Source organism: Anopheles nili, chromosome 2 (genome assembly GCF_943737925.1).
Source record: "Anopheles nili chromosome 2, idAnoNiliSN_F5_01, whole genome shotgun sequence".
Lineage (NCBI taxonomy): Eukaryota > Metazoa > Arthropoda > Insecta > Diptera > Culicidae > Anopheles > Anopheles nili.
The window spans coordinates 61,468,885-61,610,304 of record NC_071291.1 but is presented as its reverse complement, the minus strand read 5'-3'; the positions used below and the strand labels follow the sequence as shown (position 1 = coordinate 61,610,304).

The 141,420-nt window shown below is 47.8% G+C and overlaps 10 protein-coding genes across 11 annotated transcripts in view; 8 read left to right on the top strand and 2 right to left on the bottom strand.

The window, feature by feature from the left end:
- Positions 1 to 28,240: 28,240 nt before the first annotated feature.
- LOC128731449 (paired box protein Pax-6-like) lies at positions 28,241 to 71,829 on the top strand. The gene is made up of 7 exons (XM_053824572.1): positions 28,241 to 28,421; positions 28,473 to 28,730; positions 50,742 to 50,795; positions 56,939 to 57,023; positions 57,121 to 57,247; positions 69,755 to 70,851; positions 71,098 to 71,829. The coding sequence occupies exons 1-7, from the start codon at positions 28,241 to 28,243 to the stop codon at positions 71,465 to 71,467; spliced, it is 2,172 nt and encodes a 723-aa protein (XP_053680547.1). The 3' UTR covers positions 71,468 to 71,829.
- Positions 71,830 to 73,981: 2,152 nt separating this feature from the next.
- LOC128731671 (kelch-like protein 18) lies at positions 73,982 to 76,631 on the top strand. The gene is made up of 4 exons (XM_053824804.1): positions 73,982 to 74,131; positions 74,246 to 74,376; positions 74,450 to 74,590; positions 74,661 to 76,631. Exons 1-4 carry the CDS (start codon positions 73,997 to 73,999, stop codon positions 75,985 to 75,987), a joined length of 1,734 nt encoding a protein of 577 aa, XP_053680779.1. The 5' UTR covers positions 73,982 to 73,996; the 3' UTR covers positions 75,988 to 76,631.
- A 240-nt stretch (positions 76,632 to 76,871) lies between these two features.
- On the bottom strand, positions 76,872 to 83,415 carry LOC128721191 (tubulin-specific chaperone cofactor E-like protein). The gene is made up of 8 exons (XM_053814915.1): positions 83,307 to 83,415; positions 80,926 to 81,218; positions 80,287 to 80,416; positions 79,608 to 80,206; positions 78,137 to 78,199; positions 77,972 to 78,071; positions 77,573 to 77,892; positions 76,872 to 77,504 (listed from the first exon to the last, which is right to left on the bottom strand). The coding sequence occupies exons 2-8, from the start codon at positions 81,045 to 81,047 to the stop codon at positions 77,309 to 77,311; spliced, it is 1,530 nt and encodes a 509-aa protein (XP_053670890.1). The 5' UTR covers positions 81,048 to 81,218; positions 83,307 to 83,415; the 3' UTR covers positions 76,872 to 77,308.
- Positions 83,416 to 84,460: 1,045 nt separating this feature from the next.
- On the top strand, positions 84,461 to 85,447 carry LOC128720004 (protein canopy 4). The gene is made up of 2 exons (XM_053813650.1): positions 84,461 to 84,642; positions 84,712 to 85,447. The coding sequence occupies exons 1-2, from the start codon at positions 84,461 to 84,463 to the stop codon at positions 85,172 to 85,174; spliced, it is 645 nt and encodes a 214-aa protein (XP_053669625.1). The 3' UTR covers positions 85,175 to 85,447.
- Positions 85,448 to 86,016: 569 nt separating this feature from the next.
- Positions 86,017 to 95,897, top strand: LOC128721670 (plexin-B). The gene is given in 14 exon segments (XM_053815448.1): positions 86,017 to 86,930; positions 87,456 to 88,666; positions 88,738 to 88,969; positions 89,042 to 89,433; positions 89,510 to 90,316; positions 90,388 to 91,551; positions 91,554 to 91,676; positions 91,741 to 92,125; positions 92,198 to 92,741; positions 92,865 to 93,618; positions 93,790 to 94,329; positions 94,397 to 94,576; positions 94,680 to 94,764; positions 94,836 to 95,897. Coding segments are annotated over 13 exon segments (6,168 nt in total). The 5' UTR covers positions 86,017 to 86,930; positions 87,456 to 87,739; the 3' UTR covers positions 94,871 to 95,897.
- A 2,331-nt stretch (positions 95,898 to 98,228) lies between these two features.
- On the top strand, positions 98,229 to 119,647 carry LOC128721691 (unconventional myosin-XVIIIa). Of its 2 annotated transcripts, XM_053815469.1 has the most exons (8): positions 98,229 to 98,516; positions 98,605 to 102,108; positions 102,243 to 102,461; positions 107,661 to 108,023; positions 115,087 to 117,125; positions 117,186 to 117,365; positions 117,670 to 118,461; positions 119,516 to 119,647. In XM_053815469.1, the coding sequence occupies exons 1-7, from the start codon at positions 98,229 to 98,231 to the stop codon at positions 118,298 to 118,300; spliced, it is 7,224 nt and encodes a 2,407-aa protein (XP_053671444.1). In that variant the 3' UTR covers positions 118,301 to 118,461; positions 119,516 to 119,647. The 2 variants fall into 2 exon arrangements, with proteins under 2 accessions (XP_053671444.1, XP_053671445.1); XM_053815470.1 differs by lacking the exons at positions 98,229 to 98,516; positions 98,605 to 102,108; positions 102,243 to 102,461; positions 107,661 to 108,023 and adding an exon at positions 114,205 to 114,848.
- A 1,665-nt stretch (positions 119,648 to 121,312) lies between these two features.
- LOC128731857 (ketimine reductase mu-crystallin) lies at positions 121,313 to 122,687 on the top strand. The gene is made up of 3 exons (XM_053825006.1): positions 121,313 to 121,556; positions 121,626 to 122,210; positions 122,274 to 122,687. Exons 1-3 carry the CDS (start codon positions 121,346 to 121,348, stop codon positions 122,612 to 122,614), a joined length of 1,137 nt encoding a protein of 378 aa, XP_053680981.1. The 5' UTR covers positions 121,313 to 121,345; the 3' UTR covers positions 122,615 to 122,687.
- A 1,145-nt stretch (positions 122,688 to 123,832) lies between these two features.
- On the bottom strand, positions 123,833 to 126,297 carry LOC128731895 (testin). The gene is made up of 3 exons (XM_053825049.1): positions 126,174 to 126,297; positions 125,892 to 126,041; positions 123,833 to 125,823 (listed from the first exon to the last, which is right to left on the bottom strand). The coding sequence occupies exons 1-3, from the start codon at positions 126,295 to 126,297 to the stop codon at positions 124,337 to 124,339; spliced, it is 1,761 nt and encodes a 586-aa protein (XP_053681024.1). The 3' UTR covers positions 123,833 to 124,336.
- An 869-nt stretch (positions 126,298 to 127,166) lies between these two features.
- On the top strand, positions 127,167 to 128,650 carry LOC128730558 (synaptosomal-associated protein 29). The gene is made up of 2 exons (XM_053823626.1): positions 127,167 to 127,262; positions 127,402 to 128,650. The coding sequence occupies exons 1-2, from the start codon at positions 127,167 to 127,169 to the stop codon at positions 128,527 to 128,529; spliced, it is 1,224 nt and encodes a 407-aa protein (XP_053679601.1). The 3' UTR covers positions 128,530 to 128,650.
- An 8,258-nt stretch (positions 128,651 to 136,908) lies between these two features.
- The window catches only part of LOC128731953 (LIM/homeobox protein Lhx1), a 25,582-nt gene continuing 21,070 nt past the window's right edge, over positions 136,909 to 141,420 (top strand). Inside the window, exons 1-3 of the mRNA XM_053825112.1 lie at positions 136,909 to 136,951; positions 138,761 to 138,956; positions 140,994 to 141,208. Coding sequence (XP_053681087.1) covers positions 136,909 to 136,951; positions 138,761 to 138,956; positions 140,994 to 141,208 — 454 coding nt within the window. The remainder of the gene's footprint in view (positions 136,952 to 138,760; positions 138,957 to 140,993; positions 141,209 to 141,420) is intronic.

Genomic DNA, 141,420 nt, shown 5'->3' with positions numbered 1-141,420 from the left:
CTTCTACGAATATTACATTCAACCATATTTGAATATGTATTTAACAATATTTGATGAAAATTTGCTTAAGTTTCGTGTTTTTTTTAACTCTGCAAACTATAATACTAGAAATAAAAATCTACAGCACCCTTAAAAGGTTCTCAATTTTTCTAAAACCAATTCTTTATTTCGACGGTTTCTTTGATGTTTGGAATCAACATATCTGAAATGACACGTGCATAAAATGAAAACCATCTTCTGTAGATGTAATTCGTCATTAATACAGTGATGAGTAAAATCAGCATAATTCACTTATGCAATTACAAAAGATTCGAAGCGTTCGAGTTGAGTTTGTCCACATACGTGAAGGATTATTTCCTCCGCAATATTGAAACCATTGAGAAGTGCATTGTATTTCAATTTTGCAAATTGAACGATTCTCTAGATAAGAGGAATATCCCGCATCTTTGGGAATTACCACCAACCTGCAATATTTGTATGCTCTTGTATGCAACGATGTCAAAAGGCTCCATTGAGTCGAATTCCGAATTGAATAACGACGATAATTTTGAAGTAGCAGCCCGCGCGAAAGTAATAGAAACTGATGAGTATTATCTTCGTGAATGTCGTTAGTGGGATGGTTCGCTTCATGCATAATTTTTTCTGCCTTTTAAAAAAGCCGTTCTCCTGGTGCGAGAAGTGTTAACGACACCGTTCGTTGGATCCTTCGCACCCGAGATCCTTTGGAGCCAAGCGTGCTCAACTAAACGACACTCATTTGCATGGTCGGTGGTAGTGAATTCGGGCGCAGTTTTCAATTATGCTGACGAATTGTTTTCCCTCTGATCTTCCGGCTCGGTGGCGATGATCAACGTCCGGGGGCAAACGACCCGCGATGCCAACGTCAAGCAACCTCATTATAACCGGTAATGGTGCTTACCGCATTAGGAGGCATCTCACGAATTGCGTGCATGTGGTTGGTGACCAGGAAGGGAGCGTTGGTGGTGAATAATTTACGATAAGATTGCGTCCTATCCCGGGATCCTTCCTTTCGGGACCTTTCCGTTGCTTTTCTGTGACCCTGGCAGTGCATTTTTGAATATTGCAAAATGATAATCTTTGTCACAATTGACGTGACACAGTACCGAATCGAAGAGTTGCATTTGGAGATATTTTTGTGATTTAAAAACCGCAGTTTTTGAGGATTTATATGAAACATTGAGTTATTTTTCGCAATACTATTAAGAAGTCCCTTTCGAATTCAATATGTCAAACCTATTTTTAACGTCTTAGCAGACCTTGCAGTTTCATTTGAATATTGTCCCTTGAAATAACCATATAAATATTTCCACAAATCGAATATTTCCTATCCAGTACTCCTCATTATTTAAGAAACTCAAAAAGGTATGTAGAAAATTTGATAAAAACAATGCATAAAACCATACAGCGTTAGGGTGCGATTAAATTCCAGCAGCAAAGGATGGTTCAATAAGTGTCCCCAAACCTGTGCCTCCTGTGACCAAATACGGGTTTGCATCCAACGCCTGCTTGATGTGCAGTTTTTAAGGGTCTCCTATGTCGCCCCGAACCGACTGCGGAAGCACCCTGGCTATTAAGCAGCTAGCGGCGTTCAGGTCTTTCATGTTCTATCCATCATAAAATCGAAAAAAAACGGAATAAACCACCCGCCTAGCTGGTTGCATTTCGCATGCCGGGCGGATTTTCTTATGAATATGGAGCAACCGTCGTGTACAGCATCCAGAAGGGTTTGGAACTGCACGGAAAAGCAAGACGAAAAGGACACGGAAAGATGGAAGGGGATTATCCCGAGAGGTGATGATGAGAAAAATAATAATAATGCCCCATACATCTCCATCGTACTCCTTGCCCGTGGGGAGCCTGTCTTCTATTTGCTGAGTCCGTGGGATTGTTCTCCATCGGTGCACTCGTCTGGGGCTGCTTTTTTCCGTTTTTCTTTCGCCATTCCATCCCTCGTCGAGTGAGGGAAGTGTTAAAAAATGCCATAAAATTAATTACTGAATTTCACCATTAGAGCCGCAGCACACGAAAACCGCGCGGTATAGCGGAAAATTATGCACAAAAACCCTTGGGCACACGAAAACAAAAAAAAAACGAACCCAGCACCGCCCAGGGAAGCATTAATTCGAGCATCATCATTATGCCATTTGCGCCTGGCCGCATTCAGCGTGGGCTGCACCGGACAAACCGAAGGGAAGCAAAATTAACTCACACATACGCACGCACAAAAGGGACATTGTGATGAGGCGCCCTTCGAGGTGCCGTGAGAGTATGAAGCCGCGGATTTGTACGGGAAGGAAAGCGATGAGATTGTTGCTCTACCCTGCAGCCATTTCGTCGTGCTTCGGTGGCATACTATCGGTGCGAATGGCAGCATCATATCGTCACCATTTGCATACATGCGGAAAACCATCCAGGGGCCCGCGTGGAGTGTTTAATTACGGGAAAGAAACTAAAAGTTATAATATGTCCTCCGGTTGGTACATCGTTGGCGTTGCTATTAGTGCGGTTGCTCATTTGAGCCGTGTGGCATCCAATTAGAGATGGTTCCAGTACCGGGGATTCCGCCTGAAATGACGTTCGTTTCTATCCTTACGTGGTGTTGGCGGCATTATTTGCCATTTTTTTTACGTTATCCCAATGAGTTATGCCGTTCGAAGAAGGATGACTTTTTTATTGTCGTACTTTTTTTTCTTTTTGTACCAAGTTTGCCAATCGTCTAATGAGCAGGAGCCCGTAATTGTGGTTTCATATAATAATTTTTGTAATTCGTTGTTTTTAATTATGCAGGTAGATTTGAACAAATATTATGTATGCATAATCGATTATATTTCAACCACAAGTCGAATGGAAACTGATGTAGCTCTATTATCCTTTTGATGTTGAATAAGTAAGTGAAGAACGTTTTCTTCCCATAACAAAAGTATGTAAAATATTTTCAAATAAATAAAATGTTGTACGTAATGAAATAATGTATATTCTAAAGTAAACCGAGGTTAAAAATACTATAAACAGAAGTGAGGGTGGAATATAATAGATATTGTAGTAATACATATTGTGATACATATGTAATCAACGGTTTTACATTTAATTTATTACAAAACTGAATAAAGTCAACAACTGTAATATGATATGAACAAAAATTGGTAAAATTTGATTTGATGATAAAATTAATAGATTAATTGACATCAGTGACAATATCATGGCAACGTGCATTTATACCTTTCTTATTTTTCTTTAAATAAGTTATACCACGGTGTGACACCGATTACAGCTTCCTGGGCTTTCTTACATTAATCGGTGATCAAGTATAATACTCCGCAATCTTCATAGGCCGGCAACGAGTTAACGACAACTTAATTTATAGGAAATACTGTGATAGCCCTAAAAAGCATACCCAAATTTTTGACCTCGTCTGCTACTAAAATATCCTTTTTCGTCATAGTGCAAAAGGATATTTTTAGTGAATAATGTCTTCTCGTTTCTTTTCTATTTGCTCTCTCTTTTCTTACAGGAGCAACTGTTTTAGCTACTATTCAAGAGAGGGCGCTGCTGTTTGTATGACTTAGCCAAGACACAGGCGAGGTATAAGAAAATAGCGCAGTTAGCGCTGAGGTTTGTATCAACAGAACGGGCGAAAAAGAACATGAACTTTTTACAATGATTTTTCACACCACGCAACGTGAAATTAAAATAAAAAGAATAACCGAAAACAATGCGGTAAATTACTACCATATTATTATCATTTTATAAAGAACGATACACTAAAAAAGAAAACTAATGCATTGGTTTCTAGCTTCCATGAGGAGAATATTTTGTGAATTTTATTACTTTACTATTACTAAGTTCAAAGTAATCAATGGGCCAACCATTTTATTCGTAAAAATTGATAACAAAATTAAACTTTAAGCCCGTTGTATTTTTGGCGTAATAAATTTAAATGTTTGTGAACCAATAAACAAGTACAACATGTCTGTTTTAGACAACAAATTAACACTTCTCACAGATTGATCCAATGAAAGTTAATTGATTGTAAAATAATCAACAATGTGCTGTAATTAATGACAAATAATTACAATCCGGAAAGGAAGAAACCTGAGCTGGGATCTAACGAAACGATTGCCGTGAATCACGTTTTAATAAATCGTCCTGTTATCGCCATGGATCTATTTTCATTGTGCTATCATTTTTCATTACTCCCCCCATTGTCGTTGAAACTTTGATCGTACTTTAAATTGAAGGAAAGCCAAAATCATTGAAAATCGTTTGCTGTTGCAAAAGGAAATGGTAGCAATTAGTTTTACGAAGAAAAATGTATGTCAGATTGAAGATTAGAGCTTTGATTTTTTTCGTTTATAATCATTACACAATCATTCGTATATATGTATATATATACTTATATATATAGCATCATACAATCATTCGTATATATGAAATTGTGTCCACTAAACAAATCGTGAAATAAATAAGCAAAATGTGTGTTTGTCGCAAGGATATAAAATCTTATTTTCTATCATAATATGTTTTCTACCTTGAAGTAAATTTAAATGAATAGTGCTAAGTTTTAGCTTAACCTTTTGATTTTAAAATGTTATTGCGGATGTTATATTTTATTTTATTTCCATTTTTGCATCATATTTATGCTAATCCTTCATACGTGATCCACAATACTCAACATGAAGTTTAAAAAAAGCTTCTTCAATTTCTCATTAAATTAATTCTTCGTAGGTAATTAAGAACGCACAGAATTGATTACTTTTTCACTCGATTATTTGCAAACAACGTTGATAACATTACGGGCAAAAAAACAAAAAAAAGGCGTAGATATAATAAACATCGTAAGTTTATGTTCGTTAGCTGTGAATGCTTCTGTTAACGTCAGACGTTGCTATCACGCCCGAAATGTGTTTAAACAAACACTTCTGGTTGATGCAGACAAGATCAAAGGCATTCGCAAAACGAAATAGGAAAACTAAACACCTAGGAATTCATTATACAACAAGCTTCTTTATGCAATTGCTGCCGTGCTGCTTTGATGTTGCATATTTTCCATTACGCTTCCGTTCGCCACGATCAAAGGAGGCCAACGACGGATCGGTGGCTGGCATCCATCTTTTATTTAACTCTCGCGAGGTTAGCATTTTCTCTAGTGATGCTGGAACGTATTTAACGCTTAATGCCAGTGCTTTTTGCTTGTAAAGCCTTTTTCATCGTGTATTTGGTTTGCGCAGCGGAACGAAGTACCATATCCTTGGAATCTTGAACACCCGACGGTGAAAAAAAATGAGATTCTCAAAGCTGCAACGCCGCCCACACACGCGTATAATAATTTGTGCTGATCGGTCACACATAAAACTGATAACGATGATTGCACTTCAGTGCAAAGCATTCTAATAGAAAATTTTAATTATTCTCACAAACGATGCGAACGCTGTTTTATCCTTTGATGGCAAGTGCAGGTGATTTTTTTCTATAGCTTTCATGCGATGGTTGTTAAGAATAATGTCTCTATCATCTATCTCGATAGGTGTGTTCGATATTATTCATGGAATAAATATGTAAGGTTTAATTTTTTCAAACATCAATCGAGACAGCCATCGAATAAATTAATTTTGCGATATTCGATAAATCAGCACGATTGGTGAATAAAATCCAGGGTTATGAATAAATCAAGATTGCCAAGGCAAGATCATTAAATGTTAATGATGGTTTTGTTTAAATTTTGCGACACTGTTAAATAAAATATGAGCATTTTGTTTCAAGTGTTTTATAATATTTAAATTATATTATAGTGGAAAAAAAGAAAAAAAACAAAAGCATGCTAAACCAATTTACACTAAACAAAACGAAGCAGAGTAATATAAGCTGATGACTAAGAACTGACGAGAATACGAAACAGAATAATAATAACAGAATACCTTAATAACCAGTTTTAGTAGGATTTTTTACGTTGTTTTTGTAAGTCAGAAAATTCGTAAAATGTTGTTTAAAAAAAGTCCAAAAGAAGTATAATAACAAAAGGCACAGAATAACCAAACCTGAATAGCTAAATAAACGGGTTTCATATGGATTTAATTTCCGTTGTTTATGTAAATAAAAAAGGCCAAAATGCTGTAAAAATTACAATATTTCATTCAAGAGGTGGAGAATATATCTTTGTAAAAAAAGGCAAAAAACATTCATGAAAAAAACATTCTTCGCACAGTTTTCCATATTTCAACACCTTTATGAGTTATAGCTGTTAATTATAACTTTTCAAACTTTAATTATTCATAAACTTAAAGCTTATACTTATGCTTATTATTAATAACGTTTAATATTCGTACTAAATGGGATTTCACACATGCCGTCACTCGAACCAGCTACCTAATATGCCTCGCAAATTAGACGCCAGACAGCAATGCCCGCACAAGAGCGGAACTTGCTTTTGTGTGAACGTAATGTACCCATTTCGGGGCTACTATAACGCGAAGGGCGCACGACAATATCAATAATAACGAATCTCAACACTTTGATGTTGAGTTTGAGATCGGTAAATATGCTAATGCTTCTGCCATTCTCCCACGACGGTGCCATGCTTTCGTTAGCGAGTGAATCGAACTTTTAATGAATAGCCACCTTTCAATCACCTTCCTCGGGTGTCCCGTGGGCTTCGAAAGGGGGGAGGGGGGTAGTGAAAAAAGGAGAGTATTCAAATTTCGTCCTTACGCCTCGAAGAGCACGCCGGAAAGCATCCTTGCGCTGGTACACGCCAAAACCGTCGCAGGCGCGCTTTCGATAGGGTTCGTTGAGGCGTCGATTTTTTTGACCGATTTTGTTCGACACTCCAACCTTAGACCTAGAATGTGCTCGTCCGTGGTTCGACAAAAAAAATGGTTCAACCGAGAAACGACAACAAAAAGTTAGGAAACTCCCCGCCCTGAACAAAGTCAGCTGCAATTTGCACATCAATGACGAACTAATTTGATCCGCCAAGGCCCGGCGGTTCGGTTCGAATCCTGGCCCGATTGTTGGCCCCTGCCGCTCCAAGAACGCGAACGATCTTTGGCATCCGCCTCCGGGTGCCGTGATCCGTGATTTGATGAACGATGTTACGCTTGGGGCTGGTCTTTTTTTACGCATCATTTCATAACGGCAAACGGTGCCGATGATGCTGCGAGTGCTCATTAGCGCACGCAACCGAGAACTCCTCTGTGTCACCGTCGGGATGGCGTGAGATTTAAAGGAAAATGGGCAGAAAAACTGTCCCTCGGGGCGAACCTCGGGTTGCGTTATGCTGGGTTTCTGGTGGTTTGATAAATCATGGGATTTTGGACACTTGAGAGATTTTTGGTCCGGAAAATATACGCTTTTCGGGCACTTTTGAATGACTTTGTAGCAGCACAAATCACTTACTGACACGAGCCATGATAAAGAATGTATCGTTGCCTTTAAATGACGCCTTAGGAAGATAAAGCAATATTTTTGAAAAACTATTTAAATTTATATGTTAAGGAAAACTCATGGTAGATATTGTTTATCAAGGTAACAAATTTCGTGAAGTTTTATTTCGTGAAGAACGCTATCAAATTTCGTGAAGAACGCTATTTATTTCGTGAAGAACGCTATCAAATAAAACTGAATAGTATGTAGTTTTAATCTGTACGTAGCTTAAATATTAAAGGACTCTTTTTATTTACCTTCAACAAGTTTTACTAGCATTTTTATGCAGAAACTATAAAAAAGCATTATTTGTAATCAAGTACAACGACAACAAAATTGAACAATTAGCAGAATTTATCGAATGTTTGAAAAACTTGATGTAAATTTTTAATAATTCAATGTAGAATTATGCAGCCTATTTGAGCGTTACAAAAATATAAATAAGTGAAGTTGAACATAAATGAAAGATTGAGCATAATTCACTTTCTGATGATTGTCATATACTTTGTTGTTTTAAAACAAAGGCTCTCATTATTGAACGTATCTACCAGATATCTTCGAATGAGTACATTAATTTCTCATTGATGAAGGTTTGGCTAAAACAAAACATATCAAAAAAAATCATTATGGCGTACAGAAGCAAAAATAAATACACTGCCGCTCCTAGTACACGAACGCCATAATTAATAAGGTGGGGTTATTTTTCCGGCCATCACGGCAAATGCCAAGGAACAGGGGGCATTAATGCACACCGCCCAATATTCGCGGGGTTTAGGGGGAAAATTATGATTCCATTTTTCCCTCACTCGTATCGCTACGCATCACATACACATACACACATCTCGATGCTTTTCACGGTTCCCTACGCAACGGTGTGTGTGTGTGTGTTTCCATTCTTCACAGCCTACTGCCTGATTGCGATTTCGCGCCCCGGCGTATTTCGTACCGCGGTGATTCTAATGATTATTAAAAATGCCATTAAAAGCAATGCGCGCGAGGGGCTGCCGAACAAAAGGACCGCAGGCGACGCAGAGGAGAGCTGGTGATGGTAGGAAATGGAAACCCCCGTCCTGGTCGCTGAACGGCAAAAGAATAAAAAAAAAACAACCCTCCAAGGGTGTGCCGAGGGGCGTAAAAAATCAGCCAATGGCACCACGGTCGAGCAAAAATGATGGCACGATGGCCTTTCCCGTGCGGTTCCGGTCTTGAATCCTCCGTCCTCTTCTTAGCAATGGCTTCCCGGGGACTCAAACACACACATACACACACGGGCATACATGTGTGTATCCTCCCCCCACCCACAACGCCGTGTGGGTTGACTTTTGATGAGAATCCTTCCCATGTTCGCCAATTCGCCTTCGGAAACATCGGGCGGTTTTGGATAGCTTTTCCAGCACACGCGTTTGTTTGTCCTTCCGATTTCGCTACCGGACTCTAACTCGACATCCGGTGATCCAATTTTCCATCCAAACCATCCACCCTCCCCCACATCCCTTTCTGGTCCGTTCACAGCCCGATCGTAAGTCGAAGGTCTCCTATATGTGCGGTTGTGGCTTTCCTTTCCTTTTCTTTTTGTGCGCCTCATCCAGTCGAGTTATGATTCGTCGCTGGCCCCGTGCGGTTTTTTGGGGGGCGGGCTACATACGACGGTTTTAATGCTGATTTATGATCACCGTCGTCCTCGTCGCGGCGAAAGCTCCCACATCCTTCGGCTTCGGAAACGCGCGTCGTCGGCTCTATTCGTCCCTTCGACCGCAGCGCGCTGCATACGCCAAAAAGGATATTCCATCGCCGTCCCGTCGGTTCCGCGGAGACGCTTTTTTTTTGTGCTCCTTGCGCGGTACTGCCTTTTCTACTTCTTTTTCGTCCTTTTCCTCATCCTTCGTTTCCGCTCACGCCACTCATTTTTCTCGATTGGTCGCCGTATGTACGCGCCCTGATAAATATCGCGCTCGCAGCACATAACCGTCGGGAATGGGGAAAACGACGCCTCCAACCGCCGGGACAAAGAGCCAGCCAACGAGTCTTTGCCCTCCCACTCCCCACCCACCCCATCCTGCCCACCCACTATTGCCCGGTGGGACGAGCTAACGAGCGCACAATGACGGTGTACCGACGGCAGGCTGCAGACTGGGACTGGTCGGTTGGAGGCGATCTCCATCTCCGCATCGGGGTGTCATTATCCATTTCCTTTCGCTCGCGTAAGGATATGCCACCAGGTTGGAGTGGGGAGGGAAATGGGTAAGAGCAAAGGGGGGGAATGATTATGATCCACTCATATCCGTTTAATGGAGCGCTGCCTCTCCCATTTCACATTTTTCTGCATGTGCGCAATGAAATCATTTCCGGGCTGCACGGATTGATAAGCGCAGGGAACTGCGGCATGCAAAAAAAAGGACCTCTTGCGTCTTGTATCCTTTCGCCACCTCCCGCGCTCTCTCTCTCTCTCAGTATTGGTGCATCTTGTTATCGGTGGAGGATTTGCAAATACAATTTATGTCAAACGAGAGAAAAAAAAATCCCCACCACAAATGGGATCCATGCCCACGATATCCTTTCTCCCTGGGGGAAAAGAGGGTTCACAAGAACAAGACACACAGGAAAGTATAATGCCAGTTTCGGGGCCTTTTCACTTCGCGTGTACACGTACCCCTACTCGCATGCAACGGCACAAGAGTATAATTATGATTCTCATCAGCCGCGGAAGCTGGCAACCGGAAACGGAAACCCCGCGGGAGCTAGGTAGTAAAAGACAAAAAAAAAAGGATCTGCATCTGCGCAGCGTGGGTTGGAGTATGTTGTAATGCTATGCACATGATTACGGCGAGTGTAGACACCGAATCGTGGCGCTGCTGACGTCGGTATTATGCACAACGGAACAAAGAAGAACGGCCACGGCGAGAGTGCAGGATGTACGCCGCGCATGAACTACTGATATGGCTGTTTAATGGTTTTAATGATTACGTTGCATGCGCTGCGCAGGGTGGGATGGGCCATGGCCCCACAAGGATCGCGCGTGTGTGTGTGTGTGCCTATCAATATTTTACGATTGAAAAATTCTCCCACAAATAATGAGCGCGTCGAAGTGCGAACCGATGGCGTGTCCTTCGCCGCTGGGGATGGATCGGGATGGATCATGCTGAATAGCAATCGCAATTTGCGCGAATGGGAAGCGCTTTGTGCGAAGCGACATGTCATTGGGGATCATTAAAAATAAAAGCCTTACCAGCTGAGGGCAGAGATGATGGAACGCTTTTGATTTTGTGTTCTTTTTTTCAGTCCTTTTCTTTTAATACGTCGTAGAGGAAATTTTTTTGTGTATGTTTGGCATGGTTGGTTATGAGATGCTGAATGATTTTAATTATTGTGCGACGGAAAAATCAAGCTCGCGATCGGAAAGTATACATTCGATGAATGATGATATTGGAAAATTATCTAATTCACGAACTTTGTCATCAAATATTTTCAAAGAAAAAAGAGAAAAAAGTTTATCAACTGATTTCCAAAAGTTATTCATTATCCGCTTTCCAGAACTGGCAATATTTTAACTGACTCATTCCATTTTAGGCTAATAATTTGTTTTTATTTATCGAAATCGTTGTATTATCCTAATATATTTTCTGCAGCTGCAGTGGTGAATAAACATTAACTGAATCTTTTCTTATATGTGCTGTTAATTTAATTTAATTTCAACTCTTCTTTTAACTCTTTTTCATTTAACTCTTCTTTCGATTCATTATTTTTAGCAGTCTTGGCAGCATTTGAGAAATGTTTTTCAAAAGCCTCGAGATTGTTTACGAAAAAAATTGCAAAACATGGCCGACAGCCTTTATTTTCAGCGTAAAGCCTTTGTAGAGATATCTCGTGAGGTTTTTTGTGTTTTAATTAGTTGCAATTAGATAGGTATCATTTTAATGTAAGAACAGGGTTGATATCTAATAAAAGTATATTTCTACAGAATACAATGTCTTTTGAATGTTTTCTCTACTTTTCGGAATCAAATTGTAATTTTGTGCTTAAACTTTCTAACCATATATTATCAAAAAAACATCCGTTATATTACCATTCCCAATCAGATAGCAATAAATATCTTGTTTTGCTACGAAATCAACCAATTTTCGCCTTATTATGGTTTAAAAGCTTTCTTCTATGTTTCATTATGAATTTTCTTTTCAAATCGTAACTTTTTTCTATTCTGTCAACGTTAAACCATCCCAATAAGAATATCCACGGTGGGTTTTGTCCATTCCTAAATCTGACCCCAAATCATTACCGTGGCGATAATGGTTTATTTTTCCCTAAGATGTAACTCATATTAAATGCTGATGAATGCTGATTGCTTTTGTGCATAACGATTCAGCAAAATCGAAAATTGATGCGAAGAAAGGCCCCGGTCTTGCGCTCAACCATGAACCGGTGGATTAAGCGCCGTGAAAATGGAGAATGGGAGCCTTAAAAGAAATGGGGAGATAGCAAAAAAAATCCGACACAAAATTTCCCGAAAACCATATTTGAATCGAAAAATTGAACTACTCCAATTGAAATTCCGCCGCACCGTGTCTCGGGATCGTCCCCGGGCCGGTACGTGGAAGAAGGTTCGGATAATGACAAATGATAAACCATAACTGATAACGATGCCGGCGATAACGAACTAACGAAGATGTCGAACTAACGATACGGTTTTTCCCGGGCCCAGAGATTGTGGAGAGGCGAAAAAAAAGGTCCCGCCGGGGCGAGATTTGCGTCCGAAAGGCGACGATGGCGGCGATGATGATCAAATCAGTTTTGTGATGAATAGCATGAATAGGAAAAAGGCGTATTTTCTCGTCAACCTGCACTGGTCGATCCCCGGGCGCCGATGGGAGGGCGAAGGATCGGAAAAAGTTCCCTCGCTTTTTCCGCTATTAATGTGCAAATCTATGGAAAATTTTGCGTTTCCCTTCACGGACTAGCACGAGGCACGATGGCAGCAACAACACGACAAAAAAAAGATGGCAAATGAAGTATGGAAAACTCTGTTCGCAGGACGCGGGACAAACGTGATGGGAATGGAAAATTCTCTTCAATTTACAACCACTGATGGTGGAAAAGGCGAGAAGGCGATGCCATGCGGAGATGAAGCGATGCAGCGTGGCTGGATGGACGTGAAAGAGGATAATTTACTGCTTTGAATGCTGATTCAGTGAAATAAGCAAAGTAATATTGCGATAGAGAGAGAGAGAGTGAGAGAGTGGGTGAAAAAAATTGAATGATAAATAGAAAGCGTATTCCGTATTTTTCCGATCCACTTTCTTCTTTTTTTTTCCTCTCCGCTACTTCTTTCTCAGCAAATTCGAAATTTCATATTCAATGGCTTATGCAAAGGGAACCCTGGACATCTCTGGTCCTGCCTGCGCGAGATCGATCGAAGCAGGCGAAAAGTTGTGCTGTTGCCGATGAGACACAAACCCAGCGACAGACCTCCGGAATCCCACGGTAGCGGAGTGTGAAAACCCGTCACAAAAGGAGTTTTGCTGTTTTGTGTGCGACCAAACAGTAACATAATAAACACGAAGTGGAGGAAAAAAACACAACAACCCAACCATCTGACGACGTTGGGAATCCGCCATTCAAGGGTGAAAGAAGAGGTCCTTTTAGACGTGGTTTTCTTACGACAGGCGAGCGAAAAGCACAGCTAAGTGGGATCGTAGCAGGCCGCTTTTGCTTTGGCGTAGTTGGCGGTGATGGCAAGCGCACCGTTTTCTTTCACCCGTCACGGTCGATAATAGGAAAATAAGATATCATCGGGCCCTCACAAAAATCGTAAACAACGCGCGCGCACGACCTCGAAGGTGTCAAAAAATGGTCGCCTGCAGGTCGGCGCAACCACTCCACGGCAAGGACACTCGAGGCGTGGTGGAATAGAGTGGAAAAATAACAGCAAAAAGTGGAACCCAAAAACCACACTCCGTGTGTCTGTGCCCCTTGCGTTGGGTTTTTGGGTGTGAAATTTCGAAGCTGCAATCCCAAAGAAGACAAAAAAAACACGTAATTATGATGAAAATGCCGATGAAATAGTTCGGCTGCTCGTTCGCTCCCATTCGGTAGGGGGGAAAATAGACACAAATAATATCAAACGCCAACAAACGGAAAGTGTAGCACCAATCAGAAACAGCAGCTAGGTGCAGCTGGAGATCCCTGGCTGATGTTGGGCCCCGTATCTGATGGCTCTTGACAAAAACGGTTCCTGGTCTCGAACAAAACGGCCATTCCCGGACCCTGAAATAGGGAGGCGCGGTTGCTTTCTGTGTTTTCTGTATTTTTTTGTTTAAACACACCGTTCGCGCACCCAATTTTCCCCTTAGTGGGCTGTCAAAATTGACACGCTGGGCGCGCGCTGTCGCAAAAACTCCCTCCACTGACGCAAACAACGGGCGGGAGCAGTGGCATGGCTGCAATCCTCCCGCGGAGTGCGTGGTCCCTTTTTTTCCCCGGGAAAAGGGCCTTCGCCCGAGAGTGGTTTGTTTATTGGTGCTTCTGGTGGCACTACCCGGTTTAGCTTCAACCCCAGATGGCAGATGCGGGCTCGATGGGTGGCGCGGCACCTATTGGCACCATTTGGAACCAGGAACTAGGGTTGGGGGGGGGGAGGTTAGTGAGGTGTAAATAAAAAAATTACCCATCACTCTTTGAGCGGGCTGCGAGCCAAGAAGGGACCGTTGGTTGACGAGAGGGATGATGGCTTTTTTGTTAGGTGCATGTAATTTGCCGATGCCAGGATGGCAGTAGTTTGCTACGGTTCGGGAGCACTCTGAGGGAATGGAGACGAGGAATAGGGCGACTATCGGGAACATCAGCGAGACAATCGGGAATACGGACAAGAGGTTATGATTTGTATAATAACATGTCACCATTGTACGACGGAATGAATGCCATGTTTGTGTAGAGATCGCGCGCTGGTGATTAACCTAAATCGTTACCCAGGCGCCCCTTTTTCTCGATATTAATCATTCGGGTTTCAATTTGCATCCTTTTAGTGCACATGTAATGGCTGCTACTTGTTTGATCATGATTGCTGTTAGCGAACATTTTGTAATTATGAAGGTTTATAGCATGTAAGCATTATTTTTAACAATTTAAGTTTAAATTTGTTCACTTAGTAGTAGCCGTATTTGTATTTTAGATTATGTTTGTTCTTATAAATTTTGAAAGCTTACATTTATTCTGGTTTACCTAATATCTATTTATTATTTGTCTAATAACGACCAGGCCGTATTTAGGTTTGAACAGTTATTTGTGAGCTGAAAGGCATTTCCTCCCTACAGCCGCTGAGAGCCTTATCCCGGGCTGACTCGGTTGATACATAATATCTTAACCTTAATACAACAGGAAAGACATTTTTTGTACAGTGATTTATTATTGTTGTGAGGTTTTCATTTCTAATAATCAACCTCGGGAAAAAGGTAAACAAACCCCGGGGAAGATAACATAACCTTAAATCATGTCATATATACTGAAAATAGTGATTTTTGTAAAAGTATTTTGAAACTCTTCTTCTAGAACTCAATAGTGAATTAGCACCACATCATTTAAATGGCTAATATATGTTTTATAAAAATTTAACGGATTGGATCTATTATAATGATTCATATAGATTAGGTTTTTTACATCATATAAATAATAATGTTCTCTTTTGTTTATAAACCCGCCCGGATAAGCTCTTTCATAAGTCTTCTATATTGTTTTAATGAAATTAAATGAGCAGGAAGTTAAGACAGCATTAATTTCAAATTGACAACCAAACACGAATGCAAACAATCGTTCATCATTTCCTCAAAAAAAACTACATAAAAGCAAAAGATCTACCATAGACAAAAGCAAACTCAAATAAAGTTATAAAAATTGTTTTAAGAGTTCAAATGGCAATGAAATTTTGTAAAAATGGAAACCATTTCCCTCCTATACGATACTTCAGACAATTTAGCTGCATTTTAGGCGATCTTGCCGAGCATGAACGATCATGTAGTGTTATTCTTTCGTCCACAAGCGACATTCATTTGAGATTTTGTGTTACAAATAATAATATAATCTTTGTACATGAAACTGTTTGTGCTTCAAATTTCACCAAATATTATTACGCGTAATGAAGCATACATCATTCTAGCAACGGCACGTAAAAGAAACTCCATCATGTGAGCACCGATCGTGAGGCAGAAAGGACCCCAGTAATGTTTCCATTCACCTCCATGCAGCTTCTGGGAGGCCATGCCGAACTGCAAACAAAAAACTACACCCACAAAACTACCGGCGCGATGCGATAATTACATTCGCATTCAACCGTGCCTTTTGAATGGGTACAAAAATGGGCCCATGAAGTGATGTCATTATGCGGAACAGCGGAAACGGAGTCTGGCCACCACCACCATGACCACGTGATCTCGAACGGTGAACCCATCCGAGGCCGCCATTTACAAACCACTCGCGGGCACAAGAAAATTACACCGCACACAAAATGGCACGGAATGGCTCGCGGGGTCTCAGAAAACCCCTTTCGCAGTGTGCTTCTTTTTCATTCTACTGTATTTTTTTCAGTTCTTCACTCTTTGCCTCACTTATTTTACTCGCACTTCTGCTTCTTAATTTCACCCCTGCCGGGAATTGTCGCCTTACCGGAGGTCCTTTTGTTTTCGCCCAAACGGTGCGCGGTTTCGCACAACCGAGCCCCATCTTAAAAATGGCTGCACGAGCTAGCCATTCAAGGTTTCCTCCCCGCGGTTGAAGCGTTTGTTTTCAATGCCTCCGGTCTGGTGCCATTCAACACACACCCACGGGACACGTCCTTCGTTCGCCATTCGACGATCATGCCACGGACCCTCATTACACGCGCAAGGGGGCAACTGAGAAAACAATCCGAGACGGCTCGGCAAATGTCAAAATATTTGAAAGCAACATTCGTCATTCGTCACAACAGACGTCCCTCGGTTGAAGCACTCTTCATTTACTCATTTATATCCCGGCCACCCCTACCCGTTCGGGGCCACCGCGGGAAAGGAGTAATGGCACAAGCACATACAGCAACAACAAAAAAACGAGACTCCTTCCAACATGCTCGTCCTTGCTGTGGTGACGTTTGGAATATAATAATCCGTAATGTGAGCGCTCGCTCGCGCTTCAGAATTTATTGTGGCCCCGAGATCGGTCTCGTGTGTACCTTCCTGGTTCCGGTTTGGAAAGGGGTTTGGGGATGTGGGTGGAGGATATCCTTGGAGGATATAGGTTTTCATCCAAGCCTGCCAAGGCTGCCTGCCACCCGGCAATTTTGTCGCATGCTTGTTTATCGCTAACGATCCTGTGTGTTCATTACAATCTTCAGCTTGGCTTTCCGGTTTTCCCAGAAACCCACACACACACACGCTGGCACGGAAGGTACGCCAAGCCCAGGACCCCGTTGAAAGCACTTTATTCGATTACTAACTGATCGGGATTCATTATATTTTTCTGAGCCATTTCCCATCCTTGAAGCTGCGGCTGTGGCCAGCGGGGAGCTGAATGGGAATGAAGTGAAAGGAGAGAGCTCTCTTTCTCGCACTTCTAAATGACACTCCAGGACGAAAATGAGGACAAACTCTCGTTCCTCGAGCGCCGGTGTGACAGGTTCCGAGCCGGGTGGAGGGTTTTTTTCTTCTCTCTTTTTGCATTTGAAATTCTGTTTTTTTTTCTTTTCAAACAAGAAAACATACCAATCAGCAGCACCGAAAACCGAGCGAGAGCCCCGGGAACGATTCGTCATTAGGAAATTTGATCATAGTGAGAAGCGAGAAAGTTGGTAAATGCGCGCGCGCTCCCGTGAGCCTCCGCCAAATTGGGAGGTAAACCGAGCCGAAAAAAAAGAAGCAGCCAAAGAAAAAAACCCTCGAGAACGTGTCGTCCTGATGCGGGTGGGGGGAATTTCTGCGTGGGTGAGGGAACGGTAAGCAACCGGTGACAAAGGTGCATTGTCTCCAGCGTCACCACTACCGGCTGTCCATCCGGAACGGGTTCCCGGCTCGAGAAAAGGGCCAAACTTTTGATGTTCTACGAGCTGTTTTTTTGTGGGCCCACGATAAAAATGATTGTATGTGTGTTTGTTTGTGCGACGCCAATTCGATGGGTAGGTGAAAAAAAGATTAAGCCGTAATCCTATTAGAAAGGGGCCACGGGGCTGCAGATTATGCTCGTTATGCGTTTTATGGCTGGTTGGAATTGATGAGCTCAAAGGAAACGAGGTATCACTTTACAGCCAGTTCCGACACGATGGGGCTGGGTATGATTGAACTCGAGAGTCGCTAGCCGGTTGTAGAATTCTAAGTGAGCAAACGCCTGAAATTGGAAGATTTAGAACGATATTACGAAAGGACATTCAGGTTTGGGCGTTCCAGTGCGAAAGTGCTGTACAAGCTAATTGTCCATTACAGACGGCGGTTCTTCTTAATCGAGTTTATTTTATAATTACTCATCCTCAACGTTGACTGGACGGATACAGAAGCTGGCATCATACAGAGAAAAGGTCAGGAATAAACATTTGAATGGAAACAGTGCCTTTGAAAACCTTAGCTAGCCATTACACGGTTGGCTTAGTGGAAAATTAGATTTTACCACAAAAGCTGAGATAGTTCAACGTGTTGATTTAAATATTAATTTAATATTTTCATTTTAGATTTAAAACGCACTGAAATAATAAACGTACAATGGAAAACCAAGCCAAACGCAAAATTTTATTCTAGAACAAGAATTACAAATCAAACTGGAAGTTGTTTCACGTTCGAGATTCTTTTAATGGAATTTTAATGAATTTAATGTCTCCTATCAATAGTTCTCTTGTTGTAAATAATTAACGATTAATAATTGTGTAGTAGTCAAATATAATTAGATTTGTATCGTTTTAACGTTTGAAAGCATCTCAACGATGTTTTGTTGTCATTTTCCCACTTTTTTGGGAAGATTTGTAATGGTTTCTAAGTATTTCTCGTCGTTCTCCTCATAATACATTATCTTATCCTATTTTTAAACACAAAACGTGTATTTTTATAATGTTTCCGTTGATTAATAAGAAGTTTTTTATCTAATTTCGTATACTATTTCTTCATCTCCGCATAATACATCATTTTCAATTTTATTAAACCAATGGCATTTGTTATGCAACATATTCGCTATGGTGTAAAAGTAATGTATAAAAAAAAGACCAAGAGTGACTAGCTCACGATTAATAATTGCAGCCGTGTAATTTTGATTTTCGCATAAATCCCTCACCGACACACGAGCGCAAAAGCGAGCAGGCTTAGCGGGAAACCGATCGCCCCGAGGCGAAACGACAAAAAGGACACCCGCCCGGGACGGCGCGAAGAAGGAACGCCAGAAGGGAAGCAATGAAAAAAAAAAATAAACGCCCAAGAAAATCACGTAATGTTATGTATTGTGACCGGCGGGAACCATTGCCGGTTGGACGGCGCGCATTACATAAGGAAGCGAAGGAAAATATGAATCCTGCAGCGCCATTGGTGACTCGTGACGTGATTCCGAGTTTCGTTCGCCCCCGTTCGATGGGAGGCGGGGTGCGCAAGAATGGAAAAATAGTAATTTTCCGTCATTGCGGAAATCGGGCTTCCTCTCTGCTTTTTCCTTCGCTGGTGCCAGTCCCACTTCTGTTGGCGCGAGATGATAATAAAAGCAACGCGACGATAATGATTGTGATGACTCATAAATTGTTCAATCGATCAGCAGCATGTCGCCGGGGGCAATTTGGAATTGATGTAACGATGCGTGCTGCGAGCGCTTCCCGTGATTAGGGCAAGCACGTGACAAGGACGCGAGAACGCGGGAACCCTTCGCGTTTTTTTTTTCTTGCCTGGGCGCTGGAAGTCCGATGGGACGATTACTGTTGCCTACTTCAGTGACAGTCTCATCAAAATAAAACGTACACCCCCACGTTCGGGTGGGTGGTGTGAGTGAATGTGTAAAGGATCACCACGACTAACGTTGCCACGCTGCGGGACGGAATTAATGGCCGGCGGGTATTTTCGGGCCGATCCTTGCTGCTGCCCCCGTGCGACGTGCAATTGGCGAATCGTGCAATTGAATTAATATTCCCATTTTTCGAGGCCTGAGAGAGTGCCCCATAACCTTTTCCTGGGGTGTCCTGTTTCGGAGGGCTTTGTTTGTGATCGGGTAGGTGGGCAGGCGGTAATCCTTGGCCGGTTGGACCGAGTGGTTAGTGTAGTTAGTTACCGAGTGTGCCGGGGGAACTCGGTGAGCACGCCCTTGTCCGGTGTGTTTGTCAAGTCGACATTAACCATGAATGAAGCCACTTTACGGGCACGGGGTAGCGGGCGAATTTAGCAACTTTAGCACGAAACTCTAGCCGGCGCTGATGAGAGCGTAACTTACGTGAAGCGTTGTTAATAGGCTCATTGGTTGCGCTAATACATGCAATGGGAGAGCACTCACAGGTCAGCTAAAATCACGACACAACTCTACATCGATGGCAGGAAGAAGCACTATTTGGGAAAGGGCATAAAATCAAAAATATTCATCACATAAATGATTGCTGCACTATATTGTGCGCTTTTCAAAATTGCTATTGAATTTTACTAGCTTATATCGTGATTTAAGTAAGCATATGTTGGGACAAATTATAAAACAATAATTTGATTGTTTTTTTAACTTTTTTGGGCTATGATTTTTTTCAAACATTATATCTGAAAGAGCGCTGTTTTAGTTTGCGATTATTTGTTGGTATACGGTTAACATTTATTTTAAATGACCGTTACCAACTTCATGTATAATTTTTAAGGATAATGAGATGCATGTAAGGATAAAAGAAGTTTGGAAAATGGAAAACATTGGCTTTGCTTTTCCGCTACTAATCAATAGAGGGCGCTACCAAATCAAACATGGACTTCCTAGTGGGCAATGGATGAAACACAACAAACTATGGGATAGCGCAGAAAAAATAAGGATTAAAATTAATCAAGGACTCGTACCGTTGCTACTTGCTACTAGCTGTCCTAAATTCTACCAAGTATGTCTGGAGTTTTGCCTGTCGGATTAAAAAACAAGTAAATTTTGTATACTTCAGATCTCTTTTTGGATGGTTTTTTGTTAGACGTTCAAATATCGTTGGGCTATTTCAATTTAAATTAGACGACATCGCAGTTACGCTACATTTCTCACAAATATTCTACGGGTAATATCGCCGAGCAAATGAGCGCGGCATTAAATTATGAAGGTTTATTTTTACAATTCATTGGTGTCAATAAATAACAGACGATAAATCTGTTACCAACGGACAGATCGCTTCTTCCGCAATAAAACTCTTTATAGGAGCAATGGATCGAGAAATTTGCAATCCAATGCATCATCTGCGCCTGATCACGCTGCATATCATAATTAAACAGCCGGAAATACATTAATCACACAACTGCGAGACGCCATCATTACGGTTCATACATTCAGCCACTAATTAGACGATTTTCCACGTCTCCGCAAGAACAACGCGCGCGCGCGCGCCTCCCAAGACCGCGTGCTTGAAACGAAAGTGGCCAACCCTTCCAAGTGGCCGATGTCAATGTCGCCGCATCAGAAACCAGCCCGCATTTGCGTTCGATTGACAGCCCAACAACCATCACCGCCTCGAGATCGATCCATTTGCATCCTGTGTGCGAACGCCGACATGCCACCGTGCAGCACCACTCGAGGACACAAATTATCGCTTCTACCTTGTGCGAAATGTGTGCGCCTTTTGACGACACACGCGAGATATGGCCGTCCATCGTTTGTCTTCCTTTTGTAGTTTGCTTTGATCCGGCCGAGCCCGAGCTCGGCTCTTCACCGATTGTGATGCAGATTTCCATGGGCACCCTTTGAGATTCGCCGCCCTCACGATTACCGGCCGGGCGGGTGCATTGTTGTTGGGCGGCTCAGCCCCGCGAAGATAAAGTAGAAAAATAAAAAAATGGGTGGCACCATCGTCACGCGCCCGCACAAAGGCACAATCCACATCCTCCGCGCGAGGGAGGAAAGTTTTCGCGCGTCCAGCGTCCCTTCCCAGCCAACTATGGTTTACGTTGCTATGGCAACCAGCGACTCCTCGACCGCTTTTTCGCAAACGAAAAAAAAAAAATAATCGCAAACGCGGAAAAGATTTCCACGAAGCTTTCCAGCTGGGAGACCCGTCCAGGAATGGAAAGGCGGGTGCCATTCATTAGATGTGGAGTAATTAACGCGCGGCGTCACAAAAAGGGAAGGCGAGTGAGAGAGCACAAGAAGAAGAAGAAGAAGAAAATAAATTCAAACAACATAATTAACTTTTGCAGTGCAGTGTAATGCACCGCCACGGATTTCGGTGTCATTTGCAAGGCGATGAAGCAAAAAGCTATGAAGCTGCCCATAAATGAGACGCGATCTGCGGTGGCACGCAGCGGGGGCGTGCATGAGGCGAGGGAATGGAGCAATAATACGCAAAAGAAAGCCCAGCGGTGTGGGGATGGGAGAATAAAAAAAAATCCCGCACATAATTCGCAAATCGGCCCAGCACCTACGATTGCATTTAAGATGGCACTTGACGAGTCCGCGGGTGGTTGCGTGTGGGAGTGTGTGGGTGGGGGAGGAGGTGGCAGCATTGCAGCAGTAAAATGGTTGAAGGCATAATTATGATTTTGGTGCGCCTGTGCACACCCGCGTATCGGGTTGATAAAGAAAGCCATAATTTGCGCCGGTCCCGAGTGCGGTACGGGAGGCGTGCGAGTTATGGAATTAAGTTGAAGTGAGAAAAGTGCAGAAAAAAATTGCTCCATCTCGGGGACATCAAGCGCTGGTATGGAAACGAAACGGTCACGCTGCAAGCCCGAAAGCAAGAGAACGGAACGCTGGTCCAAACCGGGAACGGAACGGTACGAAGATTACGTATCAAATTACGTCTCACGGAAGAATGGACGGTGAGGTTTAACGGGCGGCTTTTTGGTTTGCCAAAAACAAAACCCCCAACAACGTAAACAAGACTTTTCGGAAAATATTACCACGCGCGCGACGAAGGATGCGCGAAGAAGATGAAATTCGATACAGAACGACGGCTCCTGGCGAGCTGTTCGTTTGCTACCGGGCTTTTGTGTTTTTAGTTTCTAAATCCCCAAACCTTACAGCAGCAGCATCCGAGCCAAGTTTGGGTTGTGATTATTTTTCATTTTCTCATCACCAGAGGATTTTTCCGTCCCACCGATGCTCAGAACCGTGGAACTCTCCACCATTCTGACGCACTCTGGCTCTGGTTGTTGTTTTTATTCGGGCTGACATTCGCCGATCACACTATTGTGGCTGGAAGCCAATTCACGCTGTCAATACAGGAAAGTGGAGTAGGAAAAGGACACAATGGGAAACCCCTTGCGTCGAAGAAAGCGAACGAACGCGCGGGATCAGTTTCCTTTTTGTGTGTCTGTGTGTGTGTTTTTGTTTTGTTCGTTTTAGCTGGCACAGGAATTACTTCACGCCTGCAACAACTTTCTCCGTTCTAGCGGTGGTACGGGAATCCTTCGGTGCTGATAGTTTTACTTGCTCGTGGCTTGGCAGATGATGCTAATGGGTAATTCAAGCCCGATATGCATGCTTCCTAATTAACCAGATTGAACGGCGGCATTGGGTATAGTTAAGGTATTCTTTCCACTTTGGTTTTAACGGCGTTTAAGATAAACATGACATTTTTCATCGAGATTGGGTGATTGGTTGATTTGTTTGCTTTCGTTTCACCAGTTTATTCAGAAAAAAAAGACGAATTTGAAGGATTCTATCGCAAAACGGACATCATGTTGCATGATTTGTGCGTTGCTATGTAGGATAATTTGCTCACGAGTGCTCGTACCACCTTTGTAGTACCGCTTTTCGTATCGTTTATTGGCCTGCATGTGATATCAGGCTCAAAAAGAAGTGTTGAATATAGAGACAAAATAAAGTCGAAAAAGAAGCGTCGTGTTCCAACATCGTAGGAGGCTGTATTCCCTTCACCTAAACAGAATTATGAGGAAATGACATAAAGGAAAAACAAATCAAACTCTGCCACAAGCAGTGGCACTTCTATCTTAGAAATCGTACAGTCAAATTTCTTCTACAGCATCAAGAATTACAGAAAAAGAATTGCACATGAAAAAATAGCTCAAAAACATGCACATTCATAAATTTAGAATTATATTAAACGAATATTCTTATTCCGATTGCTTAGATTCTAATATTTTCACAAATCCCAGCTCAAAGGATACTGTGATTGACTGAATATTCAATAGGTTTGCTATTCAGATGCCCTTTATCTACAACTCACTGAATTATGTTGGAAAATTAGCGATCAGAAATAAATCTAAAAATATTATTCACATTTTTATTTACTCAACATCGTACTCTGTTCGATTTCATCCGAATAGTTCCTCTTCTCCCTAACCAAAACACTATTTTTCAAAATCTACCCCAATAAACCCACAATGTTGTGCATACGTACGCGACGCGGCGTTGTGCTTTGGCGATGTTCTACAGCAAATATAGTTTTGATTGGAAAAAAAGGTGAAAGCAAGAGCAACAAAAAAATCGATCCCCAGCATCATTTTCCCGGTGGGAGCGCGTATCCGACCGTCACATTTTTCGTGCACTACTTGATTTCGCCTGCACACTCTACACGCCCGTTGTTAGCCGATGGTGCCGCAAGGATCGTCAGTCGAGTTCATTGATGAGGAAACCAAGTTACCGTGATCCGTTATCCATGCTCGATGGAACGCTTTCCAACCGACTGCACCACCATCGGCTTGTCGGGAGTTACGCTCTTTGCACACCTCGGTGTGTCCCATCCCGAAGGATGCAACTGCACATTTGAGGCACATTTCGTGATGGAGAATGTAACCGATGCAACCCGTGGTACCGATGGCAATGCACTTGCACCCGACCACGCTGGAGTAGCAATTTCCACCGTACACATTGCCAATAGCGACGCCATTTCGGCGATGGATCGAAGTGATTGGGATGTCGTGTGATTGCGTTCGGTGTATGATCTTGGGGGATTGGGTCCTTTGGCACCAAATGAGTGCGATATGTCGCGTGGAACAGTGGATTGGTTTCACGTATGGCTGCGTTCTAGACGTTACCGCTTTTTCACACTCCCAAAGAGGGCGCACAGCTTCTCCAGCGGCTTAATTACGAAATTGCACGAAGCGCGTTTTATTAGGCGAGAAAAGAAGCTCTTGAACCCGGGGAGAAGTATGAGTAAGCCTGAAAAAAAAACCCACACACACACACGAAAGCTTCTCCATCTCTAGAGAGTGAGTAATTTAAACAAGATTTCGGTTCAAATTAAATCACAATCACTCACGAACTCCGGTTTTTTTTTTGGTTTGAGCCGACTGGCTGCTTGTGACATAATCCGGTCCGCGCTGTGTTGGCCAAAAATCGATAGAAGTGCTCCGCATGACGGACGGGGGAACTTGATGAAAGATTCGGTTCGCTAATCCCTTCCGTTTAATCATCGTGGTCGGTCTAAGTAACAATGAGCGCCCGCGGGTCCCGGGGGTAAGAATGTGGTGAGCCCATTTTTGTGTTTAATTTTCAATCCGAACCAATCGTGTCCCGGGGTGTGCATGTGAGGAGCGCGTTTTGTGAAGAAGACGCCACTGTCAGGCCTTCAGATTTAGGGCAGAATGTGGAAAAGCAAACTGGAAAGGAAAAGCCAGCTACCACGGGAAGCCGGGTTCTTGCGCAGCACCGGCAACTGTCGAATGCCGGCATTGGGATTGAATCGAGAAATAGATTTGCCCGCGGCGGGGTGCCCTTTTTTACGTTTTCATTGGTCCAATGACAATTTCCGCCATTCGAGTTTGATTGAGAAACGGACCGCAGATGTGCGGGACATAATTGAGATTAATAAAAAGCGAGAGAAGAAAGAAAAAAAGAACGAGGAAGCACCACCACTCGAAAAAGGGAACTAACTCTTCACCCTGTGTGCTGGGCGAGCGAGTTCTTTGTGGCTTTGATGATGGAAAAAATCCCCGGACGCTGGCGGAGAAGAAAGCACATGCCTTGGGATATGAGTTTTGGACTGCTGGCGAACTACTTTGACTACTTTGCGAACCCTTTATAGCAAATGCGTTGTGAAATTGGACGTTACCCTTATAAAAATGCAATGTTACAAAGGGATTCAACAGCCAAAAATACCACAGTATCTTCTTTGTTATACTATTTAAAATCATTGAAAAATCATCAATAGAATGAAGAAAAATCCTTGTCAAAAAATCACACGTCGCCTGAAGAGAAACTTATGGAAATGTGTCGTACGTGACCCAGCCAAAATGAATTTTATGTTATGTATATTGCATTAAATGAACTATTATTTCCTTTGAAATTAATACGAACTAACTAACTAACGAGCAGGTTAAATTCTCAAAACAATTGCAAAAATGAAAACCTAATAACTATTAAAGACATAAATTAAAGAGATTAAAACAATATTACGATCTTAAATGTAATGCATATGCATTTAATAGTTAGTATAGCACAATGATATATATTGATAAAGGTATAAAGTACAACACAAGGCTAATATTGATGGTTCCAGGCATATAGTTTTGCTGCCACTGTGCTCATAGTTGGTTGAAAAATGCAAAGGCAGATTCTGACAAGATCAGATCACTGTTCCGCCGTCTTATTGCACTGCCAAATGTACAATTTAAACACACTCTTACGTCATCCACGCAGCAAATACGATTCGCGTGGCGCATTACCTCGTTGATTTCCATCGAAAAAGCCAGCTCCTTTGCGCTTGCAACGTTTCTTCGCAGAAGCGAAGACATCACCTCGGACAGATTTTCCATTAGACGAGCAGCGTCTAACGAGACAGCGCCCCCGGAACGGTCAAACATCTCACCGTTGGCTGGGCGTCTTTCACCGGCGGCCCGTTACGGAAGCGGAACAGCGAATCGGCCGTCAGCGGACGTTAAACAAAGTCGAAAACTTTACCTCCGCGCCAGCTCGAACCTATCCTTTCGATGGAACACATCCTTCTGTTTCCTGGCAGGTTGCTCCATCACCCATCCCCACCCACCCACAGTGGGTCGTTATCGCGCTATCTCCATCCCCCAGTTCCACCCACGGCTCATCTCGGTGGTGGGTTCGCGTGGGCGGCCAAGTGGCACGGTAGACTCTGCCGCTGTCAAGATTCAGCCAATCAATAAAAAACTAATTACTGTTTTAATTAACATGTTCTCATTGTTAAATCAGTAATAAAATTACAGATTTTACGACTCCATCGTTTAAAATACTACCCGGGCGACCCCACCGCAATCCACCGCGCCACCCCCTTCTGCTCTCTTGCCCCCGTGGTGGCATACTTTGCTAATCCGGCTATAACAAGCTGACCGAGGTGAGCAAAAAACCACCCCATCGAAGCACACACACACGCGCACACACCCCCCCCCCCCTCGAAGGATGCGGCGTATTTACAACGCCAACGCCCCCACCCGGGTGGCAACAAAAAGCGCCAAACACCAGCAGGACACGCCCCCTTTCCGGTGCGTGCTCAATGGCGGTGCAGCGCATAATGGACGGTATATTCGGGCGCACCAACATTCACGCAATCGCGTCCTGCGAACGAGCAGCACAAAGCAAACCAAGTGATAACTACACCGCAACTGGGTAGGCGAGAGTGCGCGTGTGAGCGAGATGGCGCGCGGTTCGGCTGTCTCGCTCGGAAAACCCGAACGCTTGGATGCGATGCGATGGGTGGTGTGAGCGAGACACACCGTTCGCATGCGCCGATCAGCTGTTTCGCTCGTGTAACGTCGCTGCCATCATCGCCGTTGGCTGGCAAACGTGTATGTGTGTGTGTTTCCAGAGCGCGCGTGCATCCTAGACCAAAAACGCAACCAAAACGCTAGGCTCCCGTCAACCGGGGGCCTCATTTCATTGTGCGCACTCATCGCTCGCAGTCGCAGACACACACTTTGCAAAAAAACAACAAAAAAAACGCGCGTCGCGGTCGCGAGGGAGTACACACGCGCGCGTACAGCGTTTTGTTGCGTGCGGAGAAAACCCGAGCGAGTTGTTTTGCGCGTGCGTGTCCTTTTCTTGTGTTGTGGTGTGGTGTGGTGTGTGGTTGCCCTAAAACGAGGGTGGTTGTGTTGAACGCCACGCCGCGTACCGGTGCACGATGGGTAGTCGTTCCCGGCACGTCAACCTGTGACGCACGCACGATGAGAACCGCGTAAGAAAAACGTGAGCCAACGTCAACGGCAGCAGCAACACGCAACACAAAACAAAAACGCGCGGGTGTGGTGTGTTTCGTACGCCCGGACCCCTCTGGCTGGACGGAGCCCAATCTCGTTCACTTTCGTTCAGGTGTACACGTGTTCGTGATGTGGCCGTGAGGCGATACAATGCACCACGTCACAATCACGGGATCTTCCTTTGGACGCGCGTTAGCGAACGGCAGCACCACCAGCAGCAGCAGTGTTAAAAGAGGGGAGTAGTGTTGGGTCTCGTGACGACACGGCAACAACAACGCACAAATCCCCCCAAAACACGGTGTATGCGTGTGTGTGTGTGTCAAACAAACCATGTGCCAGTAGACGAAGGACCTTCCGGGTTGCGTGTAGGGTTGTGAATAGGTGGTTTTTTGGTGTTTTATCTTTAGTGCACGCAATAGTACGGTTTTCCGGGGACCTAGACGAAGGGAAAACCCTAGACACCAGCTTCACGGGTGCGATTTGGTGGGGGTTAACGGGCGTACGGTCGCGTCCATCCCCGCCCGATCCGTGAGCGAAGGATGAATCTGGAACCGTTGCCCCGGCACGAAACGATACACGTGACCGCACCGGCCGCTGCGGCGGCCGCAGCTGCAGCCGCTGCCGTGGCCCTACACCGGCCTCAAGTCCACCAAACCATGCCACAGAGGTCTCCGTTCGCGATCCAGGAACTGCTCGGACTGGGCAGCAGTGGTGGAGGCGGTAATGGAGGTGGTGGAGGTGGCACTGGTGGAGGGGGTGGTGGTGGCGGAGAATCGACGAGATCGGGTGGCGTTGTGTCGGCGGTCACACCGTCGCTATATCCTACGGCCGTCGGGCAGGCATCGTTTGCGGCCGCTGCTGCTGCCGCCGGATGTGCCGATCCGCATCAGATGCAGATGGCCGCGGCCTCACGGATGGCGTACTTTAACGCACATGCTGCCGTTGCGGCCGCATTTTTGCCGCATAATATCGCGAGTGCGGCAGCCGGCGGTGGATCGCTTCAGCTGCATTCGGCACAGTCGGCAAACAGTAAGTAAAAGGCATGATTTGGGCCCCCCCCGCCATAAAAACAAGCTCGAGAAAGGGAGCTAACTCATATCCTTTCCGATTCGTTGGTGTTTCTTGGTCCAAATTTCGTGCAATCTCCAAAACTGCCCGTTCTGCGTCCATTCGAAATCTATTTGAAGCAGGGCAAATTGACGAATTGTTTGCGTTATTATCCTATCATTAATCTGGGAGGAAATCGCTATCGTGCATTTCCGAATCTTTATGTTAAAAATTATAAGTATCCAGAATATTTCTTCGATTCAGTTTAGCTCTTATTTCGTATACGAATGATACAATATTGAATATTATTTGATGATAAATTTGAAGATATGAATATTATTGACATGAAATCCCCACAAACCTGCTCAACAACATTATTAGCAAGCTTTTAATAAATGGGAAACAATTTTTATTTGAATCCATCCACAATCTGCAACGTAAAATATTAAAAAATTTTTAACTAAAGGATAAACTTGCTGGAAATAGTTAAAATTCGGAAACAATCTGACCTTATGCTAGTGCGAGTGTACATCGTTTATTGGCGAGTTTATAATCCTTTTATATTTTACATAAATGTTAAATGAGAATATATATTTTTCAGTATGCAACAAGTTAAAATTTCTTACGAACATTCTTGTTGCAAATATATTGCGTGGATCAATATGCAAATGGTCAATACAAAAATGCATAAGATCATTAGCGTACATTTGAAGTTCTTTAAATTTCCTTTCAGTAAGAAGTTATCTACAAGCAAATTATTTTACTTCACCGTATCTCAACAATGAAACTAGAAATCTCTTTTTTAATTATAAGGTAAAACACAAAATAGTTGGTTTTTCTTTTTTATGAGTTGTATACACAAATTGAGACCAACAAATGACAATGAGGCCAACAAAAAGATAAATCCAGTCTGCCGTAGCGCAAAATTGAAATAAAACAAATGAAAACAAATTGAATTATGAAAGTGAACATGATTAAAATTCTACGAAAAAAAAAGCTTCACACAGGAATTGGTTATTCCCGTTGAAATTTTTGTGCGCAAAATTCCTTTTGTTTCCGTTTGAAAAAAAAAAAAACCTTTGGATACAGGATAATAAAAATTATTCGGAAAAAATTACAATTGATACGTACATCTGAATCTGCAATTATAATTATTCATTTAATTTCTCGCCTTATGGGAATGTTGCATTTTTGTTTATTATTTCGACTCTGAGCGCCTACTTTATTTTTATATACATTTTTCTTAGAATGCATGATTTTACTAACCTCATGGTACCTCACGCAGTAGCATCGTTTCTATCGAACTGGTTTTAATTGACGCTGTATTGGTCAGTATTGGATGCAAGATGATTTACTACACGTTTTATTTGATCAGCATTAATGCAGCCTTTTTTAGTGCAACGATAATCGAATTAATCGTAGAGTTTATACATAAATTTCCACGAATGACAAAAGATCGATGGTTGCTATGGTAGGTTCTATTTTGTATTCAACTATAATATTGCGAAGGATGCCTCGCTTACTATGTTGTATTTATTTTCCGCCTCCACCCGTTGGCATAGGAATCAATTTGTCATCTCACAACCTCAAACCAGCGGATCAATACAACCGCCCATTTAATCCTCCACCTTATGTTTAGTGTAGGCACGAGAGAAAAAAAAAAGATTTCCTACAAAATGAATAATGCATGCACACTTTTTCCTCGAAACACTCAAAAAACCCGCACGTTGAGTGGAAAATTACCGCTCACTCGGCGCGCGGCTAATTTCGCACGTTTCTCATGAGTGCCCCGATGGTGCCTCGGGACCGCGGTTTACTTGCGCAACATGACTCACGGGGATGTTGCATCGTGCACAGCCACACACACGTGCGACAATCCTTCCGATCGGCACACAAAATGTCCTGCAACAGCAGCAGCATCCAACGGCCGGAGCTCGGCCCTCTGGCTCTTTTTCCCTAGCGCTTCTGGTCCGGTGCAGCAGCATTTTTGCCACACGCTCGCGCGCGGAAACCCTTTAGCTGGTGCCATTCCATCATCACCTAACGAGCGTTGGTGGGTAGATGGCCCTCTTTTTTTTCTCCTGCGGTTCGTGCTAGAGAATAAAAGAATGCCCGGGGGCAGCATGGGCGCCCAGAATCAATTAACCCAGTGAGACAGGCTGATTATGAATAAATTATGATGAGCCTCGGGCCCCGCGCACGCGGGTTAATGTGTCAAGTGCTAATAGTTCGGCCGAAAACATCCTGTTTTGTGGTGGCGTACGTGCGTGATTTCTTACTATCATGTGCATCCCGCAGGTGTTTCGTTGTTTGTTTGGTGCAAAGGAAGGTTGATGTATTATCAGCTGGGAGCTAAAGTTAAAAGAAGCCCGTGCGTACAGCGATAAGGGATCGTTCTAATAACTTGCGGCAGTTGTTTTGTGTTGGCAACGTTCCGAAAATAGTTCCGTAAAAACAACCATAATAGCGGAAATTCCTTCTATCAGCAACGAATAGCTTCATGCATAAAGACTAGACTTTTTTCAAATGTACCATTTGCCGACGGCAATCGCTGAAATCAAATTAAGCGGTTTGACGAGCTTGCAGTTTCTCTGAGTTTTTTTTTAATATTTCATGTTTTTAATTAAGTACAAATATATATGAAAATGTTTATTAAGTGTACTACAAATATGAAAAAAGTACCTGGAATGAACAGAGATTTTTTTTAATTACTTCTTTTCTCTGGTTGGTCGATAAATAAATATTGTTGATTAACCAAAACTCAAAACAGATTTAGTTTGATAACTTTCATAACGAGAGAGCACACATTTCACAAACCTTAGTACTTTTCTGGGGCTACAAAAACCAAAAAAAAAATACGAACCTGTTTTTTTTCTGCCCGTTTCTAAATAACGATTGCAGACAGGCAGGCACGGAATGAGCAAATGTGCACAAAACACAGCCCAGCCAAACTGATGTGGTGCGAATGGTCCGCTGAAAGGGAAAAGAAAAATCCCCCGCTTTGGCCCCCACGCGTGTGTCCTTCTCTCCACCCCCATTCTTCGGGCCCGGAAAGGGAAGCGCAACGCCACCAAAAAACGCAACCTCACAACCCAGATCAGCTCTCGGTGACGGGTTAGGGCCGGTGTACGGATATTCTTCGCGCGCCGGAATAATAAAGCCAAAAATTTAAGGTGTGAAATAAAACAAACAAATGGAACCGTTTTTTCGCGATGCCGTTCGCGCGAAGGAAAAGGAAACGGACGCAATGAGCGAGAGTGTGTGTGAGAGAGAGAGAGAGCACGGTCGCGCAAGGAAAATCCGGATCCACTCGCCGCCGGTTACGGAGCGTATCCTTGCTGCTGCAGAACTGAGAGGGCACACAGTGGAGGGTCCCTCTAGCGGAGGAACGGACGAAACGAGACAAATCCTGTAGGGACGAATGGGGCAAGCAACGAAAATAAAAAAGACCGGGCGCAGGATTGGAATGCGCCTACTCTCGTTGCTCGCGTGTGCAGAAATACGCACTCACACAGCAGGCACACGTACACAGGCACACGCACACAGCACACATATGTGGTGTGCCTTTAGTCATTGTTATCAGTACATTGGCTTCGAATGTACACGGCGGTTGGGGTTTGGCACAGCTTGCTCGGATGGAACGCGGTTGGCAGCGTGAAGGGTTGCTGCTGTTGCTTGGATGAAGCAGATGACATTAGAGCACGGTTGCTAGGGAACGGACGGAGCAAGGATCGAAAAGGGGGATGTAGCTGAGTAGCTGTTATTTTTCTCCTATTTGTTCCACTCTTATTATACGATGCATTTCATAGAAACCTACGCGGCCTGTTCTAGTGCTTGCCTTCTCTTTTCGTTTCGCTAATATTTGCGTGGCTCTCTTTCGCACATACACACACACACACATTAATGTCAGCAGTTTATGCTGATAGTTCATGTTTACTTTCCCTGTATGCTAGGGAAAGTACAGAGGCCACTGAAATCAACCTTTCTTTAGTCGTTTTTTGATTCTCATTTTTGCATCCAGCTTTCACTAACTTTTCATACTCTCTCTCGCTTTCTCTCTTTATCACTTTTTCTATAAGCAAAATATTCCACGGAATTTTAAGTTGGTAGAAAAACGTTATGCTGGGTAGGAAACAATACCCCAGTCCCGTTTGGGATGGGGACGAAAAGTGACACGTTCTGGGGCGTGAGCCCGAAGAAACCGTCCTGCAAAACCATCCCCAACGGTTGCTACTGCACGTAAACGGCACCACACACCGTCCCGTTCCGAGTGGAATGCATTTTTTTTTGTCACCTCGTCAACTCCCCCAACTCCTTGGCGCCGGTGGAGCTTCAAATGATGAACCACCTCCGGGTTAGGATGTGGTGCAAAAAAAAAAGCAAAATTCTGAGCCAGGATAGTGGGGATAGCTCCCAGAGAAAGGCAGAGAGAGAGAAAACTCCGAGAGAACGCAAATATGCCCGTGAAGCTGCGACGGGGCCGAGTCTTCCCCATTGCCGCTAATAAAGTGGGTTAATCTGCTCCACACGTTTCCTGGGCCCTGCAGCATCGAGGAAATGAGCGTTCCCTTCATGCCCGGCTGCATGCCCGACAGATGCACCGATGGCGCACAGGATGCGACGGGCGCCGGCAAAGGTGGGCCGTTTTCACCTTTCGAAGCACGAAGGCTAATTAATGGCAGCAAAAAAAAAATAGCAAAAGGATATGCGGCGTTTCCGCGGTTGTTTGGGTTCTATTTCACGGGGTGTCTGGGTGAATGGGGGAGAGGGGGAGGGCTGGATGGGAGGGAAAGTCGGGTTGGGTTTGCGCTGGAGTGCACATGTTAAATACACAAACGTTGTCCTCAACACGTCATTGTTGTTGTTGTTTTTTTCTCCCTCTTCTTTTTTTCCCTATATATTCTATTTTATTTTCTACTCGCTCTTTTGTGGGTGCGCCGGGGCCCAGCATTTGTAATGCACCGGTGGGGATAATTAAAATAGTGAGCTCTATAGCGTCACCTAATTACGAAGCGCTGAAAGAGGAGCTTTCACGTCGTACGAGCTTATTTTATGCCACACATGCACCCAAAGTGCTCCCGCATAAGAAACGGCACTTTGAAGCACCATCCAGCTCTGTGGGTACGACTTTAAATGGTCGTTTTTTCCGTGCGCCAATTCCCGCCAAATGTATCGATAACAGAGCCACGAAAGCAGACCAACCGAGAACGACCATTATCATCCTGTTTTCCCACGAGCGCTTTGTGTCGCTCATTTCAACACGACCATCGAGAGCCCTCCAAAGGATATGCTTTCTTTTGCGCCTCGGAAAACGACTTCTACGGCCATTCGCAACAAATACCCGAAGGACGTGTCCTTTTTTGTCCCGAAACGCTACCCAAATGTGTTGGTCATTTTCCACAATTCGCTACGCGCCCGAAAACACTTGAGGAAACACTTTTCACCCACTTCGCGCGCCGAACTGGCTGTTGCTGCTGCTGCTGCTGGTGCTGGTGGTTCGTTGTAATCTTCACCTAAGAACGGGCGGATTAGGCCCAAAATCCCATTGTCGATTGGAAGGATGGATTTCCGGGAACGCATGCGTGCGCCTTTTGTCGATGGCTCTGATGAACCCCGGGTCTACAGCTGACCAATTTGTGCTCTGTTTGGACGAATTTAAACAGTTTCTAAGTGGATTATGAAACGGCGTGCCTTTTCTCCGAACACTTTTGGCCGGCACACGAGAACCGTGTGTGTTTGTGTGTGCCTTTTCGTGGGTGATTTACAATGCAGAATGGAAGGAAATCGAAGCCAGCCAGCGTGCCAGTGGCCACGGAACGTTCACAACTGACGCGGGAAGGATCCGATTGAGTAGTTTGCGGTTTCAGCACGGTGGCAGGATAGGCAGGACCCCGGAACGGTACAATATCGTATTTCTGCCGTGCTGAAACCACTCGAAACGGAGTAGGCCTGGACGGGTGCGAAAATCCCAACAACAACATCGCTCGAAGGCTCACTCTCTCGCTCTCTCTCTCTCGCTCGTGTCGCTGCGGCCACGGCATGCTTCGATGGCTCGGTTTGCTTTTGGCTTGGCGTAGGCAGCAGAGATTGACGTCGCTCATGGATGCAAGACACATGAAGGGCAGAGTGGAGCAAAAAAAAAGGATTAAAAAGCAAAATAATCACATATCTTCTCATCACGCCCGCAGGCCGGCCGGTAAGAACATCTTAGAATGGGAAAGACCGCGCGAAGAAGGTGCGAAAATGGGCATGCAAACGAAAAAAAAAAATATATGTATATATAAAAGGAACGTACAAATCCAAAGGCAATCTTGTCACGAGCTGATGAGATAAAGGGCATTTAGCAGCGGGAACGGGAAAATATCTTCACTATTCGCACGCAGCACAAAGCGGCCCTTCGGGAACCCGCGTGGGCAGACGAACCACGGCAGCGGTAGGAAATTAGACGATTGTGCGATGGGCAACTGAAAGGATGCTAATAGGCCGTACGTGGGATTAGAAATGTCGACACACCAGGTGCCGGATGGGGAACGGAGACTCGAGAGAGAGAGAGAGAGAGAAAGAGAGAAAGGGACCGTGTAGGAAGTGAAAAATGGGTAATCTTACAAAAATAAACCGCCCATGCTGTCCTTGTTGTTGTTTTCATCTCCGCTAACGTTGACTACTGGTTTCCTTTTCAACGCGTCTTGCCATGGCTTTGCGTGCGTCCTGTTTTCCGCAAGGATCCTTCCCCATTTCGCTGGCATCAAATTTCGTAACCCGTTGTTTTGTTTTGTTAATATTTTCTGCTCTTGTTGGCGTTATTGTCGATCGAAAGTGTGTGCATGTCCTGGTGGTGTTTTATTTGTATTCTTCTCACACCTCGTACATCTCGTTAGGAATTTATTGGCACACAAAGCACGGCCGTGACGTGGTACAGGGCGAAGGGAGCGCAAAATAACGCGCCTGTGGAATGTTGGGTTTTTTTATGAGTGAATTTCAAAGGTGTGAGCGGTGGAAAAAAAACTTTACACACGTTCTACACAACTGGCAAACGGCTCGGTTCATTCATCGAGCCAACCCAGGATACAGGACAAAGCACGCGTACACACGCACGCATTCGTTCGTTCATCATTTTACCAGCGATATGATGACACCCGGCAGAAGGAAGGATATTGGTTTCCCCTTCGCAAAGCTGCTGGAATGTTTCACCTATCACACCTTTGACCTACGCCCACGGGATGTCATAAGCCGGGTGGGATGCGTTTTTTTTCTTTGCTTCTATTTGTTTCGCCATCGCATATTGTCCCGCTTGTCGAACTATCGCCTCCGCGCTCCATCAAGCATCGATTTGTTGCCCATTGAAAGCGAAATGTTTTTTCGGTTGCCGTAACAATACGGTTCACGATAACCTCATTTTCTGACAGCCGCTTCGAACGCCAACACGCCGGCGTTGAACGAAGCCGAAGGAAGTGGTGAAAGAAAAAAAAAGCAGGACGGAACTACTTTTTCAATTTGTCAATCTCGATAGTTTCGGGTCCCCCCATCTCCTCCGTAACTCCCCTTCACGTCACCGAAGGGCACGCCCAGCACGCGGGAACTCGAACGCAAAGTTGCGCATCACGCGGCGACAGGCGAACAAAACGCCCTTTTCCCAGGTCGCCCGATGTGGAAAGGATGCGTTACGGGTGTGCGTTACGCCGGGCCCGTTTGAAGGGCGCAAGGCGGTCGTTAATAATTGGAGTGATTGCACACGGCACACTATCGGTACGGTGACGGGGCGATGACAGCGACGGAAAAGCACACGCGGCCGAGTAAAACTGCTTTCCCAGTGGTCTGAAGGCCTTCCAAAACACAACGAAGGCATGATAGAGAAGGGAAAAAAAAACGCTGAAGAAAGCTACAAGACCCTTGGGACTTGGAACTGTCAACTAGGTGGCATAGACGCGCGGGCGACTGCTTGGATCGATCCTTTCACTCAGCACCCCCAGTGGAGGGTATTATTTGTGTGGGGTTCGTCCCTTTAACACACCGAGCGGATGATGATGGCTGGTTTGGAGCCTTCTGTCACCCTTCTTCCCGGTGCTCACTTTTGCACGGCGCATTGTGTCGTTTGCTATTGCAATCGGCATTGTTGTGGCGATAAGTTGACAAGAATGGTTGCGCAGGTCTCCATGCCTTTGGACCCCGCAAAACATCATCATCGCGGCGGGAAAGGATTTTGAAAGGGAGACGATGGCTTCGCAATTATTATACCCCTTGCTGAATTAGAGCCGGTTAACGCGTTGTACACCTTCAAGCAACAAACGGCCGTGGGCGTACGTTTATTGACACAAATTTTGGTGAGCCTAAATGAATGAAAACCTCGCTTCACAAATCTCTGAAAACGCGAGTAAAAACATTCTTTAAGAAACAAATTATTGAGCTCTTTTTTGATTCCACAACATCTTTAAATCTAGCTGCAATGCATTTCAATTTCGAAAATGAAGCATATTAATGCACCATTGAAAACTTGCTTGAACACCCAAGGGTTAGCAGCCTTGCACAATGTTTGATAAACCCTAATTAGCAACCCCTTTGGAACGGAGTTGTATGGCGCAGCGTATATCGATCGGTCGGACGAAGGACCGGCAGTTCGTCGGAAGGCGTGGCTAAAACTGTCAGCAGTTTCGACGGAAGGGACGATTCGAGCACTTATGCAAGGAGCGTACCTTTTGAAGGCCGTATTCCACTTTCAATGTCTAATCCAGGCAGGATATTGTAACGAATGTTTAATTAAAGCGCGTTTTTTGTGCTGAAGTAAAAAAGTGTTTATAAGATTGTGTAATGTAATTACGTTAAATCTGTTCAATAGAATCATATAAAACGTTTTTTTACATATCAGTGCGGAATAATATTAAATAGGACTGTTTTCAACATAAATTTTGACATACTCATGATAGATTCAACAAAACGATGGATTTCATATGTTTTTGAATTTAAAACTATTTCCTACGCGTTTAATAATTTATTTCATGCGATTAGCCTTTAGTTTCTCCAATTTATTGCCACAAAATTCCTTGATATCACACTCATATCACTCCAAAACAAAGGTTCAGCAAAAAAAGAGTGACATCTTAAGTACACGTTTGGAAGTAATTCAAATTTGAACATTCTTTATAAGTCAACGAACCCCCTAAACGAATCTCCAACGAAGCGTGTGAGTGCCATTTCCATTTGCATTTCGTTTTGTTCGTGGAGGCCGATTTTTCCACGCATCCTAGCGGGAATCAGAATAATATATACACCCATCAACCCACATCCACCGCGCGGCGAGCGAATCCCAAACATGTACTAAATAACCACTCGAACAAATTCCCATTGAATGTTTATTAACCACTAACACAATTTCGGGCATATATCCCAAAGCCTCCTAGATGGTTGTCACGTTGTTTTCCCTTCGCAACCTGCCGAAAAATTGCGTGTCGTTTCCATGCGCTTGCTTTCGCGTACACATTTTTGTTACCTTCAAGCGAAGCGAAGGAGTCATTGAATATTTATGCAAGCGGTCGGTTTGAGCCTAGTTCCATCGTGCTTATTTTTTTCTTTATTGGACTTAAAATACCGATTCACCCGATGGAGGTCGATTTGTAGCGTCGCTGCGTGCGTGTCCAGGTTTCCTTCGCTGGGAACTGAAAACTCCACGCGCCGGCAGATTTTCCGAGGGACGCCCCGCAACGACAATCCAGGGCTTGTCGTTGCTGGCGGGACTTCCCTTCGATCGTAACGTAATTTGTGCCACACTCTTCACAGGGATGGTTCTTTCCGGGAGTGCGAATCGACGCTTCCTTCGACAGAGGGAAGGACATGCGCACGAAGGACATCGACCGGTGTCTTCTGCGCTATCGCACCGCCTGTTGTTTGGCCCACGATGACCGGGCCCGAGCAAATTTTACGCCTCACACGACTAAGAAAGGGGATAGTTTCGTTGGTGGCATGTTGCCTTTAAATATTTAATAATCTCCGGCCGCCTATCGACCCATCAAAAATCGAGCGATTGCTAGTTTGCTTTGCCCTTTTGTCGGGTTGTTTGCCTTGCTTCTGTGGTTGGTGGTTTGGTTGTTTTCCTAATGCGCCTACCGTTTTGGCCGTGCTTGCGGTGGATTGGTGGTGAGAGAACCAAAAGATAGTGGGGTTGAAAAAGGTGCATTATTCCTAAATTCGTTGCGCTTGATACAGAACATTGGCGGGGTGAATACGGTATATAGTTTTTGGCTTGAGAAAACAACTTTTCTGAAAAAAATTTGTTCTGCGGATGAGGATTTTATCCCAGCCATAGTTAGCTAATATTTACGTAACACACTAATAGTTGATAACTTTACATGTATTCTCGAAAATAACATCATTATTGTAGTATGCAATTTTACTTTTTCTACAAGTTTACTTCTTTTCCATTACAAACAAAAACACAATTGCGGACAATGCGAATGTTTCAACATTATTTCACAGAATGTTATTCAGCTGAAAAAACATCAAAATTTAGTTGAAAAAATTAAAACTTTTATGGTGATTTATTGCAGCTGAAATATTCTCCTTGCAATCAGACGTGCATGTTTGAACTGAATGATTTACCCTATTTAATCCAGTATAGTGCGTATTTTTTTTTTCAAAATAAAATGTTGATAAAATAGAGTTCCTGTGCATATTCGGCCTTTGGCATATATTCGGAAGTAACCAAATCATCAAGCTTAATAATTTTGTGCAGAGAAAGATTTACCGGATGAAACAGTATATAGTAAAATAAGCTGGTTAATACTTTTGCTTTGGTTTTCTTTACCACGATCTCTGCAAAGATGACGATTCAGACCTTTCACATGTAGCTAATATAAAACTTGATGAGACTGACAGAGATGATGAAAAATTCAGTGAATTTATTTGATGATTAAACTTACTTATTTTAATTTTTGCAAATAAATTTGTTTCGAAATGTTTTTTTTTCCCAAATCTTGGTTGAAAAATTAAGGGGCGATGCAATGCGCAATATACTCGATAAAATACGGTACATATTGGTGAATGTAAATATGATGTTATTAAACACTTGACTAATACTTGAAATGTATGAATGCAATTTTAACTCATTTTTAAACACCTTATTTTATACATTGGATCATTTATAAATAGGTTTTAATATTTAGCTTAAACTAATTTTCATCTACAGCAGTTGTTTTTAAAATTATGAAGATATTTTGTTTGTAATGATATACGTTACATTCATTGTTAATATCTCAATAAAACTAGTTATCCTGTAAACTTTCATGAAATGCATTTTAAAATCTATAGATAGTTTATTGAGACCAAATTATTAATAGATACCGATATATAGGCTCAGATTACTCCATGGTTGAATTGTATTCTATTCTGAATAAAGCACGGTATATAAGGTTTTAAACATCCTAAATAAATGGCAGCTTATTTATCACCAACAATTCAGGATACATTTAACAGATCATGAATTATTCCTTTTTCCACGTCAATCGATTGGTTATAAAAGAGACTAATCAAATTATCCATTCACAGCCGATAATTACGCCTACTTTCCAATAGCAATTCCCAAATCACGTACTTTCTATTATCAGTTTATCTCAATTGGATTGATGATGATGGGCCGGTGTCAGAGAATGATCAATATTCAATGTGTTATCTCGATTTAATTGGAAAATTAACTCGTGCCCGCCGGTTCAATTGGGTTTGAGACCGCCGCTATGTGTAAATAATACCCCTTAAAATACACGTTTCAGAATTAATATAGGACGAATTGGATGTTGTTTCGGGGAACGTAAATAGCACACATTTCCACCAGAGGAATGAACCCACGCATAGCTATGTTTAGGCGCTTGGGAGCTGACAATTGACGGTTGCTGCAATTCGTAATGTTCGATTGCTGCTCTCAAACGAATCTCGTTTGCGATTAACTTCTATTCCGCAAATAAACACGATTGCTAAACATGTTGAATCAAATGCTTCCATGAATCGACGAGCGATTGTGCGATAGCTAGTTCTGGGATTTAGAATCTCATGAGGATTACCCTATTTAATCTGGTAGCAATAAAATACGATTTAAAATACCGCACATTGGGAAAATGATTCACATTTGACATGTTTAAGGTAATCCAAGATTAGCTTTTCTGTAGGCAAAAACAAACTTTTGAAACAAAATTAATTTTCCACATCTATTACTTTATTCGAACGAAGAATAAATGCAATTAAAAAATAGACCATAAAGAAATAAAAGGCAAATGACTGATCAAACACTTGTTTTAGATCCTTAAGGTTTCATGCTATCGATCCTTACACAATTGATAAGAGAACATAATTGTTTTTTATTCACTTCCTATTCCATTCTACATTCTACAAATAGTTTTTAAGCATTAACTATTGTATCAATTAGTGTTTCGCTTAACCATCATTGATTCACTGCATTAATGTTACTCATGACGAATTGAAAACAGCCGGTAAAAAATCTCTTGCTAATACAAGCTTTGTAATTTTCTTTACAAAAGCTTCTTTTAACAAGAAAAACCGTTGAAATTTTACATCGGTATTTCATACTTATTGTTAACAAAAATATTGTACAGTCATTCAAATTGCAAATAATTCTTATACCTTTATTTGCGCCATATATAGCAGGTAAGTGTTGTTGGAATAGGATTGTTGTATCAACACCTCATATAGTGGGAGATCATGGAAGAATTTAACAATTAAATTTCAAATGTTTCCTACCTTATGGCATTCGTTTTGACAATTATTGTTACTAACGTGATTATTATTAACATTTACACATGTGATAGTATTAAAAATATTTTTTAAGGTGCTGAGTTATATTCACAAATAAAATTGGTACATAAATTACTAATTGGGAAACCGATAAATTCAGTGTTATGAGTTTTCGTACATCAGTTACGTTCATTTCGAACAGTCGTATAGATTTAAAGGATATTTCTATGCTTCCATATCGTTATGAAAAGGGTTCACAAAGTATTTCTCTCCATTTTCATGCTGTAAAATGCGAGCAGGTGCACAAAAATTGGCTTGGGCTTACAAATTTGGTTATTTTAACTTTCGAAATTGATTACGACTCTCAACCCCACAATGCACGTGGACTTCCACTTTTTCGCACCATCGGAAATGGAAACGTTGGGCTTTTTTTTACACATCTCACTTTATTACTCGCTGTTATAAAACTCCATCCTGCTAGAGGGTCAGGTTGCGCTGGCAGCGGCAGGAAAAATTAGCCCTCCGAGAATAACATTCCCAGCTCGCAGCGGCAAAGAGCACAGCGAAAATGCCACTTCCGGCGTGTGTAATGCTATCGGCCATTTTCATGATCACGGATGGCAATAGCGCGGGCCTAGGGTGGCGACACGCAAGTGAAAATATTGCCCGGTTTTCCACCTTTCCCGGTCCACAACCAGCCACGACACCGAGGATGGATTTTCCCGGCATTTCCATTTTACACATACATTCTCTCTCTCGCTTTCTCTCACTTTCTTTCGTGCCTGCTCTCAAGGCTCAACACGAAGGGCACATACACGCACCGTCACGCACTGCCATTCACAAACACCAAGCCCCCAAGCTCAAGTGATGGTTCCCAGGATTCCCCTGTCTCTCTGTTTCTCTCGGGGGCGCTTATTTCTCGCTCGCAATTAAATTCACCACAGCGCGGAAACGCGAGCGAGTCCTTGCCCGGTGTGCCCCGTGTCCCTGTGTGGACCGAAATTCACCTCCGTTCTATTATCCTATTCACGAGGTCGCGCCGTCTACGTGTACATGTACGTTTGCTCCACCACCGGTATATAGCAAACCCAAGCCCGGTGGCTCTCCCATTATGGCCGGTTGCATTGGTCGCGTCCATTCTTCTATTCGCAGCCGAGCGCAGCAAACCTTCGAGCGCACTCTTTCAGCACAATCGCCCATTCGGTGGGTTGCCATGGCACAACATGGCCTTTTATGGGGCCCCCTTCTTGTGCGAAGAAAACGCAGCTCACTTTGTTTTGTGACGACCGACGGCGACAAAACGGCCGAGCGTGCTAGTATGCGTGTGCGAGCAACGTGCATTGAAATGGGGGAATCAGCTTCCAACAGTAGGCGATGGGAGAAATAAAAAAAAAAATAAACACACATATACACTCCGCAACAGGACAAGCCATGAAGATGGCCATCAGGACCCGTCCAGTCGGGTCGGGTTTTTTGCTAGTGTTGGAGCGTGTTTGCTTCCCCCCACCCCGCTGTGAAACACACATAACACACACAGGCACGCGTCCAGGAGCAAGGAGCCGACAAATACGGCCGCCATTACGCGGCTGCCGGTTGGTGGTCGGCCCCCTACAGGATACGAGAGTCGCTGCTCGCACATCCATCAGGCCTGCCTTACGATACTCCTCGAAACTCGCCGCCATGGTCGCCACGCGTTGGTGTTGGTGCGCCGTCTTGCGCACTCTCGCACCGGGAAGCGGATATGATGGCTTCGCGGTTGCCTCGTGTCCCCGGGCGGAAGGAAATCGCGAACCGTAGCGAGGGGGGATATCTTCGCGTCGGCTTTATTTCGGGCGATTTATTTTTTATTTTTGCTGTTGCTCATTTCATCGCCCCCGGGCGGCCGAGGCTTTCCGCGATGTGATGGAATCGGACGAAATAAATAGCCCTTCCAGCCACCCAAGGGCGACATTGTAGTTTCGCAAGGTGATGCAATAAATTTGGGAAGCAACCGTGTGTTTGGGACTCGGTTTTGGGGTTTGGAAATTTATTCACACGTTGATTAAATCGCACTCGTCGTAGAAGGCGTTGTGTGACTTTGTTGTGTTAAATTCCCCTCGACTTATCGGGTTAAGCATGAAATTGAAACATGTAAAGGATACTTAAGGAACTTTTTAGATTAAAAACGTGTACAAAAACACACCAAAAATACTCGAAATCAATAGACGTTTCACTCAAGCAATGAACAGAATGGATCAAATTGAGCCAACTGAATAGAACATCGAGAAAATAGCAAATGCTGCAAGCACTCCAAACACAAACATCTCTCGGTGTTTGTTCTCGCTCCAGCGATGCAACGAAAGCAAACGCAAAAGAAAAAAAAAGAAGGAGGAATAAAATGGCGCCCTCGCTGGTGTAATTGTCGTCTGCGTTCCATTTTGCGTCACGCCACTGCGTCGAAGTCAACCTGCTTCCGGGGATCACTTCTTTGACCATTCAAAGGTGTTTCGATTTGCTCATCTCGCCGCGATTGTGTGCTTCAATCGCGGCACCACCAGCAGCAGCAGCAGCAGCAGCATCAAGGATGTTTTCGTGCTTGCTCTATTTTTGCTAGTTTGCTCGGCTCTTTGTTCCGCACAAAATTGCAATTCCTCGCTCATTCTTTGGCGTTCGGTACGCGCGCGCTCGTTTCAACTTTGCACGGCTTTGGTCGAAGAAAGAAGCACACACAAAAAAAAAAAACCTCCATCAAAGGCTTGCGGGAGGGGACAGAGCCAGAGGGCACTAAAAAAACAGCAGTGCAGTTTGCCCTTACCACGCGGGCACACACAAAGGCAAGAAAAGCCCTTTCGAGCGAAGGCACTCCACGCCACAACGTCAGCGTGCAACATCAATTTACGCTCGAGAGATGTAGAGAAGGCGCCCGCATACGCAAAAGCTTCGATCGAGCTGCAACCAGGACGAGATGGAGCCGGGTAAGAAAGTAAAGATGAACGAAAAGAAGTGAGTAAAAAAAAAATTGCCGATCGATGGCGATGGCGAAAAAAAAAGTGCCAAGTGCGCGGGAATCGTTTAAACTTTTGTGCCACCAGCATCGGTTGGTTCGGTTGGCGCTTGGTAACGGTGGTGCGTTGCCACCTAACGACGGGAAGGCAAAATCAAAGCTACTACGATCGACCCGACCAGACCAGCAAGCGCACGTTCAAGTGAGACGTTGAGTAAACGAAGGAAACAAACAACCACACGTACTCGTTATTCGGTTCCACTCGGCGGGAGAACGACGTTGGGAGCTTCCGGATGGAAAAAGAAGCATGCAAAAAAGCAACCGGAAGTATCCTTCCCGCGGTGGATCGATTGGGAACCGCGACCCAGCAGTCGTCAGTGGAAAACGCCACGTGAAGAAAAAATAAAAAGGACTCATCGCAAAAACGGACGCCCGAACCATTCCTTTCAAAACCTACCGAGATGCCGGTTGCACAAGATGCCACAAACGATCCAGCCCGCATTCGATTCCAAATCCGGTGGCTTATGCTAATTTTAATGAGAAACTCGAGTATCGTTTACGTGCCGTTGGAGCTCGCTCCTTTTCGTCCTTTCGCGCATCCGCTACATGCCGCGAGTCGTCGAGAATAATCAGCCGCGCGGGTTCGCACAGCAAAGCAAAAAAAGAAAAGAGAAGGTGAATAAAACATGAATTGGCAATTTTGCCATCAAGAAAATCCACCGGTGGTACTTGAGATGCGGAATTGCCCTGAATGGATCGAATAGATTTGATTATACGAAGGAATGGCGATGTTCGCGCGCGAACGCCGGAAGCATCAAAAGAAAGCCCTCAGACATGCGCATACATTTGGGGCAAAACGACGCCACTCCTGGCGACCTGGGGAAGCCGGGGGATTGATGAATTGGGGGATGAGTTTTCTTTTTCTTCGCTTACATCCGCAGGGTGCCTCTCGATGGCGGTTTAACGAGCACCGATGTACCCGAAGGCGACAGTGTGGAGGAACATGTCGTTTGCGAATTAATTGAATCATTAACAAGAGTGATGCTGATGGCGTTTGGCAGCAGCGAAGGCGAAGGATACATACTTTTGTGTATATTAAAAGCAGATGAGCAGACATTTTTCCCAAAACCTAGTCCATTATCGTCTTGAGTAGCTGTACTACTTAGCATCGAGAACAAGCGGTCAATCTCATCCAAATTTGTCATAAGAGAGCGAATGAAATAAGAATATTAGCGTTTTATTTTAAACTTAGGTCAAAAACGCTTATTCATTAAATGTGTCCATTTATAAGCTTTTATATTTTCACGAGTTTTGGGGCTATTTCTAGCAGGACATGTCACGTTACTAGTCGCCTTCAATGCCCTTTACACGCACTAACTAGCCATACATGGCAATTCGAAGGCACTCGATTGCCATCGAACGTGAAGATGTTGCGAAACTTTAGCGAAAATTGACACTAGAACCGTGTCTTCCAGCCACTACAAACCGTCGTTTCCTTACGCCCTTAACCACGGCGTATTAACTTCCCATGGCCGCGGTGGTGATGCCACGATGTCAAACCTCGACCCCACTCGAGGGCAGCTCGAAAACTATTAACTCGATGGAGATTGAGACCACACTCGACCGTGCGGCCCTTTCCACGCGATTGATCGTTTCATTACCGCGGCCCGCCTGTTCCGGGAAGCCGTCTTTCCCGAATTCTCCTGCTTTGTCTCGTCCTTCGTGTGCCCGGCACTGAGTGGATCACTTCACCGATCGATAGGAGTAGTTGATAGCCGATACGGGAGGTTGTTTCTCTTGCTGCTAGTAGTAGTTCCCTTATTTTGTCCCTTTTTTTTTGGGGCGCGCGCCCGCGCGTTTGTGTGTTGACAGGCCCCGTCGTCGAGAGGGCGTTTAAAGGAACACGAAACTGAGCGTGAGACCTGACGAACGGGCGGTCGGAGTCTGGGGAAAAACAACAGCCACAGCCACAGTAACGGTTTATGGCAAGAAAGGAAGACCGACGAAAAAGAAAAAAAACTCATAGTCTAAGGGCACTGAGGGCATCTCGATGGATTCGCATCCCGCAGCTTCTCGAGAACCATCCGTACACGACCTCTTATGTCACTCTTAAGAGAGAGAGAGAGAGAGCGAGAGAACGAGAGACACACGTCGGAGGATCCCGCGGTCGGTCTGGATTCTGGCGCCGCCTTGAAGGCATCGAATTACCTACTCGATTCCAACGTTCTGGCGCCGAAAGTCCCACACACTTGCTCGTAGGGAAATGAGGGACAACGGGCACGATCGGTCTGACATGTGTGTGTGTGTGTTCGATCAGCCTGGATTGGTTCCAGCCCGCCTGGGTGTGAAGTGGATTTTCCCCGAAAAGTGAGCAAAATTCACGCCAACCTCTTCCGGGGAAGATTCCTTGGAAATCTTTCTAAACGCGCGCGCGCGTGTGTGACAGTTGTAAGCGCTCAAAAACGGTCCGTCTTGGTGTGTTTAGAAATCTGTGTCGTAAGACGACGCTTTTAGTTCCCATCCTCCCAACACACGGCTCCAATTATGGAAAACACATCCCATCCAACATTGGCCAGCGTCGGTTTGGGGCATTCGATAAAATCGATCGAACTTCGCCGCCTACTGCTCCTTTTGCTCTGTTTATGTGTGAGTGTATGTGCTTTTTCCCCTTTTTCATCTTCTTTTTCTTCTTTTTGCTCGTGTGTCCAAGACCACCGAGTACCGAACCCATTGTCAATCGGCGGTGGCAAATAACGTTGCTGGCACGTGGCCATACCAATTTGTCGCAGTCCATTTCGTCGCAGGTTCGTCCGGTGACGTCGACGGTGGGCCAACAAAACGCGCATACGCCCCAGCGTGGTGGGCGGGGTGGCAGGAGAGGCTAGCGGGGGGGGGGAGGAAATGGAAATCGACAAACGCGTAATTGGATTTTCCGATCCGTGTCCGTGTCGCCTCCGTGGACCGTGGGCGGATCCTTGGCGGTTGCGTCGCCGGTGTGCAACGGTGGGTGAAAAGTGTTTGGAAGGGCTTTTGGTGGAAGTAAATGCATAAAATGGAGGTCCTTTTTGAAGGTCTAGTGGTGGGAAAAGTATCCTGCAAATTAGTAAAAAAAAACAGTTTGCAATCTCGGTTCATAAAAGCTAATATTCGGTTGGCTTGCTTAGGTACTTGAGGCTTATGAGAGGGCTTATAGTAGGACATGAACAAGCAAACTCGTCAAATTTTAAAGGCAATTTGAATACTTGAACTGCGATGTTCTATTTAAATGAATTTTGGACTTATTTATGAGCCTCTCTAATAGCGAAACTGCTTACTACTGCACTTAATCGATTCATAAATGTTGATACATTTTAAGTTCATTCGTTTGACAAAACAGTTGCTTTTGCAAAACGTCATAAAAAGGCTTTTAGTTAGCAATGTTGATTAGAATTTGTATACTCGCCTTTTGGCACTTTTCGTCCCATTTCCGTGGCTTTTTACGAGCACCGTTCGAAAACCCGTTGCACCACGGGAACTTTTCAACGTGCACACCTTTGACCGGGTATCTCGGTCGCCAAGTTCGGATATCTACTCCATTATGCTTCATCAACTCGCCGGTCCCAACCCTAATGCACTCCACCACCCCCCAGGGGGACCCAGACATCCCGGGCTCGTGCGCAAAACTTTGCTCCACTATCGCAACCGTGGCGTTCCACAAGCGCTCAAAACTTGCCACCGTCGTCGCCGGAAAGTAGGAAGATAACCGCCGTTCCGTTTTCCGGAATTGAATTGGCAAGTAATTTATACAGTGCCTCTTTCGGCAAAGTTCTGCAATCGATTTCCAGCAATTGGACCGAGTCGGAGCGACCGTTTCGGGGAGGGTACGGTTTCAGCTGGTCCCGGAGAAGGCGTGAACGTGACGGTGAAAATGGAGCACGATAAATAACACAGCATCCCCGCTTTCCCAGCTCGCTACATCCTGCTCCCGGGTGCCTGCGAAGAGGCGGTGTTTCGGTGGGCTGAAAAGGATAGCTTCTGGCTCCCGGTTGACCTGCGCAATCATACGATACATTATGATGCAAGTTTTATTCGCATCAAACCCCACAAACGGCCCCGAACCGGCGACGCAAGCCGAACGACGAGCGGTTTTTGTTGGCGGGACACAAATTTGCCTCGGACCTCGGGAAAATGGGAAAACGCTCGAGCGGAATAAGGACAGCTTTTCCGCGCGGATGAAACCGGAGGATGACGGTGAAGGTGATGGGTTTGCCTTCAGTGCGAGTGATTTACGTGACCTCGTAAACTGAAACGAATCGTCCGGGCGAATTGGACTGGATCAAATTCAATTAGGAACTAGGTGAGGAGCGGCTAACATAACTAATTACGGAAAAGCTCCCGAACGAGCCTTTCCTTTCCATGTCGGGTGTTGGACACAGTTTGATCCTTTTTGCTCCGGTTTTGCGGGAAGGATGGATGAACTTTTTAACCACGCTTTTTGTTCAGTTGCAGTAAATTATTCTGCACAATCCCTTTCACTCAAGTGACAGGAAGACATTTACAACCAAAATTGATTACCATTTTGTGTGCTTTCTGAACTTTTCGAATAATTAAATGATATTTGGCGCATCACAGATTCCGTTCCTCCTGCTAGAGGTTTTCCTTCCGCCTTTACGATCACAATCCGTCTGTGTGAAGCAAAAGAAAACAACCCGCTTTCTCGAGAAAAGCGCCAAGAAAGGATTCACCACGTAAGGCAAATTGCTTATTTCCGGCTTCTCTCGCATTACCGGTGGGTGTGTTTGATTTGACATCTGCCAGCCCGGCCCAGGATGAAGGCTTCCCGTACCATTACAGCCAGCCAGTATTTTGATACCTTTCATCCTTTTCAACGCAACCCAAAACGCATCCTGATGCAACTTTTGCCACGAATGCGGAAAAAGAGTTAAATGTCTACCCCATTTTCCCGCATGCGGATCCTTTTTGCAAGGAGCAGTACTGAAGAAAGGAACCCAGCACAACAGCTTCCCTGTGTGAGGTTCCTTTTGCCACAAGGACGTCGATTTTCGAAGCCGACGAAAGCGGCAACCCTTCGCCACAAAATTTGGCCCGTAATTCGATCCGATTTCAATGGTCCTGCCTAATTGCTTGATTGGAAGATGATATTCCGTCGTTTGCCACCTCAACACGGGCCGACCACATTCCCGGGGACCGAGGCGCACGAGGAAACGCGATATTTGATGCCGAACTGCCGCATACCTTTCCCGGCTGGTTCGAGCCGATATTCGCTTTCCTTTGGCCTTTTTTTTCCACGAGAAATTATCACAACCGCAGATTTGCGGTCTCGGTGGTGGTGCTTTCTTTTCGGCGCAACGATTCATCCACCTTTCTTTCTCACTTTCTCTCTGGTTCTCGATGGTTGCATTTCTTCCCAAATTCCCGGCTTCTGCGAGCGCTTCCGCGCAGGTCACATTCATTTGTAAGATAATTTTTCAAACCTTCGCGCGTAATTTTTCCCCCAACCGCACGCTATTGATTAGTATTTAGTTACCCCGGACCGTTCCCGGGGAACAATGGACGCTCGAGGATTTCGACGAGCGGAAGAAAGTGTCCCACCAGGAGGCCCAATGGCCCCCGGACAGGATAGGCACAATTACGTGCGAGGATATTCTACCGCAAAAGCGAAAGGACGCCAGTATCGATGGCATTCTAGGAGCTGGAGAAGAACACAAAGCTGTCCAGTCTATTGTGTTTTAGAACGTGCTCGCTTTGTGTATTGAAACATTTCCCTTTGTTGAAACGCGCCAAGAGAAGCACACATTACAAAGGAACCTATTTGTTTAAGCTTCAAAAATCAAACCTACGAATCGCTGAAAGCTCATTTGGGTAAAACCTCATCAATGGAATCGCTTTTCGATTGACATTTGCATTCGTTCGTTTTTCCAATCCAAGCACTCCGCGTTCGGGAGGGTTTAAAAATATCTCCATGGTTTCCAGCATAACCTTTTCATTCGTCCCACGGGCATTCCATCGAGACATTCCTATCCAATCAATAAATGAATCCCCGTGCCCTTTCGAAGCCTATCAACCAGCGTAGAAAATTGCTTCTTCTTCTCACACTCTCGAACGGTACGGAATTTCCCCCCAAAAACCTGACGTTCGTTCGGTCTAATGGCAAATTACTAAATTCAATAATAATGAGATTCGCCCGGAATTTGGACTGTCTGTTTTTTTTTTTCGTTGCTTGTTGTTGCTGTCGCTACGTTTTACTTATCTTTCACCTTCTGCTCGTCCCGTTCCAGATTTTACACACCTAAAGTCGACCTTCGGTGGTGGCGGCGGCGCGTGCTTACCGGGTAAGTGGAAAAAAAGGACGCTTGGCAGGACGAGACCCCCGCGCGTTCGATTTCAATTTACGCAAACACAACCGAAAAAAACGAGACAGAAATTCAGCCCTTCGATCGATCGGAGCGAAAGTGAATGCTGGCCACCAACGAAACCAGGGAAAGGAAGCACGTCCTGGCGCACAATCAGCCTCATCGGTCATGTGGAGGGGGCGTTGGCGCGCTCAGGAAACGGAAAACTGGTGACTTTCCAAAATCTGTTGCCAAAATTGACTAATTTCGCCTGCGGGCCCTCCGCTCAATACACCACCACCGATCGGGTCAACTTTGCGACGAGCTCGTGATCATGCGCAAGGAATCGCTCGTGGTGGTGTGCGTTAACAGCCATTTATGTGGCGTTGGGTGTGCTTCGTCGTCGTCGTTCGTTTTTTTTTTCTTTCTCAAAAACCTTCTCTCAACGTTGCCTCATCGTCGCACACCAGAAGGTTCCGTTCTAGAGCCCAACCCCCAACCAGAAGCGTTTGGGTTCTGGGCTAGGGAAGGTTCTGTTTCGGGGCCGGGTTTTTGGTGCTGTGTACGTTTGCTCCGTGTTCGGTTTGGCTTGGAGTACGCTCCACGCTATGTACACCGACGTCAGCTTCCATTCAGCTCACGTTTTTGGGTTGGTTGGACCAGGCTGGAAGCCCAGAAGAGGCAGCTCGGTACATAGCGAGTATCGCCGAGTACATTCTGATATTTTAATCTCATTTCGCGCACAAAGAGCTCAATGCCGGGTGGAAGAAAAGGGAGACACACGACCATCGGTAGGGAAGGAGGCAGTTTGGTGTGGAAAGGGCTTTGGTGTGCATACACACACATACACTGCGACTCACACAATACGATAATTGGTTCGGTTTCAAGAGGGCAAATTTTCCCGGACCAGCAAATGGAAAATGGAAAACACCTTGCGCGTGGTACCGCCTCGCCGTTGAGATGGTGCGATGGTCCAACGAAAACGGGAGCTCTGCCGCTTAGTTTTAGTAGCCCAGGCGCCGGAGCAACATGGCCGCCGGTTGACATCACGCTTACGTGTCCTTCCGTCCGTCTTCTCGGGGCGGTGGGGGCCAAATAAACATGGCTTTTGGGTGGCGGATCTTACGCCAGCGGGCCGTAAATCCGAAGCCGTTTTCATGTTGGGTGTTGATTTTCAAAAAGAAAAAAGAGAGAGAGGAAAAAGAAAACCCATTTCGAGTGGCGGAGGGACTTGCGTTGTTTAAAGCCGTGACAGCTAAATTAAATTATCCACCAACCGGTTCGCGTTCAAGCGCTGGTCGTACAATATTTACTCGGAATCCTCCCCCCTGAAGGGTGGAAAAAAACGAACGGAAAAACGTTCTTGTTCGTAAAGTCTGGCTTTATGTGCGCAATGAGCGCATTGAGACGACACACGTTTCTCAGGAAGCTGTTAACGAAGCACATTTTTTCCTTTTTTTTGTTAAAACGAAAGAGCATTTTTTGAGTATTTCCATACAACAGCAAGCTAAAGTTTTAACAAAACCAATTGCAACATGGTATGAAGAATATGGCTGTTAAAAATGGAGCATTTTCATTCACTGAAAAATGACATCTATGAATCCTATGACAGTTATAAATCATGGCCTACTTGATGGTATCAATTCACTCCCAAATACATCGAATACGGATAAATTTCGGCTCACTTCTCCAAGGACGAGTGAAATCACTATCGACCAGTTGACGAATTGGGTTGCAACAATTACGTTAATAGTACTATCATATTATCGCCATTATATGCGTGCCGGTTAGCGTGACTCTATCGTTGTTACTGTTCAAACCTGTCCCTTCTTCAGCAGGACACAATACCGGCGTCCCCTTCGTGTTTTTTTCCCTATCCTGGACGAATTACCTTTTCAACCGCACTCAAACGGGGTGTTTTCTGCCCACGCGTTTCCCTCAGCCGATCGGATACGCCCGGCAGGGCTTACAAGTGTAATCGCACGAAAATTACTACGTCACAATGTTACCAGCGCTCCCCACCAACAGGACGCCCAATTTCGGATCGATTTCCCTAAAGCAGGATTACCGACCTTTCGGAATCGACAGGTCCTGTGGCAAGGATGTCCCGGTGGGGGAAGCGAGTCACACACACCCACACACACACACTCACGCTCGAGGTTGTTCGATTTGAGTATCCCGCATTCCACGCATGCAACAATCGGGTCCAAAGTGCGAGTGAAAGCAAGATGCCCGGGAATTGTCCTGGCCCGCCCTTTTGTTGTCGACCATGCAAGCGTAAGCGCAAAAAAGGAGCAAGAAAAAAGTGGGAAAATTGAGCAAGCCAAGGAACCTTTTCACGCCGGTGTCCAGCCCGATCCACCGGAGGCAAAGACGCCATTCTTCTCGTTCCGCTTTCGTGCATCCGGGCCCAATCCTGTGGCCGCTTCGTTTGGTTGAAAATAACCTCTCGTCCACGAGGTTCACTGGCTTGCGTTGTGGGGGCCCGGAGGGATATTTTGCATTTATTTGGAGACTCCTTGTCAAGCGCACTTCATAGCAAAAGGTAAACGGATCCATCAACATTCCTTATCCGTTCACGGTGCTCGTGTGTGAAAATCTTCTCGTTTCTTTTGTGCATTCTTCCCACGTGGCCAAGAAGGCATGTTTAAGTGAGGAATGTGTGTGGTGAGTGTTGGGCTTTTTTTGTTGTTGTATCTCTCACACCCGGGTCTGTTGCCTAAACATATGTAAGGATTACGATTGTTCGTCCATGCAAACAGGGACGAACGGGCAATAAATACAGCACACGGTTTGATCGGTGTGGTAAATGGCCGGATAAAGGCGAACTGAATGGGGTAAGAACACCAGAACGACATCTCGTTTCGTGTTTGCATGTTTATTCAAACGAACGCATCGATAAGGAAAGGGACTTTATTTTTTATAAATCAATATATTTACTCATTTTTACATCAAATTTATGGGTATTATTTTGAATTCTCAAGAAAAGTCTTATCCTTGACATTCCTGCTCATTCAGGACTGGGAAATTGCATGCGTAAAAATGTGAATTTTCCCGCATCCTTACACTGGTAGCAAATTTTCTTCCCTCCGCCAGACGAGACTGGCTTACACAGCCACACAGACAAACACGCACACACACCGGTCACAGTTATTAGGGCCCGTAACTAATCGAAGCACAAATACCGCTTCACACATGCTCATTTGTCCGCCAGGAAGGCATGCAGACTCTCGGAAACTCGGCAAGTTGGTTGCGTAGCGAAACAATCGTACAAATTTATGTCCGTACCGATGGCTCACATACCGAGCGGGCGCGCGCGCGTTAGTGACGTGTGAGGCTGGCAGGAAAATTAATTAATTTACCTTAAAACGAACTAATAAAACGAAATTGGTAAAATTCTTAGCCATTTTACATTGCTTCATGCGAGCGGGTGGGGCTCGAGGGCAAATTAAATAAATTTCCTGTCCCACTCCGGAAGCGATCTTCCATTCGGAAGATTCACATTCCCCGCTTCGAGACACGCACCGTAAAGGGATCCAATGTTCGAATGTTGCTGAGGCTGCGTGAGCGCGCTTTGGAATGCGCCCCCGGAACGCATACGTGTGTCTAAATAGTGAAATATCATTCGCATTTTCCCCCATTTCTCGCTTGGCTGCAGCATACCGCAAGGATTCACACACCGTACATGCGTTTTCCCTCTTTCGAGGATGGCCTTTGCACCTAATGTGATAATGCGGAAAATAGTCAATTTCGGTGCCACCGGCTTTGGGCGATGGTGAACCCTTTCCGAAAAGGGGAATTTCGAACCGGTCGCGAGGTACGTGGTATGCGAATTAGGTGACTTTCTGCTCGCGCACCGAGTTAGCGTAGGGGATTCGGTGAAATCATGGAACGAAATAGCGAATTAAAACGTAGAAGGACTCGTGGAGGGACTTGCACTCATACGATTCTGTGGACTGTCCCTTTTTGAAGCGGGAAAATTTTAAAAGTTTGCTCTTAATGTTGTATCGTAACACACTTATTTAGAAACACCTTAAAAAGATTTCAAACGCTCGTAATCGTAGTAAGCCATGGAATCGTTTCGTAACTGTCAATTTCATATGACAGCTTCCAACGAATTCCGCACAGCAGCCATTGGAGAATGGCACACGAATGAAACACACGATTGCCAATGAAACATTGTGCGAGAATATAATTAAATCGAATCAAACAACCATCACCACATTGTGTGCCCGCTGCCAGCAATGGTGGCGCGCTCTCGATGGCCGGTTGATTAATCAATTCGGGGGCTGGTAATTTTCCTCAAGTGCCACGCCAACTGTATTTACACATACAGCTAATCCATTAAGCTGTTTCCAAGCAGCATGTTCAACGCACCGTGGTGGTTGTAAAAACAGCATCCCGACAAGGCACGGCCCGTGTGACATCGCGTACCGGCGGAGGTAAATCATTTACCGGATTGATTAAAACAACAATAAAAATAATCACACCAACACACTAGCGGCGCGTCAAGCGCCGACAGCGTGGCCGCACAGAATGCAGCACCGAATTTCCCGGCACACCGTTTAACGCCGAAATGGGAAACCGGTGGCGTGACACCCACGGGACCCCACGGGCCGTTGTAACATGATATTTTATTTTGTTACAATATGATGAAGAGCAAAATAATCAATTAGGGAGCAATTATAGCACCCTCGAGAGGCCGTCAACACGGCACAGGGGTGGTACGCGCGAGAGGGTGCGAATGTGACACGCGGTAGTGAGTGATGTGTAAACACAGAGACAGCGACAGAACCAGGCTTTGACAAAACCCCTTGTGGATGTTTCAGTTTGGGAACGTTTAAACGGAAGGCTGTCCCTCGGTGGCATGTCAACTCGGTGGCGTTCTCGTTTGAAAAATTAATGAAAAACCCACCTCCGGGACGAAAGGGAGCCAAAAAGTTCACCGACGGGTGGAAAAGTAGGCGCAGAAAAAAGTATTCTCATTCTCGCTTGTGTTGGCATGTACGTGGGTGTGCGTACGCGTGTGTGATTGAAACAAATTCAATCCTTCATCCAATATTAACCATGATTTACCGAAGGAAATAAACATTTTCATAAACGACGACCGTGGCTGGATTCTGATTCCGAGGGATGCTGATTTTATTTCATTCCCGTTTTTTTTTAAATCTCAACCAACTCAACCAGTCCAGTTACCCTTTGCCACGATGGACAACTTTGTTTGGAAGTTTCCCGGTTGGTCGCGTTTCTTGCACTCCATCTTTCACCATCCCTTGTACCTTTACCTTGTATTTAAATTTTTATTAAGCCTCCAGCCCCCACTCAAAGCCCACCCAAACCACGCCACCTTTCCAGCTAGGGGGGGAGCTCCCTCCAATTAGGCGTAAAACCCGCCATAGAGGCGGCGGAATTTTCCTTGGACGGCGTCCAGTAGTGGCGCACTCAAGAGGATGCACTCGACAATCGGCCGCCACTTTCGGCGTCAGCTCAAAGCTCGCGCGAGAGAGCGAATTCGACCACGTGTTTTGCTTTGAGGCCCGCCTCGTCGAGTGGCCAGCTTCTCGAGTTAATGGAGGGAGGGAGAGCGCTAAAGGAAAAATCCGTGCCGTCATGCCCTATGATCGGTATCTATCAGGCACACACACGGCCGCCCCAAAACAAACGGCTTTCGGTGCCCAAAATTAGCTGCTCGAGACGGCCCCGGGAGGGGTTCGCGAGCCCTCTTGTCCCTTTTGCCCGTTGGATCGGGAGGCTTACGGATTGCTGCCCCGGCGTAATTAGAGTGTGCGGCCTCGTGGCGATTTATCTCACGCTAACCCGCGCCCCGGTAAGTGATTGATATAAAAGCGTGAATTAAGGAGTGCCGCAACTTTGTCGGCACCGGGCGCTAGGAAACCGGTCTGACAAAACACAATTCCGAACCGGGTGAAAGCGGTGGGATTTGAGGGCGTGAGTAAAAATATTTGCTACTCGCTGATTGGGATGGGTAACGAGAAGCCACACGGGGGGCGTCGGGGAGAAAAAAAAATCCCGCCAGGATAAGTGCGCGGTCGAACGATCGAACTTTAATTACAGCGCACAACAGTCCCAACCATCCGCCTTGTGTACTCAAATCGAGCTGTTTTGGTTTGTTTCCGTTTCAGGAGGCGGCATCGATTCCAGCAAAGATTTTACCATCGACGGTCTAAATAGTTACGGAAAGAAGAAAAAGAAGAAACGAAGGCACAGGTAAGTTGTGTGACAAAAACTCCCGATTAACCACGTCGATTTATTTAGCACACAATGGGGATGTTGACTCAAAATGGCTCTCTATGTCCCGTTGCAGTCGAACAATTTTCACCAGCTATCAACTGGACGAGCTCGAGAAGGCCTTCAAGGAAGCACACTATCCGGATGTGTACGCTCGTGAAATGCTTTCGCTAAAAACGGATCTCCCCGAGGACAGGATACAAGTAAGTATCGTTTCCCGACAACGCACGTTGCCCCAGAACTGCACGATCGCTTTTAAGTAGCTCGGTTGGTGAAAGAGCAAAAGAAGCAATTCTGCGCTCGCCTTTTTTTCAGGACTCTCCCCCAGTCCACGGGACCGGTCTCCCGTTCCCACCCCCATCTCGGGGTTTTGCGCAAAACGACGTAAATCGAAAATAATGGCGTATAATGTCTACAAATCGCTCGTTCTAAATCACTTCAGTTTACAGTTCATAACGAACGATAATTAAATTTGCCCACGCAAAAGTGTGTCCGCCGTGGGGATGAGAGAAAAAGAAAGGGGGAAGCGAATAAAAACGCGCCATTCGCCAAGGAGGAACAAAAAAGGCCTGGCACGCAACGAATGCACCAGCGCCGAACCCCTAGCACAAAAGTCACCAATTTCACTGGGAGAGAAAGAGAGAGAGAGAGATGAAGTGAACAGAGCACACATACAAACACAGAGAGACGAAAAAAGCTCGTATCACTAAATCACGGTGAAACATTTTATAATTCATTTAGCAGCAGATTTAAGGGCCCCGTCTCTGTGGTCCCCGGTTTGCTGTGGAAGGGCCCGAGCGAAAATGGCGTAACGTCATGCTTCGTGGTGGTGGCCCCTCGGGGGGAACCGCGTTCATCCACTCGTTTGGCGCGGTGACAGTCTGCAAACAATGTATAAATTATTCTATTATAAACGTTATCAAATTATGAACCTCACAAAATTGACAACCGCGGGAGTCGGTCGGTCGGTCGGTGACGGTTTCGGTTCCCGTGCGACCAACGCGAGAAGGACACGCGACCGACAAACGCCAACGCCACACGCCAACGGGATTGTCGAAGGATAACGCACAACCTACCGGCGTGAACCGGGATGGTGAACACTCGCCAACACGGTTGGTGGCTAATCCCGGAGGGTTTGAGTGTTGAAAACAAGTGCGTGATGGCGTTCGGCGATGTGGCATGAACAAGGATGCGAATTTTGCCGACGGTTAGCGTGCAAAATGGATACACAGTGTGTGTCGAGACTTTTGCGCCACGCATACTATGATCGGTTACCTTTGGCGTGCCGTAAAGGAGCCTACTAATACCTAAACAGCAGCACGCGAAAAGCGATTTTAGAGAGCGTTTTCACACCAAATTAAAACGTCTTATCAGCAAAACTTAAATGGCTCTCAAACGTCGGAAGGAGACCATTCGTTCGTTCATTCGTCAAAACCCCACCGTAAATAGCGTCCCTCCTTCGGGTCCCTTTTTCTATCTACACAATGGTGCCCGAAAAGTGGCGCAAAAATTGAATTAAACGACCATTATTATTTGCCGTCTTGCGCAGTATTATTATTGCGAGCGGTCGTCCCCTGTCTGCGCCAGCATCGAGATGAGCCGTAAAATATGATCCGATAAAATAGCACAGGACGAAAATCTATCATCGCCGCACACGGACAACCACGCACGGGGCGAAACGAAGACAAGCTCTCCGGAATTGTTTACGGATAGCTTATTGGTTAATGGCGTAGATGAAATTTAGGATGCGCAAGGACAAAACGGGAGAGTGTTGGGTTGGGGTCCATTTTACAAGCACCACAACCGGAACTCACGAGGACGACGCAAACAACCGAGCGGATGGAATTGGGATAACGGAATAAGGCAAAGTAGCTCGTAGCCGTTTTGGCAACCTATTTATCCGGCATTGAGCCAGCTGCTCCCGCGGCAGCACCCGATGCCGGCCAAAATTAAAGCTGACGTGGAGTATTTAAATTGAATTTATCTCGCTAGCTTGCGCCGGTTCGGGGATGTTTCTCTTTTTGTGTGTGCGTGTCTTTACTCAACGCACACGAGAGGAAGTACGCTCGTTTCACTCGGGAAAGCAAGTTGTCCATTTTGCCACTAAAGCCCCGCTAAAACTGTCTCAATTTGGTGCGCATTAAAGTCAGTCAATGGAAAGACGGTGCTCTTTCAAACCTGCGTGAAATGCAGATCTTTACTGCAAACGCAAGCCCACACGAAACCCTGTCATCATGACGGGGGGATGTAATTCACAAAGACAATGGTTGCATACGGGGGTTTGCTGATGCAGTACTTGGTTTGTGGGAGAAAAAAAAAACAGGGTTATGATTAACACGCCGTCAGCCGTCAGTCAAAAGCTGCGAACGATCAGGACGATAACCGGTGTGCATGCAAATTCGCTGACTGACCTCGACAAGTAAAGCAGGACGTGATAATGATTCCGGCCAGATTTGTTCGCGAAAAGCACCGATCCATAACTTCAACTCAGCCTCAGCCTGACGAACGCGAACGTGTGGTGCAAACAGGCGCTACTAAGCAACCGTAACGAGCGGTGAACGTACTAACCGCCTACTTCGATGTTTCTTTATCTCTCTATCCCTCTCTCTCTCACACACACGGGGGTTGTTTTCCTAGCTTCCCTACGTCATCGTCCCAATAAATGGCCTACCAAGACTGCGGCTCGATCGAGATCGGGGAATCATTTCGCCTAATCATTCGATAGTGAGCCGTGTGCAATTAGATGATGCGCCCCATCGCTCGTTCGCTGTCTCTCTCTCTCTCTTGCTCATGCTACTTCTCACGAGTGAGCTTTGCTAATGAAGAGGATGAGAGCCACCGCGGCGATGAACGGGACGCGCGCGTTATTTCATTACAATGAATAATAATGATAATGGAAATGTTAGAATGCAAACAAGTTAGTTAACACATGTTTACGCGGCCCACGCCGGTAAGCAGCTACGTGTTATTATTATGACGTGTCTCTGCCGCGTTTTTTCATCCCCTCTCTCTCTCTCACACACTCCTTGACCGACCCTAAAAGCCCTACAGCCCGTGAGCTTTCCAGCTCTTGACCACTTCAACCGTGCCCTCGCGGCTCATCGACCTTCTTTTTCCCGGTGCCTTTTGCGGAGGGCTCCGGAGCTGCGGCCAATTGCGACGCGCGTCCTTTAGGATGACGAAGCCTTCCGCCTGTCAGCCAGGGCAGCTTCCACGGGGTCCACGTTTTGCCCTGCGCGGGTTCGTTTCTTCGCCTGCCCTCGGGGGTGGATTCAGACACATTTTCACGCTTGTTTTTCTTTTCCCAAACCGGGCCCGAAGGACGCGAGGGGACGCGGTCCTGGGACGGATCACAAGTGCTTCTTGTTATTACTGCTGATGATCGTGATGATCATGTTGAGGTTGGCGTTTTTCTCTCTCTCTCTCTTGCGCGCTTGTTTGCCTCTTGTTTGCCGCTACACATTTTTGTTATTATTATTTTTAATCCACAAGTTGCCCCTGGCCCGCGGCATCTGCTTCATCACGCTTTTTTGCGCCCCCACCCCTCCGTTGTCGAGTTGGGTGTTGGGGCGAGGGAGAGGAGGTTTAATTCTATTTTTCAATTTATTACAATAACAATGAGGCGCTCTTTAGCGCGACTTTGGTGCCGCACATTTTGAGCTGACTGCTGGGGCACCCAAACGCGAACGGGAGGAATTGGGGGTGGAGGGAGCAACCCTCCTTCCCCCCATTGTCGGTGCCGTGGCCACTTCAGGTATTCACTTCAGCTCTCCCCCTGTTAGACCGTTTCATTGTTGCACAACCCCTTGAGTACCGTGTGAGCTTTCGAGCAGCCCCGATCAAGGGATTTACGGCAAAGACCGCCGGCGAATGGCCGGTGATTGTGAGGTTACGTTTAAGACCCCGCCCTGAAGGGCAGAAAGGGCGGGTTGGTGTTGGTGCTGGCCCCGTATCTGTTTCGTTATATTTTTACCTCCTCCCTGTGAGGGAGGTGGGAGCGCAAAAAAGAAAACGGTCTACTCAAGTTAAATAAACAGACAACTCAACAGCATCCTTAGGAGGGTAGCTGAGATGCTGAGAAACAAGAAACAAGCGGCTCTGGGCTTCGAATGCTCGTGCCCCGTGCGGACCCTCGAAAGGGAACCGGGACGTTTGGGCCGTGGGGCAGGTGATGGGCAAGGCGTTGATACAATAATCAATTGCCAGTTCCCAAATTGGTGATATTGAACTGCCTGAACGTGGCGGTGAAGATGCGGCCGCAAAGTGAGTCGGATAAAATAATCAAACCTCATCACGCCGCCGGTAATCTCGAGCCGTCGGAGGGTTTTTTTATCCCCCCTTTTTTTTTTGAGGGGTAGATTTTGGGGCGGATAAAATAGTTTCGTAATTAACCCCTACTGTCCCACGCGCGTAGATTGGGCAATAAATAGACAAACACGCACGGGATGGCAGAAGCCTCATTGGGTGCGATCGTGCGCTTTATAATCACCGTGATCGTGTGATCGCGTGGTTTTTTGGAGGGGTGAATTCCAACACGAGCGAGAGAGAGAGAATGAGGGTGCCATTTTCAATAGTTGCCGATGCCGGGGTTGGGTTCAATGGTGTTCGGTAGCAATCAGCATCTAATAGAGCTGGTTTTCCTTTGAACGTCGATTTCACCACCGGTTTTTCGAAGCGTTACAGACGAATTCCTCGAGCCAAAGGAAGAGCAAAACTGTAGGTCGCTTGGTTAGAATTTACTTCACCGCTGTGCCCGTCGACTGACTGGCTGGTTGCAGTGAAGGAAATTCGAGACCCTGCTCAAGAAAACACGTCACAAATGGAACGGAAACATTTGCGTTCGGTGTAAAAAGCGGTGCTCGTGCTTAAAGTACGGCGATTTTCTTTTTTTATTTTGTAATTTCCCTTTCAACCCAAAACCCTTACGACACGACCGTGACGAGCTGCACCTGACGAAAAATGGTTCTCACCAAATGCCGCGCGCGAATGGACGACAATTGGGGAGCAACGCATAAATTGGTTTTCAATCATCGCCACTAAAAGCGGGCGCACAATGGTTGCCGTTTGCGAAAATTTGCCTTGCTGTTCGCCATTTTTTGTTTGTGGTTTGTTTGGCGCCTTATTCTTGCCGCTATTTGTGCCATTTACGTTCTGTTCCGGAGCGTGATTGATTTGCGGGTAATTTCGTGCCAATGAAATGCATCCAAATCGATCGAAGCCTTTTTGTGCGCGAAAGAGCTTGCGCAAACAATCCTCGGCAGCGAGGATTTGTTGAGTAGAACATCGCAAAAACGGGATACAATCTTGAAGGTATAAGAAAATGCTAATTTTTTTTATTGTTTTATAGAGACTTTGAGCTTGGGAGCTTCATTCGCGTCTAGTAAAATGCCAATGCCATTGCATTTGTTGGTTCAGAATGATTGGTAGAGTCTTGCTTTATTGTTCTGTGTTTTTTTTCTAAACCGAGCTACAAAGTGTTCTAGATGCATTTGGATTATTCAAATAGATTCTCTTATTCATTGTCATTGTGCCTTATATGGTCGTGGTTTGAATTTTACTCTGAATTTTAATCTGGAAACAGTACAGAAGCGGTACCATACGTTTCCGAAAGAAGTTTATCCAAATCTGGATGTGTCGAAGAAAAGGACATTCGTTACTTTTCGAATTATTTGCAACATATAAACATTACCCTATTTACCCATCATTTCCCTAAAACCCAACACCTAATCACCAGCGAATTCGTTAACGATGTGATTTCTCGCACGCAGAATATCCTTTTGGGTAATTTCACGCCGTTCCGGTAACCTAGCAATCGAGTACCGGGCCTGGCGGTTTTTACTAAAACCGGATCCGGCGCGGTTGTCGCTCCTAGCGCTTCGCCAACATTCCGTAACCCACAATCCTATCCGGGGAGCGTGCCGAGCACACGGCCGCACAGCTGTGTACGGTCGTTTCCCTAAGAAAAAAAAACACACACACACGCCGTAGGTTATATCCCATCAGCGAAAAGCAAAAAAAAAGGGACACTCATGATTACCAATTGCTACCGCGCGCGCGTCTGTCGGCTGTGTTCGTTGGAAAAGGTCACACCCAAAACCAGGACTCCCTATTTTTTTTTCCACGACGCAACCGAACGTACGCCACTTAGGGCCAGAAAAAGGACACAGGCGCGCACAACACACACACACACACAGAGGGCCAAAACCCTTAGCGGTGGCGTACTGCAGCGCAGCGTGATACTTTCGCTCTCATTTGTGGCGTTCATTAAAATGAAATAACGTTTACCTAACTACGGTACAAAATTCGCTAGAGAGATGTTGCATTTTTTCGACGCACCCAGCCGGCCCCCTTTTGGAAGTTGATGTGCTGATGTCACGGTTGATTAATTAAAGCGGTTCCTTTCGGGGAAGGCTAGCCGGCGCGTTACCACGGTAACGCCTGCTCGTCCTGCTTGAGACTCCCGGGAGTGATATTGTTTTTTTTCCCATCGCACAGCCTACGTAGACGGGACAGACGCACTAGCGCCCTCGCGTGAAAATGCAAATGAAAACTGAACAACGGGCGGAAAAATTGACAAGTTAAACGATTCCGGCGCGCTCCTTTTCCGCGCTTTTATTTCGCGACGAACTCAAGCCAAACCCAGTAATCTTCCCATCATCCACAAACCGGCCACACAAAGCCACCCGATGATTGGAGTTCGATAGAGTCTTTCTATTTCGTTTACGGGGTGTACTTCCTTTTTTTTCTTGCCTGTTGTATCCCCGGGGCCCGTTTGTCCTTTCTGGTTCGGGTGCACGAATTTCACGCGAAGTGCATCTGACGGCCTCCCACGGGTTTTTTTGGCGTGCGTGCGGTATACGAGAGCTGGCACCTCACAGCAGGTGTTCAAGGAACAAGACTACCGGGCTTTTTTTCCCCCCCGTTCGAGTTCAGCACGTGCTTCAGCGTTGGCCAATTATTTCCCGGTTTTTGTGGTGTTATTAAGCATGTTTATCCAGGACGTGGACGACCCTCGGTATGAAGCGGATTGGAAACAAACGCCAAAGGAGGAAGATTGAAGCTTCCTAACAACAGTGACCAGGACGGTTGGTCCTCAATGCTCTCGAGGTCGGCCAGGACCGTTGACATCCGAGAGCAGCAGCATCCTTTCCCCACGCACGAGGATGCGCTCATTTCCCCCCGCCACGCACGGTGCTAATGAAAAAATAATCTGTTATAAATTTAATTTGTTACTCCGATTACGGTCACGCAGGTTGGGCAGATTATGAGCCACAATAATCCGGCGCACGGGCTCGGGATGGGTGAGAGAACGAGCACCAGCACAATGGGATTTCGCGTGCGTGTGCGGGTGGATTTAAATTAACGCACAGAATGGGATCCCGACGTGTGGGTGAATGTGGCCACCGGACGGATCAATAAGTGGATAATAATAACTTTTGCGCCTGAATCGGTGGAAAGGAACACGATCCATGGTCTGGCACGTGGGGGAAAAAACGTACGCCCCTTTTTTGGCTTACAGCCCCTACAGTGGATCGGTTTTGGGGTCGATCGTCACACGGCCAACGGAATGGGCAAACCTCCCTCACATAAGGTGCTTAATTATGGGCTGGATAGAGGCTCGTCTGCCGAGTTGACTAATTGTCTGACTTTCATTTTCCACGCCTCGCTGGACGCAACGGCGTACGGTGGAGTTGGTGCAGCGTACAATGATTGAGCTGTTTCTTTTTTCCATGTTTTTTTTTCACTCTCTCGACGGTCTGTTGAGCCTGCCATTCTTAGCCGGTGAGGGGCGGCTTCGGATGGAAAAACAGACGCACGGTTGGAACATTGTTGATTGCAAGGTGCGAAACACACAATGCAGTGGGAAACTGTTTTGCATGCGTAATGCGGCTGTCTGGTCGCTAAGACAAAATGGAACCGCTGGTGATGAGTAGGCGCGATTAGGCTCGCGATATGCACATTTCATGGCCGCCTTAGCATTTTTTCCCTTGCAAATATGAATCATGCTCGCATAGTTCTGCATCCATTTACAGTTCCAGGTAGTCCATAGTTTGGTATAAAAATATAAAACGAACCAAAGCAGTGGATTTTAACCACAAAATTCAATTACAGAATACAAGCCATCAATAATGCTCAAAACTCAAACTCTGTGCTTAAAACTCAAACATACCTAATGAAAAATTATATCCCTTAATTCACGACATTGGAAAAATAAGGATAATACAACTATTACCCTTCATTGAATGAAGAGGCTACTAAATAAAATACGGCCAATTTCAGAGTCGCATTTTAATCCCCATTATTGGAGCATTTTTGACTCTCCCATTCCACCACGTCTTCTTCCAGCAGCACATCGCAATGCAACCAAATTAATTGCCAATTCTAATAAACTTCCCAAAGCATTGTGACGTTCGGCTTTATTTACGACTCTTTATTAACTATCGTGTCCCTTTTGGCCGAACCATCCCAGACTGTCACCCAGTTTCCACTCGAAAAAGGGTGGACGAGCTGGTTTCATGTTGCAGGCGACGCTAGACACTGCTGCCATCACGAGTGGTGCGCGCATAATTTATGCGTAATCATGACAGGAATTTGTAGCTTATTGAATTCCACACTCTCTTCCTAATCTTGGTCTGACGCGAGCGCAACAGCAACGACGACCGCTTCGGGGGTCACTGCTTGAATCCTCTTGTCTTTATAGTTAATTCTCGTTTATAGCCAGCTTCTTTTTCGCATCGCCTTTTTCGCTTCTTCTTCGTCACATTCACGAGCTCCCGCGCAAGGATCCTTCGGCACGTCTCGCATGGGGGAGAATTTTCACAGATTTTTCTTCCAGCGCCGGTGCAACCACGCCGTGTGCCGGTGGCCTCTGACGGGGAAGATTAAAATGTTTGCGTGCCACTAAATTAAATTATCTTATTATGTGTTTTTGCTTGTAATGTGCGCCCGCGCCGCTTAACGGTACATTGCATCGCGTGCCGGTGGAAGGATATAATTCGATTATAATTTCAGTCAACTATTTTTCCCTCCCTCTCGGTTCTCCAGCGCACCCGAATTCAGATCCTTGAACTGCCAGGCACCCTCTCGATGCCGGGTGGCCTAAATCTAGACACTCGTGCCGGGGCTCGAGTGATGTCATCAATAATGGTGATGCTTTTAGCCATTTATGGTCGCTATAAACATTCATTAGTTATTTATAACGCTCGCCGGCGACTGCTTCTTATTGTCGGCGGATTATCGTCGGCGCAAATTAAACTATCTCTCACACGGGAAGTCGACGCCTTCGTCCCGTGACCGGCGTTGTGCTGCTTTATTATCCTTCAACCGTCAACCAGCCGGCGGAAGTGCATAATTTGATTAAGCACTTTTGTAAACTTAGTTTAAAATAGATTGGCCGTAAGAAGAACGGCTGCTCGCGACGGTACGCCAATTTGTTCCGCGTGCATCGTCCTTGTTTGCAAGGATAAACGGTGCCGCTTGGCCACGTACATCAATCTTCCCTATGCAAACCGAGCAAACATAAATAATCTAATCATAGTCAGCACTGAGAAACGCCGTAAAGTATGCAAATGCATACCACAAACTGCTGAAAAAAAGCCACCATAGACACTCGCTTTTCTCTCGACGGAGTGCTGCATTTTAAAGTTTTAAAAATTAATTATAAAATACTCAACACAACTTCCCGTGCGGACAAATAGTTCCATAAAAAATGTACGTCTCCATCGCATACCAATGCGGGTCAGGACTTTATCAAGCTTCTGCTTCCCCGATGTTAACACATCGATTCGGCCGCAAGGATAATCGCCATCCAACCCAACGGAAGCGATGATACCCTACAGTGCACAAATCCCCGTTTCGATTTCAATCGCAATCCACTTGACACGATAATTATAAAATTGATAAACAAGATTGAAATCTGTCGTTCTGTTAGATTAAAGCGACGGAAAAGTCGCATCCATCCACGGTCCAGATGCTCGGTCTCGGTTCGGTCTCCCGGTGGTCTCGCAATTCCCACGAGGACATCGATCGACCGGCGGATGGCTAGCAAAGCGAGGCGAGTGTGATGAAGTGCAAAAGCATTATCAACGCTACCGCGAACAAGGTTTTTAATCTACCATTCGCTACTCCGGTAGAGCAGCGTATTTTGTGCCGGTTCCTTTGCCGGCCAGGAAGCGAGGGGTGTTGTACCCTTTATCCAACTATACCCACGGAGAAAGCGCTCTTTACCCTCGGCGTTAAGGGAGCGACCGATTAGACACGCGTTGTACAAATAGACACCATATGATCAAGTTGGTGAGCTCTCTTCACCCCGTTTGGGACGTTGGGACTTAACGCTCCATTGAGGCTCCCTCCGGGATGGAGGGAAATTCGGGTGTTAGAGTTTGCCAATGAATAATAATAATAATCACCAACACCGCCACTACCACCGGCAGCATCAGAGTGCCATCAACCTTCTCGATTCACCCTCGGCCGCTGGTTTTTCCTCGATTGAATACTCCCGAGCCTCCGTTGGTGCCGTTGGTGGCAGGTTGTTGTGTAACATTTACCGTGACAAACAACGACTTAGCAGCTTAGTTTGATGGATGAGCGAGGGGCAGGTTTTGGTGGAATTCTCCAAGGTATAAGGTTTTGGAATTGATTCCCTCTAAAGGCCACCTTTAGGTCGATTGCAAGTGAGAAGAAAAAACGCATTCACGGGGGATGGAAACCCCTGTTGAAGATGTAATTATTATTCGCGATAAAAATTGCAAAAAATGACCAGGTTTGGCGTGAAAATGTGTGTTTTTTGTTTCTATTTTAAGACACACTCTTCATTTTAAAATGTCGAAAACAGACATCCTAATATTATATCGAATAAAGCAAATCCCAATAATTCTTATCCAATTCTTTTAAATACAAAGCATCTGCAATACGTATCGCAAGATCACCGCCCATCATTCCCAGCCCTCTGATCCATCGATTATCCGATTCCGTTCGAACACGGTTGATAATGGTGCCGCAAAAACCGGCAGAGGATAAGTTAATTGAATTTTATCCTCCCTTCGCAGCAGCGGCATCTTCATCCGCTTGCACGAGCACATTCATCTAAATCCTACGCCCAATTGATTCGATTCATCCCTGCCCACGGGGACGGAGTATCCTTCAGGGATGTTTCGCTCCTGCTCCGATGCCGGGCCGATATATGTGTGTCTTTCAACCGGGGGGAAGGTTTTCCACCAACGAGACATAACCACATTCGGCTCGGAACAGATCGTCCATAACAGTAATAACATGTCGATATTAATAACATAATGATAATCTATCGGTGAGTGCAGCAGCCAACTCAAGGATAGAACCACCCTGTTCCGTAGAAGTCGCACAACGACGATTGTACAGCAGTGCGAAGGAATGCCTCGATGTCGTCATGTCTTGCCTCTGTCGTCACCGGCGTCCCACAGATCGCAATCGAATTAGAAACGCCAATGGGGAAAGTTTGGGCACTTTCTTTGGCTACTGTTTCGGACGGTGCCTCGGACGTCTCGTTTCAATTAATTAGACCCGCGCCGTTCGTTGGCGGTCAATTTACTTCAATTTTGGCAGGGATTTAATTGATTTTGCCCTCAACGCGGTACGTGGCACGTGGGGACGTGTGTATGTGTGTTGCTTGGAAATGGATTGATTGTCCGGTATTAGCGAGAGAACTAAATTTAACTTTGTTAAATCAGTGCGATTGCCTCAAAATACAGTATGGTCGTTTATCATTTAACAAGCAAGCGATTTCACTTCGTATCGATTATATGAAACGTTTATCACATTAAACAGACCTAAAACTAGTCTTGTAACTACTGTTAGTAACTATTTTAAGCAATCCCCAAGGAAATGTCGTAGAACAATGAAATTGGACCAGTTTTACTTACATGGTTCTGGACGTCACTCCTTACATCATTTCGATCATTACTAGACCACGTATCGACCGCTGGGTTTATTGCTTATAACCTCTCTAGACACATAATTATAACCCACTTTCTTCAGAGGGTTTGCTGCTTCATTTGGTGACACTATTTCACAAAATCACACTTGACGCCTCCATCACGGCCATTTGCAAGTTCCGCAAAAAGCACAACATCCGGAACCAAACACGATCACAACATCCGTCAAAACGACACTAAACTTAGCATCAAAACACTTACCACAATTCGCGAACACACGGCTTTTACGCATCACAAACTCCTTCATCTGATTGTTAACTACATGTTTCACAGTTCGCAAATAGTTTATAGTGTCTCCCGAATCGTTTAACATACTTTTTTACCACGAGTTGCGCACCACAAGCTACTAATTACTGTCACCACTGCCGAAGCGTCTGCCAAATGTGTTGACGCTGGTGTGGGTGGACAATTAATGAAAGCCGATCACTGCCCGTGTTTATACGTTCACTGGGTTGAGTTGGATTAGGATCGGGCTTAGATAAGCGGTGTGTACGGCGTATCCTTTTTGGATCATAGTAGGCAGTGTTTCTAAGCGTGTCCTACTTGGATGTTTTTTTTCTCTTATTTATACTCTTTTACGCTACAAGCAATATTTATATTTCCAATCCATGAATTCAATAAATGTTTCTTTTCCCCACTACTTTTCCTGCACTTTCTAACGCTTGTATTTTCTTTCTCTCGTTCTCTCTCTCTCTCTCGACCTTTTTATTTCCCCCCTATTTTCCGGCTTCCCTTTCCCAGGTGTGGTTTCAAAACCGGCGGGCCAAGTGGCGCAAGACTGAAAAGTGCTGGGGCCGCAGCACGATCATGGCCGAGTACGGGCTGTACGGGGCGATGGTGCGGCACTCGCTGCCGCTACCGGAAACGATCCTCAAGTCGGCGAAAGAGAACGAAACCGTCGCGCCCTGGCTGCTAGGTATGCATCGGCCAACGGTGGCGGTGGCCGACGAAACCGAGCCGGGGGGCGACCGAGCCAGCAGCATGCTCGACCGCTTCCGCCAATACACCAGCCCCACTGACGTTAACCTGTCCGTATCCGTTTCGTCTTCAGGCATGCACAAGAAGTCGCTCGAGGCGGCCGAAACGCTCAAAAACTCCGAAGATAACAGTGACCGTGAAGAGACACGCACGGAATCGAGCGAAACGAGCGGCGGTTCGGCCGGCGCCCTCCACTGCCCCCTCGGCTCTTCGCCACTCAAGTCCCCCCCGATCGGTGCCGACGGTCCGGTGGCCGCTGATGGTGCCGGTGGTGGTGGTGGTGGTGGTGGTGGTGGTGGTGGGGGAGGACGAGGCGAAGGACCTGGCGGGGGAGGCTCGTCAGCGATGAACGGCGGCAAACACGTGGCGAGTGGCGGGGCGCGATCGATGGCCAAGGTGGCACGGTATGGGTTAGGATCCCCCACGGGAGGGCGGCCTCACTCTCCCTCCATCACACCACCGGCTTCCGGTCACCCGCATCACCCCCCATCGGCACACCTCCTATCACATCCACCACCGGGTGGCCACGGTGGTCTTCAGCCAGGCACCGGAAGTGGTGCAATTAAACCGCAACCCCGCTCACCACCTCTCGGTACATCGCTTGCCGGGGGTTTGGGAGCTGGCACGGCTGGTTCCGGTTCCGGTGGAGCGGATCACCTCTCACCCGTCGCCCACGGACACGGACCGCATCATGGGGCCGGCATTCCCGGACTGCCCGATACCGGGGGGGCGGGTGCGGGTGGTGGTGCGGCCGATTTCCTGCTGACGGCGAGTTCCCACGCCAACAACAACTATCACCCCGAAAACGACCACGAAGCGTTTAGGTGGGTTGACTACAAGGACCCGGTCGCGTTCATACGGTGATTTGACATTTTTCTTTTGCTAAAACTATTTTCCACCCACCGAATCAACCTCACTTTCCTTTCTATCTTACCCACCATCCTTCCACCCCATCGAAGAAGCTCGCTAAAGGATGTCCCGTAGTTCGGCAGGTGCCCGCTAGAGGGCGCTTGCTCGTGAAAGGGCCACAATCCGGAAGCGTTCCATCTTCGGTTGCTTGAATGGGAATATAATGAATAATTTCGGTTTTGTTCCATTTCCCACAGGAACAACTCGATCGCTTGCCTGCGCGCCAAAGCCCAGGAACATCAGGCCCGGCTGCTGAACAGCGGTCTTCTGCTGCAGGTCCGCTCGTTGGCCGGTCTTCAAACACATCCGGCGTTCGATGGTGGTCCGGTACCGTCACTTGGGTCACCGTACGACGGTTCCTGCTCGGTGGCGGCCCATGCCGCGCTTCACGCGCAACAGCAAAGGACACCACCCCCGCTGCCACCACAATCCGCCCTCGATGGGACGGCCCTTTCCTCGGCGGCTCTGCTCGAGATCGATCGTCAGCGGGCGGAGGCGAACAGCAGCAACGGGTCGGCCATTTCGGTGAAGGGTGCCAGCAGCAGCCCCAACGTCAGCACCTTTTGACGGCATTGAGCAGCGAATGTCCTGTAGTGTCCTTTCACTCCCCCCGTTTTCTCGCTCCCGGCTCACGAGATTTGCGTAGAAATCAATAATAATAAAGAAAAAGAAGAAGAAGAGCAGGAGGGAAAAAAAGAAGACAACAAGTACAACGAATCGACACTATCGATCATTATTTAGGATGTATGAAATTACCAAAGAGGAAGTTTTCCGCCCTGGAACCACCAGCGCCCACACACGCCCACGCCCAGGAGTAGAAACACGTGAGGAAGAAAAAAAAACGCAAAAAAACACCCGTCACGGTCAGGTTCTTGGCCGATTCTTGGACTCATGAGGACCCCTGCTGGTGTTTGGGCCATACGTTTTTGGGTCGCGAAAAAGAAGTGTGGGACGTTTTTTTTTTGCTCAAATTTCCGTTCGTTCGTTTGTTTGTGTTTTTCCTTTTGATATGAGCCGGGTGAAGACGCGGCGAGAAGGCGCCCAAACTCCCCCCAAAACGTGTACATAAAACGGGCTATATTAGGTGTATAAATGCGGAATTTATACACGCTAACATGCGCCCACGAAGCTTTGTTTTTTCTTCCTGTTTTACATTTAACGTGCAATGCAGATCTGAAATGAGCCTAAAATCTTAATTGAATGAAATGAGCGCAGCATCGCGATTGCGGATGCGATAAGAGAATAGGAAAAGAGAGAGAAAGAGAGTAAAATATATATATATATATACATACTAGGTGATACAGTAAATACGTAACTGCGTGTTTGGCGCGAAATGGCTAGCATATACTTAATGCAATGAAATGAAGAAACAAACAAAAGTAAGCGACATTGGTCATGGGGACAGGTCCCGTGCCGGAAGTAGTGGACAGTGGACGAGTGGCTCGAGAGACAAATGTCGCGGTTTTGCTTGTACATAGTGAAACGAATCATCAAATAATTTATTTCGCGCCATTGGCGGGCCGATCGTTGCCAGGGACAGTAAGTTAAGACAGGAATAATAATTAAAAAAAACCCCATTCGCACGCGTGGTGTGAAACGGCAAAAGCGGATATTATGACAACAGCAACAACAACAAGCACAATCAGCAGGACATCATTTCGGGCAGAGCGCCAAAAAAAGGGTATCATATTTGAAGGAGATGAGTGCTATATAACGGCGATACTGTACTTCTCCGAATGCCGAAACCGAAACGAACGTAAATTGCATCGCAGATGTAAAATAGCTAGGAGTCGCAAGAAGGGTTTTGCTGAGAGATTTCTTTTAATACACTACACCAATCAATAGAACGATCTAACGTGGTTCCATGACTGACGAAGTTCGAATACTACCGATCACGGCTCATCCCCACGTGGGCATTCATCATAAAGGGGCTCTCCTACGCACGTGAAAGCCAAAATGTGCTTGCGAGGGCTCGCTAGGAGAAGGAAAGTAAAAGCAGAACGAAATAAATACAAACAAATAAACCAGTGTATCATGTGAACATTAGCAATAACGAGATCTTACATCTTTCGATGACAAAGAGAAGCTGAATTTGTGAAAGAAACCGAGCTGCGATGAATCGCATCATCCTTCTTAATGAGGATCTACTACTTATGATGGAGAGACGAACCCCTATTGCCTTTAGAACGGAAAATTCGATTCACCTGATGCACCTGAACTGTGATCGTGGTGTATCCCAGGAGTAGATGCCAATCCACGCGGACATTTTTGTACCCCCATCATCTCACATACAGTAATCGAAGTAGACCTGGGGCAGAATGGCACAATGTGTTCTAAAAGAACGAAATGTCCTTTGACGATCAATGTGTTTTTGGCTTCCATTTCATTTGACGAGTTCGAAAGAGTTTAACCTAATTTTACCTTAAATGCTTCTCTCATAGCTCGCGTACGTTCGCTACCTCTCTTCTTTTTATCTTTTCATTAATTAATCGTTTTCCATTGGAGCTATCCTTACCTTAGCTCTATGATATGCACGTTGCATACTTTCCGGCGTATTTGCTTAAGGGCTGCTTCGTCACTCAGTATAGCACCTGCACGGTGGAGTATAAACATCCCATACCCAACAAAAGAAATGTCAGTCGACAATCAACAATTTTAATTGTTTACAAATGTTTCCCCATCATAGAAATTTGGAAAACCCCCTCAAAATTAGAAGCTTTACAGTGCTGTGAAAATGTGCACGTTTTGGTTGTAAATTCGAGCTCAAAATCAGCTACAGCGTGGTGCTGAAGCAAACGCACGGGCGGAAGGCTAAATTGCTCCACTTTTCCGAGGTTCCTTTTCGTTCCACGGGAAGAAAACAATCAAGCAGACGGAACAGCTGCTTTCTGTTTTCGCGACCAAAGCAGGCCTGCGTAGTTTCGTGTGCATTCCGGCTTAAAATTCCAATGTGAAAACATGTCGTCATCACCATCTGGCCAGGACGACGGTGGCAGGCTGTTGGGAACGGTGCAACGATGCGACAGCACGAGAAGATCGCTGGCAGGTGGGACGTTCGGGAGCAGCGGATCGATTTGTTCGAGCAAAATAATCGAGATGCAACCGGCGGAACTGTCGGAAACGGAGGACAACTCGTACATGTACTTCCGGCAGGAGGGCCTGTTTGCGAATAGCTTTCCAAAAATGAAGGAAATCCGGCGGATGGGTAAACTTTGCGATGTTACGCTGAAGGTTTGTATGGAAGTAGCAGTGGAATGGAATACACAACCAAAGCTCCCACATGGCTTATTATACTCATGATTTATTAATTATCCCTTTCTCATTTGGCTTGACGGCCTGGTTCAGGTGGATTCGCATTCGTTTTCTGCACACCGCATCGTGCTGGCTGCAACCATTCCTTACTTCTACGCAATGTTCACCCACAATATGGCTGAGAGTAGGATCAAAGAAATCACAATGAAGGAAATCGAACCAATGTAAGAATGATGGGCTGAAAAAAAAAAGCTCCTCCAGAGATAAGCTAACCACACTCGTATGCACTCGTTGCAGGGCATTGGAAAGTTTGATTAACTTCGCCTACAGTGGTCTAGTCAAGATCGACACGCAGAACGTGCAGAGCCTCATGGTAGGAGCGTCCTTTCTGCAGCTAAACGAAGTGCGGGATGCGTGTGCGAAATTCCTCAAACGCAAGTACGTCCAGTGTGGGCGTTTTCCAGAAGGGACCAGAAAACTCTCACCGATCGTTTCTCACCGCTTACAGGTTCCACCCGCAGAACGTGTTGGGCATCCGGCAGTTTGCCGATACGCTGGGCTGTTCGAAGCTAATCGTTTCCGCCGACCGGTACATCCATCAACACTTCTCGAAGGTGGCCAACGGGGACGAATTTGTCGCGCTAAGCTACAGCGAGCTGATTGACGTGATAAGCCACGATGAGCTGAACGTGAAGAGCGAGGAGTGCATATTCGAGGCGTGCATGCGATGGGTGAAACACGAGCAGGAAACTCGCTCCGAATACCTGCCGCTAATACTGGCCAACATCCGGCTGCCCCTGCTTTCGCCACAGTTCCTCGCGGACAACGTGGCCACGGAGGAACTGATCAAAACGTCCCACAAGTGTCGCGATCTGCTCGATGAAGCCCGCGACTTCCATCTGATGCCCGAACGGCGCGCGTTGGTATCGACGACGAGGACGCGGCCGCGATGTTTCGATTTCGTCGTCGGGTTAATTTTTGCCGTTGGTGGGTTGACGAAAAATGGTGATTCGGTCAGTACGGTTGAAATTTACAACCCAGCGGCCAATGAGTGGAGCATGGGTGAGGCCATGACGATGCTCCGTTCACGGGTGGGTGTGGCGGTGATGAACGGGAAACTGTACGCATTTGGCGGGTTTAACGGCACCGAACGGTTGTCGACGGTGGAAATATACGACCCACGGCAGCATCGGTGGTCCCAAGGGACGGCTATGCGGTGCAAACGTAGTGCAGTCGGTGTGGCCGCCCTGGAAGACTACGTGTACGTGTGTGGTGGATATGATGGCGTTACCAGCCTCAGCACGGTCGAACGATACTGCCCAAAAACGGACACCTGGAGTATGGTGGCTCCGATGATGAAGTACCGGTCGGCCGGAGGTGTGGCTGCTCTCGGTGGTTACGTGTACGCGCTCGGAGGTCACGATGGACTCTCAATCTTTGACACCGTGGAGCGATACGATCCCTTTACGGACAGCTGGATAAAGGTGCTCTCGATGCTGAATCGACGGTGCCGACTCGGTGTGGCAACTCTCGGCAACAAATTATACGCTTGCGGTGGCTACGATGGTAATTCGTTCCTGCGTTCGGTCGAGGTGTACGATCCGGTAAAGAACAGCTGGTCTCTGATCGCACCCATGAACGTGAAACGTAGCCGAGTCGCATTGGCCGCTAACATGGGCAAACTGTGGGCCATCGGAGGGTACGATGGCGAGTCCAACCTGTCCACCGTCGAGGTGTACGATCCCAAAGCAAACACCTGGACTTTTGTGGCACCGATGAAACATCACGGCGGTGGTGTAGGATGTGGCGTCATTCCGACTCCATTCCAGGATTGAACGGGGCGCGCACGCTAATCGCTCCTTCCAGCCGCCTTGACGTGATGCATAAGCGGAACAGCATACGTTCCTTCCTTTCGCCAGGATCCTTTCCTGTGCTAAATAGCTACCTCTCTTCCATGTCTTGCCAGCATCCTTTCGGGTCTCAGATTTCATCCGCCTCTTACGCGTCTTTCACAGAGAGCCCGAATGTGTGGGGCAACAAAAACGCACGCCAATCGGCACAAGTATAGTTGCGTATATGCAAACAGGATCTCGTATTCGTACTGCTAAATGTTGTTTGTTCAAAATTAGCGCAATCTAGTAAATTATTATACCACGCATCGTCCTATCACGGGCAGCAATGGGTTACGGTGCAAGCATTATGGTAAATAGTTTCGTGTACTCTAAAAATTGTCTATTACATAAAGGGGTTAATATGGCTTACGTAGAATAAAAAATTCCCCTGCCTGTTTTAGCGGCATTTACGTTTATGCCAAATAAAATATTCCAGCTCGTTTGCCTTTCGGGGTGAGATTTGTTAGCTTGATCCACGTTTTATTGATTGCCGACGCAACGTTATGAGTTAGACTGATAACACACGTATTGTACCATCCATCACATCCCGTATCGTCATTGTACCACACAATGTAGTGACATAAAAGTGAAACAAATAAATAACTATTACACAAAACCGCACTGTTTGGCAATAGGTTTGAATTTTTACCTATTGTATTGTTTGTACTCACCCTTATTGCATGCTTTATGAACAATCGATGAAAAGGAATACCGGCTGAAAACCCGATAAAACTTTTTCAAATTTCATCAACTTCTCTTCACAAAACGGTGATATACATTCCAATAACTCAACACAGGTGTGATAGAATTAATCGCAAAAATGCTTGCTTTATTATTAGTATAGTTAGCTGCTTTACTTCGACTCACTTGCCCGTGGCACGAAAAACAGAACAGAAAACAATAAATCGTATAGCCGATTGGGGAAAGGGGAAAACGCAAGGCTACGGAACCGGCAGCCAAATTATGACTAACCCCTAATTTAAAACTGATAGTACAGAGGGAAGAAAAAAAACGCATAAACACGATACGTGGCGAGAGACACATTTTGACGCGATGGCGGCGACGCTTTATATCACATACATTATATAAAAAAATCATTTCGCGATACTTGGTAGTTGAACGTAAGGCGGAGGGGTTTGAGAGTAAGAAGACGAAGGGAGGAAGCCAGTATCGTAAGTGCACGTATCGGGTAAACAAGGGGTAAAAATGAACAAAAAAACCAAAATAATACACTGCTCGTACACCGTCCGTATCTGGGCGCTTATCAACTTTTCACCTTTCGTTCGATGATGATCTCATCACCGGAGCGTATGTTATAGCTATACAGTACCTTGTGCGGGTACTTCATCTCCTCTAGGCCCTGCAGATCGCGGAAGTCCTGATCGACGTAGAACAGCCGCATCCGGGCGGCCGGTACATCGAATATCCGTTCGAGGCGCGACTTTAGATCGCTCACCGTTCTGTAAGATGTTAGAAAAAAATCGGTTACTATGTGTCTTCCTATGATCTTTAAAAGCAAACGTCTCACCGGTTAACGTCCACCGTGCGTTCGATCGCTTTATCCTCGAAGGTGAACCGTACCTTCACCTTACGTTCCGGGCGCAGATCGATGTTGACGAGCGGATCCAGTTGGCCGTGGACACCGATCAACTCGTAGTACCGTCGCGGCCGCTCGACATCCGGTTTGTCCAGATAATGGCGGATAAATGACCGCTCGGCGTCTTCCCGTTCAACGGCCCCGATTGTGTCACCGCCATTTAGAATACTGATGTTTGGAAGCCGCGCTATCAGCAGCTGCCGACGCTCGTGCTCTGTTGTGGAGTCCGTCCTTTCCCACAAGGGCCAATACTGATGAACACAGAGAGAGAGAGAGATAGAGAAAGTGTCCTTCGCCACCACACACCTTCATGAGGTTTCGCCTACTTACCTGAAGCCGGACATTGCACAGCGATGGGTACTCTGCCAACCGATCGATATCCTCCCACGAGTCGATTTTGGCGTTGCTCAGATTAAGCAGTTTCAGGTTTCTATGGAAGCAGGCAAAAGGGCAAACATTGATATCGCTGCTGATAGCCGCAACACGTGTACTTACTGAAAATATTTATGACTTTCTTCCTCACTTTCGTTGCCCTGTGAATCCGTGGGTTTAAGTGATCTGGAAAGGAGCAAAAGCAATAATAAAGCATTTAATAAAACATTCAACTCAAAAGTTGCAATATGTGGAAAAAGCATGCTAATTTCTAATCATTAACAAAATTCTAGCGGCCTCAACCATTAAAAATTGCATCATATATCGCCATTAGAGAGTGAATGGGAAGGTAAATTCTCTCCCTCCCCTAAACGATGCACAGACGGAAACGTTCGATCGCAGTAGGGATGGAATTGGGGGCAAATCGGTGAAATCCTTCCTTAGCAACGTGCTACTGCGATCGGTGAACGGCTGGGTTGCTACTTCAATGTCAAACGCCTAACCCGAGCAACCGAACCGCGAAATCAGGCGCATCGAAAAAAGGGTACGAACTATGACGATTAACGCCCGGCTTTGCTTCTTTCCTTTTGGCTGGTTTCTCGGTCCATCACGCAACGACGCATTGACCCCCTTTCAAAAATGCTACATTTATTCCGCTTCGGATGATGCGTTTGTTAAGGGCAGTCCGATGAAAAAGAAAAAAAAGCGAGAGTGAGAGATGAAAAACGAGGGAGCGTTTTTGGCCAATTTTTATCATTTTTATGACCACATGAATGATGGAGGGCGGGTGGGGTTGAACCGAAAACACAACGCGTAATAAACAAACAAAAAAACACCCCGATAAACGCTTAAGCGCAATTTGAACGTGAGTACTAATTGCTACTCGAATCAAATCCATACGTTATTCAAGCTGATTCCATTTGGTCTTATCTCGCGCAGGTCAGCTAATGTGGGCATCAGTGCACGTAATACAACAAACAGTTTACACGATTTCATCGACAAAACATCATTTAAGTGCCGTTCGAAAAACGTGACTCGTTCAGTCAGAAGTATTTTCGGGAACAAACTGTTGTACAAAACCTTCAAGCGGGCGGTTTTTTTGAGCTCGAAACTGAGACGTGGTGATGTAATTCGATCGGTCTGAAGCGGTAATAGTGCTCCGCACAATGGGTTCTAATTATAAACCTAATTGAATGCTATACCGGTAAAACAGTGGTTATTATTATCATTCCTCTATTAGTACATTCGATTGTGGGTAGTTTCGCTCGTAATTTTACTACTTTGTTGGAAGATGTAAGCGAAGTAATCGCGGTCTGACGTCAATTTAAAATGAAAATAAACCCCTTCTACTCGGTTAACGCGAACAAGCGCTCTTTATCTCTTGGCTTTCCGCCAACGGATTGATGCTATTTTGAAGTTAAATCAACGAATCATCCTGGCCAATAAATCTTGCTTCCTCCTCCATGATGAGTAGAACAAAGGAAATCACTCGAGCTGCTGGCTCCTTATCACAGCAACCATGATATTGGCATTGAATTTAGCCTACCCGGCCTTATCTCAATCAGGACACCCACCCCCCTTCCGTTTCTCTTACCTCAACGGACAGTCCGCTAGCACCAGCGCTTCCAGCTGAGGAAACACTCGCCCGATGCGACAAATTTCACCCCACTCGGAAATGAAATTCCCCGTTAGGTGCAGCTTCCGTACGCCGGCGTGCGGGTCCGTTTGATATGGCGGTGGTTCCACGGTCGCGGCAGGATCACCGCAGGACGATTTGCTACCCGACGAGGACGCCGAAGAGAAGGAACACGAACTGGACAGTGTGTCCTCCGCGTGACTAGTGGTGGCGGTTTGTGCGCCATTGGCAGCATTACTGTGGCTTGGTTCCGGGCCACTACCACCACCATCAGAACCACCGCCTCCACCATCCCCAGTGGGCGTGGGTGTTCCCGACTCGATCGTATCGATCAGCACGTGCGTGTACTCGTTCAGGCTGAGATGCAGCTCCTCGAGGGCGGGCAGAAAGCGCAGCAACATCTCGACGCTGCACCACTCCAGCTTGGTGTTGTTTAGCACGAGGTTCCGCAGGTGGTCCATCTTCGTGACCGGTGGCGTATCGATCGGTCCGGTTAGATGGTTAAGGCTGAGGTTCACAAACTCAACCCGCGGCATGTGTGACAGGATGACGAATACCTGCGAATGGATTCGAAAAACCCCCGGTTATAGACGTGCGGTTTCTTCCCACGAATCTGCGCGTTTGTTCGCGTCCATACCTCGTTCCAGTTGTTCAGCTTATTTTGCGCCAGATCCAGCTCCTTCACGATGCGGCACTTTTTGCGCAAATCTTCCGGCTCGCCGGCTCGATCGATATTGCAGTCGTTCAGTATGAGCAGCTGCGGAGTGCTGGAATGGTAGGGTGGACAGGGATATACAGATATATACACACTCACGCAGAATCGTTGGCTTCATCCGCCCCGGCACACAAAGAAGTCGGTTGTGCGCTCGTGGTTGGAGCGTGCAAAAATGCTTCGCAAACCACCTACATGAGGCACGACACGGGGGCGTAAGGATTATGTCTTGTTTGAGTTATTTTCTGCGGCAGATAATTAGTTTTTAGCCGTCCGAAACCGGTACATCGATTACTCAATGCTGTGTCAAGTAAATCAGTGAGTTAATTTAAAAAAGTTATTCAAAAACACCCTACTCATCAATAAATCAATTTCAAATTAACATTCGTGAAAGGAACCGAATCAATTCGACGCGCCCATCCGACGAGAGGAAATTATTGGCTCGAACAAAGGTTCGATTCCCACCGTGAAGGCCGATTTCCGGCAGAAAAGCTGTTTTTGATCCTAATCGCCTCCGGTTCTGCTTCGTTTAGCACTAGAGCAAATCCTCCCCCCTTAAGTTACCTTTGTCTCGGTGGCAGCTTAGGAACAAAGATGGACACCAGCACTTCCTCTTCCACGTGTTCTTCCTTCTCGTCCGGCTCCATGCCGTACTTTTCCTCGAGCGCTTCCAGCAAGGTTGGCATTTTGGGGGGTCAGTTTTGTTCTGTTGCGTCCGCAAGGACCTTTTTCCCGGTGAGCAGTTGGGGTTTTAGCTGCCAGAAATCTTTATGTCCCGAGTAGTGGGAATTGGAAATGAACACCAGGCACTTGTACTAACACTCAATCACGTGGCGATGAACCTCGCTTTATGTGTACTAAAACAAAAAGGGACACAAAAACATTCGTTAAAATCACGAGCACTTATTTTAGCGAGTGAGGTTTAGATGTTTAAAGCTTTCAATCGAACCAAACAGATCTCCTAAATCGCATTTTTACACCGGTTACACTGGTGCCCTGGTTTGAAAGGGCTTTGTTTACGTTCTACTGCACCCTGTGACCTGGTGGAGAGGTGGAGCACTTTTATTTTCAACATGAAACGAAAAAAAACACCCATTTTTACTCGCGTGCACGATCTGCACGCGCGCGCGGTGCAATATTGTTTTTCGCGCGTGTGTGTTTTTTTTTTTCTTTAGTCACTTTGCTCCACTCTCCGTGCTCACACACCGTTGCCAATTTGCCCGTAACGTGCGCGCCTATTTACTATTTAAAACCCATTATACAATACACCGCTCGCCCTGTCTCAAACCACCACGGGCCAGTAGGATAACCGAGATAGGCGAGCCCGCCGAGAGCCGCACAGAGAAGGCGGCGAGCAAAACACGACTAAGTGGAAAATAGCAAAAATAATATCAAACCATCGCTTCGCGGGATCCGCGGTCATAGCGCGCACGTACACACACTCTGACGGGGCTGCTCGCGTCAGCTGTTCTTGGTGGTCGTATTTCGGCGTCATCCCTCTACCGATGGATGAGGACCGGAGGGTTGTATGTGATACGGTACGTGCGAGGGGTGGTGAACAAAAAGAAAAGAAAAATGCACCTCTCCGAGACACCCGCGGATTTCATTGTCTCGCGCTCGTTCTACCACCCAGTGAATTGGGAGGGTGGGCCCTCTCGTGCGGTGGTTCATTCGATCTCTTTCTCTCTCTCTCTCGCTCGTTCACTCGCAACACGCTCGCCCGCGATCTTGCTCCATCATCCCACCCCGAGTCGCGTCCGTGTCCTACCCCGTGCTGACGAAATACTGCTTCTTGTATTCGCGAAGGTGAATCACGTAACAAAGAAACGGCGTGTACGGCGCAATCATTGCAGCAACCGGACAGAAACGACCGACCCCGACGGTCCACACAGCCTCGCATATTGAAAAAATAAAAAAGACGTTAGTTACTTTTCCTGGCCTAGGACGTGGCCTTCCCTTCGACCTGCCATTCCAGAGCGGTGCCATGGCAAATCGATCGCAGAAGGCTTAGAATTTGTGTGCTCCATTAGAATGGCAGTTTTTTTTTCGCTTGCTTGTCTGCCCTGTTCTCTCGCTCTCTCTCTCTCTCTCTCATGTATACCTTTTCGCTTTTTTTGTTGTTAAATCGAAGCACCCCTTTTTCGGCGGCTAATTTTCGCTTCTTTACGTCGTTGGTTTCGTTTCGACACTGGAATTTGGCAGACCTAATGACTTTTGCTTTTTCAACCGCAACCACGAATTCGACGGTTGACACTGCAACGAATTTTCGCGTGCACACGGTGCGATTTGAATGACGGACAATTTGGATTGGGTTTCCCTCGCTCGGCAGGGATGGCACGGTCGAATTTTCCTTGGACACGCGATCGTGTCGGATCACCGATGCAACCGAATGCAGCCGAAACTGAGCACAGTAACTTCACGAAACGAAAATATATTTCCCTTCTGCGCTAGAATTTCGAATGGTGTGTGTGTGCGGAGTTTTTCCTTTTTTTTTACATTACACTTTTTCCCACTTTAACGCGCCTGTACACCATGGGGATCGAAAATAAACAACGGGCATCTAAGCAACTGCGTTCAATGTCAACCTGTTAATTTTCTTTTTCCACTTTTCTGTTTTGCTCCCGTCCCATCTAGTGCGCTCCCTTTCTCGCCGTCGCAAAAAAAAATAACCCACCGTGTACGCATATGCACGTTTATTTTCCGCTACCAACCCGTTCTGGACTTTCTCTTTTGGCACATCGGAACTAGTCCGTCGGTGTGTCGTGTTTGGTTTGTTTTAGCATTTAACTGCACGGGTGCTTTTTCCTTTTTTTTTTCGTTCCAGTAAATACGCAACACCATCAAGTTGCACTTTGTCAGAGCATGATATTTTCACGGGGCGCCGCGTTATTGTTTGCCTTCGCGAACTGCGCACTGCATTGTTAGCTGGTCGCGGGTGGACTTACCGAGCGACACACGCCGTCAGGAGACACCGAACGGTTTCACAGTACGCGTACTCCGTGTGGTGGGGATGAACTAAGCAATGTTGGGAGAAGGGACCGTATTGGGGGCTTGCTTGATGCTGTTCACGAAAAAAAGGCAATCTAAACCTACGAGCGGACACCCTTACCACGAACGAATTGCACAAAGTGTGCGTCTGGACGTGTGTACGTTTCATTATGTTTACGAATCCATATTCTGGCGGAGTGTTTAGAAGACGCTGTGAGGAATCCCGATGCGCAATACCCAGCTCGGTGTGCTCGTTGGCTCGACTCCACGTCGAGGGCTATTAATAGATAAAATCTAAAATATCCCAAACACTTGATCTTGCTCCTAGACCTTGCGACCTATATTTTGTAAAATTCACTTATTTTATCCTACGCTAATGCATTCCTACCACAGACGGCCGAGGAAAACATTGAGTTCATCGTATTTTGTTTACATTTTTCCTCTCCGAAAGCATGCCTTCTCTCTCACGCGTAATGTGGAATGAACACCGGAGTAGTGTTCATCCAGATAAACAGCCACAGTGTAGGATTCATCCTGAATAAACATCACCATTGTGCTGTTGTGAATCGATCGAGTATTGAGGAGATTTTTGGCGTTATGTTTTCTCTCACTCAACTATTACTACGCGCACATGTTACCAGAATTAGGATAGTTTTGTGTAAATGACTAGCAAAAAGGCTGGCTACATTTTTCATTGAAACTTTTGAAATTGTATTTGTTATTTAAAACCAACCGTGGGTAGTAAACCAGAACCGTATGTTCGGCTATTTGACAACAACCATAATAACAAAACATGAGTCAGGCCTTACGTTTAGCAGTAGCGCTTCAATACTTCACAAATATTCATTGATGCAGGCGGTGTTTTGGTGGTTTGTTATTATTTGCTCGTAAATTGCAGCAGTAGTAACACTGAAGTGATTTTTCACTTCATTCAGTCATTGAAACAACGTGGAAGTGATAGAACGTTCTAGCGCTTCATGCAACCATACAGATCAACGTGTCAGGGTTAGACTTCTTAGAAGTATCGCGCTGATAACGCGAAGTTAGGACCACGTAGTGCAATTCACTTGGTGCTTTAATTGAACGCTATCAGTTCGCACACATCGCAACGATGCTGCAGGGGATGCTAATTTTGCTCGTCTTATCCGCCATCACGATTCCTACTCATGGTGGACCAGAAGAAAACGAAGGAGTGAAATATGCCGATCGTTGCGAAGCTTGCAAAATTCTTGCAACGGAGCTGCAGGGCCGCCTCACCGAAACGGGCCGTTCACACGATGTTATCGAGCTGGGGTACGTAGCATCCAGCTCTCATGGTTTTACCCTACTTCGAATTTTAACCGTTCCCTCTTTTCACGGCAGGTACTCGGTGGATGACGTGAAGCCAAAAAAGCGCACCGAATACCGGCGTAGCGAGCTGCGGTTGCTCGAATCGATGGAAAATGTGTGTGAGCGGATTCTTCAGTACAACATTCACAAGGAGCGCAAGGATAGTACCAGGTTTGCCAAAGGTATGTCACAGACTTTCCAAACGCTACACGGCCTCGTAGATAAGGGCGTGAAAGTAGATCTAGGAATCCCATATGAGCTGTGGGACAAGCCGTCTGCCGAGATTACCCAAATGAAAACGCAATGCGAAACGTTAATAGAAGGCTACGAGGATGTTATTGAAAAGTGGTACTTTGAGAAGCAGGACCAGAAACCATTGATAGAATATCTGTGTGTCGATCATGTGCTCAAGAACAAAAATCACGAATGCCTTTACGAGAAACTAGGCGATACAAAAAACAATGAAAAGGAAGCAAACGCGAAGGAAGAATTGTGAAAGCTCTAGTCTACAGTCTGAGAAGAGAAGAGGAAGCAAACTCATAAATCCAATTCGAATTACATTAGCTTAATGATGATAACTGCCACCCAATTTTAAACTATTCAATAGCGCTCTCCGAGCAAACTGTGTTCATGAAATTAGTCATCACCATTGAATCAGCAATTTCATTAGTATTACCATCCCTGACCAAAATTCGTTGTATATGCTATGATTTCCTTTTAAAGTTGTAGAATCCTATGTGTTTTAATTTTTCAATAAATTTTATACTATCTTCAATTCTACTGTTTTTTATATATTAAAAACATCATGGTACCAACGTTTAGCTAAGAATTTTGATTTTATTTTTTTTTTCGTGAAACTAATAATATAAATCGTTTCAATCAAATATCAGAATAAAAATTCAGAATCATTTTATGTGAAGCAATTAGTGCATTTTAAAATGCAATGCAAAAACTGTGAAAAAATTCTTCTTTGAAACACCCCCACATGTCAAGGTTCATATATATGCACCCATATCAACCGTGATGTGATCGTTAAACTTTCATTTTTGATCCGTTATTGCACTGTTGAAGCCTGTATTTGTTCGTATTTCAGTCTTTATATTTTCCAGCATAGCTTGGTATTTCGTATATAAACAGTTTCAGTGAATTTAATCAAAAAATCTTGAAAAAACGATATCACGCGCTGTCAATCGACCGTACCGGCGGATTGCCCATAGTGCCTTCGTTTCCATTCGGGAACGCATCACTAATTCTGACAGATGCACCAGACAAGGACGCACCGAGCCATACCGCAGAGGCAGAGCGAGAGCGAGCGAAAGAAAGAATCTATTAATCTTGTCATAAACAAGTTTGGCCATAAACAAATAAAAGAAAAAGAAAGAGCACTGGGAAAGGTGCGTAGCGGAGTGTCCGTCGCGTTTTCCGTGTTTTCATGTATGAAATCGGTTAATTCGGTGCGCTCGGTACGGTGGAAATCGTGCAAAAGCCCTCGCGGCATCGTGTCCAGTGGTAGTGCGCGTGGTGCGGTGGCTTTTCCGACGGTGGTTTCCCGAAATCCAGCACCGTCGCCCAGTGGCACCAGAATCGGCCATTCATTCATATACAAGGGGCAGCAAGATGGCGGCCGCCTACTAAGAAAGAAGACACACACGCAAGACAAGACGACGGGGCTCCCGTTTCGGGAATAGGGAGCAAACGTAAAAAAAAGAGTCCGCGAACGGGAAAAGCGTTGATTTTCGTTCGTTTTCGGTTTTTGTGTGTGCATTTTTTGTTTGTTTGTTTGATTCGCCGCTGGTTTGGTTTGTGCGAAAATTGTCACCGTGCGTGGTGCCCCAGTGAGACAGAGTGTGGTGGGTTTGGTGCGCGGGTGCGAACAACGGAACCGTAGCGACGTTTCGGTTCCGTCTCCTTCCCTCCACCGTCCCTCCCTCCTCCCCCCGCCGACGGTAGTGAAAAATGGAAATGTGCGAATCGTAATGGATGCGTCGAGCGGAGGAGGGCATTGGATAATTAACGCAAGAACACAACAACACAACAACCACTCAACGCCAGCAGCAGCACCTCCACCACAGACGACGCACGGGAGGGGACGAACGCGATCAAGGAGCAATAGAGACTCCCCGCTGCTGCAACAAACGCCGCCACTGAGAAGGGGCGACAATTGCAGCGGTGCAGCAGCGCTGGGGCTGGCTTTCGGGTGGAATTGAGCAGAACGAGAATAACAAAAAAAGAAAGAAGCATAAAAAACATAGGTATGTGCACATTCCGAGTATCGAACCCGCGGGGACAAACGGAACACCCCCGTTTTCCACCCGTCTTCCACCGAAAAGGGGGTTGCTCATAAGCACCCAATCATTGTGCCCGTATATCCCTTCGGTTTTTTTTGTCAAGGGGTTGCACAAAGCACTCTTACCCACTCCATTCTTCCAGTGGGACCCGCTCACCCTCCCCCCTCCACCCCTCGCGCGACCATCCGTTTGCGCGTTTTCTCTCACCCTCGCTCTCGGTAGTATTTTCCTTCACTGATTCACTCACCCCCCTCCCACAGGGCTGCTAATGTTCTGCTTCGATTTTCCGCACGCGCGTGTGTGACTATGCCATAGTAGTGGCGCGCGTGTGTGTGTATGCGCGTGTGCACATTTTCGCGTATGTGCGCTTGCGTCTGTGTATACACGATATCCTTCTAACGAATTGTGTGTAATTCTTTCTTTCTCCCCTGTCCCGCACGTCTCATACCACCCACCACCCACACAACGGCTCTTGATGCGCCTCTTCAGGCTTCCCTCCAGACGACGACGGTGGTTTGAGGGTGGAAATTGACGCGAAACCGAGGGAAAACGCAACCGCAGGCGGCAAAAGAAAAAAGGAAATTGAAGAAAATAACTCCCCTCCCCCTCCACACACACACACACGCAAAATAGATCCTGCCGCACACGTCTGAAGTGAGCGAGACAGCGGCGAGGATTTTGGAGGAGCAATACGAAGTGACAAGTGAAGAAGGTTGTCCTGCGCCTGCTGCGTTTCATTGTTGCAGCAGGAGCCCCATTAGCACGGCAGCAGTATGAGTATGCAACTGCTACTACGATTGATATTGCTCCGGTTGGTCGGTGGCATGCTGCCGCTGGATGCTGTGTTAAAGGGCAAGCAGCAACCGTCCTCGCCCGCGTCCGGAACCAGCCCTCAGCAGCAATCTCAGCAGCAGCACCGTCAGCAGCAGCATGCGCACGTTCCGAGTGTCCTGGACGACATCGTGGCCCGGTACAGTCTGCCAAATGGAACCACGAGCCGGTTCACGCACCTCACGTACGATCCCACCCGGCGGATGTTTTATGCCGGGGCCACAAACCGGGTGCTGCAGTTGAACGAAAATCTCACGCTGCTGCGGGAGGCCATCACCGGACCGAAGCTGGATTCGGCCCAGTGCCATGCGGCCGGGTGTCCTGCGGATGTCCTGGACAGCGTGGAGACGGACAACTTTAATAAGGTGCTGCTGTACAACCGAGACGGCGATACGCTGATTGCGTGCGGAAGTGTGCACCAGGGCGCGTGCGAGATTTACTACTTAAGTGGCCGCTTTCCGGAGTCCACGAAACCGATCGAGGTGGCTCTGGCGGCGAATGACGAGCGCTCGACGACGTACGCGTTTATCGGTCCGAGTCGGTATCAGTCGTGGAAGAAGGAGGACATTATGTATGTCGGGACGACGTTCACGAATGTCGGGGATTATCGGCATGATGTGCCCGCGATATCGTCCCGCCGGCTGGATGATCTCACGTATGCTGAGTTCTCGATCCAGCAGTCGAACATTAACATCGACGTGAAGTATCGCGACCACTTTCTGGTGAATTACGTGTACGGGTTTAACAGCACTGAGTACGCGTATTTCGTGCTGGTGCAGAAGAAATCCCACCTGGCGGATGAAGCCGGCTATGTCACGCGGTTGGCGCGTATTTGTGTGAACGATCCCAATTACGACAGTTACACCGAGGTAAGGATCGCCTTGTGGCCTGTGGCATGTTCAGTGAAAAAAACTAAAATAAAACACTTAATTCATTCCAGGTGACGATTACCTGCATGGTGAATGGGACCGATTACAACATCCTGCGGGACGCGAAGCTGGCACAGGCCGGTCAAAAGCTGAGCAGCGACATGGGCATCAAGCGGGATGATTTTCTGCTCGTGGCAGTGTTTTCTCCCTCGAAGGAAATCACGGACGAACCGCAGAACCGATCCGCCATCTGCATGTACAGTCTGAAGGACATCGAGGAGGTGTTCAACGAGAACATTCACTGTACGTTCGTGCGCTTGCTGAAACCGCGATGCCGTTGGATTAATGTTGAGCTCCTTTTTTCTCTCTTTTTAGCCTGCTTTAACGGCACGATCAAGGATCGCAATTTGGGCTACATTTCGGGTACGATCAACGATGGCAAGTGTCCCGTAGCGGGTTCGCTGGGTAACATCTTCAGCTTCTGCCACGTGGGGCTGAAAATTAGCGGCGTAACGCCGGTAATCTCTTCGGCCCGGTTCGCATTCGGTGAGGGTGTTGCTTTGACCTCAATCGCCGTCACTAGCATCGGTCCACACACGCTCGCATTCGTCGGAAGCAATGACGGTTGGATTCGGAAGGTGCTACTATCCGGCCGGGAAGCAGGTGAATACGAGCGGCTGCCAGTGGATGACGAAGGCCACGCGATCCTTCCTGATACGATGTTTGCCCCCTCAAACGATCATCTATACGTCCTGTCAGATAGAAAGGTATGGTGGCAAACCCCAATTTCGTTTCGATATGGAATTAGTAATCAATTCTCCCTTCGTTACCGTTTGTTTTTAGGTCATCAAGATGAAGGTGGAACACTGCGGCACGTTTGGAAACTGTTCCGCGTGCCTGGAATCACGTGATCCGTACTGTGGCTGGTGTTCGCTCGAGAAACGATGCACCGTTCGAACGGCCTGTCAAAAGGACACAAGTGCAGCACGCTGGCTGTCCATCGGTACGGGACAGCAGTGCATTGACTTCGAAATGGTAGCACCCGATCGTGTTCCCGTAGGGCAGATGTCTGTCGTACGTCTCGTCATTAAAACACTGCCGGAACTTCCCCATAACGCTCAGTACCGGTGTGTGTTCGGAAACGCGACACCCATCGATGCAAATGTCACGAAGGAGGGTTTACTCTGCACGACACCACCCGTGAATGAGCGTCCTTCAATCCCGGATGGACAGGATCACGTGCTTGTTCCGCTCAGTGTGCGTAGCTCGGAGACGAACAAAGATTTTGTGTCACGTAGTTTCGCATTCTACGACTGCACTCGCCACGACACTTGCCGAAAGTGTCTGGTAAGCAATTGGGGATGTCACTGGTGTATTTACGACAACCGGTGCGCCTTTAATACGACCGCTTGCCGCAACTCGGCCAACATCGTGCAGAATGAGGCGTCCTGTCCGCGGTTGAAGCAACGCGCCATGCCAATCCTGCTGCCGAATAAGGTGCCGAAAGAGATCCGGTTAGAGATCGAGAACCTTCCGCGGCCGCAGAGCGCACACACGGGTTTCTTGTGTACGGTTAACATCGAGGGAGCGCACATGGTGCTGCCGGCACGTGTCGAAGCCAACAAGTACATTGTGTGCGAGAAAACACTGGTAAGTTTGCACGAGTTTATCGGATCTTTAGGTGCGTTGGATTTATTCTTTACGCTTGTTATTTCTTGCAGTATTCCTATGAAGCCACCTCGAACGAGTACGAAGCCACGGTCGATGTGAACTGGAATCGAAATCATTACATCGACACGGTGACGGTGGTTCTATATAAGTGCGAAATACTCGGTTCGCATCGTGATCACGCTGACTGCAGCTTGTGTGTTACGCGTGACCCCAAGTACCAGTGTACCTGGTGTGGCCAACAGTGCAGCTACAATGAAACGTGTTTAGATACTTCGATGATGCTACGAGGGCGAGGAGAAGACGGTGGATGTCCACGACCACGTATCGATCTGATAAAACCACTCAGTGGTCCAATCGAGGGCGGTACGCTGGTGACGATCGAGGGAAGCAATCTTGGGATACGCGAGGAAGACGTACGTGGCCGTATCCACATTGGAGACGTGCCGTGCGAGCTGGAACGGTACGAAATATCCGTTCGTATAGAGTGCCGCACTGGACCGGTACGTGTGGAAATGTCCGCACCGGTGAAAGTGGGCAATGAGGCTGGTTACACTATGTCGAGTGTAGAGTTCCGGTATCGCGACGTACAGCTGGAAGGACTTTCCCCGACGATGGGCCCTCAGTCGGGTGGTACCAAATTGGCCATCATCGGAAGACATTTGAACGTTGGTACTGCAGCGGTGGCGTATTTGGATGACTACGAGTGTCGTATCAATCGAACGCAAGCATCTTCGAGTCGGTTAACGTGCGTTACTTCAGCGGCACGCTCACCGGAACACATCCGAGTATTGACGTTACGGATTGATGGAGCGAATCGAACTCTCTCCTGCAGTGTTAGCGGTTCCGGAAGCGGTGCTAATGGGGAACAACGTGGCCGAGGATCAGGATACAAACCGGCGGGGACGTATCATAGCCGGTATGAAACGTGCAGCGTGTACAACTACACGGTCGATCCGAAGATCATGCAAATTAAACCGCTCAAAAGTTTCCTCAGCGGAGGTCGCATGATGACAGTGCACGGTACCAACCTGGACGCCATTCAGCTGCCTGAGATTGAAGTGTATCTCAACGATGAGCGGTTGAATAGGTCAACCTGCGCTGTACTGAACTCGAATCAGATGGAATGCCCATCTCCGTCTGTACGTGAGGCATGGGCAATGCTACAACATCAGCAGTTGCTATTGCGCAACAACAGCGTAGCATCCGGGGATTATGCACCTCCGCGAATGCTCACCGGGTTCGTGTCCGCCGACGGACGCTCGGTTTCGATCCAACAGCAGCAGCAGCAGCAACTATCCGCATCGATGCCCATGATGCTACCATCTCAGTATTCACTCACGTCGACGCTCGGTCCGACGGTTACCGCGTCGGGACCACTGTCGCCGTTTCATCCGTCCGAGCAGCAGTTGCAGCTGTTGCTACAGATAAACTTTCTCATGGATAGTGTGCTGTCGGTGCGCAACCTGCCGAAGCACTTCCAGAACCTGCGGTCGTCGATCGTGTACGTCGAGGATCCGGTGTATCAGCCGTTTCCGAACACGGTTAAGTTGTACAAGGGAGACACACTTGTTATCGAGGGCGAGCATTTGAATGCAGCGAGTGATGAATCGGATGTTAACGTTACGATCGGTATGGCGCAGTGTAACGTGACCAGTCTCGCACCGACGCAGCTCGTCTGCTCGCCACCCCTTGAACAACCTGCACCGACGGACGAAAATGGAGTTCCTACAGCGAAGGACCTTCCGCTGGTAGTTGTACGTGTGGGGCGCAATTTACGCTTCCCAATAGGTGAGTTCGTGTTTTTTTTTTCGAACAGCGGAAACCCAAAATATTGTTCTTAATTCCTATACCTCTCTGTAGGATTTATCAAGTACGATCTTATCAAACCGTACGCCTTCTCGCACATCCTGTTTGGTGTCATCGTAAGCGGTATCTTTTTCGTCCTGACACTGCTTGCCATCCTGTTCATCTATAGACGTAAGAGCACACTAGCCGAGCGGGAGTACAAACGCATCCAGATCCAGATGGACACGCTCGAGAGCAACGTGCGCATGGAGTGCAAGCAGGCATTCGCGGAACTGCAAACCGACATGACCGATCTAACGGCCGATCTCGAGAGCTCCGGCACGCCAACGCTCGATCTCGTCAATTACGTTATGAAGGTGTTCTTCCCGGGTGTTTCGGATCACCCGGTGCTGCTAGCGAACGGTGCGAAGCTGCACCATGGTGGTGGCCATCATCTTCACCATGGCCATCCGCATCATGGTCATCCGGGCCATCCGCACCAGCGCACCAACTACGATCAGGCGATGGTGCTGTTCGAGCAACTGATCAACAATCGCGTCTTTCTTCTGCTGTTCATCGACACGCTCGAAGCACAAAAAACGTTCAGCATACGGGACAAGTGAGTAATGCGGCCTACGCTAGAAAGGGGATTTTTTTATTGTGTATCAGTATCAGTTGTTTCGGAAAAGTGTACCGCTTGCTCATTGGATATCCATTAACCATGTGTCCTTCCATTCCACAGGGTAAACGTGGCCTCGCTGCTGATGATAGTGCTGATGAATCAGATGGACTACGTGACAGACATACTGAAGAGCCTGCTGTTGAGGCTTATCGACAAGTCGGTGATGACTAAACACCCGCAGCTGATGCTCCGCCGGACGGAGAGCGTCGTCGAGAAGATGCTGACGAACTACATGGCACTGTGCATGTACGATTATCTGCGCAATTACGCTGGCAATTCGCTCTTTCTTCTGTACAAGGCGATCAAGCACCAGATCGAGAAGGGTCTGGTTGATGCCGTCACGCATGACGCCCGGTATTCGCTGAGCGAAGATCGGCTGCTGCGTGAGCAGATCGTGCACAGCATCGTCACGCTGCACATCATCCAGGACGATCTGGATGAGAAGGTGCAGTGCAAGGTGCTGGATTGTGACACGATCAGCCAGGTGAAGAGCAAGGTGTTGGATGCCTTGTTCAAGAACACACCCTTCTCGCTGCGCCCGAGCGTACACGATCTCGATCTGGAGTGGCGACACGGACGTGGAGGCCATTTGGTCCTGCGAGATGAAGACGTCACCACCAAATCGGTTCATGGATGGAAACGTCTCAACACTCTCGCACATTATGGTGTGAAGGAATCGGCCGTTATGTCGCTGGTTGCGAGACCCCACGACGGTTACAACACACCCGGTCGGCACATCTTCCCGTACTGCTATTACATCAACAATCCACCGTCGTCCAACCACCACCTATCGTCGACAGCGTCCCCGCTCGGTGTCGGTGGGCCGGGTTCGGGCGGAAGCAGTGGCACGATGGGTCCGGCACACACGACGGACACACTGCTGGCCGGTAGTGCGAGTCATCATCATCATCATGCGCAACAACTTGCCGCACAACAGGCGGCGGCAGCAGCGGCTGCCCAAGCGCAGCAACAGCAGCAGCAGCAGCAACAACAGCAACAATCCCAGGTCGGGGTTTTTCATCTTGTGAAGCCGATGGACGATCGCTTCTCAACACTGTCGTCGTACGATCAGCACGGATCGTCCTCGTCCGCGCACGGTGCGCTGTACGGTGGCGGTCCGGGAAGTGGCAGCCACCACAAAGCAATACCGGAGATCTTTCTGACGCGTCTGCTCGCGACCAAGGGCACGATACAGAAGTTCGTGGACGATCTGTTCGCGACGATACTGACGGTGAACGAGGCGCTGCCTCCCGCGGTTAAGTGGCTGTACGATTTGTTGGATGCGGCCGCGCGCCACCACGGCATCCACGATCCGGAAGTGATACACGCATGGAAATCGAACGGGCTGCCGCTGCGGTTCTGGGTGAACTTCATCAAGAACCCGGACTTTATCTTCGACATCTACAAGACGCCCTCGGTCGACGTGTGCCTGAGTGTGATCGCGCAAACGTTCATGGACGCGTGCTCCACGACCGAGTACCGGCTGGGGAAGGATTCGCCCTCGAACAAGCTGTTGTTTGCGAAGGTAAGATTCCTGCGGTTCTATTCCATGGGGTCGACGTTTGTGACACTTTTTGTCGTTGTTTTCGCAGGACTTACCTCAGTATCGGGAAATGGTTTCCAATTTCTACGCCGACATTGCCATGATGCCTCAGATCAGTGATCAAGAGATGCGCAGCGCCATGCAAAGGTTATCCATCCATCAGCAGCAGTTCGATACGCTTGCCGCACTCAAGGAACTCTACATTTACGTTAGCAAGTATCGTTTACAGGTGAGTTTTGTGCGATATTTGGTTCGGTTTAAACCGAGCGTTTGCGTTGCTTATTTTACTGTTTCCTAACTCTCTATTTCTCTCTCTCGTTTGGTGCCAAAAGATTAAGGAAGTATTAGAAATGGACTTGACGGCAAGCAAGTTACATTTAGCCCATAAGCTTGACCACGTGGCAGCAACACTTGAAGGTAAGCACGCCAAAATTTACCAAGAGTGCTCAATCTTATACTAATTTCACTCTAATCCGCTCCTCCCACAGATGATGAGTGCAAAACGATTGATTATTACGAATAACAACAAATGCCGACCGGGACGAGGACAACGACGAGAAAGAAGCGGCAGTTTTTAAAGAATGGCCATATTTTAAACAACACAGAAAGCGCACTTGCGTGAAATAATAGTGAAAGCATTTAAAAACGTTTGACAAACAAAACACAGAAGATAACAGAAACAACGTGCTCTTCCGTCTTCGATTTGTACTTTTCCCGTAACCGGGCCGTTCCGGTAGCCGGCGGCGAGAAATGGTATTACAGGTAGTTATGCGCCACCCGCCACCTCCCGCGACGGTGCATGTAAGGAAGCATTTAATAGTTTAAATAGCCGTACTCTACTTAATCTCTTCGGGTAAGCCAACCCGAACGGATGTCTCAGCCTAGTGAAAACGAAGATGACAAAACAAGTGGATAGTGCATTAGCGCACGGATGATGGGACGTGTTATGTCCATTTATTTATAGTGTTCAGGAAGGAGAGGAAGATTAGGAGGACGAACGATATACTCACACTCCGTAAGGACCCCTTGCATTTTAAAATGGATAGAATCTAAGTTTTTTTCCAGCCACTCTTAATTGTCTCTGACCGGGAGTTATTTTTTAAACGCAATAGATCGAGGAATACGAATCGAACAAGAGGGACGTGGGATAGATGAGGGGGATAATGCGGTAACAGAAACAGAATCTCCGTCAGCGCGGAAACTATATATACTCACGCCGATCTGAAGTCAGAGCAAGTGCATCACGTAAAACAGAAAGACGATTATAGTCAGAATTAGAAAAGAAAGTTAATGAACACAGTGATAAGGTAAAAAGAATTCAAACAGAAACAAACAAACACACTTGCAAGAAAGACAAGAGAAAATGTGACTGATTGAATTAATATACAAATGAAATAAGGAGACCCGACGACGTAGTTTGCGGTGCGCGCTAGGAAGGGGAGCAACAGCGTTCACGGACGCAAACGATGCTACTCCTCGGAGTGTGGAAACAAAACAAAAGTACACAGTGTGTAAATAAAACAATTCCGTCTGATGATGAATATGAAAGTGATACATCAACCGTCTCTCTAGCTATGGGCGTTATTACTCTGTGCCGAAAGCAGAAGGGGAAAATGCGTGGAAAAACGCGAAAATCAGCGAAAAGCGTAAAAGTCCAGCATCTGTCATGGGAGCTGTCAAAACGAAGAAGATCAAGAAGAGCGACCGTCTACGAACTGTTTACGTCGGTTGCGCACCAAGCACAAGTGTGACAGCTGCGTGCTGGCGTAGGAAACGAAAGGTAAACATTCTATGAAGTATGCGGCCATCTTTCCACCCCTTGCGCTTTGCCACCCTTCGTCGCTGCGTGCGCTTGCTCTGTGCTCCTACTCCATTTGTTGTTTCATCCGTTATCCAGATGTGCGCGTGCAAGCGAGAAACCGCTCCCCATCTCTCTCGCTCACGTGCGCGTTCGCGCAACTGCTGGAGAGAAACGTCGCACGCAACCCAACGAGAGCGAGAGAGAGAGCGCGCGCGGAGTAGAAAAAATTGTTTGTCACACAGAACGGCACGTCCACGCCAGGGTTGTAGCACAGCCGCCTAGCCGTGGGTCTCTTCGTGGCCGCTTCCGTCGGACGGTTCTTTTCTGAGCAGCAAGCCTCCGGTGGACTACTTTTGCTAGGTGTGTGTGTGTGTGGGTCTGTTTTATTTTTCGGCTCGGTGCCAGCGGCACCGTTTGTGCATAGATTGTCGTCGTCATCGTCCGTCCCAGTGGTGCAAAAGGGGCCATTTCCAGGGTGCGTTTGGGCCAGCGTTTCGGGCGCGGCAGTATACCGCGGAGTGAAGCGAATCTGTCCCCCGTTCTGTCGTTCTCGAGTGCCAAGAAAGTTGTGTGTTGTGTGGTTCTTATCTTCTGAAAAAAAGAGGCACCAGCCCAAACGGGACAATATTCTTGATCTCTCGTTTCCCCAGGCAACAGCGAACTCCAGCGCTTGCTGCGTCGTGGATATAGTGCGTGTGTTTCGTTCCGGGGCCAGTCCGTAAAATCTGAAGCCAATAAACCGTCGAGATATTGCGTGCGGTTATTCTGACGCAAAAGATTTAGCACCCAGCCCCCGACAACGTTACCCCGTGCGTGTGTGAATTTGTTGCGAAGTTCTTTCACCCCCTGCTTTCCAGTGTGCCCACCGCACCCTCGTGGTTGGGCTGGTGGTCCACCAACGCCCGTTCGGATAGTGACAGGCGTGCTGGTACAAAAACCGCAAAAAAACTCGACTCGTTACAACGCGCTGGGCGGCGGAATATTTATTACACTATTCTGCGTAAGTTTTCGCATGTTCGCTACCGTCCGGAACCGCAGTGAAATGGAGAAAATCCCGAAACTCCACACCCACCGTTGTGGGAAATGTGGCGGGTGTAAAGAGATACGCATGGCGTAAGAAGTGTGGTCAGCGCAGGGCGCTGGGGGGGAAAAAGAGGGTGTGTGTGTGTCTCGTGTGGTGTGTCTCTGGTGGAGAGGCTCGACCATAGTAGCGGACCAGCGCGGTTGTGCCGTTTTCCTTGTTTTCCTTTTTTTTTCACCACGGTGCGTCTGTGTATTTTTTTTAAAGAGCAACGTCAAACTGGAGCTAACGCAGCAGCGCCATGTAAAACAAGAAAGCGAAGGGGTTTGTGCGAAGCTTCAAAAGAAAGCAACCATCGATGCATATTAAAATATACCACACTCCGCTCACAAAGTAGCCCGTGTGCGTCGTTTTCACCGGACTGTCTGGATACCGTCTCCGGGTGTTCTTTTTGTTGTTCGTGCTGTTGTTGCTATTGTTGCTTGCGCTCGATTTTGGCTGGCGACAAAGCAGCAAATACATCGCGCAAAGGGTCCGGTTGGGGGGATTTAATTCCGCTCGAATGTCTTAGAATTTCGATGGGTTTCTCAACCAGGTGCCTGGACCCGGACAGTGACACTATCGTGGGGTATTTTATATTTAAAAAGCCATATCATGAAACCAAACAGTGCAGCGAATGGCGAAAATGTACGGTGAACGGTGTTAGACTCCTCGAGCAAGGTGATAACGTGATAAGCAAGATAAACACAACCCAACCCATGTAAAGAGGCAAGGTAAACAGTGGCGAAACGACGTTGCGTAGTGATTTAGACCCACGGGACTGAGGAGCGAAAAAAAAACCCGGACGGTGACGGAATCATAACGGGACATCGCATTTTTTAGCCTCTCCAAATCCACCGATAGGGGTCGGAGTGAAAACAACCTAAAACCTTGGCCTTCCCCTGCTTGGTCTCTATTTTTCCCTCTCCAGGAGTGTCTAGGTGCGTGTGTCAAGTGTTTGTGCGTGCCGAAAGAGGGAGCACAAAGTAGACCCAGAAAAAAAAAGTGCTGGAGTGAAATATGTTTAACTTTATGAAAAAGGGCAGTGTGGGTGGAGGTGGGAGTGGGCATGGGGCAGGGAGTGGTAGCGGGAACAACACAGTGTCCTCCGGTGGCGGGCTGTCCGTGATTGGGGCCCTCGCAGGATCAGCGGACGACCGCGACGACAAGGATCGCCGGAAGAAGGAGAAAAAACTCCGCAAGGAGGGCAAACAGTTGCTTCTGGGTGTTGGTGGTGGGAGCGGTGGTGGTGGTTCCGGAAACCATTCCGGCACTATGAGCGCCGAGGAATTGCTGCGATTGGATGAGGTAAAAAAACCGAACGGTGTAACATCCTTCTACGAGGGATGAATTGAAATGTCTTTCTATTAAACCATCTTGTTTTTTTTTCTTGTAGGTTCGGCGATCACTAAAGATCCGTGGCCGACGGAAAGAGAAGGAAAAGCTTCCGAGTGGCATCACGGCGGATTATAGTGCGTCATTTTTTGCCCAACTGGATGTTGACCACCGGGAGTTGGACCGTGGCACGGAAGAGGTGCTAGCGGTAGCCAACACGACCACATACATCGACCGGAACGGGGAGATGGTCGAACGGGTGTCCTTTAGCAGCACCACCACAACGCTCCAACCGACCTCACCGTCGTATGGTGGAACGAGTGATAGTGGTGGTTCACATCCACACACGCCTAGCGGAACCAAACCCAACCTACCGCCGATTCCACCACGGCCACCAAAGCGTGGCATCCTGAAAGGTTCGCGGACGAGCCTCACCGGAGCAGGGTTGGAAACCGGTGTGACGTCATCTCCCACAGCGGCCGCTATGCTGCAGCTGCTGGCATCCCCATCACCGAGTGCCGATAGCCTCACGGACACCACGACGACTACGACGAATTCGTCCTTTGCGACTCCACCTTTCTCGCTGAGCCCGGTTGGGGAGTCGCAAGGATATGAGGGCCGGATTGGACGCTTGCATCCGTTCGATGAGCGGATGACTGCAAACGGAAGTGTCACACTCGGCCTGCCACCGATTCACCTGCAGAACCTTCCCCCAGCTCGGGAGCTTGTGATCCAGCGGCAAAAGAGCCCACGGAACGATTTCGGGTTTAGCCTGCGAAAAGCGTTCGTCCTTGATCGACCGACGGTTAGCGGATTGCCATTGGCCCGATCGAACCCACCGCAAATGCGAGCGATCATTTTCGCGGAACCAAGCTCGACGGGTACCGTGCGAACGGGGTTGCTTCCGGGTGACCGGTTGCTGCGCGTAAATGGCCAACCGGTGGAAGAGCTGAGTCGTGAGACGATCATCGAAATGATACGAAATAGCGGTGACACGGTTACCGTACAGGTGCAACCGATTGCGGAGCTTATCGAGCTGTCCCGGAGGTGCGTTTGTCCGACCGGTGTGGCCAACAGCACACCCGCGGAGGATTGCAACACGCTGAAGCGGAGTGCCAGCAGGCGTTTCCAAAAGACACACGGTTCCGCTAACGGTGGAGATTCGGGAGCACGAGCTGAGCTCGAACATGCTGGACCAACGACGGGTACGGCTGGTGGACGCGTTTGGTTGATCCATCGAGGCGGGTTTACGGCCGCATTTAAGCAACAACTATCGCCCTCAACCGTGGCGATGCCGTCACACCATCAAGCGGGGAAAGTGTGGATTCGCCTGGAGGCGACTGGCGAAGAGCTGCTGATCGACGAGGACGATCTCGAGGTGGCCAATCCGGGCACGCTCGATCTCGTGGAAGATTTGTGTCAGTTACCGCATCTCAACGAATCATCCGTCCTGCACGTGCTCCGGCAGCGATACGCGAACAACCTGATCCACACGCGAGCAGGTCCGGTGCTGTTGATCGTCAATCCGATGGCCCCGCTCGCGCTTTACTCGGAAAAGGTGGCCTCAATGTTCCGTGGGTGCAAGGCGGAAGATGACATGCCACCGCACATTTTTGCGCAGGCGCAAACGGCGTACCGAGCAATGTTGGAGACACGGCGTGATCAGAGCCTCATATTCCTGGGACGATCGGGTGCAGGAAAGACGACCAGTTTTAAGCACGCGCTGTACTACCTGACGTTGGCCGGACGGGAACAGGCCACATCCGTCCGGGCGCTTACGGTGGAGAAAGTGAGTGCGATCGGCACGATTATGGACGCGTTTGGAAACGATCGAACAGCGTTGAATGGGAACGCGACAAGGTTTACTCAAATTTTCGCCCTAGATTTTGACCACAGCGGGCAGATCGTTTCGGGATCGATACAGGTGATGCCAATCGATCGTATGCGCCCGACGGGAAGTTCCGGACGAGGAGCGGGTGTTGTACCGCGCTGGAGTTTCCTCGCCGGTGTCGATGGAGGAGCACTGAGAAAGGAATTGCTGCTGGAACCGCTCGCTGGCGGGCTGACTTCGGCTGGTGGCGGCAATGCGGCCGTTGAGCAGGAGTCGATCGAGTATCAACGGATTTGTCAGGCGTTCCGGGTGCTTAATGTCGAACCCGGAGCAGTAAGAGGCGTGTGGTACGTGCTTGCTGCTATCCATCATCTGTCCCAATCGGGAGCGGTGGCTGTGGCTGGACGGGTACAGTTCGTTAATCCCCGTACGGCGCATAAAGCGGCTACTTTGCTTGGTGTGCCGATGGAGGATCTACTGTCGTACGTGTTTCCGGACAGTACTCCGGGTGGAACGACAAAAACAAGCCCCAGCACCGGGTCCGTTGTGGAGGGTTTAACCGCATTCATCGAGGCACTATACACGGAGCTGTTCTACACGATCGTGGGGCTGATCAACAAATCGATCGCGGCTATTACACCGCACCAGACGGTCGGATCGGTGCTGTTGGTGGATGTTCCGGGCTTCCAGAATCCGGCCAGTGTCGGTGGCGGTACGGCGACCAGTACCCTAACTGATCTGCGCTTTAACTATCTTCACGAGCGCCTCCAGTTGTTGTTCCACAACGCGATGTTGGTGCAACCACGTGCCCGGTACGCCCAGGAGATGGTCACTGTGGATGATCCAATAGCGCTGTTGCCCACAGACACTGGAAATAGTACCAGCGGAGGCAGCAATAGCCCAGCGGCTATGGTCGCTTTGCTAGATAAAGTCCCACAAAGCCACGAACCCCGCAAAGGGCTGCTGTGGATGTTAGACGAAGAGCAACTCCTAAATCCGCCAGCAACGACGACATCGTCGACGGATGATTTCGATGACGACATCGGTGGCGGTGGCATGGGTGGTGGTCTTGGTTCCAACGGCAACGACGATCGAGACGGACGTTTCCTCGAGCGTCTGTTCGCGGCGTACGGTGACCGGGAAAGCCGTGAAACGCTGCTACTACGAGCCAGCGTCCCGACCGGGGCTTGTGACGTGGTGTTGCAGCATCTCCTCGGCACCAACCCCGTTCTCTACTCCGTCACCAACTGGCTGAAGGAGGCGGCCGCTCAAGCACACTATCTGCCTCAGCGAGCCCTTAACTGTCTGCGGGACAGCGTGAAGCCGGAAATCAATGGCCTGTTCGTGGGCACACTCGGTGGTGCGATGGATTCGTTCGCATTCGGTGGTGGCGGATCATCACAACAACTGCAGCAACAATCGCTGCGCCGCATGAGCAGCATCCGGCGGACGTACACCGGGACCGGGTTCCCGAAGCGCAACAGCGTCATCGTACAGGTGAAGTACACCGTGGATTGTCTGATCGACACGCTCCGGCGCTCGGGCATGCACTTTGTCTATTGCTATCTACCCCAGCACAACGGGGGAACGGCCATGGCCACGGGGTGTTCCGTCGGTTCACTCGAGCAGCAGCAGCAGCAGCAGCACCAGCTATCGACGGGTGAAATGAACGGTGCTAACAGCGCCCGACAGTGGGAAGAAGACGTGATCAACATTCCATTGCTTCGCAGTCAGGTAAATTAAAACTTGTGCTGTTATTTTATCGCTCACTATCGGTCGGGTGGACCGGCACGGTGGCGCGACGTTCTATTGATTGATTGTTATCATGTACCGCTGTCCGCCTTCTCTCCATATCTTTCCCTTTCCAGCTCCGTGGCTCGCAGATGCTCGACTTTGCGCGGTTGTATCGGCTAGGCTTTCCCATCAGTGTGCCCTTGGCGGAGTTTGTGATTCGTTTTGGGCTGCTCGCGGAAGGAGGCACAACCAGTGGGGCCGGTGCGAGTGTCAGCGGGGAAGCGACGACGGTTGATAGTATTCTAAGTAACTGCGAGGTCGATTCATCTGTCTACCGGATCGGTACAACACAGGTAAGATATGACCCGTGCGCGTTATCGGTAGTCAGTTTACTTACGGACGGTGGCTTGAAAGGGACCAGAAAGGCACATTACGATATTAGGCATTAACTTTGCGGTAGTTTACTGTACATGGAAAGAGTTGTTTACCTTTGCAACGGGGAGTGGAGTGCTGTCAAAAAAGCTCTCGACGTGCGTTCGATCACTTCCACCTGTTTATTCGAGCACTTGCTCTCAGCGGTTTGCATCGCTTGCTGCAACTGCTCGAATGCGCTCTGGCTTGTTGACGGTTGGTGCGCTTTCACTTGATCAGCATCCGATCGCACCCGTCACGTACACACACACAGCCATGGTGCACCCCCGAAAGGTGGCCTGTTCTCTACCACATGCCACATGGCTCTCTAGCGGGGCTGGCACATTAGCATTCCGGTGAGCACTTGTGGCAAGTTGCCTCTGCTCGCTGGGCTCGTTTGGGTGTGCGCACGAGACAGGAAAGCCCGCTACCGCCGACGTGTAGCGTCGATGGCGCTGTGTGCGTTCCATCTGCGAACAGCGAATGATGATGCGAGGGAGAGAAAAAAAAGGCCACAAAACATAGAGCCACACCGCGCATAGAAGTCGGAAGTTGAAGGAGAAGCAGTCTAGTGAAGCCTTCTCTCGCTCCCACACTGGGTCCGCGTTGGTTCCGTCGATCCGGTGGCCAATGCACAGCATCTTTAGCATCGCCAGCATCAACAAGTGGACAACGCAGAGAGTCTGCTGTTCCGCACATACATACAGCGCGTGGTGCAAAGTTTTGCTTGTTTGGTGGGTGCTGAAAACGCGATCGTAAAGTGGCGAGTTGCTTAAGAAAAGTTTTCTCCTGCCCGGTGGCAGACAGTTGTGTGGTAGATCGACACACTTGTGCCTCGAAAGCGATCAGTCGCGATCGTTCAGTTGCTGGAGTGAACATTGGCAGGCTTTCTGACATTTCCTGACTTCCTTAAAGGCGTGCTTCAGGGTGATCTGCTAGTTACAACGAAGTGTGGAAGGAAAAAAAACAAGGCAAACTCCAGGAGGAAACGAACCGAATGTTGTTTTCCCTTTTATCAGCAGTGGCACAAAAAGAAAACCGGCTCTAACGGTGCAGCCAATTGTTGCAACGTTGCAGGTGTTTACCCCCTGTTCTGGACACACAACGCCATCGCCGGCGTGCGTTTTGGAATCGCTTGAAATCGCGTTCTCAGCGTGCTCGATTTGGTGTCGACGAGTGGTTGCATTTTTGCTGACCATTCCTTACCTAACGGCCCCGAGCGGGTGTTTGTGATCGAGAACGGAAAACCGACTTGGGCGCGTGTTCATGCATTTTTGTGCTGCACTCGCCCAGAACATCCTTTTTCGAACGGACGCAATCACACTCTCGGACTCTCGGTAATGGCGTTGCTTTCACCGGCCTCCAATTTTTCCTCCGGCCCAAGTGAACGGTGTGTGCGGCTTTGTAGGTGCAATACGTGCGTGCGTGTGTTGCTGTGTTTGTGTGTGCACGTCCACGAGATTGTGCGCGGCGTGGTAAAACGGAAAGAGAAAAGCGTGAAAGCGTATTCATTATACTTTTCTATTTTTCAATTCCATTTTGGGTGAGGGTGGAGGAAAAACGAAGATGCAAAGCGTGGCTGGGGGTGTTGTGGGGGGGGGGGTGATCTAGCGCCCCCGAAGAGAAGCGATCGGTGTGCAGAGTGGAGGGGGAAAATTGTGCCCCTAAGGAGGAGAAAAATAAGCAATCGAGCTACTGGACTGGGCTGAGTGGGTGCGGGAGTGGCCAGGTGGTGGCCGGAGCCTCCGCTCCAGCCTTTTCGGAGCCCCGCTTTTTTTGTTTCTTTTTTTTTTAAGCCCTCTCTTGTCTCTGCACGTGGCAAACGAGATACGATCCTCTTTTGCTCTCCTTCCTCGGGCTGCGCAGATTTCCATTGTGTGCGGAGTGAGTTTGGTTGTTGCAAAAAAAAAAAAAACAAGACAAGAAAACACGAAACACAAACCCCGCGAAGAAAACTTGATATGCGCTGCGAGGAAAACTGGCTCTCTGGGGGAGATGATCGGCTTAAAAGATGCTGAAATTAATGTGCGTTATGATCGACAATGATGATGAGATGATGGTGATGATCGTGATGGTCGCGAACGGTGGTGCCGGTTTTCAGTAGTGTTGCAACTGCGGATGTGTGATGATAATAATAGTGCGCAGAGTGGATGGATGGAAAGGATAGCGCAACAAAAAATAGCTCCATTTTCATCTGCATCCCATCATCATCGCAGTGGTTGAGTTTGGTGTGTGTGTGTGTTTTTTTTCCTTCACGCTTTTTGTTCGAATTGTTTTGAGGTATCGCACCGAAAATCAACACACAACAGAAAAACGAAACAAAATAAAAAGGGTCCCAAGTGTGGCTTACATGAATATGCGGCACGCTGTAATGCGGATGAATGTAATCGATTGTGTCCGCGTTTCGATCGATCAGTGCGATACCGAGACGGGGGGTTGATCGATATAGTCCCAACGATAAATCGTGCTGCTGCCACAAGCATAAAATGGACATGGATTTGTCGTTGTGTTGGAGTTTATTTCCCGCCGACAGGAAGAGATTTATTTAGTTGCTTTTTTCCTTGGTTTAGAATCCCATTTTTCACGGTGACTGTTGTGAAGTGATATAGAAGCAAAAAAAAAAAACTTGCACTATCGTTAGGGGTGGCTTTCGGGTGCAAACTGGCTTTGCTACATTCCGCCCCAAAAAAAAAAAAGCTTACAGGAAATGGTTCAACAAGTGATGGCACTCGCCGTGTAAACAGCATGGTGCTGAGATGAGCGTACAAAGCAAGCGCAATCTCACGGGTAACCCTGGTAACGTGAGGCGCTCGTCACAGCAGCCAACCCTCAAAGGCGACCAGCTGCTGTGCAAATGTCTGGAGAAGGGCCACGAAATACTGCGCAAAGTAGAAGAGCTAACGGTTAACCCGATACGAATACGCACGGTGTCACGCGTATCGTCCCATTATCAGCTGCATCCGGCCACAACCCCGATCCGGTCAACCGGTGCAACGGCTCCACCAACGACGACGCTGATCACGTCAAGCGTGATGACCCAAACGCACACGACGAACCCTGGTGGTGGTGGCGGCGGCCCCAAAAGCAATCACGCCCCAGTGGCTTCCGTTGGCCGTGGTGCCACCAGTGGCACTCATCCGGGGCAGGAAAGACGCGGTAGTGAGGTGGGGATGGAGAAGAAACATCACCCTTCGACGGGGGTTGCCGCTGGCACGAAAGTGGCAACCGGAGGACCAGCCAACGGTCGCACCAATGGTACGGTCAGCAGTTCCCGCGTGGCACTGTCCGAAAGCAAACGTCTATCGGGCGCGAAATCATCCGCCTCGGAGTGTGTGCCTTCGGTTGTTGGTCGCCTTTGTGGTAGTGGTGGTGGTGGTGGTGTGAAAGGATCGCCCCGATCGGTGACCACCGGTGGTGGAAAACCCTGGCCAAAACCACCCGCTTTAACGGTCGCGCCAGCACCACTCAAATCACCCGCGTTGGTGAAGCAAAACAAAAGCTGCACGCAGCTAAATAGGGTTAATTCCTCCCTCGGTGGTGGTCCCGGCGGTGGGGATGCTGGTGCGAAGGGTAAATCCCTCTCGACGGGTGCACTGATAACGGCCACGGGTACGGTTAACGCGCGAGTGCCGTTGACGCCTCCAACGATTTCACTCACAGTGTCGGACGGTTGCGTGTCCTGTCCGCTAGAGGTCGCTGCATCGACGCCCCCACCCGGGTTGATGATGGCAAGCAAGGATTCCTACCACGAGAGCGACTGGAGCGAGGATTCCGGTCGGATGTCGAACGAGAATTTAGAGCTATTTGGAGGTGAACCGGAAAAACCGACAAATGGTGGCACGACGGCGTTACCGGGAAAGCTGGATGAAAACCTTCTCGGGATCTTCGAAAACTCAACAACCGCAGGCAGCGTTACCGATGGGACGGCGTTAATTTCCGGACCGCTCGTGATCAGTGGACGATGGAACCGATCGGTCAGTGGAACGGCATTAGGGCGGAAGAAAAGCACCACGAAGGTGGTGCAACAGGACCAGCCCAGAATTACGATCAACGGGGGTGATGCCGGTGGTGACGCTGGTGAAGGGAAAAAGGTAACATTAAAGTCAAGGCCGTGGAAAATGTTCCCGATGTGGGGGGGTGGTCGATTCTGTTATCTTTGATTTGTAACAGAAAAGGGGGGCTGGGAATTTGCTCGGTGAATGAATGTGCGATCAATTGGTGGAGATCTGGGTTTGCTGTGAATTTGAATGTGCTGGAGACAATCAGCGAGAAAGGGGGCGTTGCGTTAGTGGATTTAAAATAGGGGCACAGACGAAAAAGAAAGTCCGCCAGCGTCTGGAAACTGTAGCATCATGCCGGGAGTTTTCGCCTTTCAATTGTACTCATTACGGAGAAAAAGGGGTTGGATCGTTCGTTCGAGATTTGAAAGCCTAAACGCCCTTCCGGGAAAAAAAATATGATAACACTTTAAACGAAAGATGCTTTTACTCGATTTGTCAAGATAATTGCGCATTCGTTTGGAATTCGAAAAGGGAGGAAAAATCGTTTAATACAATACCGCCATTTACGACACGTTGAAAGACGACGGCTTTGCAGTATTCGATTTGGAATTGCAAAACAAGAAAATGCCGCCCCGATAACGCCGTGCGCATATTTTGCTTTAATTGGCCACCTCAAGGACCCCCTCGGTCGCTTTGGCGGAAGCTTTTACGGACGACGGTGTTGGCATGTTTCGATTATTTCGCAAAAGCTCGTTCACCGCCAACTTGCGCCATCATATGTGGGTTTAAATTAAAATAACAAAAATGTGATGCACAACCTCTTATCGATGTCCCGCCGTCGCGATCACGATCGCGGGAAGGAGGGCATCCGCTTGATAATGCAACCGAGAAAAGCCTTCACAAAGCCCACGACGGTTGGAGGCACTGTTTTTAAAATGAGCTTGCGCGAGCGCGAGCGCGCGCGCGGGTTTTGTCGCGTAAGGTCACGTGCGTGAACACGTTGGTGGCCGGAAGTTCGGCCGTCGAGATTCCGAAATGCACAAGGAACACACGACGCGCGTGTGTGTGTGTGTGTGTGAGTCCCCCTTATTTTAAAAACGATCTCTATTTTAATGCAACGTCTCTCCATTTCTCGCCTAGGTGTTCTTCCGTTCCGGTGTGCTGGGCGCACTGGAGGCAAAACGCGACGATCTCCTCTCGGACCGGGTCATACAGCTGCAGGCACACTGCCGCGGGTACCTTGCCCGAAGGCGTCTCGCCCGGCGCCGCCTCCAGGAGCTGGCGGTAAAGTGCATCCAGCGAAACGTGCGCGCCTTCCTGAAGGTGCGCGATTGGCCCTGGTGGCGTTTGCTCGTGCGCGTCATGCCCCTGCTCGCCGTCCACCGGACGGAGGAGCAGCTAAAGGTGGCCACGGTCGAGCTGCAGCAGGTGCGAGCCAAGCTGGAGAAGATCGAAACCGAACGGAACGAGCTGAAGGCGACCAACCACAAGCTGGAGGCGCGGGTAAGTTGCCTTTTTTTTCCTTCTACTAAGCGGATGACGGGGCAAGGGAGGAGGGTTTTGGGAGGGTGTAGGGGGGTGTTAACCAAATTCACCCTACGGGGCCAACCCTCTCCCACATTAACCTTCGACCCTCGCACTTGGAAACTGGAGCGCCGTCGGATTCGTGAGGGCGATCGGTGAAGTCATCATTTCGATCATTCCGTGTGTGTGAGTGTGTGTGTCATTGCGATCGCTGCATCGGTTGGATGATTGGCAAGGGCATAGGTGGGGGGGGGGGGGTTGGTCGACGTGATGTGGGAAGAAAAATTATCATCTCACCGCAACGAAACAGCCCTCGAAGGCGTGTAACACTCGGTCGATTGCCATGAGCAGTGGCCCCGTGTCTTTTGTGGGGGTGTTTCTACCTACCAGTGGGGGGTGCATGTGTGTGTGTGTGTGGGTGCGTGCGTGTTTTCATGAGGAGCACATTTCCAGTGAAAATGGCCCCCTCGAGATCCGCCGCCGGCTAGGGAAAACGCACGGGAGAAAGTTTTCCAACGACTCGTGTCTCGTCTCGTGCCCGTTGGGAAGGGAGTTTAAAAAGCCAGATTACACGCTATCGGTGTTTGTTCTAGATGTTTTTACACGTTCAACATGCCCACCGTTTGTAGGACGGCATTTCTGTTCGCTTGCAACCGATTCGCGATTTGGTTTCGATTTCAATTTCCATCGCTCGCAGTCGGGTGTTGTTTGGAAAGTCTCCAAGCATAACAAACATGCTGGCTTCTGGCAATCTGTGTGTGCGTTGTGTGCGATTCGGCGGAAGGCGATATATATATATATATTTGCGGCATCTAGCTGAAGGAAGTTTACATTACGGGGCTGCTCTCCCTTACCGAGACTGCAAAGTTTCCTTTCGAGACGGGCATCGCGCTCAACGAATCCGACGACGGGAAAACCTCCTTTTCGATGTCCCTTCGCGATCGGGTTTTCCCTTTCATTTCTGGCATGATGCATCGCGGATGCTAGCTAATTTGTTGCACGTTCACTTACGTTCACGCCGGTAATTGATTCATTTTTTCCGCGCTTTTGTGGGGGTGGGGAGGTTGAATAAATGGGATTGGATTTTTGTTTCTCGCAGCCATTTGAACGAGCAAAACTTTCACTGATCAAGTTGGTTAAGTTTTGGGGATAGTAAAAATTTGCATAATTTGAAACATGATAGCGAATTTCTATCCCCCTCGATGGTGGTGCTTTTTTTGGGGTGAAACAAGGTGTAATTTGATCGTCCCCGATCCTGGTGTCCTATCCGCGCCAGCATGCCACCATTAAATCTCGGCTCATCTGCTTCCATATACGCCACCATCGAATGTGAAACAATGTAGGTTGCAGTGAGGGTTTTTTTGTTGTTTAAAAAACCCTTAATCCGTCCCTGTTTCTGGGAGTTTTTTCTGTCTCTTTCTCTCTTCTGGTGGTGGTGCTGCTGCTGCTTCTGCTGCTGCTGCAATGCAACCCATCAGCAGCTCATTAGATGACCCAGTGGTGGCGCGCCTTTTTGCCAGCCAGCCGTTGCTTTGGTTCCGCGTTAATTTAAAACGCGAGCCGCCAATTTTATCTGCATCTGTCGTTGCTCGCTCGTGTTTTCCCTGCTTTGTGTGTGTGTGTTGCTGTTGCTTTTTCTTTTTTTTTTTATTCGCGCATTTCTGGCCAACACCAGTCCCCAATAGCCAGGTTTTCTCGTGTTCGCTCGCGCTTCAGCGCCACCAGCGGGATGTTGCTGCTTTTTATTGGTCGTGTTGCTTTTTTGGCTCATTGGCCTGTCCCCCCTGTTTCCCTAAAGCCTTCTCCATCCTTCAGCCTCTTCGATGGGGAATGAGGGGTTTTTTCTCTCCCTTTTTTATGGTGTTTATTTTTCCCTCAATCCCGTCCGTCTGACAGATGCGACGATCCTTTGGCGGAGTACGCATTCAAGACACGGGTGCGTATGATCCGATTTCACCGAATCTCGGGATCAACATACTCTCTTTCTCTCTCTCTCTCTCTGGTTCCCGCGGTGGCCACAATTTCAAGCGTGTGTCGTTCTGGTTCGTTGATCCGTCCGACGGGAGATTCTTCCCCTACGTTTGTACGCGATTTTACCGCACCGACACGAAACAGCTGACTGCACTGGCCCCGATGAGACCCACCAGAGACGGTTCATCCCCCCTCTGGTCCGGGAAAATTACGCCGATAAATGAGCCCCCGGGGGGGTGGGTGTGTGTGTAATCGGTGTCCCATTCAGTGATTGCCAGCGGGTTTATTTGTGTACTCTCGCGCGGATGTCGTCTCACTCCGTTTTGTGCTTTTTTTTCCTTCATTTTTGGGATGGACCTGTTCCCTGCTGATCGCGGCGGGTTTCTTTTGGGTGGGTTCGTGTATCGAAGCACTCGGTGTCCGGAAACGAAGTACCACCATCGATGTAGATTAATGGCGTCCACGTAATATGGCGCTCACAGAAGAGGGAAGGATAAGTGATCGAAAAAAAAAAACGCCAAATAATCATCCTCCGCAAATTGGTTAAAAAAAAGGGAAGCTCATCGGTTGTGCAATGCCATTGACGACGGGTGAGTGGTGGAAAAATCGAACAACCCCTTTGCCCTGAGGGTGCAAAATCTGCCACGCACCGCTTGGTCAGCACTGTTCGTGGGGGGAAAACTCTGCACCACGCTTTCGGACTCGCCGGGAAGCTAAAAATAAGTACTGCCACACACACACAACACCTCACCGTCCGCCTTCCGAAACACGCTGTGTGGCGTATGCCATAATACCGATGTTACATTTGTCGCGCTGACTCTCTTGACTGATTTGTCTCGTGGGTTTTTTATTTTTCTTTTTGAGACGAGGATGCCCCAAGAACCAGAGAGAGAGAGAGAGAGGACGGGCACCAGTGGTTGGGTATATTTTGTCAACCCCCACCCCATTGAAGGGGGTTGAATCCGTCCACGTGTGTGTGTGTGTCTGCAGGTTAGGCGAGAATAGGGACGAACAAGATGCGCGACCCCAACTGCGTCCGTTTGCCAAAGCAAAACACTGTGGGTGAGATTCGTTGGGGGTATAAATGCACTCGCGTTGCACTTTTCCCACTGTGGGGTGATGATTCATGGTGAAGAAAGAAAAAAAAACCACCATCTTCATTGATGAATGTAAACGGTTTTCCACCGTCCACCACTCGCCGTAACACAAACGGAACGATTATAGAACACGCGCGCCCGCGCCACCACACACATGCTGGAACCAAGAGGGTTGGTTAGGAAATTGTGACCAACGAGTGTTGCGAGTTGCACCCACGATGTTTAAATCGAAGAGCACCAGCGGCACCGTCAAGTTGAAGATTCTGGGCCAAAAAGGCCCCGTAGAGAACGCATCATCATCTTCCCGCCTGCCTGCCAGCCTATGGGTGTGTGTGTGTGTGTGTGTGTTTCGAGGAGGGTGGTTTTTTTCGTCCGCGTAATCTCATCTCCTCGCACCGAGCTGTTGCGACCCTTTGCGGGCACAGTTCGGTGTTGGTTGCGTTTGCGTGCGGATGCAACCCCGCGCGAGAACGAACCAAACGCCATTCGAATCACAGGACCACCGGAGGAGCGGAGGATCGGCTTGACGATCAACCGAGCTAATTCACGATCGCTGGCAATCCCGTTAATCGATCACGAACGAGAAAGTCCTTGGACGGTGGACTGATCGACGCCGGGAAATTCGTCCGTTTTCTTGTCGAAAAAAAAAGCAAAACAAAAATTGTGTCGAAAATGATGTATAACGAAATTGTATGCTGAAAGGGGCGTGTGGATTCGCCCGAATTGGGATCGAAAATAGTGCATTGGTTTTAATTGTTGTTCCGTTTTTGTTTTAACACGATCCGAGCGGAACCAGAAACGACCGCGCACCCGTCCGGGACTGTGTTGCGGAGACGGTTTGATTGGGTTTCGCGTTGTTGGAGGAGACGAGTTTTGTTGATCGAGTTTTTTTTTCGGAGGCAAACGCCAAACGTGAACAATTACTGGCCCCCGGGAGTTTGATGGTGTTTGATCATAAAGCGAAACCGTGTGTGATTTAGAGTTGCGCTAGAGAAATGAAGCAAATTGATTGCGCCACGGAACGCGATTGCAGTAACGGTGTTGCGATAATAAATCGCCTATAAAACGTCCCCGCGTGTGTGTGTCTGCCTGTTCGAAGCGGGAAATAAATCCCAAACCCCGTCGTGAACCGGGGAGAAGAGGGCACATTAAATAAAAGGAAAAACGCTCGGGCACCCATCACATATATCCCTGTGGGGGTTTTTTTTGGGGTGGTTTTGGTGAAAGCGATCTTCGAGAAAACCTACTCCCCCCTTCCTCTCTTTGATTGAAAATGCGCCCAATTGTATCGACGGCGGCACCATCCGCGACTGGGGTGGCGCAATCACCCTCATCAACGCGCCTCTCGCAACCGGGACCGCCGGCCACACCGGTGGGACCCTCAAACGAAGCGCCAACTGCTGACGTACAGCAGCGCCAAGACGACGGTGATCAGCCGTTGCAAAACAACGGCTTTGGCAACGGCATCAGCAGCAGCAGCAGTAGTAATATCGTGAAGAGAGCGAAAAAGGAACCGACAGTCGAGGCGCCGGTGGCGGTGAAACCCGTTGTCACGAAACCACCCCCTGTGGGGGGAAAATTGTCGTGGAAAAATTTCCTCCCCAGTGTCGTTGGTAGCGTGGGGAAGAGTGCGCCCGCGAGTGAAAACGCACCCTCCGTCAAAGTAGCGAAGGTGGAACAGGCGGTGATTGATGAAAACAACAACGAAATCGTACCAGCGCCACAACAACCGTCGGTGAAGGTTGCAGCTTTAGTGGGAAATGAAAAAGAAAAGGTGACGGTGGAAAAGGGACACGAAAATGGCACCCATGAAGCTGGGGGTGTGCGTGGAACAAAGGATAACAAAGCAAAGCCAAACGGTACAGTCCCGGCCAATGGGGATGCTTCACCGGAAGGTGTGTCCTTTAAAGCGGCGACGAAAGATTTTCCCGGAACCGGAAAAACTCCCGCATGCCAATCGAATGGGGACGTTACACCCGTACGACGGAACAGCACGTCGATGGAAGGAAAACCTCCGGCACTGGCTCCTATCGCAAATGGTGGCTCAACGCCACCGCGCAAGGAAAGTGTGAAGAGTGAAATCAAGGTGAAGCTCGCGTCGAAAGATGAGCGAAAAGACCCGTCACCGATCGGGAAAGTGTCGACCAAAACGCTGGAGCTAAAGCGCTCACCCAGCGGTCATCGTTTGTCGACGACGGTGTGTACGGTGGCGGATGAAAATGGTGAAAAACCGACCGGCAATGGTGCGTGCGTTGGGACGTCGGATGATGGGAAAGAGAAGAAACGATCCGCTTACCTGCTTTCGGAGGGTCCAAACGATACCGGGAAAACGGCGGGACTGGTGAAAGGAAAAGCACCCGCTAAAGTACCTGGTCCGGAGAAAAGCGGTCCTATTGGAGTGAGGTTATCGTTAAAACCGAGCCGATCGGTGACACCCGATCGAGTGGACAAAGCCGTTACACCAGCTAGGACTCGAGCTTCACCAATTCGAGCCGCCACACCGGTTGACGATGCGATGCCAAAGGAAAAGTCGCCCTCCGAGCGACGCATCCTGGGTGAGATGCGTAGAGAGAAAACCCCGTTACGGTCGGCATCGTCCAAGAGTTTGGCACCGACGGTGAAAATGGAGGTCAAGGAAACTGTCGGTGTTGGTGATGCAACTGGTGGTGGTGCGCTGACGTCAGAGGGAGGGACTACCACCGTTCCACCTTCGAGCCGACCGGTGGTGAAGGTGCGCAAAGTGATAAAGAAAATTATCAAAAAGAAACCCAAATCGACGGAGACCACGGAGGATAAAGCACAAGTGAATGCAACGGAACCGGATAAGAAGGATAATACCGCAGCTTCCTCCTCCCTTATGGGCACGGTGGAGACGACAATTACGCACGAAATGGCCGACACGGCGGTGGTTAAAGGGATCGTGGAAATCTCCAAAATGCCCGAAGCGGTCGGGTCCGGTGAGAAGGACAAAAAGAAGAAGGTGATCAAAGCCAAACAGACGGAAAGCAGTGCCACAAAAACAACGACGACCTCGGTGACGAAGACTCCAGAAGAGACTAAAGAGAACGCCACTAGTCTTGCTAGTGTGCAAGATAAGGACTCGAGTGCCACAAAGGAACAACAGCTGAGCGAACGAAAGCATTGGGCAATGCGCAAACGCATGATGACAGATCGCGCAATGTCCTGCGGTCCGCTCGAGGACGATCGATCCGGTGCACTGTTGGAACAATTCCTCTTCTCCCTAGCCACTCTACCGCAGGAGATTTCGGTGGATTTGCCTGCCACGGCACCACTGCCCCGATTCGGTAGCAACCGTTCACTGGCCCGCTCAGCGTCCCAGTACCTTAGCAGCAAAATTCACGACTTCCTGCGACGTACCGACCACGTTATGCAAGATTGGCGCAATTTCGGGCGTGCCATAGGCCGCCGGGACGATCACGGGGTGCGCGGCACGATCGGTGACGTCACCGGGCTAGGGGCGGTGCGATCGCGCAGTGTTTCGAACATCATCACGCGCGGATTGCAGCTGTTGCGGGAACAATCTGCACCCCGATCACCATCTCGACTGTCGAGTGTCTCGCGATCGAGCTCTCGATCGTCGTTCTATTGCGAGCTGCCCACGGAGGAGCAGAAACGCAAGCAGGCGGCGATGTTGCGTCGTCACAGTAGGCTGGGAAATGCGGGCGAGCTTGATGATGACGACGATTGCAGTACGGTGGTCGATATGAGCGAGGAGGTAAATCGGTTTTCGCAACACACCGGGGTGTGGCACGTGCCGGAAGTGTCTTGGTTAACAACCCCTGACGGGGGTTTTAAGAGTGGGATTGAAGGGGAAGAATGGCTAAGACAAGTCTCGAGGCGAGCGAGGAATGAGAGGAATTAATTTAGACACACTGTTTGAATTCTTCGCATGGTAGGCAAAAGAAGCAAGTGAATACTTACATTTTTTCGTTTCGTTTCGTTTTCTTTTGCAGCTGAGCGATATCACTTCCGAGTTGACGGAGGAACACTCGTCCTCGAACCTAATTACGGAGCGCTTGGCAGCGGAAACATCCGAACGATTGCGTCTCGAGAAGGAGGTAAAGGACTATGAGTCGAAGTACCGCAACCTGCAGGAATCATCCGAGAAGATGGAGATGGAGCTGTTGTGCGCCAAGTCGGAGCTTAATTGTGACTTCGACGATTGCAGTACGATCGGCGAGTACGATGGTGACGGTACGGACCGGGATGGTCTGCAGCTGGGCGGATCCGACGGTGAGGTGGCCAAAAGTTACCGGCTTCGGTACGAGCGTGTGGCCCGTGAGCTCGAGTTTACGAAAAAGCGCCTGCAGACGCAGCACGAGCACGATCTCGAGCAGTTGGTTGGGTTGAAGAAACAGCTCGAGAAGAAACTCGCGGACGCGTACGAAGAGGTCGAGGAACAGCGGCAAGTCGTGGCGCAGTGGAAACGGAAGGCGCAGAAGATGACTAACGAAATGAACGATTTGCGGATGCTGTACGAAGAGCAGAACAGTCGCAACAATCTGCTCGAGAAGCGCCAACGCAAGTTCGACGCCGAGTGTCAGACGCTACAGGATAGCGCTCGGCAGGAGAAGCAAGCGAAGGAACGGCTAACGCGCGAGAAGGACGTGCTGATGGCGGAAAAGTGCAAGCTGGAGCAGACCGTGTCGGACATCCGGTTAGAGCTTGAGCTGAAAGAGGAAAAGAACAACGCACTGCAGCGAGAACTCGACGAGATGGAGTTTGGTGGTGGTACGGAGGAGGAAATCGCACAGTTGAAGCGTCAGAAGCTGGAACTCGACCGACGCTGCAAGGAACAGGACGAAGAACTGGATGAGATGGCAGGTCAGATACAGATGCTGGAACAGGCGAAGCTGCGGCTGGAGATGTCCCTCGAGACGAACCGTAAGGAATCGCGCAAGGAAGCTCAACAGCGAGACGACGAGATGGAAGAGATCCGTGGTGCGTCCTACAAGAAGATCAAATCACTGGAATGTCAGCTGGAGCAGGAACACGAAGAACGCACGCAACTTTTGCGCGATAAGCACGAACTGGAGCGAAGACTAGCGAGTCTCGAGGATCAGGACCGTGCGGAACGAGCAGCAGAAGAAGCGATGGTGCAACGTTTGAAACGGGATGCCCGCAAGTACCGAGCACTGCTCCGTGATGCCCAAAGTCAGCTAGACCGAGCGAAGGGTGATTCAGCAAGCAAGACACTCGTCCGGCAGTTGCGCAATCAACTGGAAGACGCTGAGTCAGCTCGCGTGAATGCAGTAAAAGCGCGCCAAGTGGTAGAAGGCGAACTACAGGACGCCCAGACCCTTCTCGAAGAGACGCAACGCGCCCGAAACGAGGCGGAAGATAAGGCAACACTGGCGCAGCGTGATCGGACCGAACTGCAGGCGCAGATCGACGAGAACGAGGAGGAGATGGCCGAGCTGATGAAGAAGTACAGTGCCACGGTAAAGCAGCTCTCGAGCGAACAGTCACTGATCGCGGAGTACGAGCTGCGGCTGTCGGAGCTCGAGGGCGAGAAGAAGTCCCTCAAGGAGCAGGTCGTCGAGCTGGCGAATCGGCTCGAGAGCGTCGAAACCAGCGGCGAGCCGTCGAACAGTATGGCGTTCAAGCGGTTGGAGCTGCGCACCAAAGAGCTGGAGTCGCGACTCGAATTCGAGCAGGCGACGCGAGCCCGCATCGAGATTCAGCTCAACCGGCACAAGGACTCGCTCGAGAAGCTGCAGGGCGAAATGATGCAAGCGCGCAATCGGGAGTCTCAGGCTCAGGATGCTCTCAAGAAAGCACAGAAAACGATTCGAGAGCTGCGAGACGAGCTGTCGATGTTGGCAAACCGCGACCAAGAGGGTTTGCTGAAGCGCAAGGAGCTTGAAAAGCGCATTGAGACGGCTGAATCGGAAACGACTTCAGCACGGGCGGATCTTCGATTAGCGTTGCAGCGAATAGCTGATCTGCAGCAGGCCATGGAAGAGGAGGGCGACTCATACCAATCGGATAGGTGGGTTATAAAGAAGAATTCGTCTGATCGGTTAACTTATGAATTTCGGTACACTTTTAGCGATACGAGCGATAGTTCGTCGTCGATGGATTCATTCCACGAGTCGACTGTAACACGCAAATCACCGAGTGTCGGAAGCGGAGACCATTTCGGTACGGCCAATGGCAGTAGCAGCAGAGGAAGTGTCGGTAGTCTGGGAAGCAGTGTGCGAGACGGGCGCAAGGAAAGCAATAATCCAAGGTAAGATCACGCTCAAGGCAGCAAGGACACGTTTCTATACGTTGTGTAGAAAAATCATTTATAAAGTTGAACAAAAGTGGGCTGTTAGATTATAAAACTCATTTTGATTTTTAATGTGAAACAGATTAACAGATAACAGATAGATTGATATTTAAGAACTTGATTAAGAAACTATCAATTTCCGATTATGCGACCGAAGCTATATTTTGAACAAAGCTTCAAATAATTAAGAAGGTTTTAATTTTGATAATCATAAAAACTACTATTTAAATTTTCCACAAACCATATGTAACAACAACTCTAGGATTCGCCCAAGCCTGATTGGAAGTGTGCGTCGTAAGAAACGCTTACCCCCGACGATTAAGGAGGAGGACGAAGGTTTCTTAACAGATGACCAGACAAAGATGGGAGGCGATTCATCCAAGAATCTGTCCCATAGCCTTAACTCGCCACTCTCAGAACCTCTTCCGACGACTACACTTGACAGTGTTGTGCCAGCAGTCACCGAGTGTGTTGTGCCAACGGCACCAGTTTGTGATAAAATAAACGTATCGACTTTAGATAGCGAAGAGAAGACTGCCAACCTACATCCACAGATCCCACCGATCGTATCGAATGACGAGCAGTGCGAATTTCCTTTCGATATCGACACGCTGAAATCGATCAAGGAGAAAATACACTCACTGAATCAGATCATTCGAGACGAGTCGCACGAGACGGGCAGTGAAATCGATCTGGTGGATCTGAAGAATCTGAAGAACCAAATTCACGAGTTCAAGAAGGCGATCGAATGCAGTCGGTCGCGCTCGATGGAGAAGCTTGCCAATGGGGCCGGTCGGACACTTTCCCCTGGTATGATAAAGACATCGGCTTCAACAGGCTCCGCCAGCAGCGGGTCAATGTCGCAAAACTGCCCAATGGCTGCCCAGGAATAAGGAAGAGAGATTGAAGATTGCATTTTATCCGGGAGAAAGAGGAGTAATTTATAGAAGCATTTTTGTAGCTCGATAGCATGGAACCGTGATCAGTATGCAAAGGACCAATTGGAGCGTTGAAGATTCATACCACTTGCGCTACACTGATCGCAACAAACAACGTAAGCTAAGTTACGAGCAAGCTGTTTGGCGCTTCCCTCCCCGCAAGCATCCAGAAAATGTCCTTAGTCGCTGAACCTGCTTGATTGAGACAAAGCTACGGCTGTAAGAACACAGCAAGAAAACGCCAAAACTGCCGGCCCTCTCTGTGTGGATGTCCTTACGATGTACCGGTTCACCTTTCCTTTAACTGGCTTGCGACCGTGATCATGAGCCTACATGCGCGCTTGTTTCCCATCGTGTCGATCTACATTCCTTTTGTGTTAATAGCTTATTCAAATCGTGCTGTTTTTTTGTCATTTTGTCCAGTCTAATCATGCACTCGCGCAACATAATATCATCCCCAACCATAAGCCATGTGTTTGCTATCGCAAAGCTGTTTCGTAACAGGAAATGATGAGCTATTTTCTATTTTTCTCCGTTTCCGGCTCGCGACTAATTCCCTTCTTTGCTGGTACTCTGAAAATATGTGTCGATCAGAATCAGCTTTTATCCAGGACGCGAACCGCAGCCTGTTCGCACTCTACCATCATCCATTGCTTCCTCGCCAGCGCCTTCATATACTAGCATGCTGACAGAATACCGTCGAGCGCTAAGCACCGATCATCGGCTCGTTCGCAAGTTTTCCGAGCCTCGCAGCAACGTAATCCTTTACGCCAATCCTAAACCTACTCCGTTGGTCCCGAGGAATATTGCGACCAATGAGAGTATGCTCAGCAGTAGTAAACAGCAGCGACAGAGATCGTTTTATTACTGGTGGCAACATCCTTAGAGGTAGCGTGCAAATGGTGCTGCCGTTTTTTCTGTTGATTTTGCACGCACGGTGATTAATTAGTAAACAAGGAATCCATCTATCATGATGTTTTATTTCAGTGGTGTTTTATCAGAACACAGCGTGTGAAGTTGATGATTTACCATACTTGCTCTACTAACAGCTTTAGGCGTTGCCTGAAGCATGTTGTGAAGGCTTAATTGATTGTTATTCGTCGTGTATTATGCTACGGAATGGTACTTACCGACCTGTGTTCTTTCTTTTTTCTCCCTTGCACACAACAGAATCACACTAACGATGGCTACTGGTTCCGAGAGCAGTACATCAGTAACGGCGCCATCGACGGTAGCACCTGCAACGAGATTAAGCAACGGAAACAACGATGGCGCTATGGATGATTCGTCATTCGCTTGAAGATAAGGAAAGAAAAGGGGATCCCAAGAGCACCACCATTAATTTTCCTTACACCGATTTGCATCCTTCCCGAAGAAGTCCTTTTGCCATATTGACCACGACATGGAAGACAACTTATTACACATATAAAACACCACTGCATACCGGCTGTAACGGCTGCAGCGCCATTGTCCGATATCCCTTTTTGCTCCCTATATATATATTTATCTAACGTTTTAATCGAACAAAACCAAATTTACGCAATTCTCAACACACCACCCGCTTCCCGGTATATCACCGATCAGATTGCCTGTTAGCGTAAGCCTAACGAGCAAACTATAAAATTGTCTATACGCGTACATATTTATACATATATATTATACATTCATATACGTTAATGGTATGATATGATAAATCGATCGAACAAAACACGCTATCCGTATTTATTCAAGCTTTTTGAAGGGCCATTCGCCCAGAGAATCGAAAATGGATCATGTATTTGTCTAAACAAAAAAAAGCAACAAGAATGATGAATGCCTACACAAATTGTGAACACGCCGCCGCTGCGTTGTGTTGTTAGGTTTTAATAATTTCCTTCTTCCACAAGCATATCGTAGTTGGGAGGTCCTTCCCGTGTCGTTTTTTTAGAAGAGTATTTATGTTTCTCTTTCGTACGTACGTGTTTTGTGTTGAGTAGGAAAAGAAGCTCTAGCGGCTGTAGTATTAAACTATGGTGCGCGATCGACTAGATTAGGAGAATAGAAGAATGATCAAGCAAGAGTGTGAGATGAACATGTGCTATGGGATACGCGAAAAAAGAAACAACTTCCAGCCCACGATGGAAAGAGTTCGGTTCACCGTCATGCATTGGTCCGATGAGACGGTATAAACAAGTTAATTCATTGTTGTCTTACTTCTTACTTAAACTAGATTAATTGTACCGCCCCATCGAGATTCACGACACGTGGGTATGTCCGGACGTTGGATTGTCAGTTGAACATAAAATGGAAGGATTTGAATTGTGCTGGAATACTGGCCGCTCCTTTCGTTGTTACTTCCATTGCGCAGACAACAAGGAAGCGTAGGGTGAGATAATAATGATAGATCGCATAAAGCGAATGTCGGAAACGTAAGAAGAATGTCTTTGATACCATTATAGCTTGATGATAGCAAACACCGACGAACAAGTACACATAGCCTCTCTCTTTCTCTTAAAACCCATCGTACGTAGTCAAACAAACAGCAATTTTTATCATTATTTTTTTATTGCGATTTATTATTATTTATCGAATTGTTATAATAAAAAAACTACTCGAAAACAAACCAAACGATCGTTGAGCAAGGGTGCGTTGATGACGTGAGAATGGGAAGGCTAGTTTGAATCTACACACGTGGTCAGGTTTCCGACTTTGCTATCACGGACAGCACGGAATCGTGTTATCTGCCCAACTAACCACAGGTTGATGACTTCAATATGACCACTAGATAAGGCACGCAATGAATATGCATCATCTGCCGGCTGGCCGGATCATAGAACATGCGTTGTGACTCCGTGGTTTTTCGACGTCATACTGAGATAAAAAAAAAGTGAAAGCACATTTAAGTATATAAGACGCGTACGTAAACAACCCCAGAAGCCAAACTTCATTCGAGTGCTACAAAACTGGTTTGTAACGAAGGTGCAATCAAAACAAAACTCGCACAAAGTCGAAGTGGTAACGATGAGTAAGAATACGGGAACAAACACGCGATCGCGGCCAGCTTTTATCGATGAGGATCAAGTAAAGCAGCTACTCCGTTGGAATGAGGCTCGCTACGCCATCGAACAGGCGTTCATGTCCGTTTCGAACCAAGCCCGTGTTCCGTCGGGACGGTCCAGCGAGCAACCGATCAGCTCCCAGCCGGCTCGCACCTTCGTCCAGGCCGAAGGAGGTAAGTATAAGATTGATCTTTTGGCTTGGTGGTCCTGGAAAAACTGAACCATTTACGTCTTTTTACCAGGAGTTCTTCTCTGCATGCCCGGATTTGTTGGCCAGCATCGTCTTACGGCTGATACTGGTGATCGTACCTCGACGCTGGCATGCAAATTGATCACTAGCTTCCGTCGGAATGCTTCGATCGGATTACCCTCGATCAATGGGGAGGTGTTCGTGTTTAACAGCACCACCGGCAAGCTGGAAGCGATCGTTGAGGCGAATTATCTGACCGGAGTACGAACGGCCACGGCATCACTGGTGGCGACTGATCACCTCTTCTTGCGTCCTAATCGCGATCGCGCATCCAACATCCATCTTGGTATCGTAGGGTGCGGCTTTCAGGGCACGATGCACGCTCTCGGATTCGTCCACACGCAACCGATGGTCGTAATCCGTTCGATTCGATTGTGGAATCGGACACCGGCCAAGGCTAACCAGCTGCAGACGATCCTGGTTGAGGAAGCAAAGAAGACGGGCAGTACGTACTCGGTGTTCGTTTGCGACACCGTCGAGGATTGCTGTCGGGATTGCGATGTGATCGTGACGGCGACCGGTTCCAGCGAACCGCTTGTTTATCGTAGCTTCCTGAAACAAAACGTGCACATAAATGGTAAGTATGAGCTCCGCAATTAATAGTAAGCGAAGGTGCAGTGAGAGTTGGCTTTCTTTCCAGCCGTTGGAGCCGGAGAGTACCACCATTCGGAGCTTGCGCAGGACATCTACGACGATTGTCAGGTTTACATCGATCACTGGGAGGGTGCACGGAAGGAACTGGCCACGCTTCGGTCGAATATCGTCGGGGAGGTAGGAGAGGTCATTTTACGCGAGAACCCTACGGAAAAAGCTGCTCTGCTACCGAAGCCGAACGGTATCAGCGTGTTCCAGTCCCTCGGTATGGCCACAGAGGACGTTACCACCGGCAGGCTGGTTTACGAGAAGTATCTTCAAGGGATGAAGGCATCAGAAACAACGATGGAGGAGCATGTTACATTCGTTCCGGTTTCTACTGGTTGATTTTTGGCACGATTAAGTTTATGAATGGGTCTTTTTGTGGAATTATCCTGAATTATGGAAGCGTGAATAAAATACAAACTATCGAAGCTCACGTGTAAAATATTGTATTTTATGGTTTTCGAAAGAACAGCTAAACTCAAATATACTATTAAATATGAAACATACTATAAAAATGTATAACGTTTGACGAATCCATTCATTGGCTTTAGTTTTTATTCTACCCGAAGATTTCTAATATAAAAAGCATGAAAGACTTGAAATAATAAATGAAATAATTTAGTCAAACATAAGAATTTACAAACGTTTAATTTGTTTCATTAATACTACCTCCGAAAAAGCCATACACAGATCCTAAACGCTCGTACATCGTCCGCCAACCGTCGATTCCGAAAGCGCCATCGTCGGCTTTGATTTTCTTCATTTCGTCAATTTCGCCGCACGCGATAAACCTTCCCGAAAACCGACGATACCAACAGGCGCTCATGATTTAGGAGGCTGCCTACCAGCTCACCTTCGTACCATATACGTTTGTCTCGCTCGTCTTATCAGACGGTACTCCTCCCCCGCTTCGTTTATCTTGCGCTCTCACTTTCTCCACGGATAAGCCGGCGCGCCACCACCACTAGCTCGAGCGCGAATGGGACCGTGCGCGCACACTACGCCGATCGAAGTGCAACCTGCTGAGATTCCTGCGACCCTGGTACAAATGCCAGCTTTTTGGGGCGCCGGTTCGAAGAGGTTGAAAACGCGTTTTTGGTACTTTTCGGCGTAACGACGAGCGAGCGCGCGCATCTTTTCGGTTGCATTTCGCGCGGTATTTTGGGTTCGGGATTATTATTACTTAAGTAATTATAGGGTTGGCGATATTTTTGTATACGGTATTGGCTTGCTGCTGGGAAAACCGAATATGCTCGTCTACGAAAATTTCCACCAATTTTGGCTCTTTTGGTGAATGCATCTTGGAGCGTCTTCAGAACATGTGGGCAAGCTATAAGGACTTCAAAGGCTTTGACAAAGGTCCTTTAGGGCATTTTTCTCTCAAACGCTTAAACAGAAATGATAGAAGACACATTTCCCACGGCATGGAATATAATAAATAACACATAATTGGTATCAAATATAATAACACTGTTGTGAAATTTCGCTAATATTTGAGAAGACGTATAACATACACCGATCGTGGTTCATGTATAAAATATTGTACTTTATTGTTCCCGATAGGATGCACCATTAAATATGATAAATATTTCTACAAAAATGCGTGTGAGGATTCCTGGATTTACTTGAGAAATTATCTGTTGCGGAAAATACAATCTGCTGTATATATATTTAGTTGATATTTATCGTTGATTAATGTAGTGTGGTGTAAACAGTGCTTTAAAAATACCTCTCATAGTAAAATAGCATACTATTCTATCAAAATTCCCTAAATAAGAGCCACTTTATGTTCCTGTGGCTAGTACAATAGTACTAGCAAATTTTGTATCTCTCACTTAGCTGTATTGAATACTTCGCTTACAAAACTAGAGGCTCATGAAACGTATACCTTTCGACTAGGCTGCGAGTGGTCGACTTTTTGAAAATGTAGTTTCATCGTGATGAGAAATACAGGCATCTCTGGAATAGAACCGTAGAATGCGTCGCTCGAGATTACAGTCTCTCTCAGGTGCTATGGCAAATCGAACATACTGTTGTTTCGGAGCGGAGGATGGCGAGACTTGTTTAAATGTCCTTCGTGCATTGAGCGCTACAATACGGGCGGTTTTCTTTGACACAAAACCGTCCACCGATTAGCGATTTGCGGCAGTGTTTACCGCTACACAGGAAGCACTCCTTGTGCCAGTGAATTTTGTCCCAACCGACGCCCTGCTCGGCCGGACCAATGCACCGGTTGCAGGTGGCGCACGTCTGAGCGTAGTGGCCCTTGTAGCACGGAAGGCACAGTGGTTGAGCGGATTTCTCATCCATCACGTACTGCTGCCCGGCCAGCGGTCCATCGCAGTGGTAGCAGCAGAAATGCCGCACATGGAATGTAGCTCCTTCGGCGGCCGTGTACTCTTTTGTAAAGATCAACTCATCACAAGCCGCACAGCGGGGAATTTTCAAGATAGCGGCTAAATCACGTCCACAATACACCGCACCACCGTGGTAGAAGTAAACGAGATCGGCGAGCAGTTCACCACATCGATTACATTTGAAGCACTGCGGGTGCCAGATCGATTGATCGCTGTTACTCGCTCGATCCACCTTCACTGCCACCTCGCCGGTGTAGATGGGCAGCGTACATCCCGTGCAGCGGTTCGTTGTCATAGCAACGCCATCACGAGCCTGCTGTGCAGCTGGCATTTGATCACCATTTAGCACCAGTGCCCCCATCGGACCAAGCAGCTGGGCATGTGAAGGAGCATCTTCGCGGGGACTAACCGGAATGGAAGCAAATCCGGAATCACTGCTACCGGAAGGTGCGATGGAAGTGCCAGGTGCCGAAAATCCTTCACCCAGTGGTGCAACGGTTCCGCTTTGCACCTGTTGAATGTTCGGTAGCTTTAGGCGATCCGCAAAACGATCCATCTCTGCGCGGAATTTCGGATTTGCTTGGTATTCCTGGTGGAATTTCACAAACGCCTCTGGTACGTTGGATGGAACACTTGTGCCGTCGAGGATGGTGGCCGGATCGTAGCGCATGGCTTGTGCTACCATTTCCGAGCTGCTCATGCCCATTAGGTTCAGTTTGTACTTCATTTTATCGGATAGCACCTCGCTTGCCATGTAATCGGGACGTTTAGAGTCGCTCGGGTTCGAGCTAGCATTTACCGGTGCACCAATTTCGCTGCCTGATTCCGTGCTTTGGCCATGGAGCTGCGGCGGCTGTTGTACCACTGTGCCGTACTGCACTACACCTGCAGAATCTCCGCCGACGCGCATCACCGTTCCCTGGCCAACGCAGTGTGCTTTGATTTTCTCTACGTAATCGCTTAGCTGACCTGCTTCGTATGGCGTCAAGTTATGGCACAGGTTTGTATCGAGATCGTGCGCTGGCACCTGGAACTCGAGCTGCTGTTTACGCTTCTCGGCCGCTTCGCTGCCGACAATCGGAATGTTTTGCTGACCGAGCGTACGCATATAGTCCGACGCCAGTTCTGGTGTTACGTTCGGGGGAACCCATGCCAGCTGCACCGGCTTATCGGTAAGCTCGGATATTCGAATATCTACAATGAGTGTGTGACCAATTGATGAAGAAAATTTCATCATTTTCTTCCACTTCGTAAATACATACATGCCGGTTTGGAGCGAATGGCTCCGAGAATTTCAAACTGCGCCCAGCCGCTGACATCATCGTCGATGCAATCATGTTGTTCTTTGCGACACTTACAGTTGCGGCAAATTTTTCGCCAGAAATGTAAATCCAACCCCGGGCAGGCACTTCCTGTAATAAAAAGAGCACACAATTATGAAATCATGCAGAAAAGCTGGTTCTTTGTCTCAGCGTCAAGGCCACCCGAGATGGCTGCTTTGATTGCCTGCAAAGTGCATTGTTCCTACCGCTTGGTTGACTTACCGCAAGCATTGCACGGTGCTCCGTTACCACTTTCGTGACTTAGCTTTGCCTTTATCTGTTCACGGCGGCTCTCTAGCTTCAGCAACCATTCTGGTGCAGCAGGAGATTCTATACCCGATTCCATCACTAAACAGTTCCTTGCGTGTGAAACGATAAAACCAAACAAGCTCCAGCACGGATCGGCAGATGAGTCACACTCCTTCTTCTTCTTCGGCGAGGTTGTGCCACAATTCAACAAAGGGCTCCAGCTTCGCGGCTCTTTCCTAACTCACCCAGTGATCAAGTGCCTATTGGAAACTTCTCAAACTACTAAACGAGGTATGTGTCGATAGTTTCTCTTGCCTTTTTGTTAACAAACGCTTGAGATACTCATAATGTGTAGAGCTCACGCAGTTGTAAACAATTTACAGTTTTGTTTTGAAAGTGTTTCGAAAGTTTTGACATTTTGGCTGATGTTTTTATTTTTCTATCTCGACCATAACAAACAATTTTCATCGTCCTTTTCTTCTCGAATGCTTCCTCGTACGGATAGGCTAAGTTGTCTTAAATGTAACCTAACATTCAATTGATATTTTTTCCAAACGTTCGGATATTAAATAACACAAAAATATCCACAACCAAGGAAAAAAGGCGCAGCTATCGAGCTCTGCAGAAAACATTGTAAACGTGCGGTGACAGGAGGGACGATGACAGGCGTGGACAAACATTGATTCGCCCATCTCACTGGCGACAGGATAAGCAAGAGGAAAAAAGAAGTACAGATTTGGAGCATAAAAGATTGGGCGCAGAAAAACGCATTTCGAATTTTTGCAAGATAAGCTGCTATCGTTCCTGGTGTACAGGTGAAGGAAGCTCGGTGTTACTGCTTGCGCATCGGTTGCCACGCAGCACGCATCACAGCGTTGCAGAAAGCCAGCATTCCAGTGGTGGGGGTGGAATTTGGTCCAGCAATTATCATCGGTATCGGTACGGGGAGGGGGCGGTGATACGGGAATGTCCGGCCATCAGTACGTACCGAACCCAGCGAACCTGTTCACCGATGAGGACGACATTGACGATGAGCTATTTCTGAGAAACGCCCATCGAGCAGTAAGTACAAGTCGCCCCAACAAAGGGCCAGCCTGAATGAGTGATAAAGAAACGCAGCGCCGTGAAGGACACATTCCGATGTGGGGCGTGCTAACACTGATAAATGTGTGGTGCTTTTGTCTCTGTTGTGCCTTTTTAGGACGCGTACCTGCCAGCGGAGGATAAGTATGGCGTGTCGAAGGTGTCGGGGGCAGTCTACACGCGCCCGGATGTGTTGGGCCCCGCCGCTGGATATGAGGTAACCGGAGGGGGGCTGGCGTACGCTGGGAGCAGTGGCAGTGCTGGTGGTGGCAGTGTCGTCAGCGTAGGCCCCGGTGGCTACGTCATGGACATGCCGGCGGCCGCAGCGTACGGTGGTTATGGTGCAGGTGTTCCTAGCAAGCCCCTGGTGTACGGCAGTGGGGCGAACGTGTACTCCAGCCTCGGTCCAGACGAGGACGACGTTGCGGTGGACGACGAGATCGCACGCCAACGGCAAACGTTCGAGCAGCGGCGTCGTGAGCTCGAGGAAAGCACGCTACTTACGTCGCAACGGTGCCTTGGGGTGTTACGCGAAACCGAGCAGGTGGGCATTGCGACGGCCGAAGAGCTGCACCGGCAGCGCGAGCAGCTGGAAAAGACCAAAAAGCAGCTGGACGAGATCAATAACTCGCTGCGCTTCAGCCAGAAGCACCTGAACAGCCTGAAGAGCGTGTTCGGTGGGCTGAAGAACTATCTGTCCGGGCGGATGGTGGCCGGAGGGGGTGGCGCCGTTGGACCCGTGGCCGGTCCCGGCAGTGTCCACGGAGACCACGGCATGACGACGGCGGGCGGGATACCTCGGCAGAACATATCATCCCCGACGCCAACCGAGGAGGACGATCTCTATCCGAACCCGCAGGACTTCCGCATAGCGGACCCGTACTGGAACGCGGACCAATCACCGGTACCACCACCGCAGGGACCCGGAGACTATCACCACCACCATCATCCCCATCATCCGCACCATCCGCAGCACCTCCATCAACAGCAGAAGCAGCAACAGCAGCAGCAGCTGGCGAACGGCGGGGCCGGCGCTGGTACCGCGGGTGGCTTCAGCCACCAGCTCGACCAAAACCTTGACGAAATGCGAGGCAACCTGTCGCGGTTGAAGAACTTGGCCTTGGACTTGAATCAGGAAATCGACAGCCAGAACGATCTGATCGACGACATCTCGGATCGGGTGGAGGACGTGGACGTGAAGATCGGGAAGCAGAACAAAGACATGAACCGGCTGATGCGAAAGTAAGCGCAACGTGCGCATGTATATCGAAGGATCGGAAGGCGATCGTGTGACCGTTCGCGAGTGCCACGAGACTGCAGGCGTTTACAGGCGAGATATTATTAGTTACGAGAACCGGGTGGAGCTGATCGCCGACGTGGCGTTACGGTTCGAGGATCGTTGATTTGCTAGTTGTTGGAGCCATGCATGCTTGGTGGGTATTCTGTGTACAGTATTTACAACGTGTGCGCTGTCTCCGCTTGCGGGGATGGAGATAGAACGAAAAAAAAAAAACAGGGCGCGAATGTTGCGTTAATTCCGAGGACGAAATAGGTATCCGATAGTGTGCGATGAAAAAGGTTTTATTAGTTTAATTTTCACCTCACTTGCAACGTGCTAAATCGAACGCAATCGACCAAGGCTGTTCATGTTTGTTTATTGTTTTTTGTTTGGAAACGGTGATTAAGTTCTTTTGAACAAGATTGTTTGAGCATACGAGGTCGAGAAAGAGAGAGAGAACGGGAGTGGGTAGGTTTTAATTTAATTTACATTTCGAAGCTTCGTTATCTAACGCAATATTCTCCTCAGGATGGGACGGGTATCTGCCTGTTGCCGGGTTGACCTGGTGACCGGTGCCACCTAATCGTGCCGTCTATACTCGAAACGAACGCGAAAAGCGAATTGTTCTTGATTCCAATTTGACCAGTTACGACAAACGGGGAGCGGGAATTGCAGGGTTTGGGAACTCGACGGGAAGCTACAAGAAACCAGCGTTAAAAGTACATTCTATTCACGTGCATGAACATTATATACATATATACAAACAAACAAAAAATATGATAAATCTCCAAAACACAACCGAAACAAAGCAAACGTAAAATCCATGAAAAGCATATATTCTACCAAGTCGATAAATGTAAATAATCAGCGCGAGGAATGGTTGGTTCCCGAATTACATTATACGTAGAGCGGTAGTGTGAGAGAACGTGGCATGCCGACGATTTGAGTGCGGCATCGAGACCGTTCTGTTTGGATCCTCTGTCCATTCTATAGACTAGTCCTTTCTCCCTGCTTACTCTCCTCTAGCACGAACGGCGTGCGAGGAGCGAGAGCCGTCGTTCCTAGGACGCAGGATAGCTAACAAACTACAAAGTGAACGTAACTAACAGATGTCTTAAAATTCATATTCCAATCCAAAATGATCCTATTAATAAACTCCTACTCTCTTGAACGAACGCATCGTGAGTCATAACGCAAACACACATTTTCCTATGCCACCTTCGAAACACCTTTAAGCGAACATAAACACTTCACGTACACTACACCTACGATGATGATATTGTTAGATAATCCGATTGAAATGGTAATGATAGAGCAGTAAATAATACAAACTACAACAAAAAAATAAGTACACGGAAGGAATTAGATAGATGCCACTGCAAACAACCGCTGACAGCGTGCAGCAATTAGCTTTAGGGAGATGCAATCAGGTTGCAATGGAGCAAGCAAAAGTAATGCAAATTAAGTATCATACAAAACAAAACAAAACCAAATAATAATAATAATAAAAAACAAACAAACATCATATACAAACCATATATTTGTAAGCGAGCCAGAGCCGCCAGCCGCCGTGCGGTCGATTCGATGGAACGAAGGAACATTGTAGGGCTTAAGGGACGGAAAACGATGGACGGAAGCGCACGGAAAGGCGAACGCTCAAACGCATACCACTCATACCCTCACTGGATTGTTTAGCAATAATGATTACATTTATTACGATGGTTACGAAGAAGCAGCAAACAAAGACACATCGTTTACGGATATATTTGAATAAAGGAGACTCGTTACAATTTAGCCAGAGGAAAGTGCAATCAAACTTGTCGGTTGTTTCTTATTTACTGTGGGAAGGGTTGCTTTTGTGGGGTTCTGGAGGGATGTGACCCTCGTTGTGTGTCCTTTTTTTCACGGGCATTTATAAATTGCATAAATCGGTAAGTGGTTACGGTAAGGATTAAATTGTATAAATAGGATGAAGGTAAGTTTGACATTCCTGCTCTTTTAGTCCAGACACAAACCGACTCAATGTTCTCTTTGGGTGGTGTGGTGAAAAACAATGAGGTGAAATGAAAATCAAGGAAAGTTAGTTTTGTTCTATCCTTTACTACATTCTATTTTTATTATCCTTTTCTTTCCTATCCTATCCGTAGCCGAAATGTTTCATAAATTGTATAGTAACACAATTATATAGTTTATATTAGGTTCACATCATTAAACAAAGGTGAATGTGAAACGATTTTTTAAACTTTGAGTTCAATTAAATAAAGAATAATTTAGATTCATTTGGAATTAGGTTCATTTGCTACAGCTGAGATTAAAAGCGCAAACCGAGCCATTATTTGACTTTCAATTTTGTCCTTATCCATCTCTACAACAAACCGACGACATATTGTATACAACCATATTTGTGTTCGTCCTGTTTTGTTTTCGTTTTCCCGGTTGGTTGTTCCTGGTCCTGTGCCAACGAGATGACAATCTCGTTTTCCAGTTCTCCAACCACCGTATTAAGTCATCAGCGCATCAAAACATCGATGCGTGTCCCTGCGTTTGTTGTCGATTCGGTTATTTTTCCCTTTTTTTTTGGTTATTCCTTTTCATTCCGATCTGCCCCGCGATTCTCATTTGTTTGCTACGGTTGGGGTATCGTTTTGTAATCTGCTTCCCCATCCGGCGGCCGCCGTGGATGCTCCTGCCGGGTCTGCTTAATAATTTCATGGTTGTGATCTTTTGATTAATTGAACGCAATTATCACCGGCATTTGGAAGCTGCCGGGTTTTTCGTGCCCGGGACCTCTACCGAGACGGTGGAAATGGGCCATCTCCCTTCCCCATTCGGGTTGTGTGTGCTTTCTCTCTCTCTCTCTCTCTCTCTCCTTCTCTCACACAGGCACTCCAGCACCGGGCGGTTGGTTCGTGTTTCACTTTGGTAACTTGTTCCGTTTCGTTACCAACCCCGTTTGTCAGGTTGTTGCGGATGATCCGGCGGGGTTAGTCCTGGAACGAGCACAGGCCTGACTTGTCGGCTTCCTGCCGGCATGTGGGTCAACTGTCTGACGGTGGTTCCAAAGCCGGCAGGGAAAATGGGGGAAAATTGTTCAACGTAATTTTACGCACATGTGCCTTCCGGCCACCGAGAGGATCTGATCGATCGTAGAACGCCACGAATGTCGCACTTTAATGTCGTGTTCCGGTCGGCTGCTCGATCCGGGTGCTGCCACTGACGGGCCATGTAATTGACAGCCTTCGGGAAATCGGGAGTGTGCGCTGGTAACTCAATTTTAGATAAGATATTTAAAAAAAGACACACACGCATACGCACCCACGCACCAACAGATACCAGAGCTGGTGGGCGAGAAAGCGAAAAAAAACACCCTCCCAGTGACAACGAAGAGCCGTAAATTAAAGGACCATTCGTAGAAGGCGTTGAAGCGGAGGAAACAACCGTCGAACCGCTTGCTGCGACGGAATGTCAAAATTTGTAATAAACGATGAAATATGAACCTCGGGGAAAACGGCCGATGGAACGGGTCCTGCCCGATGTCGCGCGTTCCTTTGATGTTTTTGCGGTTAGCCGTGATTCTGTGCATTTTCCTTTTTCCTTTTTTTTCTTCTTTCGTCTCATTTCCCTTCGGTGTACCAGATGAAAGGGAATTTATGAGGCTATGAATAATGTTGGTATCTCTCGGCCAGGAAGCTTATGCAAAACGGTCTGGCGTGAAATAGATCCGGGCTGGGCGTTGAGCAAAATCGATCCGATCGGGATTCAGCGGAATTGCACGGTTATTGGCAAACCGAGGGACGTGTTTGATTGCCGACAGTTGCTATTTGTTCAAACTTTCATTCGAAAATGCTCGCTACATCGATGTCCTCAAGATACTGCAGACTTTCATGATTTTTGCAGTGAAAGTTGATGATTACATTGCTGCTTGGGACAATTGAAATGACTTTCTAATGATGCATGCTGAGGACGAGGTGTTAACGCAATTATGGTGTTACTAATTGCAATAATAGCTTGCAGTTGTTCAAGTTTTACATCTCACTCACGGTAGCATCCATTCAAACAACAATTTACATTCATTTGCTCCTCGCTCACTTACGAAATGAAATTGTTTTCTGATGGGTGCATAAAAGAAACAGAAGGTATTAGCAATATACATATGTATAAAATTGTTTCCGCGTTTCGAAGCAATTGTCTTTATGGCCTTTAACAGCTAGCTCATGTCACAGTTAGTTCGGTAACATCTGCCACTGGTTTGCACCCTCAGAAGCACCCATTCGAAGGACATTACCACTCGCGCATCGTATCGTTTAAAGTTTAATTTAAAGAGCCAGTAACCGGTGGTTTCTCGAACGAGGCCACGATCGATGCATCGTCGATCGCACGTAACAAGCTGCAGCCATTTTATGATTTCGTTTGCGAAACAAAAAAAAATAAAACCCACCACGCTCCCATCCTGACGCTCGAAATTAAGCCAACCCGACGCGATCGAGTGCACTTGGGGAAAAAATAATCAAAATTTGATGCCGCTCAGGACTCGCAAAAGCCGAAGATCAATGTAAAGGTGTTCCCGGTTGCATGTCTCAATCCTTTTAAAAAAGACAAGCACATAAAAGCGCAAGCGAACGCGCGGTGCAGCAAAAACAAATGAATCGCACCGTAATTCCGGTAATTGCATGTTGTAGCAGCCATTAGCAGCCACAGCGCCGTGGCGGAAATGGTCCTTCTAGGGGGAGGGGGGGGGAGGTCGAGAAAGGCCCTTTTCGGTGTTGGCGCGATTGTCGCGATGCGGCGTCCGGGTTCCTGCCCCTGGGGGTCGCTTCATTTTGCCTCGTGAATTATGCAAATACCTGCACTCATTTCGTATTCGCGTGTGTGCATATACCTTCTGGCCGGTTCCATCCCAAACACCCTGTTCCAGCACCAGGGACGATGTCTGGCCCAGTTTTCCCACCCCACCCCAGCGTCACGCACCGAGCGTGTGTGTGTGTGCGTGTGTGTGAGTGCACACACATTAGCGATTATTAATTGGCATTTAAACGGAACGATTTAGACATGCTGAACGGCTCTTTTAATGGGGCCGGTTCTTCCTGGCTCCACCGGCCGCGAAACTTTCCACCGACCGCTTAAACTGTGTTGGCACGTTTTCACCCCCAAAAGTCTCTCCTCCACCTCCCTCTTTCACCACCAATCCGTGTCGCCTTTACGAGCCCGCGATGTCGCTTTAATGTGATTAATTGTTACATTAAATTAAAGCCATTGCGCGCGCGAAAGAGCAACAACGGCGCCTGAGGGTTCGGTTAGAACGCTGGTCGCTTGAATTGGTGCATTTAATAATTGCGAGCGGGTGGTTTGTGGGTGCGTTTTTTTGATTTTTGTTTTATTTTATGTTCAACTGTGGGTGCTTTTTTGCTGATATAATTTTCACACCACAAATATTCGGGGGCGACACACATCGTTTAACTGCAAATTTATTGCATTTTCTGGAGGTATTGTGGAGGTCCTTGTGGGTGTAGAATACCGCGCAGGGTTTAAAGATTATTTTAAGACCTTATGGGCATATCAGCTGGAAGTTTATTGCAAAAGCGCTTTAAAACAAAAAAAGAACCAACGAACCCCCATTTGTGACAATCCTGGCCTGCTACGTTGGCTAATGCGACGGACTAATGGCGCTGCCAGAATGAGGCGAACAAAATGGCAAAACGACAGCCCACACAACCGGCGGGTTGATGTATCGATTTTTCACATCCCCGGCCTTCGGGAAACAAAACCTCGCCCCTGGGCCGCCTTTTTTGAGTAGTGTGCCGCCGGAGTGATCTTCCCGTTCTTTCCCGTTTGTTGCTGTTGTCGTTGGCCGGATTCCAGTCCCCCCCACCATTGTCGTTTCAAGGCCACACAACAATCTCGAAGAACAATTCATCCTCCTCTTCGGTTGGCCCGGCACTTCCTCCCCCTACTCCCCCACCCGGGGAGTCTGACGGGAATCTGCGCGACGTAGGCCAACTTTGACCCAATCCAGCTGGCGAACCGTCTCGCCATTAATAATCGAAACTACGTAATAATTAATGCGCCCACATCCTTAAATTGCACGCACCGCGCCCCTCGCTCCCTTCCCCGCAGTCGCCGTCGAGAAAAAGTTTTCCCTCAAGCCAGAAGCTTGAACGCTGGAGGGAAAAACCAAAGTTCAGTGGATCAATAGTGCTGGCGTGCGCGCGCCTTGTTTCGTTGGGTGAGTTTTCTTCCGCCGTGTATGCGTGTTTGCGTTTGCAAGTGGGTTTTTCTTTCGTCCTGGGCTGCTGCGCGAAAAGTGTCTCCCCACCACGCACGCACACACGGTGGCAAAAGGACACGGCTGGAGTGGAAAACTCAACCGCGCGGCTCAGTATGTTTCCCTCCGCAAATTCGCTTGTCGCGAACCGATGAGCTGGAAGATAACGCACGGAAAGCAGTGAGCGAGAGAGAGAGAGAGAAAGAGACAGCAAAAGCCGTGCCGTGAGCGAGAAAGCGAGCCCTTTGCGCGAAAAAGGGACAGCCGTATGAGGTGCGGCACAAAAAAGCGGGAGCTGCCGTGGCTGCGGCTGCGGTCAGGGTTTTTCCCAGAATCACACCTTTGGGTGGAAGAAAAACAAAAATCAAAAGCGAAACCCACCACTGCGCGGGCGGGAAAAACTCCTGCGGGAGAATGGGTGGGGGGGGGGGGGGGGCGTACTGTATTGATCGGTCACCCTCCAGAGCGGTAAGCATCTTGAGCGCGACGGGAACATAAACATCCCTTCACCCGCGTGGGGGATGCCGCCACGCACACGAAAAAAAGGGCTCCTCCAACGAGGGAGGTGTTGACAAAGTCTGTGTACGTTGTCAAGGAAGCTCACCGTGCCGTGTGGGGTGTGTGTGCGCGCACAGGATGACAGCAGGAGCGAAGCGTGCGCCGATTGGGCAGAATAAACAAGCGCGCTGTCTCGCTCGCACACCCGGTTACGCTACGCGGTGCAGGAGTTGCTAGGCGACGCCTTCTTTTCCGCGCGCACGGCCCACTCGGACTGGAGGGCTGCACGAGAGAGTGAGACAGAAGGCGCACCTGGCCCCGGGACAGCTAGTTGGCCTGGTCGGGCGTGTGGCCACGCGAGAATCAACACAGGCCCGTCGAAGGGCCTCGCGGCTATGCTGTACCGTGAACCACGGCAACCGGCAAAGTAGACATTTGCTTCCCGTTCGGTGCGGTTCGGTTTCTCGGTGACGGTTGCGAGCGCGAGTTTATACGGGCTGGTTTGAGGTTGCGGCACAGCATCTCAGGCATCGCGAGCTTCACCAGGAGCCGTTTCTGGTGTGCGATCTTTCGCGAGCGACGGTGTCGGTGTCGGTACGGTTTTTTGTCCGGCCTCGGAGTTTTGGGGCCTCTGCCCGTTCGAGAAAAGTGTGGAAAACAAGAGGGAGGGGGATTTCCGTGATATTTCGTGCGGCAATGCGCGCCCACCAGTGTGGTGGCTCGCACGAGGGCTGACAAAGGCGGCGGGCAACCCGTCAAGGAACGGAATGGATAAGGGTCAGGAATCGCCATAAATCATCGCGCTTACGAGACCCAGGGAGGCTGGTCAGCGGCCAAAGCGAGAGAGAAAGAGCTCGCGCGATAACTGCGGTCCAAAAAAACCGGCCACAAAGAGGCTCCTCGCGAGTGACGTGCGGAAAGAAAGCAAAGCGAAAATAAGCTACGAAAAAGCAAAAAAAATCGCACACCGACGGCAAAATTCCTGCGGTTCGCGGTGCGTGCAAGTGCAGTGTTGCGAGGGTGGTTGCTAGTGTGACCGGGTTTTGGTGCATCGAGACGTACGACAAGGATACCAATCGTGCCGTCACCCCTAGGGAAAGCGTGTGTTTTGGCGTGGCGAAAATGTCCCGCTCGGTGTGAATCGGCGTGCGCGATCGAGAGAGAGTGTTTCCGCGCAAGTAGTATTCAAAAAAAGGCGTCAAGGATAGTGTGCGTTTTGTTTTTTCTGTTGTAAGTCAGCTTGGAGCTGGCGGTCGTGTTAATCCTTCCCTCGGGGTAGTTCCCTGATTGCCGCTTTTTCCGGAGGGGGTGTGTTTTTGACCACCGGACGCAAGCAAGCGCCCCCCACCCGCGTAGGGACCCCACGGGAACGTGGAAAAAAACAAAACAAAACAACAAAAAAACAAACGGCAGGGCCACGACGGCGTGCGCACGAACCCGGATCCGGCCCCGACCCGTTCAGTGAAACGGATTTCAAAATTTTAACGGAAGCGACCAAAACGCCCCCACGGGCAATCGCGCTGGCGTCCTTCCTGGGGGACAGTTTCGCAGCAATCGGTGCCCGGGCACCGCCGGCCAAGGATCTGATGGCGTTCGGTTCGGTACTGCAGCACAACCAGCACAACATAGGTGTGTAAACGCGTTTCGGGTGGAAATGGGTTAAGCAAAGTAGGCCTTTTTTGGGCGTTTTCCCGCGTATGGAAGAACCGTGGGTTTTTAAGGATGTTCTAGAGCGATCAAAACACACAAAAAGAACCAAATAAACGGTGTTTTTTGAGTGGAAATTAACCGCTTCTTGGAAGTCCTTTTCTTCGTTATGACATTTTCGCCATTTCTTGCACATTTTTCGTGTCCTTTTTATCAAATGTCTTACATTCAGTTGCAACCCACGCAGCGTAATTCACTGGAAATGTGACGCAAAAGCTCTCTTACTGCTCTAGAACTAAATCCCTGGCCTTGCCAGACCGTCCTTCCTGGAGAACCTTTTCGTTCGTTTATCGTACAATTAGAAATCCTAGCTAGTCTCCACTTGCGAATCGCAATCGCAAAATCTGTCCGTTCAAGACAAACAGTACGCTCGATTAGACAAACGGTCACGTCCAGCACGGATCGGATCGGACGTTCGGGTTGTAGGATTGATAACACAATCCTTGCCCGTCTGCGAGCCGTGCGCGTGAGCGTGTTCCTGTTCCGGTCCTATGTCAACACTGCCTAATGAAACGGAATGCCGATGGTTTGCACAACGTCTCGAGGTCGGCACTGTCCTTTGGGGCGTCCGTGGTTTTTGGTACGGGTTTTCGGAAGACAAGCGGAAGCGTTTGGGTGGTGTTGTTAGAATGTTTTTTGGGCGGGGGGAGTGATGTTTTAAACTCCTTCTTGCTTTTAAAAAACCGGATGTAATTACGAGCTTAAAATAGCTACATTTTCGGGTGAATTTTTATGCTTCAAAAAGCGATCATATTCGTTGTAAACGTAGCACCTTTTTTGTGCGAGGAACAAACGTTGCCGCTTGGTTCACACGGCCATTTTGCAAGCAAAAAAAAAAGAATGAGCCACCGAAAGCTGCCCGACACGGACAAAGCAAACAAGGGCGAATCAGAGGAATCGATCGGTTCCCTCCATCTGGGGTCCGCCATTGGTGTCGTGGTATCAAATTTCGGTTTTCGTCGAGGTGCTTGACAAAACAAACCACCAAAAACACCAACCCCCGGTGCACCCGGGGAGGGACAAATCAAAAAAGAAGGAAAGAAAGAAGAATTAAAACCCCTCGCCTGAGTGGCTGTAAAAACAAGCACTTCTCCCTGGTGCGCCCTGTTACCGAGCCTGTAACCGATATCGTCGGCTGGAAAAACATCAACCACCGAAAAGGACGAAAGCCCGGAATCAGAACAACCCCCGGGTGGATCGCGTTCCGTGCGCAAATCCGTAACGCATGTGTGAAAATTCCCGCTTCCCCGGGATGCATCCGAATCCTTGTGGCTATTACGCAAAAGGGAAAACAGCTTTACAGCGATGGCGCTAAGCCGCCGGTGTCTAACAAAAAAACCCCGCCGAAAAACCGCCAAACCCGCTTGTTGTCAAAACAGAAGTCAGCCACGATGGGACACGCGTGATAGGCCACGATGATGTTTCCGCAGGGTTAGGATTGCGGCCGTTTTTGGCGACGCCAGGCTTTTCCGTTCCGATGGAAAAAGGACGTCAGCGAGCCGTGAAAGAATGCGGCCGCTTGGGTCGTTTATTTAGGGCACTCGCCTTCCCGGGCGAAAGAAGGACCCTCACCTGGACCGTCCCAAGGACCTTTAGGGGCATCGGAAGAAGGTTTAGATGTTTGGGAGCCGGGAAAAGTCCAACCAGCCCGGGAAATCGTAACAAAATGAGCGAGTACCGACGACATTGATGCTGATCCTTTTTTTCTCACTCTCTCTCCCTCCCACACAGGTCGCGGTGAACCCCCGTCAGGGCTCGGGGAACCATGCGCCGGCTGCAACAAACCGATCCTGGACAAATTCCTGCTGAACGTGCTCGAACGCGGCTGGCACGCGGCCTGCGTCCGATGCTGCGAATGTCACCAACCGCTGGCCGACAAATGCTTCAGCCGGGAGTCGAAGCTGTACTGCCGGAACGACTTCTTCAGGTAAGCGAACCGGAAGCTCCCTCTTTTTCTCCTCGGAGGCGGAACGGAGGCTTTTATACGGAAGCCATCCTCGGGGTGTGGCCCAAGCGCCCGGGTGGACTCGAGACACCTATGATTTACATACAATAACCGCCATTTAAACGGTAGGCCCAAAAACCATCGTCGCCAGCGGCCAGATTCCGGCTCGTTTCGTTGGGAGCGGCCACACTCGAAACAAACTTTGAAGAAAAAAAAACCCGCATCCAGACCCAAAACCGGTCCAGGTTCTTCACCAAAGCGGGAACCGGGCAAAAGCGCTCGAAAATGATAATTATCAGTGCTCGCGATCGAGGAGGAGGCAGCATTTATCTTTTCGCCCTGCGGGTTCTCATCCGTGGCACACGGACGCACGCGGATGGGAAAAACACAGTGTGCTCGCTGGAAAATGCCCCAAAACCACGAAAGTGCATCCCATGGGAACGCCTCGCGTTTTACTTTTGGGGATCGAAATTGGGCCCCCCTTGTTTTTTTTTTCTTCTTCTTCTGCACCTCCACAATGCGGGCTCAACGAGTGCGTGTGTGTGAGAGAGTGAATGAAAGGAGAAAGAAGAAGAAGAAGAAGAAGAAGAAGGAAAAAAGTTCGTGGGCACTTGAGATTGAACCGTCCGAGATTGATCGTCTTCCGGCTCCGGAGTCGCTCCCGGAGTCGTCTCCGAGTGCCTTCTGGCTGATTGTTTTGAGGGGCAACAAAGACTCCTTCACAGCACAAAAGGCTTGCGTGCGTGCGTGTGCGTGTGTGTGTCCCACCCCGAAAGGGGCCATCCTCACCAGTGCACGAAGATTCATTGGGTGCGATTTTTCGTTCACATTTCAGCCCGGTTTCCTGACGGTTTCAAGTTCCTTTTGCTTCGTTCGATCGCGGGCAGCGTCAGGAAGCTTCCCTGTGCGGGTGCAGACGCGTATCATCTCGCGTGTTCATCTCGTGGGCTTTTTTTCTTTGTGCTTCGAGGGAACCAGCGGCACCGTTTTGTGGCCCCCGAAGCCGGAGGTCACATTCAATCATCGGTTCCCGGGCTCGTCTACCCTGCAGAACAGTGCGTGATCGATCACCGCGTGATCGTACTGAGGATGCTTTTTTTTCCTTTTTCATTCTCCTCCATTCTGGGCTGGGAGCCTTCCGGAAAAAAAGGGCTTTCGTCTCGTGAGCCTCCACCGGCACCGGGGGGTGTTTTTTGCGGGCCGTTTGCGTAGGCGCTTAATCGAAACGCATCCAATAAGCCAAGGATTAGCGATCGATTGTTTGGGTGCGGTGGGGTTTGTGCTCTTTAATGTCACAATTAAACGCACATCGCATTGTTCCGGTGTCGGGTGGTGCCGGGTTTTTTTTATTTCTCTCTTAAAGGCCCGTATTTGCCCCACGGGGCTGGTGGGCGTTTTTGAGGGTGATTAACCGGTGGGAGTTTGCCTGGGCGCAACTCAGGACGGAAACAGAAGCGGAAGGATGTAGGGAGTCGCTTTAAATTGCCAGTGTGTTTAAATTGGACTGAATGGGATCTTAGCTTGGGGCGTTAGTTGCATGGGAAGCGTTAATTTGGATGATTTTTCTTTTGGGAGGAGAATTGATTGTTTCATTCATATCAAGGAACATTCGTATCACGAGCAGAGAGCTTCATTGATCAAAAAAGAGTCATTTTCATTTCCTTCAAGATAAGAATATTTTATACAATTTAAAGGAATATCAATGGGACAAAAATAGAACCCTAAAATTTCAGCATCTTGATGATTCTTACACGTCCATTTGCTAAAGGGAGAGCGATTTACCCTGAATACTATTTAAAAGAAGGCATTTTATCGATTTTGTTTGAGTCACGTTTGCATGCAAGTGTCCTTAAATTTGTGGTCTTTTCCAGCGAATATCTAATGTCCTCAATGCTAGCAATTCTTTGCGGTACCCACGGTGTCGCAATTTCCCCGAGTAATTGCTCGCATATAATCGACAGTAAAATTAAAGCATCGGAATTGATTCACTCACTCCCATTTCTTTCCCTCACTTTCCAGGCGCTACGGTACCAAGTGCAGCGGTTGTGGCCACGGCATCGCACCGTCGGATCTGGTGCGGAAACCCCGCGACAAGGTGTTCCATCTGAACTGCTTCACGTGCTGCATCTGCCGGAAGCAGATCAGCACCGGGGAGCAGCTGTACGTGCTGGACGACAATAAGTTCATCTGCAAGGACGACTACATCCTCGGCAAGGGACCCCACCCGATGACAGGTAACCTGAAAAACACACACAAAAAGAAGAATCCCACCCACAGAAATCGATTTTCCGTCCCGTTACCAAAAACCCCCTCAGGTGGGTGGCATGCCAGCGCCATTTCCATCACCAAGCAAGCGGAACCGAGACGGAGCGTCCAAAAAAGCCCCAACCCGTGCGTTTTTCTTTCACTCTCTCTCTCTCTCTCACACTCTCTCGTCTAACTCGTA

Bases quoted from the DNA above. Each gene is read 5' to 3' on its own strand.
- LOC128731671 (XM_053824804.1), top strand. From the start codon at position 73,997: ATGCAACCGGCGGAACTGTCGGAAACGGAGGACAACTCGTACATGTAC. The intron at 74,132-74,245 runs GTTTGTATGGAA...GGCCTGGTTCAG, and splicing joins TTTGCGATGTTACGCTGAAG to GTGGATTCGCATTCGTTTTC. The intron at 74,591-74,660 runs GTACGTCCAGTG...CACCGCTTACAG, and splicing joins GCGAAATTCCTCAAACGCAA to GTTCCACCCGCAGAACGTGT.
- LOC128731449 (XM_053824572.1), top strand. From the start codon at position 28,241: ATGAATCTGGAACCGTTGCCCCGGCACGAAACGATACACGTGACCGCA. The intron at 28,731-50,741 runs GTAAGTAAAAGG...GTCCCGTTCCAG, and splicing joins TTCGGCACAGTCGGCAAACA to ATTTTACACACCTAAAGTCG. The intron at 57,024-57,120 runs GTAAGTTGTGTG...GTCCCGTTGCAG, and splicing joins AAGAAGAAACGAAGGCACAG to TCGAACAATTTTCACCAGCT.
- LOC128731857 (XM_053825006.1), top strand. From the start codon at position 121,346: ATGAGTAAGAATACGGGAACAAACACGCGATCGCGGCCAGCTTTTATC. The intron at 121,557-121,625 runs GTAAGTATAAGA...TCTTTTTACCAG, and splicing joins CTTCGTCCAGGCCGAAGGAG to GAGTTCTTCTCTGCATGCCC. The intron at 122,211-122,273 runs GTAAGTATGAGC...CTTTCTTTCCAG, and splicing joins ACAAAACGTGCACATAAATG to CCGTTGGAGCCGGAGAGTAC.
- LOC128721691 (XM_053815469.1), top strand. From the start codon at position 98,229: ATGTTTAACTTTATGAAAAAGGGCAGTGTGGGTGGAGGTGGGAGTGGG. The intron at 102,109-102,242 runs GTAAATTAAAAC...TTCCCTTTCCAG, and splicing joins TTCCATTGCTTCGCAGTCAG to CTCCGTGGCTCGCAGATGCT. The intron at 117,126-117,185 runs GTGGGTTATAAA...GTACACTTTTAG, and splicing joins GACTCATACCAATCGGATAG to CGATACGAGCGATAGTTCGT.
- LOC128731895 (XM_053825049.1), bottom strand. From the start codon at position 126,297: ATGGAATCGGGTATAGAATCTCCTGCTGCACCAGAATGGTTGCTGAAG. The intron at 126,042-126,173 runs GTAAGTCAACCA...TTTTTATTACAG, and splicing joins AGCACCGTGCAATGCTTGCG to GAAGTGCCTGCCCGGGGTTG. The intron at 125,824-125,891 runs GTATGTATTTAC...CACTCATTGTAG, and splicing joins CATTCGCTCCAAACCGGCAT to ATATTCGAATATCCGAGCTT.
- LOC128721191 (XM_053814915.1), bottom strand. From the start codon at position 81,047: ATGCCAACCTTGCTGGAAGCGCTCGAGGAAAAGTACGGCATGGAGCCG. The intron at 80,207-80,286 runs GTATGGACGCGA...ATCCATTCGCAG, and splicing joins AGCTGAACAACTGGAACGAG to GTATTCGTCATCCTGTCACA. The intron at 78,200-79,607 runs GTAAGAGAAACG...GCTCCTTTCCAG, and splicing joins CTAGCGGACTGTCCGTTGAG to ATCACTTAAACCCACGGATT.
- LOC128730558 (XM_053823626.1), top strand. From the start codon at position 127,167: ATGTCCGGCCATCAGTACGTACCGAACCCAGCGAACCTGTTCACCGAT. The intron at 127,263-127,401 runs GTAAGTACAAGT...GTGCCTTTTTAG, and splicing joins TGAGAAACGCCCATCGAGCA to GACGCGTACCTGCCAGCGGA.
- LOC128720004 (XM_053813650.1), top strand. From the start codon at position 84,461: ATGCTGCAGGGGATGCTAATTTTGCTCGTCTTATCCGCCATCACGATT. The intron at 84,643-84,711 runs GTACGTAGCATC...TTTTCACGGCAG, and splicing joins CACGATGTTATCGAGCTGGG to GTACTCGGTGGATGACGTGA.